This window comes from Polyodon spathula, chromosome 12, assembly GCF_017654505.1.
Source record: "Polyodon spathula isolate WHYD16114869_AA chromosome 12, ASM1765450v1, whole genome shotgun sequence".
Taxonomy (NCBI): Eukaryota; Metazoa; Chordata; class Actinopteri; order Acipenseriformes; family Polyodontidae; genus Polyodon; species Polyodon spathula.
The window spans coordinates 36,427,602-36,571,410 of record NC_054545.1 but is presented as its reverse complement, the minus strand read 5'-3'; the positions used below and the strand labels follow the sequence as shown (position 1 = coordinate 36,571,410).

At 42.0% G+C, this 143,809-nt stretch overlaps 8 protein-coding genes across 13 annotated transcripts in view; 3 read left to right on the top strand and 5 right to left on the bottom strand.

Annotated features, from left to right (window-relative positions):
• Positions 1-6,976, bottom strand: part of LOC121323883 (E3 ubiquitin-protein ligase NEURL1B-like) — a 48,188-nt gene extending 41,212 nt beyond the window's left edge. Inside the window, exon 1 of the mRNA XM_041265199.1 lies at positions 6,797-6,976. Coding sequence (XP_041121133.1) covers positions 6,797-6,899 — 103 coding nt within the window. The 5' untranslated portion in view covers positions 6,900-6,976. The remainder of the gene's footprint in view (positions 1-6,796) is intronic.
• An 11,239-nt stretch (positions 6,977-18,215) lies between these two features.
• On the bottom strand, positions 18,216-22,453 carry LOC121324461 (dual specificity protein phosphatase 1-A-like). The gene is made up of 4 exons (XM_041266377.1): positions 21,817-22,453; positions 21,404-21,552; positions 20,655-20,874; positions 18,216-19,681 (listed from the first exon to the last, which is right to left on the bottom strand). Exons 1-4 carry the CDS (start codon positions 22,184-22,186, stop codon positions 19,338-19,340), a joined length of 1,083 nt encoding a protein of 360 aa, XP_041122311.1. The 5' UTR covers positions 22,187-22,453; the 3' UTR covers positions 18,216-19,337.
• A 9,725-nt stretch (positions 22,454-32,178) lies between these two features.
• LOC121324406 (endoplasmic reticulum-Golgi intermediate compartment protein 1) lies at positions 32,179-49,282 on the top strand. 2 transcript variants are annotated; one of them, XM_041266240.1, is made up of 10 exons: positions 32,179-32,384; positions 38,679-38,740; positions 41,406-41,478; positions 42,785-42,879; positions 45,304-45,428; positions 45,917-46,021; positions 46,438-46,498; positions 47,203-47,303; positions 47,397-47,519; positions 48,120-49,282. In XM_041266240.1, exons 1-10 carry the CDS (start codon positions 32,365-32,367, stop codon positions 48,225-48,227), a joined length of 873 nt encoding a protein of 290 aa, XP_041122174.1. In that variant the 5' UTR covers positions 32,179-32,364; the 3' UTR covers positions 48,228-49,282. The 2 variants fall into 2 exon arrangements, with proteins under 2 accessions (XP_041122174.1, XP_041122175.1); XM_041266241.1 differs by lacking the exons at positions 41,406-41,478; positions 42,785-42,879 and having other exon boundaries at positions 32,233-32,384.
• A 2,900-nt stretch (positions 49,283-52,182) lies between these two features.
• LOC121324562 (vascular endothelial growth factor receptor 3-like) lies at positions 52,183-95,364 on the bottom strand. Of its 2 annotated transcripts, XM_041266611.1 has the most exons (31): positions 94,869-95,364; positions 94,681-94,769; positions 75,773-75,869; positions 74,891-75,171; positions 70,680-70,804; positions 70,307-70,484; positions 69,578-69,717; positions 67,487-67,658; positions 66,937-67,054; positions 66,372-66,547; positions 66,024-66,189; positions 64,066-64,207; positions 63,120-63,228; positions 61,884-62,243; positions 61,200-61,346; positions 60,195-60,326; positions 59,327-59,433; positions 58,983-59,118; positions 58,283-58,387; positions 58,064-58,177; positions 57,701-57,789; positions 56,995-57,145; positions 56,127-56,221; positions 55,214-55,336; positions 54,738-54,849; positions 54,435-54,534; positions 54,069-54,174; positions 53,647-53,780; positions 53,180-53,294; positions 52,978-53,063; positions 52,183-52,625 (listed from the first exon to the last, which is right to left on the bottom strand). In XM_041266611.1, the coding sequence occupies exons 2-31, from the start codon at positions 94,736-94,738 to the stop codon at positions 52,412-52,414; spliced, it is 4,188 nt and encodes a 1,395-aa protein (XP_041122545.1). In that variant the 5' UTR covers positions 94,739-94,769; positions 94,869-95,364; the 3' UTR covers positions 52,183-52,411. The 2 variants fall into 2 exon arrangements, with proteins under 2 accessions (XP_041122545.1, XP_041122544.1); XM_041266610.1 differs by lacking the exon at positions 94,869-95,364 and having other exon boundaries at positions 94,681-94,834.
• A 9,513-nt stretch (positions 95,365-104,877) lies between these two features.
• LOC121323971 (zinc-binding protein A33-like) lies at positions 104,878-110,856 on the bottom strand. Its single transcript, XM_041265326.1, has 7 exons — positions 110,511-110,856; positions 109,620-110,011; positions 109,152-109,247; positions 108,373-108,606; positions 108,024-108,043; positions 107,728-107,837; positions 104,878-107,624 (listed from the first exon to the last, which is right to left on the bottom strand). Exons 2-7 carry the CDS (start codon positions 109,890-109,892, stop codon positions 107,080-107,082), a joined length of 1,278 nt encoding a protein of 425 aa, XP_041121260.1. The 5' UTR covers positions 109,893-110,011; positions 110,511-110,856; the 3' UTR covers positions 104,878-107,079.
• Positions 110,857-129,216: 18,360 nt separating this feature from the next.
• LOC121324759 (neuropeptide Y receptor type 2-like) lies at positions 129,217-132,681 on the top strand. Its single transcript, XM_041266916.1, has 2 exons — positions 129,217-129,908; positions 130,388-132,681. The coding sequence occupies exon 2, from the start codon at positions 130,423-130,425 to the stop codon at positions 131,560-131,562; it is 1,140 nt and encodes a 379-aa protein (XP_041122850.1). The 5' UTR covers positions 129,217-129,908; positions 130,388-130,422; the 3' UTR covers positions 131,563-132,681.
• Positions 132,682-133,355: 674 nt separating this feature from the next.
• Positions 133,356-137,064, top strand: LOC121325026 (PRELI domain-containing protein 1, mitochondrial-like). Of its 4 annotated transcripts, none has more exons than XM_041267322.1 (6): positions 133,367-133,448; positions 134,531-134,706; positions 135,086-135,311; positions 135,492-135,605; positions 135,957-136,035; positions 136,151-137,064. In XM_041267322.1, exons 2-6 carry the CDS (start codon positions 134,615-134,617, stop codon positions 136,282-136,284), a joined length of 645 nt encoding a protein of 214 aa, XP_041123256.1. In that variant the 5' UTR covers positions 133,367-133,448; positions 134,531-134,614; the 3' UTR covers positions 136,285-137,064. The 4 variants fall into 4 exon arrangements, with proteins under 4 accessions (XP_041123257.1, XP_041123256.1, XP_041123254.1 ...); XM_041267320.1 differs by having other exon boundaries at positions 133,367-133,452; XM_041267321.1 differs by having other exon boundaries at positions 133,381-133,460.
• A 3,260-nt stretch (positions 137,065-140,324) lies between these two features.
• The window catches only part of LOC121325044 (max dimerization protein 3-like), a 3,555-nt gene continuing 70 nt past the window's right edge, over positions 140,325-143,809 (bottom strand). Inside the window, exons 1-6 of the mRNA XM_041267347.1 lie at positions 143,451-143,809; positions 142,603-142,702; positions 141,840-141,869; positions 141,509-141,623; positions 140,906-141,071; positions 140,325-140,651 (exon numbers count right to left, since the gene is read on the bottom strand). The exon at positions 143,451-143,809 is cut by the window's right edge and continues 70 nt beyond it. Of these exons, the coding sequence (XP_041123281.1) occupies positions 140,533-140,651; positions 140,906-141,071; positions 141,509-141,623; positions 141,840-141,869; positions 142,603-142,702; positions 143,451-143,520 (600 nt within the window). The 5' untranslated portion in view covers positions 143,521-143,809 and the 3' untranslated portion in view covers positions 140,325-140,532. The remainder of the gene's footprint in view (positions 140,652-140,905; positions 141,072-141,508; positions 141,624-141,839; positions 141,870-142,602; positions 142,703-143,450) is intronic.

The following is a 143,809-nucleotide window of genomic DNA, read 5'->3' as shown; positions in this document are numbered from 1 at the left end:
GACAGCTGCACACTGAACCTTCATTTCCGGTTATTCTTTAAATAAATGCTCAGTTTATTTGAAGACCCTCCACGGTGTACCTAATTACGGTCACATGTCGTTTGTGTGAAGAAGACTGTTTAGTGGACCCTATATGTATCCCAAAGGTAAGCTTAGCTTGGGTCAGAGGCAGGCTCGTATCACCATGACAACCATGACAACAAACCAACAGAGGTTCTCTTGGGGCAGAGCTATGAATAGCAGGGGAAGATTATAGGAAGATTAACGGGATGACAGTGGGGCTGGAAATACGACAGAAGGAGGACAGGGCTGACTGAGTGAGAGAGACAGATTCATTGGATATATTCATAGATTGAGAGATTAATAGCAGGTACATAGATTCACATAGATAGACATAGATAGATACACTGATAGATATGCAGATTCAGATAGATAAATAGATAAGTGTCCCTACATCTATCTATAGATATAACTCTAGATAGATATAGGCACCTCAGACTGTTCTATAGATAGATAGATAGATAGATAGATAGATAGATAGATAGATAGATAGAGATAGGAATAGATATATAGACCCATACAGATATATGCCTCAATTCAATATTTAAATAAATGTAATTTAAGAGTAAGAAAACACATAAGACAGCAGTAAATACAGAACAGTAAGATGTGGGTTTCATTTGTTGACCTTACAATTATTACAGTGCCTTAGTGGAAAACAGGGTCTGAAGCCCCATAAAATCCATGTTGTAATATCCTTTATTCTAGACCGTAAGATTATGATTTGTCACTGGAATAAAACCAGCCGCTTGGATTTCTGGATCTATTTTGAATTTAGAATTTCGTTCCCTTTTTGTTTTTAGAAAAGTGTGTTGAGCTGTGACGTTGTGCTGGTCTCCTGGTTACCAGCTTCATCGAGGCTTTAACAGAATCTAAATCTGTATGACTGGAAACTGTGGAGAAATGCAGCCCACAGTGAACAACAACAAACTCTTAGATAATATGTAAATACAATCATTTGTGGAAATTCAAATGAAGAAAAAAAAAAACATGTGGTAGTCTGGGCATGGCAATTTTGTAAATAAACACTAAAAAGATAAAAAGATACATTTAAAAATAGTAAAACTCGAGCATCGTACAGTATGTCCCATATGACGTGCAAAACTCAAAGCATGTCTCTCCGATAACAAATCTAGCGAGACCCAGTAGAGGCCACCTCTCTTTATAAACGATGATGTCATTACACTCTCCTCATGTCATCGCTCACCTTTCAGAACCCTGATCTGAGCATTCTAGAACAGACGCTAGTGCAGTGGAAATCTGGCTAAAAATACGAGAAATAAGACAATACAACAAAAAAATTACATGTACAAGATTGTTTAAAAATAGATTTTAAACAAATCTTATTTAGAAATTCCTTATCCTTTGCTCAGCCCCCCCCCCCCTTTAATAAACTTCCAAGATCCCAAGATAAGAATCTTAAGGCCATGGAATGTTTGGCTAACTGTTGTCACGAGTAGATGGCTGACCGTGGCATTTTCAGACTTTAAACTACCTTATTGCTTCAACATTATTATAATGCTGTTGCTGGACTCTTTGAAGAGTGGAACATGTCTGCTAAATGAAACGTGTTGAATATCACATTTCTACATGTCCTATAGGGAGCTTTATGGATGCTTGAAAAGTTGGCAGAAAAGACTTGAGACGTGCACACTCTTATTTTATAGAAAGGATTCTGTCTTGACTGTGGGTCCGAGAAGCACTTGGATTGCCTGCTGTATAATATGCAGAAAAGCTAGCAGACCAATGCCCAGCTACAGCAGGGAGGTGTAATGGGGTAAGGTGGGGGTTGGCACCCCTCTGTAAACACTCACTCACTGCCTGAATAATAACAAGCAGCTGCTGGGCGACACCGCCTCCCTCACCAGGGTTTTCTCAAAAACAGATTGGGTGTAAACATAATTCCAGAGATAAAAGAAAAGAGAAAAAAACAACAACACTCAGTATTCTTAGAGTTCCAGAGCAGTGAAGAGCCTGCAGAATCACAGCACTGCCATCTGCTGGACACCTATAGCACTGCAGGCTAATTTACTAATCTATAGGCTAGCAGAGTAGGTAAAACTTATGTCAGGTGTATAAACCTGTTTGGGCTTGTGCTTTCACCATTACCAGCACTGAATATTTCCTCTGTCCTCTCTCCCTTGATTTTTCTGGATAATATTAAAATTGTACCTTTTTTTAATAGTTTATAGTGAGTGAAATGACAATTGGACTTGTGTTTGTTTGGTTTAATCGTTTTTGATCATTAAGAAAGTTTGATTGGGAAACAGGGAAACAAAGTGAAGAAAACCTTTGCAAGACTGGCCAACAGTAATCAGGTGGCAATGAAGGAATCGAACTGAAGTAGTCCCTCATAGCCCGAGCTCTTTGTTAAAAGATTGTTATCTATTCAAACAAGCTGTCATGTTACTTCCCATCCTTTAACCCAGTCCATAAATCCCACTGCAAGCTTTACAGCAGCTCTGAATCTGACATAGTTTAATGCGTTGCTCATACAAAAAGCTGCCTCTTATTTACCATGTAATTTGGTGGAAGATGTGGGATAATAGTTCCTTCTCTGTTGCCTATATAGTCTGAGAAAGAGATTTGTACATTTTTTCCTTCTATCCTTGTCTCATCCTAGGAGAGCCAAACTGCATTCCTTACCTCCCACGGCTCCCAGTCATCTCTGTCCTTTACTTGCTTTAATCACTAATGCATCCCTGGGAAAATATGCTCACAGATGAGAATTCACAGAGTAGCATTCTGCCAAACTCTCTCTGTTCCCATAAATGAAGGCAAAGGGGTCTCAGTTCAATTGGCAACAAATTCCCAGGATTAATTAGGGAAAGTCTTCTCAGGGTCAAGCTCTCTGACACCACTGTTTTGGGACTATTACACAAACACCACCACTGACCTATTTTTGTAAAAAAAAAATAATTAAAACAATCACATAACAATAGTATTGTATGCTATAAATATTAACATTTTGGCTTCAAATTGTGAAGCACAAATTTCTAACTCCACAGCTAAGTCTAGTACCAGGTATTTTAATCTGGAGTAACAGGAAGTGTTTTGCTCTGGCGTTCGGTGCATGTATAGGGGTTTGAGTCCCTGACAAGGGCAGTGCCAGTGCCACACACTGTGACTGGACATTGATGCTCTCTGACTGTGCATGTCAACTTCATCAGTGCGGTATCCCTGAATTTCATACATGTGAAAAAAACCTTTCAAAAACAGGTCTTACCCTTTCAGCTAGAATTATTTTAGGAAAAGCTTTAACTATAAAAGCAACTTCAAAGATGTTTTTCGAGCTTCCTTGTCTCACCCCCTGAGCCTCAGCAGACTCTTTGAGTTCTGGCTCCTATGCATTAGAGCTGCTCATCTGCTCTACACAAAGTGCTGTCTACTTTGTGTTTAACTGCACTGATAAGACTTGGCCAGCATTGCCATATAAATGCATCACATGCTTACTTTTTCCCGCTCTCTTGACAAACTGCGCTGCCAGGGTTTGTGTGAACTGGCTTTGGGACAGCTGAGGTACAGCCTCATGTTTTTTTAAAAAACATTTCTTTAAGTGCTTGTTGTAAAATATTATCAATATAACACAGCAAACACTTAGATACTGCCCCCACCGTTGGTTTACATTTCTGTTTTAGCTTTTATAAGCTACAGAAACAGAAGCATGGTAAGCCTCCTGAATCTCCCTTGGTCAGGAAGAAAAAGGCTATTGATCAACGGATCACACTAAATGAGCAACTGCGGGCTCAATTCATGCAACACCTGCATGTTTACAGACAAGCCCATTGAAAACCCTTCTCTTCATGCTGCGGTCCAGTGTATCACCAACCACCACAGCCACTCCAGCCAGGATTTAAAACAGTACCCATCTCTGGAGCCACCTGCACCCTCACTGCTTCCATTCTTCAGCAGCACAGACGGGCTCGAAGGAAAAGCCTTTCAGCTGGAAACGACTACTCAGTGTCTTGTTGCTAAGCAGTGGACACGCAGCACTGGATAATTGCTGCTTAAGCAGCTGAAGACTTCATAACAGCACCCGCTAGACTAAACTAACATGAAACAGACAGATGTGTAAATCTACTGCAAATTGCGGTGAATGACGGAATGATCTGTGCATCAGGCAGCACTCTCTTCCCAGAGCACTGCGGGTTCATATATTATGTCTACAATAAAAACTGCATCATACAGCATGGCATACATTGCATTCAGTTACACGAATGTACATATTGTTCTCGAAGAAACACAGTATTATATTTCATTATATTGCAATTCTGTCAGATCAGCAAGAGGTGCTTCTGCAGACTGATGGAGCAACGAGAGATCGGCGTGACAGTGTTCTGGTGCCAGTAAAGGCATTTCTTGTGTGGTCCGAATGTGTGTTTATGCACATTTGTATTTCACTACTCAAACAAAGGGATTAATACAGAACTGAGATAACTATACACTGAGTTTCGCAACAATGTTTGAGAATGGAACATGTCGTGGTCTGTAGTAAGCTGTAAATATGTGAGGATCCATTTGATAAGGTCAGATCACAAAAGGTTGTACCATATTGTTATGACAGATCCACCACATTGTTTTGTTTTTACGCACATTGAAGGTAAAAAACACCAGGGGCTAGTTCAAGCTGCCAGCAGCCTCATTATTTACACTATATTATTACCCTGCTTCTAAATAGATGGTACTCAATAGGGTTTAATAAGCAAATTCAAATGCTTCTCAATACACAGAGCAAACTCCATTCAATCAGCTGGGCTCCAGTCCATCAACGCTGGCTTCTCCTGTCAATTCATTATTCACAGGGCTTGATTAGGTGAAGAATACACACAGAACAGACACAGAGCCTCGTCCTAATTAGAGGCAATTAGCTGTAATGTAGAAAAGGGATCATTCAGCCTCCCTGGAGATGTGCCAGTGAGATAGGCTGAGACCTGGTAAACTCATTCATAGTAAAGCCCTCTTTGTGAGCAGCTTGATAGCGAGTGCTGAGGGATGGACCACTCTGGGTCTCTGCTTGTTACTGGTTTAGTGGATTTAAAGGTTCACTGAAATATGCACGTTGTACTTGACATAGGCTGCTTAAATTCTAATGTCATCTCCGTGCTAAAAAATACTATTTTATATTTTTGTGCACAAGTTTTTTTTGGTAGAAATTCAGGTTTAGTTTTGAAAAGTGGACACCAGCGGCACAGTGAAGTGGTTAAGTGTGACTAAGCCTCACAGCACTCAGAGCACTTTACTGGCAGGTTTATCTAATGAGCGTTTGAAATCTGGCAAATGCTCTACCTGCTGGATACAGGAAGGTCTGATCCAGCTGAGGGATTCCAGGGGTCTGGGAAACTGGGATATGCTGAGATACTGATTTTGAGAGAAGCTTAGAGAAGCTTAAGGCAGTGGGTTTGAGTAGCTCAGTGGTGAGAGTGCTGGGCTGCAGTGTGAAAGGTAGTGTGTTTGAGTAGCTCAGTGGTTAGTGTGCTGGGCTGCATTGTGGAAGGCAGTGGGTTTGAGTAGCTCTGTGGTTAGAGTGCTGGGCTGCAGTGTGGAAAGCAGTGGGTTTGAGCAGCTCAGTGGTGAGAGTGCTGGGCTGCAGTGTGGAAGGCAGTGGGTTTGAGTAGCTCAGTGGTGAGAGTGCTGGGCTGCAGTGTGGAAGGCAGTGGGTTTGAGTAGCTCAGTGGTGAGAGTGCTGGGCTGCAGTGTGGAAGGCAGTGGGTTTGAGTAGCTCAGTGGTTAGAGTGCTGGGCTGCAGTGTGGAAGGCAGTGGGTTTGAGTAGCTCAGTGGTTAGAGTGCTGGGCTGCAGTGTGGAAGGCAGTGGGTTTGAGTAGCTCAGTGGTTAGAGTGCTGGGCTGCAGTGTGGAAGGCAGTGGGTTTGAGTAGCTCAGTGGTGAGAGTGCTGGGCTGCAGTGTGGAAGGCAGTGGGTTTGAGTAGCTCAGTGGTGAGAGTGCTGGGCTGCAGTGTGGAAGGCAGTGGGTTTGAGTAGCTCAGTGGTTAGAGTGCTGGGCTGCAGTGTGGAAGGCAGTGGGTTTGAGTAGCTCAGTGGTGAGAGTGCTGGGCTGCAGTGTGGAAGGCAGTGGGTTTGAGCAGCTCAGTGGTGAGAGTGCTGGGCTGCAGTGTGGAAGGCAGTGTGTTTGAGCAGCTCAGTGGTGAGAGTGCTGGGCTGCAGTGTGGAAGGCAGTGGGTTTGAGTAGCTCAGTGGTGAGAGTGCTGGGCTGCAGCGTGGAAGGCAGTTTGAGAGTGCTGGGCTGCAGTGTGGAAGGCAGTGTGTTTGAGTAGCTCAGTGGTGAGAGTGCTGGGCTGCAGTGTGGAAGGCAGTGGGTTTGAGTAGCTCAGTGGTTAGAATGCTGGGCTGCAGTGTGGAAGGCAGTGGGTTGGGTGTGAGTAGCTCAGTGCTGGGCTGCAGTGTGGAAGGTAGCGGGTTTGAGTAGCATAGTGTTGGGCTAAAGAAACAACAACCTTTTATCACTGGATATGAATCTCTAATTAGTACGTGACTGTTATGGATAGGCTTGTATTTCATTATTTCATAACAGATTGCATTGTTAATTAGGCTAATTGTATTTGCAAAGTTCTGTAAGTGGCCACTAAATAATACATGCAGTCGGTATTCATATAAGTTTGACTTCCCCGTATACGCGGTTTAGAATCGCTCCAGGACCAGTTCCCAAGCAGAACAGCGGCCCGTGTGCTGGCAGTATGAGAAGACACAGCCTGCTACATTAACAAGGTTTCAAACTCACCTGCGTTACTGCCAATCACCGCCAGACTCTGAGCACCTTTGAATCGGAAAGACAGTTTGGGGCAGGGCGGTCTGCTGAACAAACTGGATTCGCCGTTTCCCATTTTAAAATTTTATTTTTGCAAAGCAAACAAAAAATCTAAATAAAAAAAAAAAACAAACAAACAAACTTGCAGCATAAACGATAGCAAACCCCAGTCGTATAAAACACTGAACGACAACAGGCGATCCAGCGTAGTTGTGTCTGCAGCGTCTCTCTTGTTCTGTGCGGATTCAGCGCCCAGATGTTATGATTTGAAAAAGGACACACATGTAACAGAAACTCCCGCCTGTGTTTTGTCTTAAAGATAAAACAACAACACGTGTATATATTTGTATCTGCCGTGTCCAATAGCGGCCAGCGGGGAACCTGAGCACCCCCGCCGAGGGACGGGTTTGGCAGCGTTGCTTTAAAGCGTGCCAGCTTGCTCTCTGTTCAAACAGAAGGATTGCATTACAGATCGTGTGCACACAAACAAGCATAGTGTATTTTAAAACCTTCCCATTTATTATTATTATTATTATTATTTGTTTTTTCTAAGCGTGCAATATACAGTTTGGCATGATACTGTACAGTTTGTTGCACTTTGACACAGAGACAACATGACATGCTTGGGAAAATAATAATAATAATAATAATAATAATAAAATAATAATAATAATAATAATAATAATAATAATAATACAATATTTTCTTGTACAGTACTTATTATATCAGCTTGCTCAATAACTATTGTTTGGAAACCGAAGCACACACATAAGCTTCTTGAAGAGCTAACGATAAAAACGATTTTTGTAAAAAGTTTAGCAACCGTTAACAATAAACACGAACACCAGCGCCCAAGGGCACAGTGCTTCACGAAGAGAAAGCCATCTAGCGGCAGCTGGAAGAATTAGGCTCTTGAACTCTGGAAGATCATTCTGGGATTCTGGGACTTAATTAGATGCTGACATCAATGTAGCTTTAAGAATCTTAGGAATTAACTGTCCAAGTTGTAAGAACTTTTAACAAAGATTGTTTTCCTGCTTTTTATATATTACATTTTTGTATTTTGCCGTTTTAACGTATAGTTTAATACTCACCCTATTCCAGTGGAGTTTTGGGGTGCTGTATGATATCGTACTGTACAGCCCCCCAACCTCCCCGTGAGGTGAAGGATTTAAAAAGAGGTAAAATGACGTGGATAGACTATTCTACTATGAGTGTTTAACGGCATTATTATATTATCTAGACTTCCACAGTGGTAGCAATGTAATTTTCAGAGCTTGCACTAGAGGGGGCCACAGCAATGTACTAAAAATCAGGTATTAATTACCTTGTTAACTGTCTCTATCGGCTCTTCACAAAATATCCAGGAGAGGGCGTTCTCGTACTTCTCCTGCCTGCACTGAGTGGCTTCGGCGGAAGGCTCTGCAGTTGCAATATAGTGAAATATGGATCATGCCATTCAGAATAAGAAAGCGTGAGTGAGCTCAGATTCTCAACACATCCCAGGATTGTGGAGACTGTTGAACAGAAGCAGAGGGTGCAGAGATGTGTGGGATTCTGGTCATTGAGGACGGGCTAACTACACAGCCACTATAGGACTCTAATAATTTGACACACATTTCTCAGTACTGTAAGTAGATGGTGTTCAGGTGCATTCTGTTTGGTAGTTATTGACATAGGCATCGCTAATCCTTACTAATATAAAGACACAAGGTAAAAGACTTACTGAAGGCATTGTATCAGTGTTCATCTGGGATGCAGGAGCAACGTTTTGTAGATAGCTACATATCTAGATAGATATCTAAGATGCTATGATAAGCCACAGTGTACAGGTAATAAGCTCAGGTGTGTCTTATTAAACTCCTAGTAAAACTATGAATGACTCAAACTGCTATGAAATGGAAGTCTTATTTCCATCCCTGACTTGTAGCTTATTCAGTGTGAAGTGTAGATCTGAGCTTCGTGAGATAGGGGGTGCAGAGGAACAATATCTAAAGGTTTTATTACTTTGACAATATTATGTTTTCTTTTTTTTTAACCTTTAGGGAACTATGAGCAAGTCACAAATAATGAAGTGTACTAGATTGTCTGCCCTGTTTCTGTATTGGCTTTCAGACCCCTCTCGTTTGGTTCCTTGTTCCCCAGTGGCTGGTGGCTCTGCTAGGTTAGCTCTGCTCGTTCTGTGTTGGTCATGTGCCCCTGTTCACCATGGCTGCTGCTCTGTGTTTTGTGCCATTCATTACCAGGCTCTTGCATGAGTAACGTTGGCTTCTTCCTGCGACAGAGTAGCTGGAGTTTGTTTCCAGCGAGGAATTAGAAACACACCGCTCTCAGCCCAAGGCACATCCAAATGGCTGGGGCCTCAGATTCACTGTTTATTTATAAAACCCGAAACCCTAGAGATCTATTAAAAGCACTGCCTCAGTCTATACTTGTGAATAGGCTTTCTCTTAGATCCACACTACAAGGTTCCTTAAATTCAATTTGCTGGCTGTCTGATCCCCAGCAATGAGTTATCTGTCCTGTATTGAATTTGCTGGATCACATTTGTGTTTATTTGAAGTCTTAAGAGGGCTGTACATGCTATCAGCTATTGCTGTTCTTCTGTTAATATTGGTGTTTTATAAATTCTAATCTGCTTTTCAACATACTGTGAAGGTACACCATCTGGCCAAAAAAATATTGTTTCTGAATAGTCGCACACTCCTCTCGCACAGCTTACACAGACCCTGTGGATGATGTAGCGACCACAGAAATGTACCTTGCAGACAAAGGAAAGTTCTAATTCTACACCTTTTCTGATTAAAAAATATATGTATGGTAAACTTTTAACCATATATATATATATATATATATATATATATATATATATATATATATATATATATATATATATATATATATATATATATAATAACACACTGTTGCTCATCTGTAGTCACATTTCTACTCACTGAAGTAACATTTCACTCTTTTTTTATGTACATAGAAACTACAGAGTGGACAGGTCCTGGGAAATCTCCCCATATCTTTATATAAACTTATATATAAACTAAATATTTTGAGGGAGCAGCTATATTCAGCAGCACAGACAAGCTTTTATGTGCAATGTCTGGATCAATTTGCATCACACTTAATCCCTGCTGTTCTTTGCCCAAGGCAAATTCCATTTTCCATACCAAACAAAGAAAGGAGGTGCTAGGAAAGAAGTAGAGGGCTGCCCCTCCAACGCAATGCAAATATGCCTCATTGCATTTTCATGACTGGCCCTGGCACATCACGATTCCCATCAAAGCAGCGGCTTGATTAGTCATTTTCATTTAAGACTTGTATCAAAGGCAGTGCTGATACCCATGTATAACACAACGTGACTTTGATCCAATGTCCCTTTTGTTGGTTTCTACATTTCTCAGGTTAGAATACAGATTTCATTTGCATTAAGATGTGACATCTACAGAAATGCTCAAGTTCCTAAGAAAAGGTCAAGCCAATAAACATGCAATATAAACAAAGTCAAGTTGGTGCTCTATTGGCCCTTGTGCTTTCAAAACTTTCAAACTCTTTAACACTTACTCACCGACATTAAAAACTAGTCAGTCACGCTGAAGCAGACATGTAAAGACGTGTATGTGGGTGTGTACAGAATGTGCGTGTTGGGCAGCAGGTATGTGCTGCTGTATGTTCTAGGCTTGCATGCTGCAGTGTGTCTGGTTTGATCGCGGCCACTTCAGGGTGAAATCAGTCAAGGTCTTGTTTGAGAGTCCTGGCCAAGCCAAACGCATTTCCTTAAGGCTGCACAGATGGAACTCTCAGACAATGAAGAGCCTGAATTCTTCTAGAGTGTAGTAACAATCAGATGGAGATCTGTGATGGGGAGGATCCAAGACCCAGGAAGCCCCTCCATTGTGACATCATCACGTTTCCAATCCCTTTTGCAGTGGCATGTCCGACCAGCACATAATTTTGCAGATTAGTGTGAGTCCACAGCTCGCAGAAGTTCAGTCGAGTTCATTGAATGTGTAAACCTTTAATTACTGTATAAAGTCACTGGTTTTAATCCAGGTTAAGCCCTAACGCTTCTTAGTTGTGTTTACTGCACATGCCTTTGGGTTCTGGCTCAGCCAGCTGGTAAAAGCATTACAGCACAAACCTTTTGTTTGGCAGCGATATTCTATACAGTACTACAGCAAAACTACACTCACTATATAAATGAGGTAGGGTGGTCAGATTACCTGATTGCAGTTTACAGTACATTCAGTGGGTTATATTCACAAAGCATTTAACCTGTTGCTAACTGCATGCATGAGCTCTCAACATGCATGCTGGTTTATATGTTTTGATTGATGGATGTTTGGATTTTTGTTTCTATGATGGTCTGCGACCAATGCAAATTGTGAATGCAGCGATTTAAAAATTTGTCTGGGTCTTCTTGATAATGGCGTTCCCCGAAACACTGAGAACAGCTATGCTTTGTACTTGCTTTTAATAGATATATGCTCATAATCATTTGCTGTGTCAGTCACCCTCCTGGTTTCGTAGCAGTTTATTCTTTGGGGGAAAAAGCAAACAAACATCAAATACTAGCAAGAAACAGTCAGGTGCTTGTAGGTGCCATGAAATGAACCTCCTGGTTTATAAATTTGAGGCTTTGGAACATCAATTTTTTTAGCAAAAACAAACTAGAATTGGGAAAAATGCTTTTTGACTATGAACAAAATGTATTAAACTGTTCCTGATAATGTGATGTGATTTCTGTAGAATTCTTTAGAATATGTTTTATCTGAAACATCCTGGGTTTATATTGATGGCATCTGTTTCCCCAGAGGAATTTGGAGAAGTGTCTGCTGTGCTTTGATTAATCTTTACATGAAGAGCTTTTCATTCATTTTTAATCGCCTGAGTGCACGTCAGGCTCGGGTTTCTGCAGCCCACCAATCCCACCTGAGCACGAGACAGGTTATTCATCTCAAGGGCTTGGAGTGGAGAATGGGAAAGAAAGAAAGAAAGAAAGAAAGAAAGAAAGAAAGAAAGAAAGAAAGCTCATTACATGCACCCTCACCAGCAAGCAGGCACAAACATCCATACAGTTCATTCCTGTCTGTCACGCGATTCTTCTGTTGGTTCTGCCCACATACATTACTTGATGTTGCTATGGTTACTTTGTGGGGTAGCTCAGCAGAACTGTATAAACATCTTTATAATGTGTGCATGTGAACTGACAGCATTTTTTTCTAATTACCAGTACATTTTTGGTACATTATCAAATTTAAAAAAGTCCAATACAATATCTTGCAATTTCATTCAGAACTAAAAAACACAGAAAACTTAATAAATTCAATAGCAAATGTTTTGCTTGTTCATTGAAGATGTTTAAGGGAAAACATGTCATTGAATTGACTAAGTTTCTTTAGTATCTTACCATCTGAGCTGCAGTTCAAGGTAAAGCACACTGCCTGTCCTCTGACTGCTATGCATCATACACTATATAGCAGTGTGGTAACAAAGCAGCACTCAAACATACCGGCACTTCAAGGCATGAAATCCAATTGATTTAGAAGAAGAAAAAAGTGCATGGCATTGGGGGTTCTCATTACACTGATGGAGGCATTAGCTGCACGCTCATCATGCCGACTGAGAGTTTAAGAGTGTTACCTTGCAGGGTTATGTATGACACATTTAGGTATCTCCTACTGAGGAGAAGGCAGACAGAGATTAATTTGCAAATTATACAAACACTAAGGGGCCCACAGCAACCCCACATACAACAGAGCGACAGCCGGCAAAGAGGGAACTCCCCCAGAGCCACACTGCCACATGTACAGCATACTGCAGACTGTGTGGAACAAGGATTCTTCTGTACATCTCTCTCTCTCTCTCTCTCTCTCTCTCTCTCTCTCTCTCTCTCTCTCTCTCTCTCTCTCTCTCTCTCTCTCTCTCTCTCGCTCTCTCTGTGTCTCTCTTTCTCTCTCTCTCTCGACTTCTGTTACAACATGCTCTGGGTCAAAGTGCTTCTGAACTGCCTCTCCTGCCCTCGAGTAACTTGGATTGACTATCTCCTCTCTACTAGCTGCACAATATCGTAAACTCGAGGTGATTGACGCACGGCTGGTCTGGTCAGAGGTGGCGGCTGCTCTGTTTTTGGCTCCGTTCCCCTGCTGAGTCTCTGCTCCCGATTAGGCTGGCATTAACGCAGGGTAAGGTGCTGAGAGCCTGAGTGCAGGAGTTGATGTGGCGGGCATGCATTGGGAGGAGGAATGAGAAGGGTAATTAAAGATACTCAGTGCCTGCGAGGTGTGGAAATTGGCCTGCGAGTGAAACTTTCCACTGACTGTGTTTTAATGGATATCGCAGAGAAATAAATAATTGTATTTAATAAACAATTCATAAACAAAAATTTTGTGGGTGAGGAAGCTGTGCTTCTTTTTAAAGTTTCCAGACTTGTAGCTGGATGTTATCCTAACAAAGAGTGTGCTGGGATGTTATCCTCACACAGAGTGTGCAGGGATGTTATCCTCTCAGAGTACACAGGGATGTTATCCTCACACAGAGTGTGCGTGCCTGTGCTTGTTGGGCTCCCTGGGTAGCTTCCCCTTTGACTGGGAAAGGGACAGATAAAGCTGCAAAGCATTGTGTTCCAGGAGGAAGGCAGGTTGGTTAGTGATGGCTGGAAACCGCGCCTGGAGCCAGTCTCTCTAAACTTCCCGCCTGAAGAAACATTGAAACTGAAGCAGGAAGCCTTCAGGCTGCTACCACAAAGCCTGGAGGGAAGCAAGCGCTGTATCGCTATGACAACAGGGGTTTTTCACAAGACCATCAAGATTATGTCACCTAGCAACTTGTAACAAGGGCTTACATGCCTGTTGAGGTAACCATATCTCTGAACTTGAATTTTCCTTTTTCCCCCCCGAGAGAGCAAAATATAAGCTGGCTATAGGATTATCTATCACAGGGTAATGACACATATTTTGAGTTTTTGTGACAAGGTGAAATTCTTTTCCACCCCAACTGTTTACTAAGAAAGGGAAAAAATGCTTAACTTAATGTCAGTATTGTGTTAGTTGATAACTGATGGACTATGCATGGAACCAACAAAGCAAAGTTTGATCAGTTGTTTAAATTGTTGCTGCTATGAGTAAACGCTGAGTAAACTGTCTTTGGATGTCAGCAGCCTTCAAACAAACATAGCTGATTCAGTAACACACACGCTTACTTAAATTCAATGTATTTCAAAATGCATGCTCACTGCAAGATCTTCTGATTGGGCTGTTCTGTAACTCTCTCTGGATGGCCAGTTTATTGGTGGTCTGCTGCATTCTGGTCAATGTGAGAGAATTAGGGAGACCGATGCTGTGCTAATCTCCCTCGCAAACATGCTCTCTGTCCATTCAAGGCCTTCTCTGTTACAGCCTTTTCACAAGGGATAATGAGGTGAATAGATGTGAAACACTCGCAGGATCTTTTGCATTTGAATGCCGGGTGAAAGCCTCTTCAGCGGTCGTGCTTTTCTCAAGCGGTTGGCAGCTGTCCCTGTTGTCTCCACTCTCCGGGGCGCGTTCTTTGTCATTTGCAAGATAATAAAGTCCCTTAATGTCTACTGCAGCAGATACACATCTACACATATACACATATACACATATCTACACATATACACCACTTCATATCAACTGCAAACCCATCTATCATCTTACGCTTCTTTTTTCAATTTTTCAATTTTTCACTGAAGTTAGCACATCGAAGTTAATAAGTAGATTGCTAGCATGAGATTACCTATAATGAAGGGCACAGGACGTGAACTGGGGTCTCCAGTTTCCAGTTAGTTATAGGAGTCTCTATCTGGGATTATTCACTTCTATTCTTTTCAATCATGTTTAAAAACATGTGTGTTTGCGTTGGCTTGTTCTTGAGCTGGATGGGTTGGCCAGTGGCTTTTTATTTTTTATTTGATAAAGTTTTTAATGTAAAGATTCCTGGGATGATTTGAGTAAAGAGCGCTATTTAAAAGCAAACTGTATCGTATTGCATTGTATTGTATTCTTTATTGTTTAACCATGGCTGTGTTGGTGGTTTCCATAACTGGGAACATATTTTGTAACAATCGAAGCATGACTTTTACATCAATATCTTCTTTGTAGCACACTGACAGTTCCATTTATAGCCTGTTGCCATGTCATGTGATTTTCACGTCCTTGTCAGCCCGTTTCCAATGGAAGAACCTTGGGATCACGTGACTCGGGCTCTATCTTTATCTTCTAGTTTGCAACAGGTGCAGCTTAACTTTGAAGAGGAAGTATCTCAGACATGGCAAGGCTGTCCCCATTTCTTAAAGTCTTCAATGAAATGATAGTGTCTAAGGAGGAGAGGACGCCTCTGGGCTAATCAACGCTCTGGCAGGTATGAGGCAGGCTGGCAATTGAAACTTATTTAAAGGTCTCTGTTCATGAAGCTTGTGTAGCAGTGAGATGTTCCATACACCCCATTGAGGAATGATTAGCGCAAGAGAAGGGAAAGCTGAGCTGCCTAATAGGCATGTGAATCTTTGCGTGATAATCACAAAATCAAAATCAACGTACACCTGCTGCTTGGGTCTAATTGAGTTGACTTTTTTGATCTGGAGTCAGTGTATAATGGCTTTCCATTGATGTACGGAATGCCCTCTGATGTATTTTGCTTTTTTTTTGGGGGGGGGGGGGGGGGGGGGGGGGGGGGGGGGGGGATTATATAACTGACACACCCCCAACTTTAAAACGCTTAATAAGATACAATATGAATGATCATGGAACAGAACAAGAGGGTTATACTGCAATACCTGCTATAGTTAATCATCTATCCAACCAGCAGAAAATTAATTTTCTTGGAATCTCCTTAAACAAAGGGTCATCATTGCAAAACCAACTTTTTCTGAAGCCTTGTACAGTAATTGAGACATTCACTCAACCACAGGCATGGCCCCTCTCTGCTCTGCTTCACCAGCCTCCCTTTTGTGCACTGGTATTTCCTTTTCCTTTTCAGCTAAACTGCTTTTTCTTTATGCTGTGCATGCTGCAAGTATGTTGTTATTTCCTGCCTACTTCAAACAGAGGGAGAGCCAGCAACAGAAACAATGCTTACCAAAACAAGCTGATGTAACGCATGACACAAAAGGACCCCTCCAATAAAACAGCAACAGAAGAACAAAGGAACAAATGTTACACTATATATATATATATATATATATATATATATATATATATATATATATATATATATATATATATATATATACTATATATATAGATATGATAGATGAAATTTAGGGGACAATCCCCTGAACGAAGTCTTGCGTAAGGCCTTTTCAAGTTGTATGCATTGTATACCATTCTGTTACCCGTACAAAAGTTTCCCATCGTAAAAGCATAGCAAAGTGTAATAAAGCATAGTAAGTTACGTAAAGCATAAAAACAAATTGCTAATCTCTTTTTGTCTGCAAGTGAACCCTACACATGTAGTTTGACCCAGCTTAAATGTGCATACGGTTTAATGGTTCATTCAGCTCTGACTGCTGCTCTGTAAAGTCCCTGAAACATTAACAGTTGCCTGTCTCCTAATCCTCCTGTTTGAAGCCAGCCACACAGCTTTCCATTTGTGGAAGAGCGCCTTTGTTTCAGAAATGCCAGCATTCTATAGGGATTTCAATAGAATTGAAAATGGAAGTCACTCACGTCAAAGTGTTTGAAGAAGTATTCTCACCAATGCCAAATTCATGATTTATAAAAAGCTGCAAGACATTGCTGAAGGGATCTATCAGTTTAATAGATTATCTGTATTAAAGTATCTGTATTAATGTGAAATCACATTAAACCTTCATTCAAAAAAAGCCATTTAGTGTAGAAAAAAACTAATCGCATATCCTACTGTCTGAAATAATAGGAGAATGCACTGCATAAGTGAACAGATTTGTGTGGGTATGTATAATTTGTATGAATTCAGGCGGAGTGATTTGAAAGGGGCTTTGAAAGCTAATCATTTCAGTTTTGTGGAAAGCCCGTGTAGATATGACTTGTTCACACTGGAAATAACTGCTGCTCTCAGCCCTTGTATATAGATATTGCTTGTCTGTTTACAAACGGGCCAGAGAATGAAGGACAGCACTTGTGTTCCACTCTCCCATGGGATTCCCTCACAGCACTGTTGATTCATCTTTCTCACTTATGACTGGCTGTTCAGAGTTATGGGTGGAGATCACTGAATAAATACAAAGCGCTTTTCGCACACTCTTGTTTCTGTTCATAAGCTCTTCAGCGGCTCACATACTTATCTACAGCCTGTCCAATAAGGGTTGATTGTGACTGCGATGGCATTTGTGATTGGTGGATCTGTATAGCCGTAATTACATACCGTGACTGCAAGTGAAACAGGCTCTCCGGTTTGTAATCCCCATGCCAACAGGACTGAGACCTTATCATCATTCGTTTTATTCTTACACACCGACCAGATGGGGAACCAGGATAGAAAATCATCTTTATGACGTATATAAAAAGTGTGCCACATCGTTTCATCACAGGTTATTAATGGAATTCAGAATCTCAACGGAAGTTAATGACAGAGAGACTCCACTTGTCATGTAATATCTGGTAGTGCAGTTAGTAGTATTATCACTTAAATACACGATATGGGTGTTCTGTTCATAAACTGGAAGTAGATTGTCTACCCCTGATATAGACCCATGGCAACATCTTGTTCTGCAGTTGCTTGATTCTTTGCCCTTCTTTTTAGGCCCAGTCCTGAGGTGCTTTGTGATGCGTTGATGATTCCTGACCAACGAGAGCTAAGTTCAGACCATGGGCCTCATTGCACCTGTGACCTGAGACAGATTTCTAATTAGGTCTTCTATGGCCCTTTCTTTAAAAAGATCAATACAGCCCTTATAAAAAGTAACATTGTATAACCATGGGAAAAGCATCGGACAACTGCAACATTTTACAAGGGAGCTTAGTAGATTCTTTCAAGAGTTTTGTGTTTTTCACTATGGAGATGGAGCAACAACAGACTTTATTCTTATCCAGTGTTCTAAAGTGTAATTTAGCCGTGTTTGTTTAAGGGACAGAACAACACTACTAATTTAAGAAGATATTCACACACATGTTTTTAAAACATTGTTTATTTCTCATTTTCATAAAAATGGTATCAATTTAACATATCAAAACAACATGTATACAAAATAAACACACACACATTTATATATTATATATATATATATATATATATATATATATATATATATATATATATATATATATATATATATATATATATATATATATTGGTTATGTTGACCAAGTATGTATTATATTCACATCTGTAGACATTGCGTCGTTCAAAGTCTTGGGGGTGGGGGTGGGAACATCACGAAAAGTGCTTTTGGGGGGGGGGTTGGTCAGAGAGCTGTAACACAGTACCGGGTAACAGAGGTATTTTAATTTTTCCTGCAGACAGAAATATTGGAAAGATGAGAGTTGCTTTGAAGGCAACTCGCTGTATTACATTGTATTTTTATTATTTTTTTAAATGGGACGGTCTCAACAGGGCTTGCTGGTCCTGTGATCGGAACATTCAGAGAGGCGTGTGACGAGAGCTTTAAAATACATCCTTCAGCTCAGGGTAGGGTCCGGAGCTGCAGGTTACAGTCACGTGAACCGTCTGAAGTGAATGATTCATAATAATAATACAAAGCACATCAGAAATGCGGGATGACCACTTGGAAAGGGACAGCAGTATGCATTATATTTTAACCTAGATCTGCCTACATAGTCACTTGGAATTACAATTAATGGGTTAAAACCTGGTTTGCGACAAAAAAAACTACATGATAATAAAAAAATAAATAAAAACACAATTGGATTTAAAAACAGAGATACTACAATGTGCTAGCTTAACAAAGAAGCAGCAATTATCACTCAGATACTGGGACTTATCCAAGTTCTGGATTCACAGCTGGCTTCCTCTAAAAGACAAAAGTTCCTTGGAGTCCCTTACATCAGCCCTCTTAGGCGCCTTTCCAGAATGCCTGAATGTTTCTCTCTATAGGGTGGATAGACACAATACTGTCATTTCAGGTTATTGCACTTCTTTGGTAGGAAGTTGGGGAGGGGGAGGGGGAGGGTGTCAGTCTTTTTTTTCTGTCCTTTGAAACAGTTTTAGTGCTTTACGAAACAGAACAGAGGACAGGGAGTGTGTGAATTCAGAGAGTCTTCTTAACCCACAGCTTAGGCACAGAATCTACAACTCTTGGCTCTTAACCCCCTATCCCTTTCTGCATTTGTCTTAGCGGAACCACTTTTGGTCTTTAGCTCCAACCATATTCAAACCCACCTCCCTAGATGAGTGATCCACTGGAGGCGGGGGGTGGGTGGAGTTCTCAAACCACAGACTCACAGGAGAGGGTCTGCTAGATCCAACACTGGACTATCTTCCGGAGCCACGTGATTACATTGCCCAGTTAGAAATCTTTATAAGTACAGTAAGCCATCAGTCTGGCTCAGCAGCTGGGGGAGGTGGCGATTGGGCTGTGCAGGAAGGAGAGTGGGCTGGCGGCTCGGTGGACTGGGAAGTTGAACACTGTGCCCGTCTTCCCCCTGGCAGGACTGCTCACCTCGGCAGAGCAGGAGGAGGGCGCAAGGATCTGGGACTCGAACTGCAGCAGCTGGCCCATGAAGCTGAAGTTGGGGGAGATGATGCTGCGTCGCTGCTTGACGAACTCAAAGGCCTCGTCCAGCTTCACCCGCCTTGTCCTCATAAGGTACGCCAGGCAGATGGTAGCAGAGCGGGAGATGCCAGCCTGGCAGTGCACAAGGACACGACCTCCTTGGTTCTTCACAGAGTCTGAGGGAGAAAGAGAAGGAGAATACTGGCTTAGCACAGGACCACGGTGGGGGGTGATATTGGGAACACCACACTCAAAGAGGCACGTCCAAGCTTAGTCTTAGTTTCAAGACACATACATTGTTTGGCCAGTCAAACATTTATCAGTACACATTGTTTTAGGAGAAAATAGTGCCATATGTGTTCGTTTCAGATTGGTAAATGAGAACTCTTTAGAAGAAAAGGACGACACTGCCTGATTAAGAAACAGGAAGAGGAGTTAAATAGTGAAAACAAATGATGGGGCGCATTCCCTTGAGGACAGCTCAAACAAAGCCTGCCCATCACGAGCCCAGGAGACCTCACAAAAGAGACGACCTGTCTCCTGCTGAGATGCTCCATCTGCGAGAAAGGGCAGCAGAGGGTGAGAGAAAGGGCCTTTTGTTCCACACTAACAATGGGGCCCCTGAGCTTTCAAACACCAGCACAGCCGCCCAGCCACACTGTTCAGAGGCTGCCGGGGTCAAGGCCCTGTGGTTAATACAAGAGGGCTTGCCCCTGATTCTGGAAAGGGGGGGGGGGGGGGGGTAACACCAGTCTACATGATCACTCTGGAGGCAGGCTGGCAGATTTGGAGGGAAAGATTTTTTTTGTTCAAATAAAGCACCCCACGGGACTAAAGTTTGGTGCCCTCAGCAACAACAACTAAAAAACACATATTATTTAAAAAGTGTCCATTGACAGTGAATGCAATAGACACTGTTGTAGACACAAAGTGAAGGCCAGTTTGATTGAAGGCATCTTTGTTTTTTGCCTTTCCCTTTCTCACACATATTTAAAAAACAAACAGGACTCGCTTTGGCAGGCTGTATCAGACTAGAGTTGACTTCCTTTTTTTTTTTTAAAGTTCACGTCAATTCAAAACAGAAAAAGCAGAAGAGTCTCCGAGAGCCTGTTCAGAGGAAGCGACATAGTGTAAAGTGGCTGTGCTCACCGATAAACTCAATGGCTTCGTTGAACCAGGAGCTGATGTCTGCCTTGTGGTTGTCCTCCACTGGGATGCTCTTGTACTGGTAATGGCTCTCGAAGTGATTGGGGCAGTTGGCGGAGACATTGATGAGGGAGGTGATCCCCAGAGCATCCAGCATGTCCTTTCTGGAGGCGTGGTAGGCACTGCCCAGATAAAGGAAGGGCAGGATTTCCACCGGGCCACCCTGTGCAGCAATGAACACAAAGAATAGATTCAGTCTGGGAGAATTGGAACTAGTGTATTGATACCTTGAAATGAGCTGACCAGGTCTCCCTTGAAAAAGAGATTTCAATCTCAATGGGACTTTCCTGGTTAAATAAATTACAAATAACACACACACACACACACACACACACACACACACACACACACACACACACACACACACACACACACACAGTCTAGTCAGAATTTAAAATGGTTCACAGTAAACCCAATGACAGTATGAGCTATTGAAGCTAGTGGCTGTTTTATTTTGTTTAGTGTAATTGAAAGGTGTTGTTTTTAGTTGATTGTAATACCAAAGCTGTTTGGAAGCCATAAAGAGCAATTTACTTGTTTGGTGTAAAATGAACTCACAACCCAACCATGACATAAAAAAAAAAGGAGTGTCAGAGGAAAAGCCCTATGAGGTCATTTTATTACGAGTTTGTTTTAACAGTTTACTTGCTCAGATGTATTCTCCCTTCTTTATTCTAGGAGCGCCGACCCACCTGATCGTAGAGCGGTGTCCCGCAGGGCGTGCAACCGGACTCGGCGCTGCCGGGCTGGGAGCTGGCGCTTAGCGGCAGGCATAGACCTGGAGGAGGGGAAGGCTTGGTACATAACTCGGGAAACTCAGAGGAAAACATCTCAAATCCACCTGAAATTACACAAAGGAGAAATAAATAAATACATACAAAAACGACACTCGGAAGTTAGTTAATGTTATACCAGTATTCGAAACACAGCCCGCTTAGGACTACAAAACTGTTTCATTGTCCATCATTAAACAGCCTTTCTACTTCATGCGTGCTGTTCTAATATTGTTGTATTTATGTTCCTGTCATTCCAGAATGTTTTAATACAGTACACGTTGTACATACTTTGTTTAAAATGATATCGGGGGGGTTCCTCTAGCTCTTACCTCTGAGCAAAAACACCCTCGTCCCGCAGGGGTCTCGGCACAGGGCACAGACAGCCAGCGCCAGGGTGCTCTCCTTCTTCATCTGATCAAAATCCAAACTTCTATCGTCCAGGAACACCACCGCCTGGTACTCGCCCGCCATGAGCCGGTTGCGGGTCTCTTCATTGGTAACAATGTGCTCCAACCCGAGCCCCCCTCTGGCTCTCCTCCGCACGATGGTGCTGAAACGCACGTTAGCGGAGCCGGGGATGTGAGCGGTATTGAAGGCGAAAAATGACCGGCAGTCCAGCACCAGGCAGCCCGGCCCGTCCCCTTCCAGCAGGCTTCGGAAAGAGTTGCAGTCGATGCTGGGCACTTCCATTATGACCATACTAGTATACTTTAAAAACGACAAAAAAGCACAAAACGAGTAGTTTGAACCTTTCTTCTTTGTTCGACCTTTAAAAAGCAGGTCTAAAGTATTATTGTTTTAAGAATTTAAAATAAATTTAAAAAATAAATAAATACTTTAAAAAAATGTCCTTTTCCTTTGAATAGCAGTCGATAATATACGGCTGCTTATAATAAGTATATTGTCCTTGTTCTTGTTCTTCTGTTACGATAAATCGTTTTCTGCTTTACGCTCGTCGTATCCTATCTGACTTTCTCGTTCTGCTCTTTTATACAACACACATTAATGCGGTTTCATTGTGAATAAGAAGGCTGATGACGTTTTTTGGCCCCGCCTCCTGCCTCATCTGTCCCAGTTTTCATTCACGTCATCATCTACCAAGCCAGTCCAGATATCTGAGCACTAAACAAACTGATGTCAGCTGCCAGCTATGGGAACATTTCCAAGTTTACAAACGACGTTGTCTCAGTGTCTGTGGAGATCTGTAGATGTATTTAAACCTGTTGGTAAAACACACGAGAGGCAGCATGGCACTGTATAATTTTATGAGCTAGGTTACTGGGAGACAGTGTAGCTTAGTGGTTAGAGCTGAGGGACTGGGAGGTGGGATGACCTATTTGTATAAAGGAGTAGAGGCTTGAGGTGTGGAACGAGGGGTGTCAGTTAGACTATATAGAGAGAGTAATTCATATTAAAAGTGAAACAAGTTGTAATCTACAAGAAAAACAAGGTGATACATGAGCAAAACAAATTATGTGCTTATGGTTACCAATAAAACTAGTCATAAAACAAACAAAAAAAAAACTTTAAATGTAGAAGTTAAAGATTTGTGTAGGGGTTCAGTCTATATATAGAATCTCCGTTCAGTAAGTCTGGTCTTATTCAATCAAGTCACCACTGTTTATGCAGTGGCCACTCAAGAAAACATGTTAAAAATACTGTAAAACAGACAGCTGGTCTAACAGGTGTTTCAGCACTGTGACAAGGATTCCTGGGGACATTATTAGAGACAGGTGGTCTTTTTATACAAACAGTCTTTTAAACAGATTTGTTTGAATCACATTTTATTGTAATGTTTTTATATTTCTTAAAAAATGTGCACACATGCTGTATAGCAGGAGCTTCAACAGCAACCTTGGCAGGTTTGAACAAATCCAGTGATGTTATAGTTTGTTTTTGTGCCATTTATATATACATATATATCAAACAACTGTTAATGCCGGCAATAAAAATTTATGCTTTGTTTTGAACAGTGAGTTATACAGCACGTCCACTTCTGGGCAAATAGCGAAGCAATAAAAAAATAGTCATAAATTCAAATCATTAGGACTGGTAAATTTCCACAGAGGGAGGCAAGCTGACGCAGGTGGCAGTGACCAGGTTAGAAATATCCGCACATGGTTTGTTGACTGTACCAGGAATCAGGCCTCTGTTCAGGACCTGTTCATCAGGATTTCAGGCAGCTGCTTGTGTCATGTTAAAGGTATGACAACAGGCCATTTTGTACCTTTCAGTTTTTCAGTCTGAACACATTTCCTGTAGACCCCTGGCCTACTCCCCAAAGTACCACCCAGAGGGATACTAATGAAAAACAGACCCTCACAGTGCAGCGCCCCCTGCAGGTTGAAAAGAAAACGATTTATAAGTTCACCAGAAAAACAAAGCCCTCTGCACTTATTATCATTAGAAAGAAAAACACACATACATAGATCACTGTGGAAGCCTACATCAGTAAAGGCTGTGGAATTTTTCTATTGCTGCAATGGAAAAATACAACTGTGTTCAGATTTTAAATGGCTGACAGGGAGTGCTCCCAGTGGTTATTGTATTGAGCTGATTGCAAGAGGGGAGTTTACTGTGTACAGTTTTCAATTTCTATATGTTAATGCTTCTTGTATCAATGCAGGCCACTGAGGTTGATAGTGTCTCTACTGCTTAATTTCTAAACAGAATCAAGTAACACTAGACCACTCTTACATTTATTTTGAAGCCTTTATTTAGTGTGTCTAAATCTGTTTCCTTGTAAACAAACGTATCAATCTGTGTTGTGTTTCCTAGTCAAAGGTAAATCCCCTGATGGCTTGTTTACAGCACAGCTCTATTTACAGGCTCTTCCATCCCAAACATCAAGACACCCCCCCCCCCCCCCCACCCCCCACTTTACAAGGTGCAAAGTCAGCTTCTGAAAAGGGGTTACTTGCACTGTCCCTGGTAACGCATCACAGGCTTTCATCATACGGTTTGGTTGTTTTCAATAAACTTTTGAATGTTTCCTCATTTGTTTTGTGAGAGGAAAAACACCAACATGAATTAATTAAACTAGTAGTTTACAACTAGCTCAGTAGCTGCTAGGAGTCGTTACATTCCTGCCATTGTATTTAGTCTACTACTTTGGGCACATTTATTCATCTATTTCCTTTTGTGACTTTTTTTTCTTAATACATTACTGTATGCATTGTTGCTTTGCTAGGTTTAACATTCTGTAAACATGGACAAACTTTCATCTTGCTTCAAAATAAGGCCTGTATTGTTTTTTTGTTTTTTTTGTGTGTTTTTTTTTAATATAATATATTTTGAAAAACATTTATAGTTGCCTCATGGTATACTAAATATTTTTTTCTGGTTAAGTTTGAAGCACATCAACTAAACCTAGCAATAAAAAACAATAAAAAAAAAAAAACATTTAAAACTCAAGTTTGTAGTCCTGTGCTGTTGCATTGTACCCCAATCCTAACAGAAACAAAGAAAATAATATACTCTAACTATATAACTAGATACCTGTAACGACATAAAACTACACAACAATTATGCATACCACTAAGCAATTGAAACTGAATTGCCATTTGCAGTGGTATAGAGCTGAATGTGAGCCCTAACTGTGGAGTATGTCAGATTGGCACACAGTTACCTGTCATGCACTGGGAGTGAGTGAGAATGGTTAACATCCTAATCATTATCAAGAATGAAAGCCCAGTGCTTTGAAATACACAATAGTGGTACATTTAGAACCAGACCAGTCTTTAGCTGGCAAGTTCAGAATTCCTTCTTCAGATACTGTATATGGGCATGGTGTGTGTCAATACATTGTTTATAGTTTGTTGACATGATGTCAACAGTAACCTATTAATGTTGGCCAATCCCTCAATTGTGTATGTCAGCCTCTTAATAAACACATCACAACAATCATTTCGACATACGCTGGAAAATCAAGAAATGTTTTGTACTTATTTAGTTAATGAGTCACCCGCATGTGCTAAAAAAAAATAGATGCTAATAAAACTGTTAAGAGTGTTATGAATCAGGCCTGGGGTATGCGACAAAGAGTGTGACAAAAGTATGCCACAGTACAGTTTCATTGTCCATTTTTTTCTTGCCAGGACTGGAATTTTACACTACTCAGCCTTAAAAAGGTTACAACGCTCATTTTTCTCTGTAATTGAGTACGTTGCCCTGCTATTCCTGTTCACTGTGTTTTAAAATTGGTAACCATGGTTTTCACTGTGCTTTACCGGTACTTAATTTACGTGAAAAAAAAAAAAAAAGCTTTTGAGTAAAACCTGTGTTATTTGCAGGGGTGGAAATAAGGCTCCCATTGCATAGCAGTTTTATCCATTCCTGTTTTTATTCCTATGAGTATAATAACACATGCCTGAGCTTGTTACCTATACACAGTGACTAATCAAGTTTGTATTAAAAGGTGGAATGGGTGACGCTTCTATACAATAGGAGTCCTGTTGCCGTCTCTGCATTTGTCATAGAAACCCTGCATTTGTCAGCTAAAGGTGTCTTTTAGCATTTCTAAAAAGGAAGCACACGCCTCATACAGGTCGTTAAACACTACAGAGCTGATCATTGCTTTGTCAAAGTGCACAGCGAATGGTATGGGGCTAAAGCATGATTTATGACAGTACAATTAGTCAGGTACTTCACACCTAACTGCAGCAGAAACTGAGAGCCAACTGTCTCTAAATCATTGTGACCAAACTGTGTGCCTTGCTTAATATCCCACAATCATATTGCACGCTACACCAATCTTCAACTGGTAACTGCTTACAACACTCTGCCACAGCTGCATACGCTATGCTTCCTTAGTTCTCTAAAAGCAGTTTCTGAACTTTGAAGCCACACTTTAATGAAGTTACTGTGACCCACAGCAGCCTGAAAGAACGTCACCTTCATCAAAACAAAAACAAACACTGGAATAAAAGGGGATCTCCTTGTACTGTCTTTTGTTGCACTGGCATTTTTACAGGAAACATCTATTTAGCATATACTATGAGAGCATATTATAGCCTCTGCTAATCTCGATTTAAATACTACGATGTTGTGATCAAATTATCCTTACTGATTAAAATTCACCATGATAAACAGAGGACTAAGGTGTCCAGGTTTAAACTGACTGTGTTTTCTCTGGTATTGTCAGCCTCTAAAGGTGAGAGGTGACGGTGAGGGGCTGGGGGGTCAAGCCTGTTTAACACAGAGCCCCAGGGATCCTCAGGGGCAGTGCCAACACCACAGTGTGAGTAATACCCTTTACTTGAGTATATAGCAATGCAATTAACATAAGAGCAAACGTCTGTTGAGGAATTTACTACTTTTCTTATTTTCACTACTATATTATTTTGATTGATTTCCGACCTACATATACAAGTGGATCAGTATAGCTGTCTGTATCATGCAGTGTAAACTACAATAACATAAATGAGCAGAATCAATTATGGCCAACAGAGAGAATGTAGGCCACCATGCCAGCAGTGGATTTCTGTGCTGTGAATAACAAGACCCATGACAGTTTCAACCGTTTCAGAAACGAGGGAAGAAAAAGAGGGTGTGTATTAGTACCCAACCGAGAAAGAAAAAAACCCAACAGCCTGGAGAAATGACTGTCATTTCCAACAAGAAGAATGAATCACGGAGCTACGTAACAACAGAAGCGAAGAGGAGGAGCAAAGGCAAGTTGTGGTTAAAGATTACAGGCAGATATTCAGATAGAATGAATCACTTCCAGAAAAACACCAAAGAGAGGCAAAAAACATCAAGCTGAGAAGCAGGGAAATCCTGAACACAACTCGACAGCTACTCCAAAGGCTTGATCGCTTTGTTTTGCATTGCTCTGAATTATTATTAACTCAATTCAAAGGTAATGGGCTTCATTACAGACCAGTCTGTATGCAGTGATTAGAGACCACAAGGGTATCCCTGGTCATTGGTATTGTCTTATTGCTAATATAATATCCTCAAGCCGTGTGAATTGTTCATATTTTGTTTTATTTTTGAGGCGATGACAAAGATTGTTGTGGCACTAAGATTCAGTGGCCCGAAAAGCTTTACAATTAGACAGCCGTTTTCAATGGGGTATAAAAGGTTTTTTTTTTTAGTATTACTCAGTATCTTATGATTGATTGTTTATAGTTATGGTTGGAGAACCAACAGGTTTCAACAATAGTTCTATAAACAGTTAAAACAGAATCTAAAAACACTTGTGATCAATAAAGGGTTAAAAGACATATTTTGTTTTGCTGATCGCACACCTTATATCCAGCTAGGTTATTCACATTGAAACAGTGTTATGGGTTGTGTCTTGCCTTGCATTGGTTTGTTTAGTTTGATCCTTCCTTCTGGTTCGCTATATGATCCTGGGATAAGCTATGAGTCATATAGACAAGTATGCCAGAACAGTTGGGAATTTTCACAAAAATGTTTGGAATCCGACAGCATCAGAGAACTTTGATGAGGGAATCATTTCCGAGATCTTAACAGAATATTCCAAAACATTATCTGTAAAATTCTAGAACATACAATTCAAACAAACAACCTATAGTAGTTCTAAATAAGTGTTTTAGATTAACACTAGATTACCACTAAACTAGTCCAAGATCAGTGTTAATGTAGATTTGTGATGGATCGTAGCATTGTGTATAAAGACCTTGATAAAGTTCACATTCTTTCCTGTGCTTCTTATTCTACTTTGGAGTGCTTAATGTTATGGGTGAAGCAGAAATTACAGGCATGTTTTGTGTATGCCAAAAATAAATAATAATACAAACTATTAAAAAACATGAAATGTGTTTGCTTTGTTTGCTAATAAGATAGCAATATATACAGTATATATGTAGGTGCACATTGTTTATTTAAAATGTACATATTATATATACAACTCGGTGGAAGGTAGATTGCTTTGCAAGGGCCAGAGTTTAGTTTTATATGTAATTATTAACTGACATCTACAATAAACCAAACACATACTATCATTTGGTAGGCGGAAGGGTAGCGGCTCCTAATATGTTTTCTACAATCATCCAGTTCTGAACCCTGTATTTCAACTCCTGGGAAATACTTGAGCTGGGGTATGAAGGGTGGTGCTGCCCCACCCTGGAATCTGAGCTAACATCACCGTGGAAATCCCAGGCAGCTCCCTTAGGGCTATCCCTGCCACAATGTGTACAGTATACACTGCCTGCAGACTTTCACAGTTTGCAATGGTCTATGATACAGGCACATGCGCTACATGATTGCAGTGCAAGAGGTTTGTGGTTATAACCTATTTCCAAATAATTACACAAACCTGCTCTTAACCTCAACCACAGCTGGCTTGGAGAGAATCCCAAGGCTTTTATCGTAAGAGAATACGGTTGAACGGCTTTAGTTGATTGTTCTTGGTTTATTTTCTCCAAAGAAAAGTTTAAAGACAATTGCAGTAAATCTAAGAACAAACGTAAGTAAATGAAAATGAAAATATATAAATAACATCAGTGATGTTCAAGGTTGTTTTATCACAGCCTGATTATAAACTGGGGGGCCGGAGTGTTTTACCCAGAGAATTTGTGGGGAGAAGATCCAGAAGATCCCAGGTTCAAATATAGAAATCAATGAGTCAGTTAAGGCAGAGCAGTGGTAACTTATGGAAAGCACTGTAATGCTGGATAGTTGGAGTGTGATTTTTCTACAGCTTCCTCAAACTGTAAAGGAAGTGAAAGCCCTCTGCCTCCTGGAGGAGTCCTCTCTGAAGACTCAAGGAGCTGTAACTGTTACACATTTCCAGTCATTCAGTTCTGAAGATAAGAGAAAGATATTAAAAATCAAGCCGGGGGGATGTCCGATGTAGAGAGCTTTCAATATCGGTTTGAGTAGCACGCCTTCCATCCTTTTGAGACGCAGTGCTGAGCTTTACCTCAAGGAGGGCTGTATGGGAAAACGATGTCATAGCTTGGATGAAAAATTACATTTGTCATCATGAAAACTGCTTATGAATTGTGTCCAACAACAACATCACTTTTGTTAAATCAAACACATTAGGATATATTTTAATGAGCTCATAGCTTTTCTAAAGTTAGTCATGCTTTGACCATATTAATCAGATGGTGTTTTCTCCACCCACTGGAGTGATTTATATTACTATTGTGTGTGTGTGTGTGTGTGTGTGTGTGTGTGTCTGTATATATATATATATATATATATATATATATATATATATATATATATATATAAGGTATATACTGAGGCTGTAAACTCTCAGTTAGTGGCAGTAAAAATGTCAGAGCCCCTGATGAGAGGAACATGTGTTTCCAATCAGTTTTTAAAACACTCAGTGCAGATGTTAACTGCCATTGAGTGGTACTCAGTTGTAAAGGTGAGGGGAAGGACAACTCTTGTTTTTAAATCAACACATTAATGAATGGATTTATTTAATACCTGCTGATTTCAATACTTCTAAAAAGCAATTATAAGTATGAGTATCAGCACACTCCTAATTTTATTGTTATTTATATATTTTATTTTATATATATATATATATATATATATATATATATATATATATATATATATATATATACACTCAAACACAGTCTATTGCATTGTATTTGAATATGGTGCAGTTGACCTATAGAATATATAACCGCTATTTGGCATACTGTAGGTTCACACTTACAGATAACCCTGTCCCTCCAGGTGTCTCTGGTGACTATCTGCTCCTAGTTTGAATTATTTAAAACACCGGGGTGAGATGGTGTTTTCTGAGAACCCACAGTATCAGCTAACTCACAGCTCATTTCATCAGAAGGGGCAACCCCACCGCTTCCTGTTCTGAGAATGGTCTAACCAGCAACTTCCACCTACAGACTGCTGCCTCTGTGCTCAAGAAGTCAAAAATGGATCCCACCACTGTGATAGTGGAGCACTCATCACTTCACACACGCCCTGCATAAACCTTAATTACCACAGCTGCTAATTCTGCTGACGAGAGGCTCTTTGTCAAAAAGACAGACCTTAATGAATGATTCAAACAAAGAAAGGGCAACAGGATGTGGGAATGAAACAGATACATAAACAACTGAACAATTTTCATGATGTTAAGAAAGGGGATAAAGATTATATAGAAGAACTTCAAAGTCCCGCACTTTTGAACTGAAGCAATTGAAAGCAGTGTAATAAAGCATAGTGAAAGCATGGTTAAACATAGATATGCATGGTAAAGAATAGCGAGGTATGGTAGAGTGTATGCATTGACATGGCATACCAGGGCAACCTATAAACAGCCTCCATTCCTAATGTGCGTGTAACTCTGAGGTCTGAGAGACATGTTGGATCCTACAGGGGGGAGAAGCTGAGGGGTGGAGGAGATGAGACCAGCAACAAAGGACCACACAGGTGAGTTTCAACATGTAGACGGGGCATAACATTAAAAAAAATACTGTATTACCTTCCAAAACACTATAGTTTCCTTTAATACACCACAGTATATATTGCAGTGTACTATAGGAAACCATGGTGATTTTACAATGTGCTATAGTATTTTTTGTATGGTTCCTTGTCAAAGTAGAACCACCAAGACCAATATTTTGCACATGATTTAATACTGGACTCATGTCATTGCTGCTTGAGAAACAACAGATACATTAACAGTAAAGATGTCAATTGTAGATGAAAGAGTTTAACTCCCCCACTGCAATAACCACACACAGCATTGCAAATATTACATCGGCATGCATTTCACTTCCCACTAATTCTAAACTAACTCATCAAAATATTCAGAGGGATTTCAACCAGGCAGAGATGAAGAGAGGCCCCCAGTGTAACACAAAATATACAGAGGGATTTCAACTAGGCAGAGATGAAGAGAGGCCCCCAGTGTAACACAAAATATACAGAGGGATTTCAACCAGAGGGATTTCAACCAGGCAGAGATGAAGAGAGGACACCAGTGTAACACAAAATATTCAGAGGGATTTCAACCAGGCAGAGATGAAGAGAGGACACCAGTGTAACAGGTTTAGAAATCCTGTAGTGGCAGAGCAGGTTTTTGATACCAGGGTTCGGTTGTCCCTGAGGGTTGAGGTTTACTTCAGTTTTACCAGAATTATGGGACGTGCAGGCTTGGGATTGGACAAGGTCTTTCCAGTGGGTTTGAGTAGCTCACTTCTCAGTGCTGGGCTACACTATGGGAGATGCATCAAGGAGTCCTGCCCTTTGATTAGAAACATGGCATCTAATATGATAGCATCACTCTTGCTGTGTCTCTCGACAGAACAAGCTTCAGAGAGAGAGAGAGAGAGAGCTGATTTTACAAGAAAATAAGTTGTCAAAAAAGCAATCGATAAAGCACACTTCTTGAGCACCATAACATATAACTAAAGATGCTCTACAAAGAAATGCTGCAGTAATTGTAGCTGAAAGTAGTGTTTTGGACAGTCACTTATAGATGCAGTAGTACTGAAGTCTCAGGGATATTTTCAGCAGGCTACTACTGCATAGTTTCTTCTTACAGCAGCATCCACCTACACAGGTGGAGATCAATCAAAATCCACAACCAGCACTCGGCATTAAAAGACAATTGCTCAGGTACAAGCCAGTGCAATGTCAAGACAGTGAAAATAGTGTGTTTGCGGGTGAACACAAGGAGGGCACATTTACGCAACAGGGGAGATAAACATAAATGCAAAAAAATCCAACATCCCAACCTTCAGCAGAGGAGCGGAAATAGAATCTTGCCCAGCAGTTACAGCAGCCAATGGAGTTCTGCAAAGCGTCCTAAGCTGACGTCACCCCCGGTGTGCTCTGCCGGCAGGATTGAAGAGAGAATTAGAGCTGCGGTCACTTTAACTTCGTAGCCCGAGTGACTTTATTTTTGTCCGATTGTCAGAAATACAACAAACGCAATGGCTTTCGATGTGAGGAGGTGAGTAGTATGCGTGGTGTTAGGCCAGGCCAGTCGAGGAGGTCTGGTGCATTGATTTGGCTGTGCAGGCTTGTTGTGCACGAGAATCCATTTCAGTCTGTATATTTCCAAACAAACTTAAAAACAATTTAAATGTTTTTTTTTTTTTTTTTTTTTTTTTTTAAGGGTAGTATTAAATAGTTCTGTTGTCCGTTATTTAGTTAGCGCTTACAATGCGTCGCTACTGTACGCACCGTGATAACACAGTACAGTCAGTATTTCATTGATGATATATCCAATGATTCTGAATGGTAGAGTGGTCACATTGCAATGTTGCGCAAAGATGATCGGTTGTGTGGTTGAAAACGCGTTCATTTTACAAAAAAAAAAAAAATAAATTGTTGTATTTGTTTCTAGCTCTTCTTAAATTTTCGCCTCTGGTTTTGCATTTGCTAGTGAAGTGCTGTGTTTTCAGTCCAGGCCTCTGTGCAGGTCCAGTTACATTTGTCGTAGTTCTAAACCTTACATTTTAAACCAAGAACAGTTTCCATGTCCACATCGCCACGGCCACCTTCATATGTTGTGGAGTGCACATTGCATACTGATGAGAACATCTGTTCTGTGGCTGAAATTCAAACTAGTAGGTAGTAGTGAAACCCTTTAACAGTTGTCCCCGTTTTGCATTTTCTGGTGTTTCTGAAAGGGGGATTTAGTGATTCACAGTTCAGGGAGTTTTGTGGTAACACGTTAGTATGTAATGCCAGTATCATTTCCTGAGAAGCCAACTGGCTGTTGGTAAATCTCACTGCGATCTCTAAGATTCTCACCCTGGCCAGAGTTGGCTTTATTGACACCTCCGAGGGACTGGCTGAGCAGGAATGGGAATAAGACTCCTGTTGCAGAGCAGTTTCACCCATTCCAGGTTTTACTGCTGTACCAGCTAGCCACAGTGTGTTGGTAACAAGCTCAGGGGTGTGCTATTAAACCAGGAATGGATCAAAGTGCTGTGCAATGGGAGTCTTATTTCTATCCCTGAGGCAGAGAGTTATGGAACTGGGTGATACATCTAGGGTTTTCATACACTAGAAGCAGCAACATCCTGGATTTTACTGGTATCAATAAATCACAGCCCTGCTTCAGAGCAGAGAGGTGGGTTTTAATATATAGTAAATGGACAGTTTCTCTTCTGTCCACTGATGAGACTGCTGTGCAATAGGAGTCTTATTTCCACCCCTGAAGCCTTGCCTGATTGTCAAACGAGTAGCCTACTCCTCCTGGTGTCTGGAGTGAAGCTTGTATAATCAAAGCCTTGTGTTCATTAATGTGCATTAGAATTGGTCAGTGCCCATTGCTATTACACAGCCCTCTGCTAGGAACGCCGTGCTGCACTGCGGGATACACTGAGCTCCAGGATCCTAATAGGAAGCAGGCAGTGCCACGTGTTCACTATTCTAGAATCTACAGCACAGGTGAGGGCAGGGCAAACCTTTCTTTCCTGGAAAGAGGTGTGTACAGGGGAGCAAAAAGTGTAAACTCATCAAGTGTGCTCCAGGATGGAGGATCTGGCCTTACACTCAGTGTGAAGTCTGCCTGGAACAGTAAGCACCTGTGTGCTCACACTCTATTCAGTAAATCTGGTGGGTGTGAGAGGAAGGAATGCTGCCCGCCTGAATACAGTAGAACCTGGGGCTGCCTGCTAGAAGTCTGATCAGTAGAGCAAGGGACATCTTTATCATCATCATCATCATCTTAGATTCCAGGTGCTGAGAAATCTGAAGCAAGTCACCTGAGTCTAGTTCCTTCATACATGTACTGTGCCTGAGTCACACACTGCATTAAAACAGATGAGCACTGGCGCTAGAGCTCCAGCTCGCATATCAAAAAAAAAAAAAACGCGTTCTAGCTTAGCATTTCGTTCATCGGGGCCGAAAGCAGACAAAGGATAGGTATCCATTTCAATAACAAGAAAGAGTTAAGTGATTAAGGATTATTGCACACACACACACACACACACACACACTGTGAGCGGTAAAGGGTCACCGTTGCAGGCGTTCTCTCAAAGAAGCCTGTGCATAGGCACTGAGCTCTCCTCCTCCCTGCTGTGTGCAGGCTGGGTATATTGGTACCTGGGAAGGGTGTGTGCATCTGGAGAATCTCACTGTGCAGGGGCTAACCACATTGGCAAATGGAAAGGAAAGCACTTGGTCTTGTAACACCTCCTCCTGCCACTCCCATAGTGCATCTCATCGTACCAGAAAACCACAACAACAAACAAACAAACCACATTTCTGTTAAGCAGCTGCAGCAACTGAACTGCAGTGGAGCACCGTATCAGGTGGAAGCAGTTTCCTGTGGTTCCTGTGGGAGCAGTGCGATAGTGTGCAGTCAGAACACTAGCTTAAGGCTATTGCAGTAGAGAGCAATGTACCATTCAAAGGCGACCGACTGTACGCTACAGGAAAGACAAACACGCTATTTAAACACACTTCACAGCTCGTATCCAAATAAATACATTTACAAAGAAAGCTTTGCTTTAGGGGAAACCTCACAAGCCCTGGAAGTGATTTGACTTTGGAAATACACTTTAATATTCATTATTAAATAAAGGGAATTGCAACTATAACTAAGGTATCCAACACTATAGGCCATTGTTACTATTCTGAGCTGGGGTGGACATGTTGTATGGGTACTGTGTGTGTTCTGTGAGGTTTAAAATGCTGGCTTTCAGATGCAGTAGTAGTAGTAGCAGACCATCCAAGCTGTGTGCTTTACTGTTACTGTAGGTCTTCTTGATGCAATGTCTAATTTAAGCTCTGGTTTGATAAGCTTCCAATAAAATGTGTGATAGTTGCTGTGTGGTGCTTACTTCGATCCCAGATTCTTTCTGTACTGAGCTGCTGTAAAGTGGTTCTGCTTGGCACAACCAGATCTTTTTTATGTTATATGTGCAGTATTACCAACATAGGTATAGAACATAGTACACTGTGTTCTTGCAGAAATTCTGTACACATCTACAGCAGAACCTGTTGCACAAGTACTAGTCCTGCAATGCAACTCCCTGAAATGAGCAATAGTGCTTGGTGAATTGATGGTTTGCAGAGCGGCTATCTGTGTGTTCTTGATAAAACTCCAAGCAGCAGGATCAATGTTCAAATTGTCTCTCCCACATGACCCTTGCATGTGGAAGAAGGGTGTAGCTGTTCTTCTCTTCTGTGCTCTGTCGCTCCCATAAGCTGTTTTTCTTCCCAGTCTTTATTGACTTTTAATACATGAGCCCCGAGCCCGGATGGAAATTTAAGGAAAACAGATTAGAAAGATTAAATACTGTACGCTTCGCAGTGGGATGAGAAGTAATTGCTGTAAAAATAAAACTAATTCTTGTGAATCACTGCTTCAGCAGTTTTCTCCTTTCCTGTTTTTACTGTAGCTGTCAGTTTCTTTTTAACTTCTGTTTTGTAGTAACTTTCTCCTCCCCAGACTTTTTTTTTCTGCACACGTTCCAAAGCATGCACTTCACCCCTGGAGCTAACTGCAGTACAGCGAGTGCCTGTGGAATTGTTAGACACACACACACATCCACACACCAATTCACACGTGTGCACGGCTCAGATGGGATGAGCTGATTTCAAGCACTACAGTACTATACCATCATTCTTTATCATTATAATTCATTTTTTAAAGAAACACACAAGTGTAAAAGTGTACACCTGCAATATATCACTTGCCATTATAGGTGAGTAGCAAGAATGTAAACGAAACTCCCATTGCATAGTAGTTTGATCCATTCCTGGTTTTACTAAGTGTTTAAAAAGACACACTTGAACTTGTTACCTATACACTTTGGCTAATCAAGCTTGTAGTGAAACCTGGAATGGGTGAAGTTGCTATGCAATGGGAGTCTTATTTCCATCCCTGAGTAGGCAGGACAGGCGCGCATGTGAATGGTGTCTGAGATAATGGGCCGCAGGTTTGAAAGTGACATTTCGAAGTTTGGATTGTTTATGTGTGTAGGCGGCAGAGAACAGCATCGCCCTGGATACAAGGCTCTTGATTAGAACTAGTTGAAGCTAATGGATGTGGGGTGGCGGGGTGACCTTGTGATCCGTGCAGTGGGGCTGGGGGACAGCATGGCCCAGTGGTTAAAGTGGAACGGGTCGGCTTGTGAGCAGAGCAAGAGAAAGGTTTGCTCCCATTGTTTTTTTTGTTTGTTTGTTTGTTTTGTTTTTGTAGCAGGAAACAGTAGTTTGATTTTGTTGACTTGTTAAACTAGTTTTTGTGGGCTAGATCCTCAGTACCTTTCAGACATGTTTTTCCAGCTCGTCCTGTACTCTCTGCTACCGAGGGCTACTGACCATCCTGATGGCTCGGCTCAGTATTATAATAATAATAATAAATAATAATAATAATAATAAATAATAATAAATAATAATATGTACAGTGCTTTGAGGTGTTTCATTGAGGAAATAGGCATTATATAGCTATGGGAACATACCCAGGACAGTAAAGGGTTAAAATAAACTTTACAAATGTTTCCAGTGCCTAACAGATCGCTACATTAAAAACTTTTTTTAAAGACTTTTTTTAAGAAAGGCTGTGACCTTGTTTCAATAACATGTCCATCTGTAAACGTTCCAGTGCAGTGAATAGTGGTGCCCCTCCCCTCCTCTCTTTTTTAGTACATACAGTTCACACTCCAGAGCACAGTTTGTCCTAAATGGGAGAAAAAAATCCATCTTCCCCTTTCTTTAGAACTGCCTGACATCGACGCTGCACTTTTGTAGTTTTTTTTTTTTTTTTTTTTTTTTTTTTTTTTTTTTTAGTAAGGTGCTTGATTTCAGTTTCCTTATAAAATATCCAGGAACCTGAAGTACTGTACAGTACCTTGGGAAGCCCATGCCGTGCAGCCAGCACTTCACTAAACTGTCTCATTAACTGCTTCTCTGTGTGATCTCAAGGCATGTGAGCATGTTTATTTTTTGGGCAGGCAGGGAGGCACTGATTCAGTCTGCCAAGTCAGCAGGGTGGTTTTTTTTTTTTTGTTTGTTTTTTTGACGTTGACGTGTTCCTTCATGTTTAACGCCTGTAACTCCCAGAGCAGAATGCGGACAATGGCTGCTGCCTCTGTGTTCTATGGGTTTCATGTAGCGTGTTCATTCATTTTGCTCTGTCCAGATAAACATTGTGTGAGAAGTGCATTTACAGCCACGTCTTTCAACATTCTCATCTTCTCTTAAAGCTGCCCTCCAGTTAGTAATAGGCTATGTCATGTTCTGCCAATTCACAAAGTAAGAAGTTAGGAAACATTCTGCTCCCTCTGGTTTGAGACAATGGACTGTACAGTTTCAGCCTGCAGTGTTGTGGTGTACCTGCGTAGCATCGCCTCTATGGTACTGTGTGTTTTGACTAGGCCCCTGGTACTGTGTGTGTTGACTAGGCCCCTGGTACTGTGTGTGTTGACTAGGCCCCTGGTACTGTGTGTGTTGACTAGGCCCCTGGTACTATGTTTCAAGATCCTTCTTCCTGTTTCTCTGGTCTGCTGTGAGAACAATGTAATCCAGCGAAGGGGCTGTGTTTGTGATCGAGAGCAGTGGGGTATGTACCAGGACAGGAAGTCTCACACTTTCTCTCACGCTTGGGATTGCGTCAGAGGGGATTATTTAACAGTGGAAGGAATGGAACTTCTGTGTGTATGTGCGCGTGCGTTTCTTTCTCTTTTCTACTTTTTAGATTTTTTTGTTACCAAAAAATAACAGGTATTTGCGAGATTTAAATACCTTGGAGCCAACATAGTAAATGGCGCATACAGTACTCAGGACAAATTACTTGCATTCATAACGTAAAAACTCTAAATCAGAAGTCAAGTAGACAAATCTTTCAACTAGTACACTGAAGAAAGCACTAGATGACATTTTTGTATAGTTGAGTTAAATTTCCTATAGTTTTAACTTTCAGATTACTTGCAATAAGGTAAAAAAAATAAAAATAAACAACTTACCTGTACAGTACAATGAAGTGTACTTCACAGGTCTTGATTTAGATATCTACTGTGTTTAATTTGAGAATTGTAACTTTAACAGGGGGGTGCTGAGAAATGTGACAGAATAACAGACAGTAATATAGATTTACAGTGTAATAGGATAAGGCTGGATTCAGTCACACAGCCAGACCCCAGCTCCTGGATGGGAAGGTGCCAAGCAGCACATACCACAGGGCAGCAGTGATGCTGCTGAGCTGCATGGGAACGGTCTGTGCTTTCACCCAGTCAGCAGCACACTCTCGTTTACTCTGTTGTCTCCCCGCTTCTTGTTCCTGCAGGCTTGACATCTACAGGAAAGTGCCTAAAGACCTGACCCAGCCAACCTACACTGGAGCCTTCAGTGAGTACTGCAGTACCCCACACTTTCATAATGATCGCCAGTGCTGTCATTACCCTGCTTCTTAACAACGAGCACCAGTCTAAACAGTGAATCCTCCGCTCTGCAGCCCTGTCGCCCTATTATAATGATCACCGAAGCATCATCTCCACTGCACCGTCACTAAAGACAAACAATGGGATTGCAAAACCAAGAGCTCATCTGCCCCCTGGTATTGATTACTAAGTGAGCGATGATGTCATAGTAGTAGATGCAGGGTTGGGTTAGTCAGCTCAGCAGTGTGTATGTCATGCATTGGAATAGGATTTCATGATGTTAGAGTAATAATCACCTTGAGTATGAGATGAGTATTGGTTTCTGCACCTCATGAGATAGACTTGTAGATTAATAGCCTGCTCACGCTACAGTAATACTCACATGCCACAGAAACAGCCCCTCCCAGAGGCTAACCCAGACATTACAAGAAAAGTCACACCCCTCAATGGAATGTAAATCCTGTCATCTGTAATCATCAGAAACCTGGATTAGGAAAGGTGTCTGGGAGATGGCACACACACCAGCAGGAAGCAATAGGAATTGGAGTTGACGTTCGCACTGGACAGCTCCAAACCTTTTGGAGTGAACATTCTAGCACAACCGTACCACTTCATGCTTCTGTGCTGAACTTTGGGGGATCTGAACCTATTTGAAGGGCTTTTTAAACGTCCTGAATACATTTCATTTACTATTCTTCTTTGTGCACATTCTAAAATTCTTCTCTTATAAAGTATCTAACGTAAAGACGGTTCAACATATATTTCATTCCCACTGTAGCCTTGACATCTGTTTCTAATCAGTTGTGCAACCTTTGTGCATTTCCTCTGTTTACCATTCTGAAATAGGGCATTGCAGGGACCTGCATTCAGTTTATGTACCTGTAAAAATACAAGGGTGACCTACAGCTTCTTAGTAGTTATGAGAACCACTTAGCAGTAACCGCTTTGATGTTTTCAAGGACTCTATACATGGGCATTTGTTATGAGAGTCTGTCTGTCTTGAGGACCTGCTTTTGCGCTTGAGCTGACACCTGCAATGTACTGTAGTGGTTTGTTCTGCAGCTGAGCAGCATTTCAGTCTCCATTTAATACACCTGGAATTGATGCAAAGCGCATTGTGGATCACTTTACAGTGTCAGTGTCTTCCGCATTCACAGGTGCTCTGTTCTCCACCCTGTTCTCTTAATCTCCAAGCAGCACTGTATTTGGAAGATGAGCCGACCTCCCGGTTCATTGCGTTTACTGATTGGGTCAGTCTCTTACTGAGAGAGCCATGGTGCAGCAGCGGTTGCATTACCTCACATTTCTGGGAGGTTTCCTATTAAAACGAAATGGAATGCATTCCTGAATTGTCACATGTGCTGCTGGAGACATGACTCGCTGTGTGAATCACTAGCACAGTAATGCAATAGGGTTCTGAAAGGGCCACGAGGAAGTGGTTCAGTGAGATCGACTGGACTGAGGCTGCCTTTTGCCTCATGTGCTGATGACACAAGCCGTGACGCAGTTCACTCAGCGCAAGTGTTATTATCTTGGTTTAGAAATGTTTAAAAAAGTGAAGTTACTGTTGAAAGATGCTTGCATTTCATAATAACAGCATTGGAATTTATGACTGGTCTCACTGTAGGCTCCTCAGTTTTGACCTGTGAAAACTGCCTTGTTATTATTTGCTTTGTTACTGTGAACTGCAGTGGCGGGTGAAAGGTGCAGGGTGACTTTGCACTGGAGAGTAATGATTGATTGATCATTGTAATGAGACTACAGGTATGCACACTTTCTTCTAACAATGGCGCTATTAATTACTGTGTGTGTATATATATGTATATATATATATACACACACACACACACACACACACACACACACACACACACACACACATATATATATATATATATATATATATATATATATATATATATATATATATATATATATAATATATATATATATACTTAGCATCAATAGACACTTACCACTATTATAACACCATTTATTTTCGAAAAACAATAAGGTATATAAATGATGGACATTGACAATGTTTTTGGTTTGTTTTTAATCACTCATTCTTTCATTCATTCTTGACCAGGACAAGCTTGAGTGACTATGACTGAAGCATATGCACTTAATCGCCTATTTAGTGATATGGATATGTGGTGATTTCAGCTGTTGAAATGCAAGCTTGAATAAAAGCAATAAAGAATCACAGAAAAAAAACAGTATGCCACGTCTGTCAAGAGAGCAGCGCCTTCGTGCAATCGGTGTGTTGGAGGCTGGTCTAGGGCAGCGTACTGTGGCTCGCAGTCTTGGGTGCTCACAGCCAGCAATTTCAAATCTGGTGAGATGGTATGATCAGACACACTCTTTCAATGACAGGCCACCAACTGGGAGACCAAGTGTCATAACACCTGCCCAAGATCAACGGATCATTCTGCAGAACCTTTGTGATGTCAGTTGTTAATTGGCACAATAAAAAGTCAAGGCACCTGCTCTAAAACAAAGTTTATCATTTTTTGATCACATCTAGTGAATTTTATCCAAATATAAGTGATACGTTTCTTTTGATGCTCAAATATAAGTGATAAGTTTCTTTTGGTGCTCAGTATATGCTTGTATTTTTTTTCCCTACACAGTTTCCATTTGCTGTTGCCTTTTCATGCTCTTTCTCTTCCTATCTGAGCTCACTGGGTTTATAGCTACAGAACTGTAAGTATGTCTTTATTTATTTTTTTCACTTACCTGTTTTCTTCTAATATAGCTGTGTTATAACAAATGCTTCACACTGATTGGCCCGTAAGCCCTGTCCTTTAAATATCTATACACCCATTCTCCAATGGTCAGGGCTTTCCTCCTGAGGCTGGTCCTGTGGTTTCAGAGCAGTGCCCGGGGTCTTGCTTGAAACCTCTCTCTATGGGTTATGGAAACTTCCCGTATCTTTAGGCTGAATTTAGACCCCCAGCCTTTCCTTCAATCCTGGGCTCCTCACTAGTGAAGATCTGAAACAGAGCCAGGATATTTATCACACAGTGAGATTCCAACTTGAAAGGGTTCTAGCACACAACCGGCTGATGAACTAACCTTTTGTTACAACAGGAAATCGAGTTGCTTAATGTTTGGTATTGACACAATGGGGGGGAAACAAACAAACAAATGAATGAATAATTGCCACCTCATGCACCAGTTCTTTCAAACTGTCTCGACCCTAATGACAGACTTCCTTCAGACGGCCAGTGCTTCCCAGTTTGAGATTTCTGTAATGGTGAGGTTGTGAGTGACTGAAAGCGTGCCTCTTTCTCGCCGCAAGCTTACACAGTCATTACACATGAGCTTATCCCCTTAACCCAATAAGTGCCATTGTCCTAATTTGAAGACAGACTACTTTGTAATTTTTTGGAGTATTTTTAACTGGCATCTAGCTGTTCTGTTAATTTTCTCTTCAACTATATTGTGACGATAACTTACTCTAATTTTGTTAAACGCAAAAGTGAAGTCTAAAGGCTAATTCCGCAAATGCAGCCCTTAAGATGCATTTATGACGCCAGTATAAAAACTGAAGCCTACAAATGATTTATTTCTTGGTGTTTGCGATTTTCTATGTGTTGAGCTTCATCATCAGTGTTAGTTTGCACTGGTCTGATTAGAGGCATGTTTAACTTGACTGTCCTGAAAATAGGACACAGCAGTTTGATGCCAAAACAAAGGATTACATTTTATTTTCTGTGAAGAAAAATCGATTTAGAATGTAGCAAATGATGTCAATACAATATGTGTTCAGATTTGTTAGTTTCAAAGAAAAATGTATTTGGTACTTAATGGATTGAGTAGTGATGTGTCAAATATAGGAATGCTTTATTTCCTTAACCTGTTGAATGCAACATCGCTGTGCTGAATTCATCAGTTGTATTCATTAAAACATTTCCAGTCGTGTGCTTGCATGTTCTGAGTGTCTCAAGCTGTGCAAAGTGTTTTGAGTGCCGGTCATTTTTTATAAGAATTTCTATTCTGCTTGCAGAGTAAATGAACTTTATGTCGATGACCCAGATAAGGACAGTGGAGGGAAGATCGATGTGAGTTTAAACATCAGTTTGCCCAACTTGAACTGTGATCGTGAGTATATCCATACATATGTACATTGCTTGTTTTTGTCACAGTTTCATGTACAGTATGAGTAGGGCTTGAACTTTTTGGTTTTTATTTTCCAAATCTGTACCGCCTTTTAAATGTTAATTAGTCATTGTTAAGCTGTCTCTGCATCGTAATAAAGAGAACTCGGCTGGGTTGAAGATGATTTTTTTATTTGCTGCAAATCAAGGAGATTTTAAATGATGTTCTTGATATCATTGTGTGCTCCGTGCTGCATGTTTGTGCTGAAAAGAAAATCTCAGGACAGCTCGAAAAATAGGCGAGTGCAAGAATGAAATGCAAGTGGGATCAGGGATGAGCAGTTTGTCACGTCTGTTTGAAATAAAAATAAGCGAAACCGAACCTGGCTCAGTCAGGATAGGAAGGTAAAAATGAGTAACATTTTGTTTTGTAATTAACTGCTTTTTCTGAGTTTAATTAGGAAACAATTGACTCAAAATAAGTTTAAAGGGACATCAAAAATAAAACACGAGAACTTCAAGCCCTAAATATCAAGGTCTAGTGTCAGTTTCCTTTTTATTAAAAAAATACTCAGTTTGTGCATAAATGTAGGGGGCAGATTATCAGTACAAATGTGGCTTAATAAATTCGTAATTGCTCATTTCTAATGCATTACGTAGGCTAGCAAATATTCATTGTGAGAAATCGAGGTGTGAAGAGCTGAACACACCCATGCCTGCTGTAAGAAAATGAACTGTCAAGCACATCTGAACAAGAGCCAACACACACACACACACACACACACACATCTCACTGACATTTTCACATACAGCTGGTGTCATTTCCTGTTGTCCTTTGTTTGACATTATCTTAACTGAGAGAGATTGTACTACACGGTTTAAGTTCTTGTTCTTTTTTTTGAACTTCTTGGAAATTTAAAAAACCGGAAAAACGCTGAAAGATTATTTGCTTATACCCCCACTTGTTTGTATTCTCTCACAGTGAGAAGTTCACTCGGGCGAGACTGCTGTCTTCCAGAGTGATACCATGATTGATAAAAGTGACACATTTATTAAAATACACCTACTGCACCAAAATCTGTCCCTTTAGTAAGTAACCAAACATTATGAATGAGTTCTAGTAATATCCACTGCTGTGTTTCTAGTCTCTCCGCGCCTGAAATTCTGGGAGCATTGGTTTTAAGTTTCGAACCCTTTACTGCTGCCTCCACACTTTTGGTTTGACATGCTATTGGATCTCAGAGTAGGGAGCTGGTTAACTCAGCCGGTGCCCCAGCAATCTTGTCCGGGACGGTCCTACAGCTACCTGCTTGTTTGTAAACTCTTGGTTTAGGTTGCCTCAGTGTTGTGGGTAATCTATATTATTGCAGGAGTATTTGCAGTATTACACAGATTTCCTGTGACATTTCCTACACATGCTATTGTTGCCCAAGTACGGAATGGATGAGGGCTTGTGATTTATTATTATTATTATTAGTTGTTGTTATTATTATTATTATTATTGTTTAACATTTTGAAGGGTGTTCAGAAAGCCTCAGTATTCTTCTCCACTGATTTTATATATGTTACTGGGTAACCTTTTCTTTAAGATTTTAAGATTGCTTGTACTTTTGAATTTCCTCTACAATGGGAAAGTCAGCGATCCTGCACACGCTAATTCTCAGCCGTGAGGTTCAGTGGAGATGGAAGAACAGCTGTGCACCGCTGGCATGCTTTCCTGGGCAGGCTCCTCTGCCGTAGAGCCAAATTGAAGTGTTCCCTTGTGAGCACTCAGCGATCTGTCAGTGGGGTGCCAGAAATAGCAGTGTGCAGGAGTACGGCTTGGTACACATTGGGAATTGTGCTCTCTGTCCCGTTGAGTACGGGCGATTGAGAGGGTGTGTTGCAGAGAAATCTCAAGTGTTCTGGATGAAAGAGAGCATGTTGCCCTGAGAAATCAAGAGTAATAAGAAACTGTTCTGTGCACAGAGAGTTCAGAAACAGACATTTCCACATGCAGTAAAGGAGAACCTGGTAATGCTAGAACCAATAAGTACCAATAAGTCATGACTGTGGATCTTTGGGGTAAGAGACCTATACAGTCTGGTGGCACTGAGATCCTGCCTGTTGCCAGTGTTCTGTTATGAACTTGCTGGCTTAACCATCAGATCCCCTAGTACACTATTCTCTGAAATGCATTTCATCACTAAGTCTTGTAGCATGTATCGATATTGAAAAGGGCTTCTGTAATCTGAATTGAGGTTGACTGCTTATAGATCTACCTCGTTTCTATTTGCTGTAGTGATTTTGCTGCCCTGATTCCCAGTCCTGATTGGTTCTTGTGTTGTCAGTGTACTGGCTCCCAGTCTTTGAATTTGCTGGCTGTATTGAGTGGAGGCGTTGCTCTACAGTGAGCTCTGTCCTCAGAACCTCTCTGTTTTGTCGCCAGTCGTCGGGTTAGATATTCAGGATGAGATGGGCAGACACGAGGTGGGTCACATCGACAACTCCATGAAGATCCCTCTGAACAACGGTTATGGCTGCAGGTTCGAAGGGAAGTTCACTATAAACAAGGTGAGACGATGACTGAGGCAATGCAGGTCCGAATCCAGCCCCCAGCCCAGAAGCAGAACCAGATACAAAGTACAGCTCTGTCCATCAGCCACTGGCCCATTATACAGCACTGTGTTTACCTGTTACTAGTTCCCAAGTCTTGAATACTTTAATCTTGTTATCCTCTGTTGCTTTATTTTTCTTCAGGTATTTGAACTCTTTCAGCACTAGGCAACTAGATAACGAATAATCTTTTACAGCAGGTTTTAAAAACCCTTATTGGCATTAATCTTGGACTACCTTACCTAAGGTAACATTATAGTAGATACCTTAGTACAAGACTTGTGCTGATGGGGGTCTGTGAAACCAGACATTGGTGTATTTCTACTGAAGAATTACAAATCTACATAGATCTATAAATATGCCTGTTTATTTACTGGTCAGCTGTTTTCCAGTTATCGTTACTACAATACCAGAGCGGTTATATTTCCTTTGTTTTTTTTCCACAGGTACCGGGTAACTTCCATGTATCGACCCACAGCGCCACGGCTCAGCCACAGAGCCCTGACATGACCCACGTCATTCACAAACTCACCTTTGGAGAGAAACTGCAGGTGAGGTAATCTCCGTTCACATTTGCCACACAGGGGACCGTTTACCTGTTGGGTTTACATATATAAACATCATTCATCTGTGGCTTCACAGACCGTGATGAGTACTGATTTAACCTAATGTTACTGTGGGTAAAGCAGCCTGTAATTGGTGCTAGCCTGGGTTTTTGAAACCAGCCCCCTATAATGGCATCAAGTTTTCGAGTTTAGTTTTATTATTCATGGAATGTCTGAAGGAATCTGTACAGTGGCACACAACCCTTCGTGGTTTTTATTATTTATTGGTCTATTCTGTTTTTTTTATTTAAACTTTTTTTTTTTATTGTACCATTTCTATTGTATTATCCCGTATTCGGATTTACATTTGGGACAAAAAAAAACCCCACTTCTCTTCATTGCAGTGTGTGTTTGTATTGCAGGTGCACACTATTCATGGAGCCTTCAACGCCTTAGCGGGATCTGACAGACTGGCATCTAATCGTACGTACAGCTCGAGCTTTGTTCAGAATCTCACCCTGTTACAGGAGCTCTTTACTGGCCAGTGCATCTCAGCAGTTCTCTCATTCATTATCTCACCCTGTTACAGGAGCTCTTTACTGGTGATGCATCTCTGCAGTTCTCTCATTCAGAATCTCACCGTTATACCTTCTTTTATTCCTCTCATTGTCCAAAGATCTGGACGGGGTGGTATCTGTTTTGTGAGCCCGCCGATGTCTTTAATAATTTTAGGGAACAATACTACAAGTAGTGCTAATCAAATGCTGGATGAAGCCTGCTGGTTTTTAAAATGTAGAAAAAGTAGTGGATGCCATCTAGTGGTTAGATCTTGTAATGCCTTAACAAAAAAAATCACAGTGAATAAAAATGAAACTGGACAGTTGAAAAGGAGGCAGTTTGCTTCTCATAAATATCGCTTTTAGTAACTCTGAATCTGCACTCCGGTAGGATCCTGTCTTACTGCATCCCCCTCCACCCAAAGATGCAGGAACGACTCTAAGGTTATGGACAGGCACACATTCTAGTTTGTCCAGCTTGATTTTAGGCTTTATGAAGAGTACAATCAGATTATTCTGGTGGCAGCTTCTTCTTCCAGCACTGCTGTAAGAGATGCCATCTCATGTTTGAACCTTGGGTCAATCTTCTCTCTCTCTCTCTCTCTCTCTCTCTGCAGCACTTGCATGCAGCACTTGCATCCCACGACTACATCTTAAAGATAGTGCCCACTGTGTATGAAGACATGGCCGGCAAACACAGGTTCTCCTATCAGTACACTGTGGCCAATAAGGTAAGAATGCATTGTGTTCCCATTGTGTAAATGCCAACTACTCTGAAAGCATTGGCTGAAAAGTATAAAGTTCTGTTCTGTTCTCTCCGGCAGGAATACGTGGCCTACAGTCACACAGGCCGCATCATCCCAGCTATCTGGTTCCGCTATGACCTGAGCCCCATCACTGTGAAGTACACAGAGAGACGGCAGCCCCTGTACCGCTTCATCACCACGGTGAGTAGAATACTAATCAGATGCACATGAACCAGGTCATGCGTATACATTGACACTGGATTCTGTATTCTCACTGGAGTGTCTGGCTCTCAGATCTATATACTGTTTAGAGTACTCTGTAATGTGCTGGCTCTCAAGACTGCATTACTGAATCCTCTTTGCTGTGTTGTTTGCTGGCTCTTAGATACCTTTTCTTCCATCACTTGTGGAATTTGACACAGTATTGCTTACCGGAAGGTTTCAATTTACTTTCCGCATAACGGTGGCTCTGGTGTTGCAGCCTGGTCCCAGCTGTCAGGTCACTGATTGCTTCTAACTTTTCTGACTTGTCATCAAATCACCTACCTACCCCCCCCCCCCCCCCCCCCGGGGAGAGTTCTCTTGCGTCTGAAAGCACCGTGTAGCAGCTCTCTATTGGGAGCCTGTTAATATCGATTCCAACTTGGGAGGCCTCTGCATTGCCATCTTTATCTGGAAATACAAGTTTGTGAGCCTCTAACCTTACAGGGTAGCTTTTTAGTAATTGTGTAGTAGTCATTAGTAATTATTTCATTATCCACTGTGTGTGTATGTGTTTGTGTGTGTGCCCTCTTTCTGCAGATCTGTGCCATCATTGGAGGAACCTTCACTGTGGCCGGCATCATCGACTCCTGCATCTTCACTGCCTCCGAAGCCTGGAAGAAGATCCAGCTCGGGAAAATGTCCTGAGCATGCAGCGCCACACCTGTCCTGCAGGGGGCAGGAGAGGCCCACAAACTGACTGAGGAGAGATTCGTTTTTATTATTTATGCGTCTTGGGGACCAAATCATTTTCCAAAACTTGTACAATTCAATTTTCTGTTCCCAATGCAAAAAAAATAAATAAAAAAAAGTGTGTTTTTGTTTAATTTTTTTAATTTCATTGTATCTCGTCTCTTCAGTGTGTTTCAATATCAGTCTCTCGGAGTCTGCAGAAATAGGTCCTAGCTCACCCTCAACTCATTTGCAGAAGCCACTTTGAACAGGTCAAGAGCTCTGGGAAAGAAGCCAACAGCAGAAATAGCCAGCAGACTGTCTCTGTGTGGAGACCAGAAGCGAGCTGCATGTACAGGGCTTGGACCAAACTTTGGAAACACCTTGCAATATGTAACACACCCCTAAAGTACTGACTGTATAACGCTGTATAAAAAAATCAGTTAGGCTTCAAGTCTCACCCCACAGCTTCCCTGAAAGAAAAATCCTGGAAAAATAGTCATGTGCTTCCTCCAAAGGAATTGAAATAGTCCCTCATGTTAAACCAGTGCTGTCCTTGGAGCCAGGGGTATGTGTTTACTAATTTTCAGTCCAGGCCCTGTAATGTCCTGCATCATGGCAGCATGGAGAATTCATGGCATTCCCAGCAGAAATGCTACAAATGCTGTTTCCACATACCTTGAACAAAAGTATATGGGTTTAACTAATCCTTTTCCAATTATAGGTTGACGTTAAAATGTTTTTCGGTTGTTTGGACTTGGTATCCATGGAGATGCAAGTGGAAAAAGTCATGAACTTTGTTTCTTTTTGTGGAAGAAGGTGTGGACATGTACTGCTGGGTGAACCTTTTTATCTGAGGTTTGTACCATCAGTAAATCCAATGTACTCCACTGTGTTGCTCTGTGCTGGCTCACTTAGCTGCAGTCTGCCTTCATTGTCTTGACACCTGGAGTTTTTGTAATGCTGTTATAAATGTGTCTTGTTATATTTGTGAGGGGAGGGGGCAGGGAAAAAAGAATCATTTTGAACTGGTGTGATTGTGTTTTCTTTTATTCGAGTTCTGTTTACCCATGCTGTTTTGCTGTTTTCTGTGCTGCCATCCAATTTTTCATGCAAGTTTATGACATTAGTAGACAAAAAAATTGTGATTTTGCAATTTCACAAATTCCTGCTCTGTTCTTAAAGGCAAGTCTCCCAATCTGGTGATATACTGTACCTCTGTCCAAGTGATAATTAGTGATGGCTTGTTTTTTTTAATACCCAAATTTAGCAAAAGGTGTAGCTAAACAAACTCTTAACAAATTCCCTGTCCTGTTCAGTACTGGAAAGGTTGGACTCAAAACACCCACACGCGAGTCTGTTTACAATCCATCCCTCTTGCAGGAGCACACAATGCTACGTCATTTCTGTTTTTTCCTAAGTCATTTATCAATTTTACAGATTTTCTTTCTGTCCTCCACATTGTATCCTCTCGCGGGATGTTTAAAAGACAACCTTGATGTGTTTTAGATGATATACAATACTGGGAGTTTCACCCAGGGGACGGTTTAGTTCTGCTCTGAGGATTGAAGATTGAACATTAACCAATAGAACCAACTTCCACACTTTTACACTTGAGTCTTCAATGAGTTGCAGCCAGTGGATTTTACCACCGCACTAAAGATGCTAAATAAATAAATACAATATATACAGCTCTGGAAAAAAATAAGAGACCACTGCAAAACTATCAGTTTCTCTGGTTTTACTATTTATAGGTATGTGTTTGGGTAAAATGAACATTTTTGTTTTATTCTATAAACTACTGCCAACATTTCTCCCAAATTCCAAATAAAAATATTGTCATTTAGAGCATTTATTTGCGGAAAATGACAACAGGTCAAAATAACAAAAGATGCAGTGTTGTCAGACCTCAAATAATGCAAAGAAAATAAGTTCATATTCATTTTTAAACAACACAATACTAATGTTTTAACTTAGGAAGAGTTCAGAAATCCATGTTTGGTGGAATAACCCTGATTTTCAAGCTCAGCTTTCATGCGTCTTGGCATGCTCTCCACCAGTCTTTCACATTGATGTTGGGTGACTTTATACCACTCCTGGCACAAAAATTCAAGCAGCTCGGCTTTGTTTGATGGTTAGTGACCATCCATCTTCCTCTTGATCACATTCCAGAGGTTTTCAATGGGGTTCAGGTCTGGAGATTGGGCTGGCCATGACAGGGTCTTGATCTGGTGGTCCTCCATCCACGCCTTGATTGACCTGGCTGTGTGGCATGGAGCATTGTCCTGCTGTAACAAACAATCCTCAGAGTTGGGGTACATTGTCAGAGCAGAAGGAAGCAAGTTTTCTTCCAGGACAACCAGAGAAACTGATAATTTTGCAGTGGTCTCTTAATTTTTTCCAGAGCTGTAGATATGAAGTCTGACACACATCCATAACTACCTCCAATAAAAAAACTATATGGTCAAAGTCAACCAATGTTTCGGCTAGTGCCTTTAAACTTTTACTGTTTACTGTTTGTAAACACTGCATACGAAGTCATCAAGTTAAACTGAAAACTTCTTGGAATATAGAAAACTGCATCGTTCTGCATTGTACCAAATAAAGATTTAGCTATGTCATCCATGTCTGTTCTGCCAAGATTCAGAAAAACAGAAAAACTACTGCAAAAAATAAAATATAAAGAACTGAGTGGGTGTACTGCTTCAAACTTCAAGTATTACCTTAGACATACAGCTCTGTGGACAGCTGAGAATGTGGAACAGCAGAGATATTCCTAGCCGTCTGCTTTTCAAGATGAGTTCAAGGACACTTCTGTTTCTATTCTGAGTGTTTTTATAGGTGTTTTATAAACTGAGCCAAAAATATACCCTAATATTCTCCTAAGAGGATTATATTATATATATATATATATATATATATATATATTATATATATATATAGTATATATATAATATATATAAGCTTAAAATGTAGAGCAGAAAGAGACACAATTTTTCAATTTGTAAAAATTTAATATAAATGCTGAGAGGGATTTAAAATACATGCTGACTGAGATCTTTTTTATTAGCAGAACTACAACCTGTGGGAGAGGGAGGCATTGTGGCCTAGTTATTACAGCTAGGAAACTGGGAGGCTGTGTGGCCTAGTGGACAGAGCTGAGGGACTGGGTGCAGTGTAAGCTTGTGATTGGAGCAAAGAGATTAGGAGGACGTGTGGCCTAGTGGATAGCGCTGTGGGACTAGGATGCTGTCAGGTCTAGCAGGACAGGTTGATTGACAGGGTGGTGATGTGGCTGAATAGTTAGAGAAAGGAGGACTCATGGTAGTTGGGGCTAGTAGTTCAAGCTGAGGATTGATGAATGACTGCAGTCTCCCATTTTTGTCATTGCCTCGTCCACCTTGTGACCCAGCTGGCAGAAAGAGGATAATCTATTCAAATTCTTTGAAATAAAACAACCTTGAGTCACCCAAACTCTTCTGAAGGGGCTTGGGCTCCATCTGGTGATCAGCTTTAAACATTACAAGGGATATTACAACACTCAAAGATAAGAACATAAGAAAATTCACAAACGAGGGGAGACACATCTAAGCTCCTCCGGTTCCTAGTAGCTGATTGATCTCAGAACTTTGTCACTTAGAGTCTTAAAGGATCCAGGTGATTCCACATCAACAACATGACCATGTAGCCTATTCCATCTCCTCACCACTCTGTCCTAAGCAAGGTATGGAGAACTGAGTGCAGCCTCTGTGCTGTCCAGACTTTAGGAGTAGTACTGCAGTCCTGTGCAGCACCTTTACAATGACTGCCACCCGGTGAAAATAACAACGTGCTAGAGGGGCACGTGCTGGAGAAAATTTTATAGGCAGAAGAGCACGGAAATAATAATACCAAAATAAATACATCTGCGATATAAAAAGTAAGAAACCGATATATATTGCTTTATTATTATTTTTTACTTTTGTACACAAAAAACAAAACAAAACATAAAGGAAGCTTACTCTGGGTAAAATACTGTCTACTAGTAAAATGATTGATTGAGATGGTAAGTGCGCCACCCGGTGGCTGGAAAGCATATTGTTTTTGCAGAGCATTCAGTTCAGAGCAGGGTTCTGGGTTTAATATGTGACCCCCCCCCCCAGTTGTGTCTCTCGCTCCGTCTAGAGGCTGGAGGCGGCGATGCAGCCTGGCTCAGAGTCCCCCTCTCCTCCTGCTGCCGTGGGGAAGAAGTCCCCCAGCGTGCCCTGGGAAAGCTGCCCATACTCGTTGTTGTAGAAGGTCTGTCCGGACTGCTGGCTCTGGAAGGGCTGTCGATACCGGCTCGTCTGCTCTGTGGAACCAGCGGCCCCCTCCGTGCTTCTGCTCGCCTGCTGACTGTTAAGAGCAAGAGAAACACAGCGTGAGCAGAAACTTACACAAAGAGGGCGGACTCTCAGATCCTGCAACATGAGCTCTACACACAGGGGGCGGAGTCTCAGACCCTGTAACATGAGCTGTACCCACAGGGATCTGGGATTTACCTTGCTTACCTTTGCTTTACTTTCAATGTGCTTTCGCTATCTTAAAAACACATGTTTTGACAAGGGCATCGACAAAGGCTTTGCTGCACTTTGCTATGCTTTTACTAAGATTTGCTGCAGTTTGAAGCACAGGCCTTCATGCACTCATCCGTGCTGCATACAGCAAGTGTGCAGAAATAACTGCAGCGCTGTGTTTGGGCTCCTACCTGAGTGCCAGGGCTCCTCTGTGTTTGTGTTCGATTCTCTGAAACTCCTCAGAGGGCAGCACCATCCCACTGTCCGTCTGGTTATCCTGCACACACAGAAACGCACCCTTAGCATGGTTTTAATCTCAAACAGCATCAGCTCTAGCGATGAAGGGTAAACCAGTACTGTACTTGTAATTAGGATGTTGGGGGTTGTACTCACGTGGTGTGCCTTGTGAGAGGTCTGCTCCAGCGGGTACTCCTCGAAGGTTTTGACCTGCCCCTGACAGCGCAGAGGAGCCCCCCTGCTCCCACCAAACGACATGCAGTTATAGTATCTGAGGAGACAGCGGGACAGAGGAGTCACGACACACACTGAGCAGCAAAACCACCGGCTACCGACTCAGCATAATGTGAATCTGTTCAACGTGGCTTTGTGTGTGTATCCATCTTAATTATTTGAATTCATGTTTTTGACAGGTACTGTACTTTATCTTCTACTAACTAATCTATGTGTATGGAAAACTCACACATCTAGTGAATCCTGACACAGTCCTCGTCAAAGAGATTGAATATCTGTGGCTGCTTAAGACTGAGGGGTTCGTTGCCAGGTGAAGAAACAATCTACAATATATTTTTTGTTGTTGCTAATCCTGTAGTTATACCATTATTTCCCACAGCGCCCCCTACCTGCCAGGCATCACGTTACAGTGCAGCCTCAGCTCACTCTCCTCCTCTTGGGAGGAGGGCCGGGAGGAGGCCTGGGAGAAACCGTCGTCCTCCGAGCTCTGAGACATGTTGAGGGGGATGTAGTCCTTCCCTTCCTGGTGAGAGACAGGATTCATACAGCTTCACAGGGGTATGGCATGTATCATATGCATCCACTGTGCTTACATCCAGCTTTGTCTATGGATCAATTTTTCTTGAGTCAAGGATGGACATTTCTATATTGCTGTCTCCTCCCTCTTCTCTGTTCCCTTTATCTGCCCACTCTTCCTTCCTTTCCATACCTGCTCTCCTCCTCTGCCCTATCCTCCTCAATCCTCTTTCCACTCAATTGTCACTTTCCCACAGCATTCTCTCCTCTCTCCATCCCTCATGTGCTCTCTCACCTGCAGCACGTTCTCCTGCAGCAGGTCTCCAAGGATTTCGACCAGCGCTGAGAAGGTGGGTCTCTCCCGGGGCTCGCCCTGCCAGCAGGCCAGCATAATCCGGTATCTGCAGAGAGAGAGAGAGAGAGAGAGAGAGAGAGAGTCAGGGGGTCAGGGGCTGAGCTGGGACACACCCTGGGTCTTTATCCATTACTTTGATTGCACCAGGAGGTCCCGTTGAACCTAACATGTGTTTTACAAGAATCCTGCAGTCCAGGACCAAGTCATAAAACACATCATGACAGCTCTAACCATGGACAGGTTATACAATCTCAGCGTTAGCCACAGCTAGATATCAGTTGATTTTTGCAGAGCTGAGTCTCTTACATTTCGGGAGAGGCATTCTCCGGCGCTCGCATCCGCGTCCCATCTTTGAGTCTCTGACAGAACTCCTCATCAATCTGCACCCCCGGGTATGGGGAGGCACCTGAGAGAGAATACATTGCAGTGCAAAGTTACTGCACACTTACCAAGTTCTTCCATAGCTGCAAACTCTGAAGAGCAATAGGGTCTTTTTAAACATCTTCAAATATATTCTAATTGACAGAAGTTACAGTAGTACCTGCTGCATCTGTCTGTCTGTCTGTCTATATGTATGTATGTGCATTAGGGGCAAGAGCACTTTCTTACCCAATGAGAATATCTCCCACAGCAGGACCCCAAAGGACCACACGTCGCTCTGCGTTGTGTACACCTTGTCAAAAATACTCTCGGGAGCCATCCACTTCAGGGGCAGACGAGCCTACAGCAGGGAAACAAAAACACTCATCTGTCCCCAGCTCAGGAGATACAGTTATACAAACAGAGAGTGACTATTTTACAGTGATGTGAAATCCCAGGTACGGCACAGGTGAGCATGTGCATATGCACTTTACACAGTGAACAATGGCGAAATACCCGTAGCATCTTAGCTGCATGCTGGCGATAACTATGATTGTACTGCGCGCCTAGTAAGAGAACGTTCAACAGTGGGTATTGTGTACAATATGGGGCAGCGCTAAACTGTGTTAAACTGCGTCTGACTCTAATGTTCTATTGTAAGATATTCTCTGGTAGCCCCTCTCCCATGCCTGCTGTGCTGTGCGTGTGGGGGGAACTCTACTCACATTCCCCTTCCGCACGTAGTCAGGGTCCTTGTAAATATCCCGGGCCAGTCCGAAATCACAGATCTTCACCACGTTGTTCTCGGACAGCAGGATATTGCGGGCGGCCAGGTCCCTGTGAATGCACTGAGGGAGAGAGGCAGAGAGAGACAAGGGTGGATTAGGATGTCATCATGGTGCTAAGGCTGATGCTGTGGGTCAGCATGTCGAGGAGGAGGGTGTGCTAAGGCTCCTGATGCTGTGGGTCAGTGTGTCGAGGATGAGGGTATGCTGAGGCTCCTGATGCTGTGGGTCAGTGTGTCGAGGAGGAGGGTGTGCTGAGGCTCCTGACGCTGTGGGTCAGTGTGTCGAGGAGGAGGGTGTGCTGAGGCTCGTGTTGAGAAGGAGGGTGTGCTGAGGCTCCTGACGCTGTGGGTCAGCGTGTCAAGGAGGAGGGTGTGCTGAGGCTCCTGACGCTGTGGGTCAGCGTGTCAAGGAGGAGGGTGTGCTGAGGCTCGTGTTGAGAAGGAGGGTGTGCTGAGGCTCCTGACACTGTGGGTCAGTGTGTCGAGGAGGAGGGTGTGCTGAGGCTCCTGACGCTGTGGGTCAGTGTGTCAAGGAGGAGGGTGTGCTGAGGCTCGTGTCGAGGAGGAGGATGTGCTGAGGCTCCTGACGCTGTGGGCCAGCATGTCAAGGAGGAGGGTGTGCTGAGGCTCCTGATGCTGTGGGTCAGTGTGTCGAGGAGGAGGATGTGCTGAGGCCCCTGACGCTGTGGGCCAGCGTGTTGAGGAGGAGGGTGTGCTGAGGCTTGTGTTGAAGAGGAGGGTGTGCTGAGGCTCCTGATGCTGTGGGTCAGCGTGTTGAGTAGGATGTGCTGAGGCTCCTGACGCTGTGGGTCAGTGTGTCGTGCTGAGAGCAGTCTAGCCACTTTCCTTACCTTGCGGGAGGCCAGGAACTCCATGCCACGCGCCACTTGGAAGCTGTAGCAGATCAGATCCTCTACGGTCAATGGGGTCTTCCAAAGGTCTTCCACTGAGGGGAGAGGAGAGTGAGCGAGGAAGAAGAGTTAGGCTGCAGTGAGGTTTCACACTCATGCCATGGGCACCGTCTGCTCTGCACTGGTCATCTGTAGGGATTAGGGCACTTTTTCTGGATGCCTTATCATTTCTTATAAGCCCAAAAAAGGGCTTATGATTCCAAAATGGGGCTAATTTAACTTGTGCGTTATTTAAAGAATGCTTTTAATTGACATAAAAAAAGCATTTTGATATTAAACACTGATAACACTATGTAACACAATTTTTGTTCCTGGGTAGTAAGTGTTATTTCCTAATTGCTTATGCCTCAAAAGTATAGAAAATGGCTATTATTCCCCACAAACTTTGCTTTTGTGACCAGGACAGTGATATTTCAAAATATCACGATTTCCAATGGGAAAACGGGCAAATGTGTGTCTATTCGTTCACATAAAGTCAGAAAAAAACAACATATGAATCCCAATTAAAATGTATTTATACTAAAGTAATACAAAAATGACTATAAAAGATTTAGAAGTGAGTAGTTTTTTGAAAGTTACGATTATACTGTAAATGCTGTATAACAAAAGCAAAGTTTGTGGGGAATAATAGCCATTTTCTATACTTTTGAGGCATAAGCAGTTAGGAAATAACACTTACTACCCAGGAACAAAAAAAAATAAAATAAATTGTTACACGGTGTAATGTTATATCACCCAGGTTGCACGCCTCCCCTGCCTCGTGCTGGGGTCTTGGGGTGGGGGTGTGTGTCCATAGCTGTAGCCTTACCTTTTTGGAAGCTGGGTCTGAAGTTCTGGTTCTGGTTGGCGATGATGCGGGCCATGACAGAGCTCTCGGTGGGCCCGGCCCGGCTGCTACTCTCCACCATCACAGCCTCCATCATGGACCGCACCTGACTGCGCATCTTCGGGGAGCGGTCCTGCCAAGAGACCAGCAGAAACACAGAGACTGAACTCCAGCTCCCCTACACAGTCCTGCCCTGGACTGCAGACACCATCCTCTGAAGGGGAACACTATAGTCTCAGTGTCTGTCCAATCTATTGATCTCTGTTATGTTGGAGGGTTGCTGTTTAATTACATTCTTAATAGTGCATCCTCTTTAAGAAGGTGGCATTTTTAGCAGCTCAACATAACACTGTCCAATTAAAGAGGTTTTGTACAGAGTGGTGAAAGCATGGAAATCAGAGTGAAATCATGGTAAAGCACAAGGAAGCGGGGTAAATACATGGTATTATATATAAAAAAAAATACATGTTCACCTGGGCAATGCAAGGTATGAGCCTGGAAAAGGCTGTAAACTGCTAGATGTAGCATGATAAACTTTTCTAAGGGTCTTTATGAGGCAGGCTGTGAGCCATGTCTATAAAGACGTCGAAATGAAAAGAGCTGAAGAGGATTGAGGATTGAAATGCACACTCTGATAAAACCCATGGATGTGTAGAAGCTCAGTCGGGCAGCAGGGTGGCGCTCTTACCCTGTAAGGCAGGAATCCCTCCCTCTTGGCTCGCAGGTAGTTGGACAGATTACCATACTTGCAGTATTCCACTATCACCATCAGGGGACCTGGGAGAGACACACAACAGTGTTACTCAGTAGACAGACAGTGTTGTACAATATGTGTAAGGTGCTATGCACAACACATGAATTATATTATAATGTTGCTGCATGTATGTCTTATATATTGAGGAAGCTTTTTGTTATAAAGGAATCCTGTTTATTAAAGGAAATTCTGATTTCCTGGGTCTGTCCTGGTTTATAACAATCTGTCCAAGGCTGGTCCAGTTAGTCCTGGTCTGCATAGCCTCGCCTCGGCCCATCCTGGTCCCTCTGAGAGTACCGTTGGATTTGGTGCAGGCTCCCAGCAGGTTCACGACGTTTAGATGGTTCCCGATGTGAATGAGGATCTTCAGCTCTGACATCAGTGCTTTGTGCTCACTGGCTGTGGCTCCCTCTGCAACACAGAAGACAGACAGTCAGGTTCCTCCTTGCTACAACACGGAATGTGGTGACACTGCAGACTGGCAGGCACCTCCCCACAGTCCCTCTCTGCTCTTACCTTTCAGCATCTTGACTGCGACCGTATTGAGGCTGTTTATTTTGTTGATCCCGAAAGCAGAGGCCTCCACCACCTTCCCGAAGGCCCCGTGCCCAAGAACCTTCCCTGCAGATAGAAGTAAAGGCAGCAAGACTGAGTGCCCACTCTGGACATGCATGTTCATTAGGGTTAGTAAAAATGACTGCATAAGTTGCAACACTATTCTAATGCATTGCATTTTGTACACAGGCACAGTTAAGTAAACTCCCTCCCCCTCTAAGGCAGCCACACGTTTTGATTATTGTGTTTATAGAGACTTTCACTGACTCAGATGTAGAATAGATGCCCTATTCTAAACTCTAGAGGGGTACGGAAATCACCACAGAAGTAACATAATGGAGGTATAGCACAGTCAGTACACCTGGAAGTTATTTTAAAACAATGATTTTATGTCTGAAATGCATATTGAAACTTTATGGGGACATATGTCCTGATAAGCTGAGCTTTGACAAGTTTCCCTAACTTGAGGACTTTATGACCTGGTAAGCTCTATAAAGAGGCCCATCCAGAGACACACAGCAGGGAGAAGACACACACACACACACACACACACACACACACACACACACACACACAGACAGACACACAGACAGAGAGAGAGAGACACACACACACACACACAGATAGGCACACACAGAGAGATAGACAGACAGGGCCTCACCGAGCCGCAGCCTGTCCCGAGGGAGCTCCCACTGGGTAGAGTCATAGGGTAGGTACTCGCACTGCTCGTCCAGGGGCACCTCCCCGGGGTCCATGATGATCGACAGGTAGCCCGTCTTGATGTCTGCCGGGTTAGCCTGCAAGGAGAGGAGGAGGATAGGAGCTTTAATCCACACAGTATCCCATAGACTGGAGAGTAATCCCACGCCTGGGATAACACTGAAGTCTACATGGGATTACACTGCTTAGATAGTACCATGGTATATTACAGTAGTGTAGCTGTATAATACAGTAGTGTAGTGGAGGTGTATTACACAGCAGTTTAGGTCAGTGCACAGTAGTTACCCGCTTGGCGTTACAGAAGATGAGGATGAGCAGGATCCAGAAGAAGACGGCAATGATTCCTGTCCCGATCAGGATCACGATCTCTACATTTGTCCGATCGTCTGAACCTGCGGGGGGGGAGGGAGTGCAGAGAGCTGACTGAGAGGCACATAATACAAAATACAGAGAGCTGACTGAGAGGCACATAATACAAAATACAGAGAGCTGACTGAGAGGCACACAATACAAAATACAGAGCTGACTGAGAGGCACACAATACAAAATACAGAGAGCTGACTGAGAGGCACACAATACAAAATAAAGAGAGCTGACTGAGCGGCACATAATACAAAATACAGAGACACAATACAAAATACAGAGCTGACTGAGAGGCACACAATACAAAATACAGAGAGCTGACTGAGAGGCACATAATACAAAATACAAAGAGCTGACTGAGAGGCACACAATACAAAATACAGAGAGCTGACTGAGAGGCACATAATACAAGATAACCCCTTCTGGCTGAGTGGAAACATCATAAGCATATTGCAAAAAACAAATGGGACATTTGCATTTGACTTCAGCCTGCATTTTATGTATACACACCGTCATTACACCAACCAGCCACAAGATGGAGTCAAGCAATGCCTTTTTGAAGCATAGACCGTGACCGGCAACATCAGACTTACCCTGCATCAGCATTGCATGAGTTTCACTAAATATGCTTAGACAACCTTTCTGACAGAGATAAATCTGGGGTTTATGAAGGTGGTTGCGTTCTTGGCTGTTTTCATGTTAAAATAAATGTGTGACAGTGTGGGTGTGCGTGTGTGTGTGTATGTGTGTGTGTGTGTGTGCGTGTGTGTGTGTTTAGCAGTTCTCTTACCTTCGACGGAGATGGTCGCTGACATGCGCACGCATCCCTTCTCATTGCAGGCATTGCAGGTGTACAGGCCGGCGTCCTCCTCGCGCACCCTCTGGATACTCAGGGTCTGGTTGGAGTCCTGGAGCACGATCCCTGCACACATCCAGACAGCCATAAGTCTGGAGATCATTCCTAGCACAGCCCTCATTCCAAACAGCAAAGCACAGCATTCTGACCAGCACAGCACTCTGAACAGCATAACATTCTGACCAGCACAACATTATACACAACGACTATATTCTGCAAACACTTTCCAAACTCCATTTACAGTGTATTCCAGATATAGCTTCATGCCCAGCTCACTACAAGGTTGTTTGACATCAATGTATACATCTTCCAACCACTGCAATCATTTTACACGAATGAGCTGTTACCTAATATTAGAGAATATAGGGGAGGCCTGAAGAATAATTGATTTGATGACAGGCCATTCTACCGCAGACAGTACACCACTGAGCTAGAACTTAAGTTTTACAAGTCGTCACAACTGGCGGCCACATGGCAGGGTCTGGAATCACTGATTGGAAGGAGCTAGCTTGTGGACAACTGCGTTAAAAACATCTTTCAAGGTCACGCACTTCCTGTGCGGCTCAATACACTATTACCCAGCGTGCAAATGAATCTGGCCTATGTGCCAGTAACTGATTAGCATGTATAAAACACTGCTGTAAGCAAACTAAGCGGGACACATTTATCGTGTGTCCTGAATAGGCAAATAAACCAGCTGCATCAACAGTGTGTTTCTTGGGCGTGCTACAATCAATTGCGTTCATTCATAAGTTGCAGGAAATTGTGCCTATGCACTTCAAATGTGAACATCGCCAGCTATCGTTCCTGTTCTTGGCCTGGCGTTGGGGTCGCTCTTCCTGTTTACACTACACAGTGATGAAAACAGCATACGAGGGGCATTTGGAATTTGCTCTGTGTGTGAGGGCGTTGAGAACTGCAAAGCGAAGCGGCCTTCACCTGACATTCTGTAGAGAGGCTTCTCGTCTTTGAACCAGGAGATCTGGGGTGAGGGGGTGCCCTCCACTTCACACTTCATCAGCATGGACTCGCTCACATTCACCGTCTGATTGGTCAGGTTCTGCCGGAGCCGCGGAGCTTCCTGGGCTGCGAGGGCGGAGATCGCAAAGAGTTTAGATCTAAAGGAGAATCTGTTCTCATACCGATAATCTGACACTATCCCACTGTAGCTGCCTTTGCTATACCCCTGGCTTCTAATGCCACTGCATTGCCACGGCTTCAGCTGCATGCAATTCAAACCAAGAAAAGCCACTAAGCTACACTGCTTCCCACTCCTTAGCTCGAATCACGAAATCAAAAGAAATGCACGACTTGCAAACACCTTGATCAAGCAGTCCCTTGCACTGTGCATAGGACTGCCACCTGTTCCTGTTTTCCCTGGATCGTCCCAGAAGTCAATATGCATTCCCAGGACACTAAATACCAGTACCATGAATCAGTAGACAATATTACAGCAAAAGATACACAATTTGAATTGGCTGATAATACTATAGTAGTAATGATAGCAATGTTTCCCTCTTGGGTGAATATATCATTTCTAGAGAGAGTTTACACTTTGAACAGCCCCTCTTTCGTTCTGTGAGGTGGTGACCCTGTGCAGTAAATGCAGTCCGCGGGCCCTACCTTGCACGGTGATGTACTTGCGGTGACAGTGCTTCTCTCTGCTCCGGCGGTTCTGCACCTCGCACACGTAGTCTCCCTCCTCGTGAAGCAGGATGTGGGGGATGGTGAGCTCCAGGACCCAATTGTTGGAGGCGGGTTCGAAGGAGAGCTCCCCGTCCAGGGGATCTGCATACAGGTGCACGCTCTTGCAGTCCAGAACCAGGGGGCTGCCACTGTCATCCCGCAACGTGCGGGGGTCCAGCCGGTACCACTGCAGGTTCTCGTAGGTGTAGTTGTCAGCGCTGCACCGCAGGCTCACCAGCTCCCGCTCCACCGGCTCCTCCGAGGGATGCAGCTCGATCCCGAAGCCTTCTGGGATAGCTGCCGGGGAGAGAGGGGAATACGGGAGTGAGCACACACCCGGTGAGTCTTCATTTGTAAATGCATACTTTGATGAATTCAGTAACTTGATATGCATTCATTCAGGGCTGTCCTACAGCTCTCCCACTCCACAATATTTCTCTTAGAGGTCAAGGCTGGATCATGGTAGAAATCAAAGTTGTGTTTGAACATGTAGCTTGTTTAATAGATACTGAAGCAGTGTGTGGTCAACTTAAACATGTTTCCCTCTTTTTTAATGTATAATTTCATTTCTTATGGCTCTTTATGAAGCCTCTGTTCATTGATATGGTTTTTTCAGCCAGAAAGATCGGACAGCTCTACATTAAACATTTCTGTTTCTTGTTTCGAAAATGCCTCGTATCAACAGGTTATTTATAAAAACAGACTGCGGTTCCATTAACATACTGGAATTGATTTTTTGGTCTGACTGATCAAACAAACATCATGATTAATGCGTTGCATGGTAGTTGTACTGGCACCTATCGTATACTGTAGCAACCACAAGTACTCAGTCAGTGAGTACTAAGAAGAACTACATTATGTTAACCGAGAACACACTGTGGACTCCATTTGGAGATTTGGGGGAGATTTCTGGCAAGTTTCTATATGAGTTAGAAGCACACAGATTAGAAACATTTACACCAGTGGTAGTTATTAAGGTAACAACAGCTAGGCTGTTGTTAGTGGTGATGTTAGTCCCAAAAAACCAGTGCTGGAAAACTAACCATATAGATAATGAAAGAATGTTCCTGCATACACTCCCACTGTATTACACACACACACACACACACACACACACACACACACATTATGAGAGCTTTTAAAGCACAGGCCGCGTGCTGTGAGGGAACCTACTGGTCACGTAGAAATAGATGAGCCTCTCGTCTCGCCCCACTTTGTTGGCGACGGAGCACTTGTACACCACTGAGACATTGGCACTCACTATAACCAGCTTGCTCACAGTCTGTCAGGGAGGAAGCACAGTGAATGCTGCAGGTTCTTTATTTTACATGCATGTGTACTTACACATCATTACAATGTTATTATGCAGAGTTACAATGGACTTCATGGGCTTGTTTTTTATGGGAATACAATTTCAAATAAAGCTCTTTAATATTGATTTGAAGTTGCTGCTTCTTCCTAGTTCTGAAGCACAGATCATGTGACCTACTGCATAGGTATCTTCATTCAAAATGTTCCACAACTGAATTAATAACAAAAACATATGAAGAACCATTTGTGAAAATACGAGAGGCTTTAAAATGGATTTCAAAGCATTGGTTACCTCTCCTTTGTGCTTCTCCACATTTGATAGACAATAACACAGCACATTACTGTTTGAGAGGAGTTCAGAGTATGCCTGGGGGAACCAAACTTTTTCAATGTAGACGAACCCAATGTGTCGGTACTCTATAGTACCCTGTCTTCCCTACATAACCTCCGCAGGAAATTACCTCACAGGTGTGTCTGAAAACAAGAAGTGAGTATTCTCACCCAGCGTGTTTACTCCCACTATCTCCAGGAAGTGTGGCGTGGAAGAGAGTTTGAAATATTTCTCTAGTGGAAATGCTCCCTGTCAGAGGGGGAGTGACAGACATGTTGTCAGGATGATGGGGCTCGGGACTCTCCTCTTACTCCACTTCTTATACTGTTAACAAATACCACTGGGATCCCATTACAGTCTGTGGTACTAGTCCAGCACTGACTTTAAACCACTATAGTTGTTCTACCCCTGAGCCGAGGTACAGAACCAGCCCCGCTCCCTCGCTCCCCCTCTCCCCTGCTCCACTCTCACGCTCACTTTGTTCCTGCCATCCACGATCTCAGTCCAGGTGTCGAGGCTCTCGATCTTATTCACTCCGTTGTCCGTCTCCATGTCCTGCCAGTTCTGACACTCTGGCACCCGGTCCCTCGGCCGGCGCTTGACAGCTCCTCGAGGGCCCCTGAAGTACAGAGCAGGCAGTGAATATGGGGGCAGCGCTGTGAAGTGCACAGGGAGGGGCTGCTTATCCTGCACCTTGACATTGAAGACAGTGCCTCCGAATAGGAATGCTGCCTTGTACAAACTCCTGCTTTATTACACAGATGCACTTGTTGGAAAAAGAATATTAAACAAGAGTCTTGTCAATATGTTCTGGATACTCACTGCTTCTATTCTCACCCCGCTCTGAATAATACAGATTCCTGGCGTGGCTTTCTATACAATACACCAAGGATGGAAATAAGACTCACTCTTGCATAGCGTTCTCAACCAATCCAGATTTTACTACAGGCTTGATTAGTGTATAAATAACAAGCTCAGGTGTAAAACCAGGACTGGATCAAACTGTTATGCAATGGGAGTCTTATTTTCACCCCTGTACTATCATGTATGCCTTAACTACTTGTACCCAACTCACTGGCACATGGATTATGAATGCCCAGCCATACAGAAAGATGTTGTAGTGTATTTGCATATGTTCTAGAAGAACTTGTCTAGCGGAATGAAACAGTTGACTAACACAGTGGTTTTTTGTGTTTTTTTCTTTGGGGGGGGGGGGGGGGGGGGGGTTATGGAACACAGAGGTATTTGTTGTAAAAGCATTTATGTAAATGATCCTTTTGATAGCAAATATTAGTGTTTTTATACATTATTAAACAAATACAATGCCTGCCTGTTCCCCTTTATTAAAAACAATATACAAAACTAATTTTAATATACATGACTACATAATGCCAGTGTTCAGAACAAAGCGTCTTCGTACCATGGTTAGTTTCGTTTACTTTGGCTATTAGCATAGAAACACAGTAGGGAACAAGAACACGTCTCCATTCATTTAATTTGATATGCCCACAGATTGCTGGTACAGTTGAGTCACCATAGTCTTCCTGGTACTCAGCCTTTAACTGCCAGTACCCCCCTCCCCAAGAGGGTCTTCACACACACACACACACACACACACACACACACACACACACACACCCCCGTGCTGGCACACGATAGGAGGAAGCGAGAGGGCCTGGCACGGGGAGAAAGGCCGGGGCAAGCAGGTCAGGAAGCAAGCCGTCCTGGGGGGTTGTCTGCACTGTCAGTGCTGACAGGCCCAAGCTCTCTTCCTCCCAGGCTCAAGGATGTCACCGTGCCATCCTCCCTATCTTCCTGTTGTTTGGACAGAACCAGAGTCTCGTCACTAAAAATACCTCAGCTGCTATCTCATCTGACACCCACAGAGACTGAAGCTGAGGGCTTCAGTAAGCCCTGCTTTGATATAGACCATGATCAGCAGACTATAGAAAGACAACACTGACCAGTGAAGCCTGAACTGAACTCTGAATGAACCACGACAGAGATGGACAGGCCAGGACCAATCCACCACAGAATACAGACTGTCCACCCTGATTGATTTAAAAACATGCTTGTCTACAGGCTTTTTGGTGTGTGTGTGTGTGTGTGTGTGTGTGTGTGTGTGTGTGTGTGTGTGTGTGTGTGTGTGTTTGTGGTGTATACATTGCAGCAGTTGATTGATTGATTGATTTATGTCTAACTGTTTTAACATGAGTATCGCAGTGCATAAAACAAAACCAATTTATATAATGTACAGATGATGATGTTTCAATGACATTTACTGCACATTCTGCTTAAGATACACAAATTAGACCAAGAAACTTGTCAGTGCCTCTCAGGCTCTGCTGGATCCCTATATTCCCTATAGAACCCCCCCTCCTGCCTGACTATAATGCAGGTGTGCGTGGGCATCTTGCCCAGCTCGTGGTACGTACAGGCTACGCATGTTGTTCAGTCCGCAGGGGCCCCACGGCCTCCACTGCCAGGTGACGGAGTTCGGAGCTGGGACCCCGTAGGCAGTGCAGGTCAGGGTCTGCCGGCTGCCCCGGGGGTAGATGTTAGTGGGAGAGGCAACCTCCTTCTCATGGATCCTTGGTGGCACTACAGAGACACGAGAGACGCACTCAGGAAAGAGAGAGAGAGAGAGATGCTGACACAGCACCCAATGCAAACCCAGGTTACTGTCTGATAAGAGCAAGCACAGTGCAGCTTTTACTGTCATGCTTTGAAACCTATTTCCGTTGACTATAAAAGAAAGGACTCCAAGCTTCTTTGTCTGTTACCGTTGATGACGAGGTAAAGGCTGAGCCCCCTTTCCAGGCGGGCGGCGTTGTTTCTCAGAACCACGGTGTAGTTTCCTGCATCCAGCTGTGACACCTCGCGGATCTCCAGCACATAGTGCCACTGCTTCATCCTGTTGAACTCCGGGCTCTTGGTAATTACCTTGCCATCCTTGTACCTGAAACCCATAAGCACACACGGGCAGTGATGCCACAGATTGCACAAGCTGACATGCCTGTTTACGTGACCTAGTTTCATATAGTTTTAACTTGAAGTTATGGATGATTTATAGAAAAATAAAAGAGTAATCTTCCCTATGATAAGCTTCCCAATGCATATTTAATTTAAAGCAATTGATGGTCACTGCTGCTAGATATGTATCCTCTCTGCTGGTATTGGTTACACAGATGTAAGCACTAATATGCACTGTATGTGGGTGACATGCACAGTATGTGCTTGTATGTGGGTGATGAATCTTGAAAAGCTCATTGAGCTGACAGCGTGTCAGTCTCCATTGCCGTCAGTCCTTCATCTTTCACAGGTATGAATGAATCCCAGTCAGCTCACCAAAGTATTTCAGGTAGCGGGTAAGCAGACACTTTGACAGGCAGTTTAACCATCCTTTGTCCAGCTGTGGCCTCTACCACTGGTCCGTTCACGTACTCCATGCTGATGAACAGCTTTTCTGAAACACAGGAGGCAGCAACACTCTTAAAGCAGAGCTCCTTGACCCAGGCTTGCACAGCGTTCTGGATGCTGTGTAGTCCGAACACATTTCAAATGAGGAAGATGATGGATTTGATCTCTGATTTCTACAGCTGGCTATGATAATGTGTTCATTTGTGTACACTGTCTTGCTAGTTAGGAACAGTATCTCTGTGTCTATAAATGATTATTCAGTATATTTTGAATGTAATATTGCTTTATGAAACTGAACTGTGATGAAAGCACAGCCCATTTAAAAGCCAGAAAATGTTAATCCAGTTTTTGGCTTGAAGGAAACGTAGTCCGTTAACTTGCACTAGTACTCAGAATGAAATATGAATAATGCGATGGTTTTAGTGACCGTAGTTTTGTGGCAGTGGAAGCTGTGCTCATGGTCCCCTGAAGGTCTCACCATGTACGATGACCTGCGTGGAGGCCTGGAAGCTCTTCTCCCCATTGCTGGCAGTGCAGGTGTACGTTCCCATGTCAGTCAGGTTCACGCTGGGAATGAAGAACATGCTGGAGACCTCGGTCTGCTGATCCAGGGAATTCCTCTCGGAACGGATACTGACTGAGCGGTTAGCCTAGCCCAGACAGAGAGAAAGAGAGGGAGGGTGTGAGAGAGAGGGAAGGGTGTGAGAGAGAGGGAAGAGGGTGTGAGAGAGAGGGAGGGTGTGAGAGAGAGGGAAGGGTGTGAGAGAGAGCGAGGGTGTGAGAGAGAGAGAAGGGTGTGAGAGAGAGGGAAGAGGGTATGAGAGAGAGGGAAGGGTGTGAGATAGAGGGAAGGGGATGTGAGAGAGAGTGGGAGGGTGTGAGAGAGAGAGGGTGAGAGAGAGAGAAGGGTGTGAGAGAGTGGGAGGGTGTGAGAGAGAGGGAAGAGGGTGTGAGAGAGAGGATGTAGGAGACAGAGGGAGGGTGTGAGAGAAAGAGAGTGTGTGAGAGAGAGGAAAAGGGTGTGAGAGAGAGGGAGGGTGAGAGAGAGGGAAGAAGGTGTGACAGAGAGATAGGCAAGGTGTGAGAGAGAGAGCGTGTGAGAGAGCGAGGGTGTGAGAGAGAGGAAAGAGTGTGAAAGAGAGCGAGTGTGTGTGTGTGTGTGTGTGTGAGAGAGAGCGAGAGAGAGAGGGTGTGAGAGACAGAGGGTGTGAGAGAGGCAGGGTATGAGAGGGAGGGGGAGGGTGTGAGAGAGAGCGAGGGTGTGTGAGAGAGAGAAGGGTGTGAGAGAGAGTGGGAGGGTGTGAGAGAGAGGGAAGAGGGTGTGAGAGAGAGGGAGGGTGTGAGAGAAAGAGAGTGTGTGAGAGAGAGGAAAAGGGTGTGAGAGAGAGGGAAGGTGAGAGAGAGGGAAGAAGGTGTGACAGAGAGATAGGCAAGGTGTGAGAGAGAGAGAGCGTGTGAGAGAGCGAGGGTGTGAGAGAGAGGGAAGAGTGTGAGAGAGAGGGAAGAGTGTGAGAGAGAGCGAGTGTGTGTGTGTGTGTGTGAGAGAGCAAGAGAGAGAGGGTGTGAGAGCAGAGGGTGTGAGAGAGGCAGGGTATGAGAGAGAGGGGGAGGGTGTGAGAGAGAGCGAGGGTGTGTGAGAGAGATCGAGGGTGTGAGAGAGGGAAGAGGGTATGAGAGAGAGGGGGAGGGTGTGAGAGAGAGCGAGGGTGTGTGAGAGAGATCGAAGGTGTGAGAGAGGGGGAGGGTGTGAGAGAGAGGGAAGGGTGTGAGAGAGAGGATGTAGGAGAGAGAGGGAGGGTGTGAGAGAAAGAGAGTGTGTGAGAAAGAGGAAAAGGGTGCGAGAGAAAGGGAGGGTGAGAGAGAGGGAAGAAGGTGTGACAGAGAGATAGGCAGGGTGTGAGAGAGAGAGAGCGTGTGAGAGAGCGAGGGTGTGAGAGAGGGAAGAGTGTGAGAGAGAGCGAGTGCGTGTGTGTGTGTGTGAGAGAGAGATAGAGAGGGTGTGAGAGAGGCAGGGTATGAGAGAGAGGGGGAGGGTGTGAGAGAGAGCGAGGGTGTGTGAGAGAGATCGAGGGTGTGAGAGAGGGAAGAGGGTGTGAGAGAGAGGGAGGGTGTGAGAGAGGCAGGGTGTGAGAGAGAGGGAAGAGGGTGTGTGAGAGAGGGGGTGTGTGAGCTAGGCAGGGTATGAGAGAGAGGGGGAAAGTGTGAGAGGGAGGAGGGTGTGAGAGAGAGTGAAGGATGGTGAGAGAGAGTGAGGGAGGGTGTGACAGAAGAGGGTGTGAGAGAGAATACTACAGGGCATCGATACAGAGGTTCAACAAGGAAACCCAATAAATAATAATACAAAAAAAGTATTTATGAAAAATATTCATGGGTACATCGGCGAATACGGTGGACTGTTTGACTGCATTGAATCGGCACTTCCATGATTGATGGTGTTTGCACTGAATGAATCGTGATTGGTGCTGTTTGCTCCCCACACTGAAATTGAACTGGAGCACAGTAGGCAAAGTAGCACAATCAGCCAGCCACTGGAACATGTTTAATTTCTTTACTGAAAATGAACAAATACCTGTTTGCCAGGATAGGCCCACTGAAACTCTACGCCTGTGTTAAACTCCACCAATGCCGTGCAGTTCAGGACAAGCCCCTCCCCCACAGCAAGTTCCACCCACTCAGCAGGAAACAGCTTGAAATCATAAATATGGCTTCCTGCGGGAAACAGGAAAGAGAGTGACAGTTAGCACATTTCACAGTGAATGCTTTACCGGCACATTCTCCAGCAAAGCAGCTGCAGACGTTGAGAGCTGCTCGTGGTTTAAAATCAAACACAATGGTTAAAGGCAGCCTCTGAGTTCTTCAAGACCTTTAGACGTGATGACCCTCATGGCTTCATTGAGACACTCAATAAATGCTTCCTTCAAATTCCATGGGCATGATATATTATTGATGAACACTGACCAGTGTGACCACACGGCCTCACCTGGAGAGTGTGGGGTTCTTTTTGCAGGACTATGTATAACAGAATGCATTGCAAAGGACTGCAACCTGCAGCCATATGGTCACCCCACTTACTTTAGGAATATTTAGCTAAGGTAAAAGCCTAGGAAAACTGCAAAATGACTGTGATAAAGTTTTATAAAGATGGCAGCACTGGAAGAAGCAGTGACATGGTAAGTTTTACACCATGAGCATGGACAACACAAATCTCCAGCCGACTCAGCTGGCACTGCAACGTGTTGGGAGTATGTCTTAAGCACTCAAACTAAAGATAAAGTGAATATGCAGAAGCTTGTACTACCTGAAACATGGGAGAAGAAGAAGGCGGAGCGAAACTGGACCTTGTTGATCTCAGTGTGGCAGATCACTCCAGAGAGACCGGAGTTGCTGAGGACCATCTCCCTGGGGACAGACATGCCTCTCTTGTTGTTCCACGACATCAACTTTCTGTCCAGTGGGACAAAATGACTGTTCTCATACTGTCAAAGGAAAGCAGCACAGAGACAGGGTTCAGACTGACATGCTCCACCTCAAGGCAAAACGCTTGACATAGTTTCTTATATCTTGACCTATGAAATAAATCAGTGACCAGGGAGATTATATGTTCTACTGGATATTGTGCTGCACACAGCATGACTATGGTTGAAAGTGCTGAAACCTGCAGAGATACTCACGCGGAGGAGAGTGACGTTCAGGTCTGGGACAGACACCCGGCACGGTACCTCGATAGGCGTCCTCTTGGTGATAATGAGGACCCCCGGCTGGCTGTGCTCTCCTTTAATGAAGGGCTGAAGCAGATCTGAAAACAGGAACATTGCGCATTCAAAGTAGGAAATGCATGGAAACGGCAAGATTTAGCTCTCAGGAGTTTAGCCAGTCAAAATCCAAAGCTAATGCATTCGCAAGTCAGAGTGGAGTAGAATCTAATGGAACGTGGTAACAGATCTGCATGCAATTTTATAAGCAGTTCTATAGTTGTAGATTATTTCATTTATTATTTAAAAGAAGAAAGTTACAGTTACATACAAGCATACACTAAGCACACAGTTTCACAATCCATGTGCTATTGTATTCATTTCACATCACAGAGCTGGTTCAAACGATCGAAGAACCATCTCGTACAATGAGAAAGTGACACTGTGGAGTGGAGTTCTGTTAGTAGTTCCAGTCTGAGGGGACAGCAAAAACCAAAGCTTTCCTTCAAATAGTACTCCTTGCTGCTGGTGTTTTTAAATGGTTCAGCACTGCTTTCCCAACACATCTGAGGAATCAGCAACCTCGTGCAGCCGAGTTTAATAACTCAACTTTCCACTCCTCTAGACCTCAAGGCACCTGACAGGGACAGATTTACTGCCAGGTTTGAATTGCTGATGAATCTTTTCAAGCCTGTCTCATCTTTTTGGTACCCATCAAACACCGCTGTACAGAAACCCTACTTTGAAACACAACTGATCACTTCCATCTGGAACCCAGTCACATTTCCCTTGCTTTCCCACAAACACACGCCGCTTAGCAGCAGCCCCTGCCGAGCCAGCCCACACAAACACAGCCTCTTGTCACAGCCGTGCTGCTGGGAGTTCACTCAGAAACTTTGGAACCTTTGAGTCATTCCTGTCCCAGGAGCCCATTGTTGCCTTTTAAATGCAGTCGTTTTTCCAGGTTTATTTTTGATAACTATTTAATTACACCAATGGGAAACATAAGCTGGTTTAATAAAAAAAAAAGGTACAAAGAACAACTTTGAAATACTGATCTGTGCAGAAATCTATGCCAAAAACAAAACGAGATATGACCTCAGAGCACTCACAGCACTACACTAACTACTAGCGCAGTTTGCCTTCAGTTCTAAAAGCCTACACTCTACCCTGAGTGGCATATGTAACTGCATAACAGCTGAGATTCATTACGCCCATCCACTAAGCTTCATATTAAACACTTACAGTACTTCTGGTACAGAGGTTTAGTATTTCCGGTCACGGCCGTTGTTTCAGCACACCGGCTCTGCATATGGTCACATAGCAATCTAACATTACATAATACAATAATACAATAATGACCTAATTAAACGCGTTTCTGAAGCCAGGCGGACCATACACAGCTTTAATTTACCTCTGTTCTGAACGAGAAACAGCCTGTTTCCGAGGGGTCATGGGGGAATATGTAGCTCCCTAAACTGGAACCACATGCAAACCGTCCTCTCGGAGTGCCGGACCATTTGGACGCATTCATTCTGCTTGTTCCTGTGATTTCAGCTGTTCCCCTGGAAAGATCTATGGAAACTGTTTTGGCACCTTGTCAAAGGAGATTAACAGGGAAGGGGCTTCACAGGGAAGGGGCTTCACAGGGAAGAGGCATGCTGATGTCCTAGCTTGCCAACCCCCTCCACAGGCAGAGAGGTTCAGGGGTCCGGTGCTGAGCTCCTCCGCAAAGCTGCTGCCTGAACTGGGCATGAACCCTAGAGAAAACTACAGAATCAGACCTGCATTCAACAAGGTTCTGAACAGGAATATGACACTGCCTGGCACAGCTATCCCGCTGTCTCAGAGCCTGGCATACACTGCCCTGCACCGCCATCCCACTCTCTAACAGCCTGACATACACTGCTCAGCACAGCCATCCCACTCTCTAACAGCCTGGCATGAAACACAGCAGCAGTGAAAGTGTGCCTGCACTGTAACTCAGGTCGATAGCAGTTTCAGTGTCTTTCTTGTAAAATGAAATTACAATGCAGCGATATGCAAGTACAGTGCAAGTGTGGTAATAGATAATGTCGATTTCGATTGCAGTTACTTATATACATATACAACTAAGCCATTAGTTTATACAAATCTTCTGCACACTTGTATTAAGCAGGTCATGTAAGAAAGGTGGATAAGAAGTTCTGTTGTGGACAGCCAGAAATAGGCAGAAATAAAACAGGAATCGAAAAGCTTTGCTCAGTTACAAATAGAGTTAGATAAACCTGTGGCCCGATAACACAAAGATCAGAGTATACTGCGCTCTCTGAGGAGAGTGGACACAGGTGTATTCGTAGTTTTTAACAGATGTCAGAATATAAATACATTACAAAATGAGCTAAGGTTACATTAACTTACATTTTTCGTTTTTGTTTTAACTAAAGTAACACCTCCCCAATTAGATAGGACCAATTTCTTACACTGTACATGTTGTAATCTGCCACTTTTTGTTATTTATGGATGATCCATTTTTTAAAAATGTAAATTTCTTTTACTGGCCGTCAGTAAGTTACGGGAGGTTGGAAACTCTGTTCAAATAGTCATCACAGCACATGTTGGCTGTTAAACTGCCCCTCTTCTCTGCCCCCAACATCCTTCACCGCAAACACAACGATGGGGAGGGGCTCCAGGCTCAAGGGCTGCCCAGTCTAGTCTATATGGCGCTGCCTTTCAAACTGAATTCCATAGACTTAAGAACAAATCCTACAAACTGGCAACTGTTTTCAAAAGACATTTATTTTTTTCTAAGAAAGAACGGCAGACAGATACATCTTCATACAGCTATATTTATGAAAAAAAAGATACATTTTTAGATTTCGATATATCGCATATTTTTTTCTGGCATGCATTTAAGCCATTTGCAAAAATAATAATAAAAAAATATATATCTTGCTGTGACCGGTATCAAAAGACAAAGCTTTCTGGCACACTTCTAACTGAAACCTTGAACGCAAGTGTTTCCAGTTGTGAAGATCACTGGCTGGCTACAGGGGGAGCAGAGCCCAGTTCTGCAGCTACCTGATGATCAAACACACATGCCAGGGCCAGGCAATCCCAGTCTTCTAGGGCTACAAACACACAAGCATTACTGTATGTGCCAGGTAGGTCTTAATATTCAAATCTGAATTGCTTTCCGACTTTATTATATTGATTACTGTATTGCCGCCAGATTGAATCAGATTTACCAGTCTGGAATGCTTTTTGTTATTTTTTCTTGAATTGGAATGTGTCCTGGGCCCCAGGGTAGACATTGTGCTCCAAACCATCTGCAGTACAAAGCTGAGAGGATGCAGCCTGGTTAGTGTTAGAGATGCAACGGTATTATCTGAAGCTCCGTGCCGCCATCCTGCATCCCCCTTTTTAAATTGAACGACTTGTAAAACAAAAACAAAAGCAAGCAAGAAAAACAAGCTGACGGCATTTAATAAATAACAGCCCATTAACAGACCAGTACAAAGTGGTAAATAACAGGCGTGGCATCAGAAACCCAAGATATCTCCTCTTGCATACCTGCAATCTCAAGAGCAGCATGTGGCAGTGGGGTGCAGTGCTGGACCAGGTGCAGTATCAGGTCAAATGAGGTAACAGTAACACAGTAACACACTCAAATATTGTTTCAAATGCAAGCTGTACTGTAATGGATTGAATTAGAAACCTCGATTTGTTTTGGAATGAACTGTAATGAGCAATGCGGTGACATCTGATGGGACGTCCAGTGTGGCGTGAGGTTTTGAACAAGCTTCTCTCTTGCGTTATCGGGTTTCATGATGTGCCTCACTCAGTCCTTGGCAGTGCCGGGCTGCTGATTTGTTTGTTTAAAGGATTCAATTGGATAGACGCAGCAAGGTTAAAGTCTTAGTTGTACAGGGTGTCAGCAGACACAACGCAGCATGACAAGCCCTCATATTCTAAATGACAGCAGCCACTGCAGCAGTGCCTAGAACACTGACACGGAATTAACATGGTTTAGTCTTCTGCTATATGATCCACTTAATATGGTTAAAACCATATAATTACAGCCTGTGCAATAACTGCTGTACAGTGCAGATGTCCTGAGTAACAAAACACAGCAAACACTTAATAACTCATGTCATCTCATATCTTACATCTGGATGCTCAAACTGGGTGAAATTATTTCTGTGTCTCACCTCTGACGAAGACATATGTGCTGGCAGCGGTGGTGCCATCGATGACCGCCTTGATGTCCTGGTAGAAGCAACGGTAGTACCCGGTGTCGTTGGCGAGGGCTCTGGTCAGCACCAGGGTTTTGCAGTACGGTTTCCCTGGCTTGCCCTTGCACTCCTGGATGGACAGCGAGTGCTGGCTCCCTGGCAGCTCTGTGGGGGGCGGCTGGTCCTGACGATCCTTCTCTTCCTGTTTGCTGAGGCCCCGTTCACCGGGCCAGGCCCAATCCAGAGTGTGCTGTCCCCTGAGCAAGGCAACAGCACGGGTCATTCCATTGTATCGACAGCGCAGCAGAAAACAAAGCACAGGGCCGCCGAGACTACAACTAACTTCACATGCTCTTATTTGGAAGAACTTTAAAACATCTGACCCAGTCACTACATTTAGCAATACTAAACGAAAGGAATACATTCAGAGATGAAAGTTCTGATCAAAAGTGTTTTTAAATGTCTTCAACGTTGAAATTAGTTTTGGTCCCTATTCTAGAATATCAGCAACTTTATATGTTTCTAAATGTATAAAAGTATGACACACACACACATTTTTTAAGTGAAGGAGTGTGACATATTGTCAACATACTGCCAAAAAAATACTATTGCACAGCCAAAAATCATGCTGGTTCTCTATACCTTCACATTATGTAATTACTTTAGGATTTTTGGCAGTGACAGCTCTGTGGCTGTGGTGCAACTCCTGTTGCTTTGCTGGTTGAGTCGTTTCCCTATAAGCATCGGAGCTCAACTGGACACACCATCTCTCAGGTGTAGTGGTGGCATGCAGGCTCATGTTACAGTAAAACCCGGAATCTTATTGTGGTTCTGAGTTGGGACAGCAGTCCAGCCTACCTGCATGTAATGGTCAATGTGTCATTGGAGTTAATCACAAGCTCGTCTTCTGGGCTGTCAAGAGTGGGTGGAGTCATAGAATATCCAAGCACCTGACCTGCGAAGGGGAGAGAACACGGAGATCACATGACTTTACATTGAAGTAGTGCTTGTGGATTTGAGTTCTCATGAAAAAAAATCCTGACATTCACCACGATCAGTTTCTCCAACAGAAACTGAATTGTGCCAAAATGATTGCGCAGACCTTACTGCACACTTTCAAACAAGTTATTCACAGGACTTCAGAAAGACCACCGTGCTTTGTGTGAAAATGTTGCAGTTCACTATAATTTTTACTATGGTTATCGGTACTTACCTATGATTTACTATGCCTGTTTGTCTACTATGTCTTATTACACTTGCAAGGCTTTTACCCGGCTTTTACTGTGCTTTTGCTATTCTACAGTAAACTTGTATAAGTGTTACATTAAAGTTATTCCAGATCTGGAAAGCTAGTGCATTCACTCATAGTCCATCTCGCCCCAATGGGAGAGACCAGGTGTAACTGAAGATGGAAGTGTTTGGAAGGGAGTGGAGAGGCAGCACAGTGGACATGACAGATACAGGGCAGGGATGGGTTTGGTGTCTATGGAAGGACTGGAGCTGACAGCAATGATACCCTGTACTATGCCTTGGCCACATCCGACCGCAAAGCAGCCCTAAACTTCAGACTACTCAACCCTCAGTATGGCTCTCCAACCCCACTCAGCTTCCATTACTGGCGCAATACATTGTGCGCAATCCCAGCCAGCCAGGTGCATCCTGCTCCCTCTCTGTACAATGGAAAGAGCTGCAGCCTCTGTAAATATTTAGAGCTGAACTTTACACCCCCGTTTATAAACCTCTCAGCGATGTGGAGGGCAGCGTTCACTACAAACTTGCTGGCAGGGCAATACAAGACCTTTATTTTGTTTTTTTTACCTTCTTCTTCCAATTCACCAAAAGCACATTTTTGATTTTAGTTGAAACTGCAACTTCAAACAAAGTCTATATGCATAACTGTTAAACGGGGAGGATCACTCTACTATTTATTTTAAAGTGCTGTGTGACATCATGAGATTAGTTGTTATTAATTTAAATGAGCACATAGCCATTGCATGTCACAATATGTCACTCCAACGTGTGTGGTGTTGTCAGATATGGCTACTTCTCAGCTTTTTCCTTTGCCTCAAAACAGTGCCTGTTCCACAAAGACACACCCTAATGCTTAACAAATGCATATTTCATAAATATGAAGATGTGCCTCTCGCTGTCACACAGCTTAGTATAACGCTACGAGCAGAGGACCAGGAGCCAGGAGAAGCTGGGATCGGAATTCCAGCTCAGCTACCAATTCTGTGCCAGGCATTGACAAAAACCAATAGAAGAACCAGCAAGTACTGATGCAAGCAGGATGGTTAATTTGTTGTGTAATTTGATGTATTGCATTGAATACTGTGCAACAATATTTTGATTGTCTAGAAAAAAAAAGAAATGCTGCCAGTGTTCCGAGGGAATCCAGACCTCCTGTTTCAAAGGACCCATCCTAAACTCTGTCTGAACTGAGCTGTGCAGTACGGGGGAGCGGGACTCCTAATGAGAGATAAAGCAGCCCCAGGATCCTTGCGTTACAGAGGCCCAGCAGCCTTTGGCTGTTCAAATAAACACGGCCGGACTGTGGGACAGCGAGAAAGGAAATTCCCATCAGGATGGCTCACACCTCCTCTATTTCTGGAACAGCACATTTCCGACCCCCTTCCTAACACAGAAACAATTAGGAAAATGTTCCCTTGGCAAAGCCGCCCATTCAGAGCAGCCATGTCCTTTTAATATATATGGAGATACAAGCTGTGTTCTTTTCAATATCCTACAGCATACACATCTATTCCCACCTGCCATTGCTATGACAGAGCTCTGACACTGTTAATAAATCATAGCAGAGACAGGGCACATCAGCACTGAATTAACTCCCTGCTAAAACTGAAACATCTCCAGAAAGCATGGAGCCAGGCTCTATTTTCTCTCCAAAAGAATGTTGTGGAGTTTCTTGTTTGGCAAGGTGAAAAGTGAGGGTTGATATGGCAGTAGCAGCAGTGTGTTGATTGATGCGTTTAACAGCGCAATCAAGCTCGCATTCTGGATTTGATTAAACTAATGCATAAACTATTACACTAAATCATGTGTAAAGTAACCTGAGGAGCTAATCCTAATTGGATTCATCTGCTGCTGTACAGTACTCGCCATTAAAAACTGTTTTAATTATATTCTTTTGAAATGTATGGGGCAGTAATTCTGCCATGTTTTTTTAAATTATGCTTTATCAACCAGCTCTGGGCTCTCCAATGCTTCCCTATGCTTTGCCATGTTTTCACTATGCTTTATTACTCATTGCTATGATTTTACTATGGGAAGCTGTTACAGCAGATTTGCACACCTGGAAGACTACAATTTGAAGTGTATTGCCGTATTGAACCAGAGATGAAAAAGAAGCAGCAATGTTGAAGTTCATAGCTTTTATTGGATCAACACAGAAGTTTTCAAGTCCACATGGGTCCCTACATCATGTAAAAGCCGATTTGGGGAGAAATACTGTAGCTGAAGTGCATGAGTTGTAATTTAAAAAATTTTCAAAGTCACTGCTTGTGTATGACTTTAATGGGAGTTTTCTAATAAAATACCTACAGGGCTAAGTTTCCAATGGACTTTACTTTAAACTGTAATAAACATGACTGTTTACAGAAAGCAGCAATGCACCCAATAAGGTTACCACCAAGTCAGACATGAACAGATCAGACATCTGATTTAGGGGCTTGCAAGTCATCTTCGGCTGTTTGTTATTCATTTTAGATTTGAAATAACAACGCAGAGTAAAGAGCTTCAAGAATGTAGGACCTGGAATTCAAACTCAATACCTTCCTTGGCTATCAACTAGCCTTGATAAATCTCACAAGCATGTAACAACAGAGGATAAACCCATAGGAATGATGACAATTCAAATGTTGGATCGCAAAGAATTTGGTGGTGGAGATGAAAGCAAACACAAGCTGTAGAAAAACATTCACAGCAGCAACTGACCAGTGCAACATGGAGCCAGGGATGAGAAACAGACCAGGTAATGCTGTCAGGAGACAGATTACTGATGGTTACTACAGAACATTTTAAAGATCCAGGCTTGTGTTACCTGTTATGAGCATTCTTGGCTCACTGCTGAATGAAAATGTGGTGTAGCAGCTTCTGTTTGAATTAATGTTTCTTGTGGCTGTCAAGAGACCACCAGAACACAACCGCACCTCTGGTCAACCTACAGAGACTACTCTATGCCAGTGGTTAACAGTTTAAAACAAGCCACACAAGTCATTTCCATAGACCTTTTTAAAGGGTATTTTTCACATTCACAAGCCAATAAACTGAATTAATTCAACATGCTGAGCAACTAGTGTGAAAACCTCCCTCTCCCTGATCACTACCTGGCACTTCAGCACCCACATCTCCTTCATCAAAACTTCTGAAATACCGGCGATCGCAGGATAAATCCAAAAAAAACCCAAACTGTTACTCACTGTGAGGCTTTACCTCAAAAATGAAGAAAAATAACAAAAATATTGATCCCCACACATTGGCTTTTTAGAGCAGATGCCCATTCTGTCTATTCATCCCATGTTTTCATAATGGCCCAACATGAGGAATGAGAGATGTGTGTTTGTCCTTAGGGACCACTGGCTCTGCAGTGAGTAACGTCCTGTACTAGAAGCCATGCTCTTCTACTGAAAAAACCCCACTGAGTGTCCTTCATTCCAACAGGTTGGCTCCGTTACCCAGTCCTGCAATCTGAGGAGCAACAGGAGGTCAAGAAGAGACTGGCCAAGGGAGAGGCAGTCTCCTGGCCCATGTCCCTTAGCTTCTAGACCACACAGCCTCCCTCTGACTACTGAGCCAACAGTAATATTGAACCAAGGAAACCCATATTAACGTAATGGCTAACCAAGTACTTGATATGAACAGCATACTGTGCAGTTTTGATCTGGATGAGTTATTACAGCTAAGGTACTGGGAGAAAGCATGTCCTGGATCTCAGGGAGTTCAGGGAGGGAACTGGCCTGCATCTCAGGGAGTTCAGGATGAAACTGTCCCTTTGTGTTACAGCTTACAAGTACTGTAGGAAATTCAGTCCAATGATCTAACCACTGGGCTACTCAAACTCACTAATGTTTACAAAGCCGTCAATCTCTTTAACCACTGACCTTCTTAAATCAGAAATATATTACACTGGTCCCCTTGTGATGAAGTTAGCATTGCTGACATTATTCTTCTTATGAATATACAGTAGTAGCTAAGAACACAGACCAATACGCTGTCAGTTCAGAAATATACCTCCACAACCTGGGATCCATACAGACAGTTTTATCAGGGTTATCAGATTTTATTGAGCAGCAGGCAGGCTGTGCAGTTACCAGTGGTCTCTCCGTGTCAATCTCTGTTTAATCTTTGCTTGGCACCGTCGAGTCTCTGTAACACTGATAAGGAGACTACACTGAACATCAAAGTCAATGTAAACTCAATGGATACAGTGCATATATTAAGGTTGTATACAATGTTAATGTCATATAACCAAACAACTTAAGCATGCTTTTGAATCCTCAAATTAAACGGCCAGTGTCTTTGTTACTGCACAAACCACACCTTGGAGTAAATACCTTCAGAAATGTGATCCAGGGTGGTTTACAGGACTGAAGATCCATTTGAGACTTTCTCAGTAGTACGAAGGCTGAGTGGCTTGAGCCATTATGTCATTTACAATTAAAACAATTATTTCTGAGCTCCTTCCGGGCTACAAACATTGTTCAGGAAATTGATGTTTTTCAAAATGGATGGACGCAATCCAACGATTTCTTTAGTTTTCTATTTTTCCCAGGAAAGCTAAAACATGACATGCAATCATTTCCAGTGAAGTCCTACTCTGTACTTTAACTCAGTCACACATGAATGCAGAGCCTTCAAATGGAAAAGAGAAGCTTGGAGATACTGTCGCTCCTGGGGGTTCAGTATAAAATGAAGCTTGGAGATACTGTCGCTCCTGGGGGTTCAGTTCAAAGTACCAGGCTATGCTCTGGTGTAAATGCACCAGGACAGCTTTAGCTTGGGTGCTGCTTTGTTTTGCATTTTGCTTTAATTTTTCATGTTGTTTATAATAAAGGTGCCCATGAAGCACTTAAACAGCAAGTGCAATCTCCTGCCTATGTGCCTGCAGTTCCTGCTGCTAGCCTGCTTGACTCAATACTACCTACCCACAGATACTATACGAACACTACACTACAGTATTACACGGAGGCAGCACTCACAGAACCATTAGCATTGCCAACAATTACAAGTGGATTTGGAACTGGTCCTGATAGAGTGGCTGACTGGTTACTACAATGGATTACCAGTGAGGAATACTTAATACAACTGTTATACCATGTGTATGTTAAATATACATAAACACTGCAGTACCATTCCACTAATGGTTCATGGAATAGATTTAACTTCTGTTTCGTTTTAGCTTCTGCTCATATATTTTATATATGTTAATCTCTTCCATACACAGAAATTTGTCATTAACATTCAGGAATGGCTCTGACCATTAAAATTCCTGTCATACATAGATCTTTTCCACATGCATTTCAACAATTAAGGGCAGATTGAAATGCCATATGTTGCATTAGTGTTTGGCCATCTGGCTGGCACACCGCGGAAGGCAAAGGATGTGGGTGACAGAGATGACTGGCAGTCTGGCAGAACGAGACCCCCGACAACCTGGCAGGGAGCGGCACATTTGGGGTGAGATGTAAAAACGATTTGGGAGTGAAACACACTGAGAAACAGGCCCCTTTTCCAGAGCTGCTTTATAAACACGTCTATCTGAACAATTCCTAGCATGTGTTCTACGCAAATCTAATTAAGGTTGGCAGCTAATCCATTCAAATTCAAAACCATTCAGAATTAATTAAGAAACACCTTGACCTACAGTAACAGAGTCCCTCATTACCACCATATTTCTGAGGGAATGCAGAGACATCCTAATTGTACTGATTAAAGCTTTTTTTTTTTTTTGCATCTTCGAAATTCCCATTTCCGAACTGAGATCTTACTCTATACAAGTAACTCATACAAAGAGATGGGCTGTCAAACTCTTTCTTGTGCATGTCACACAGGTTCACACGTCCTGCGATAACAAGCCATTCTTTGGCAAACAGCTCCAAGAAAACAAACTCCAGATGAATCTGAATCAAGTAGACACATCTTGGCAAGTGTCCTCTTCAGTACACTGAAGCATAAACACATGATCTGTGAATGCTTTTAAGACACCTAATTCGAAGACTACTGTAAAGAAATGAGTCTCTTGGCCTTTTTAAGAAGTGGACCTAATGTACAATTTGTCTTTTTACTTGACTTAAGGTTAAGCTGTTAATGTCCTTGGGACTGCCCTAAGTGTCTCTGCAATGCTTTCAAAACTCAAGGTGGTTACATGTCCTGGAACTTGTGTGTTCAAACTCAGATCTGTGTGTGGATGCTTTTGCATTAAAGGGTCTATACAGCATAAACATGTGTCTGATTACACCCATCACTATTCAGTTAAAGCAAACTCTGATTGACTTCATACGTCTGGCAGGAGAAAACTCCATCTGTTAGCACTAACCGAAAGCAAAGCCCACTGTTACAATGTCTTACTCCCAGCTTCCTCTGACAACATACCAATCATGCGCTTAGATCTATATGTCAAAAACCTAAAGGGGTTCCAGCTTGCAATTTTGGTCAATTTGCTTCAGCCCCATGGGCTTTTCTCATTGAGCAATGCATTACCTCAGAACATTACATCACTCAAGTGCTTGGGGTCTTTCATAACGATGTTGCCAAGTTAGTTATAATTAACCTGTGCATTTAAATATTATTCGTTAATGGCAGGGTGAAGTTTAATGTAATGGCTGAACTCTGCTCTGCTGCTTCTCTCACAGAGAGGCTGAATTAATCACTTTCTTCTGCTGAGATATGTTCGGATCAGCAAGGGTCTGGGACTTTAAGAAGCCTTGCTGAAAGGTCTCATGTGAACTGGCAGTTTTATTTTTGTGAGCGATTAACATCGTGCCGAGGGTTCCCAGCTTCCACAGTTCTGAAGCCAGTTTCTCCTCTTAACTTGCAAGGAGACTGAAGTTGGTGAGAGAGTGATTCGTTTCAAGCTTATAGGATGAGATAACGGAGAGCACTGTTTACAGTCAAGGTTGATTTATGGATTAATATTCTGCCAAACAGCTTTCCCTCTGCTAAAAGGTTGAGATCTGGCACTACAAACACGTAACCAAGTCAAAACATGGCTAAGGGACTGACATGATGTTACATCGGAGTCAGGCTCTGAAGCTGGATTGATATTTAGTCGTTCAGGCACGAGTGGGTTAAAGTACCTTTTGAATGAAACGAAATCAGAGCAAAACCATTTAATACCCACCAGGGACTACCCTCCTATTGTTTGAACCATTGTAAAAAAGTGTTAAGTGGTTTCCTGAAAATATGTTGTTCTCTTATTTCAGATGTTGAAAGCGGAATTCTGAGCCAGGCCTCTGATGTCACCGGAGAGCAGGTCCCGCTCCAGAGGTCGGTTCAGGAGATGCTCTCAGGTTCACATTCCCAACACCTCTGAAGTCATCACGGAACAGGTTACCCCTTCGCTTAACCTATGTGGATGGAGTGTTGGTAGCGCGGTGTGGATGGAAATATATACTCCTTCACCTAATCTCCATGTTGGTGGTGGACACGATAACATTTCATGATGGGAAACAAAAAAAGCATGCACTTTGTTGTGAGTACTATAGTGAGGGATTCTACGGTTTGCCTTAATTTTTCCTCTTTTTCTTGGCAAGGAGATGTAAAGTAATATGGGGAGGGTGGCTTTTTAAACACTGCATACTGGGGAGTGTGTGTGGTGCTGGCAAAGATCACAATCAATATGTTTTTGTACCTTCCATTGTTCATCTCCAAAGCAACCAGGAGTGTTTCCTAAACCCAGTTCCCCTAAAAAAAACAGTGCAAACGCATACAGAGATCCTCATAATCATGTAATAAATGCACAGAAAGTGAAAGATTAGCATTAGGTAAGAAAGTGAATGAGTACAGGTGTAAAATATTCCTAGAATTATCAAATGTTTATTGGATTATAGCCAAACGCAATCCGAACCGTCTATACAGACCAACGGATACTGCCAGTGTATAATTGAATGAGGACTCTAAAAAGTACGGTCGCTCATTAAGGACAGTGGGAAACAAGTACATAAAAACGTGTTACACCACGATCATAAGATATATTATCCTGGGATCTCGACATTTCAAACCATTGCGTCGAGATCACAAGATGAATTAGCTCAGGATCTAGACGTAACACACTTTTATTTTTTTTATCCATGTCCTCAATGAGCCACCATAAAAAAAGAGATTCAGACTTTTCTCTGGTGTTGAGAGGGCCTGTTACAATGTTAATAAATGGGGATGCTTGATAAAGGGAATCCTTTTAATTTGTATAGTGAAATTCACAAAAACAACTCTTTAGGATCAACAAAATATAATTACAAAATAGTGATAAAAATATTTGGATTTTCAGGTTCAGAAAATGCTTGTGTAAAAAAATGTGGTCTACAGTCTGGGACATAATGATGCTGGTTTTGCGTATAATGATTTGAGTGACTTTCTTCCACAGTACAATTTCTCAGACTAAAGTACCTTTTATTCATTTATTCTAGATGCATCTAGTTGCTGTACCCCAGTGCTGTGTTTTTTTTATTTTTAATAAAGCAGCCAATCAAACCTGCCAATAACTCCAGTGTTATTGAAGCTGGGAAACCACATATCAGCAGGTGCTTACACTTCTAGCAGGGGAGAGGAAGTTTAATAGATTTGTAGATTTGTTCAATTTAAAATTGATTGTAGCCATTATTGAATTACCTCTATTACCGCAGGCTGAATGCATGTTCGAACACAACATCGTGCCACATCTAATTTAATTTCCCTCAAACCTGCAGGCCCCTGTCCCATGGGTGGGTGAGGTTTCTTCCTCAATCGTGGGATAGAGGAGCGGTCCTGAATCTTCTCATCACAATCAGTGGGGCCCAATCGCTGGCCTCAACGCTGAAAAAGCATCACTTCGCTAGTGGATGCCAAGGACAAATATCTTTTATTTTTTATGAATTACAGATTTTCAGTTCCCAGAACAAACACACAGAAAGTGCTACCTTCGGCCAAAGCAGTGATCTTTGCAAGATCCACATAATGCCTCCCCGAGGGGGGACTGGTTGTATTGAAAAATAAATATAGAAAAAAAAATATGATACCAGAACTGTTGATGGAAATCTGAGGAATGCAAGAAGTCATAAAGACAGAAAAAGCAGAGATAAAAAAAGGGTTTGATAGTTTTCTCTCTTGGCAAGAGGTCTGCACTGCATCTGCTAGAAATAAAGGTACCCCCCGATCTCAAAAGGCCTCTGGGAAATGCAGTTTTAGAAATCGGTCTTACTGGAACAGAAAAACAAACCCACTGATGTTATGCTTACCTGATGGATGGATCAAGGGGGATATCTTGTTGCTGACAAAACACCGACTGAGGAAACAAGGTCAGATTCTCTGTATAAAACAATTTGAATTTCTAAACGCATCGCAATACTGAACCCAGTACTGAAGACTGAGTAGGCTTGAACAAATAAAAAGATTTTCAAAACAGGCTAGATTGTATGAGATACAAAGACAAATTGTTAACATCAATTAATAACTTATATAGTAGGAATGAATGTTTAAGAGATTACATGTGGTAGACATGTAACTGCAACACTACAGCCCAGTCCTCTAACCACTGAGCTACTCAAACCCACTGCCTTCCACACTGCAGCCCTGTACTCTAACCACTGAGCTACTCAAACACACTGCCATCCACACTGCAGTCCAGCACTCTAACCACTGAGCTAATCAAACCCACTGCCTTCCACACTGCAGCCCTGTACTCCAACCACTGAGCTATTCAAACCCACTGCCTTCCACACTACAGCCCAGATCTCTAACCACTGAGCTACTCAAACCCACTGTCTTCCACACTGCAGCCCAGAAATCTAACCACTGAGCTACTCAAACCCACTGCCTTCCACACTGCATCCCAGCACTCTCATCACTGAGCTACTCAAACCCACTGCCTTCCACACTGCAGCCCAGCACTCTCACTGAGCTACTCAAACCCACTGCCTTCCACACTGCAGCCCAGCACTCTAACCACTGAGTTACCAATGTTCTGGCTTTTATTTTACGCTCATGGTAAAAACAAATGAGCAACTGCTTAAGATAGTTTACAGTATCAATGCCTTACACTATGTATTGTGTTCTCGACGACATGAATGGATGCAGCTCAATGCCGAACATATAAACGGGAAAGAGGGGCTCATTTACAGTATATCTATGGCTTTCTCTAGGCTGGCTTCCTGGTGTCCTGGTAAGATTTGCTCTCTTTGCTTTCCTTCCCTCACAATGACTGACATGGTATGAGTTTGTGGAGATCTTTGTTCTGTGCAGTGCTATATCTCATGGGTGTATCCTCACAGCCAGGCTGATAGGCATTCATATACAGTAAGTAGTTGGGCCAGGAGCAGTACACATGGTGTTTCATATATGGACTTTGCCACTGCTTTAGCTGTTCTAGAGAGAACAAAAAAAAAAACCTTTCAAAGTAATTAAAAAACCTTCTCATATTGGATGTCTATGTTGTCATTTCATTCAGTCCGTCCACAACACACTGTGGGGTTTCTTTTTACATTCCATGAATTGTGAAGACCCATTGTTCTAAGAGGAAAGCATCCCACCTGTACACACACACACACACACACACAAACACACACACACACACACACACACACCCAATACACACACACACACACACACACACACACACACACACACACACACACACACACTGATGCACACTGACACACACTCACTGACCCCACTGACACACACACACACACACACACACACTGATGCACACTGACACACACACTGACCCCATTGACACACACACACACACACACACACACACACACATACACACACACACACACACACAAGCAGACACATTTTGAAAAAGTACTGTGTCCGGCCTGAGGCTGGAGGGCAGCCAGGCCATGGAACAGACCTCCCAGATTTGTGGAGTCAGCAGCCTTTGGGATCCCTGGAGGAGGTTGCCGGGCACTTGACTAGGGGGATGCACTCTGCGCACAGACAAAGTAGGCCGGCTTCCCGGGAATCTCTGAAGGACCTTGTTTGCTGAATTGTTTTGGCAAGGATAGAGCTCCAGGAGCGACTGGGCTATTTACCGAATGTCTATTTGCCTTTTGTGAGTTTCCTCTTTCCTGTCTCTAGATCTGTGCTCAGTGAGGATGTCTCAATGGCCATCTGTACTGACTTCCTACTCACAGCTCCCATCCCAACTATCCCTTCCTGTCCCCTGCTCAGGGCCCACAGGCACACTAACAAAAAAGAAATGTTTTCATTTACAATCAGCTTGTTTTTTATGTCTTTTCATTTATTTAGAAATTATTTCCGCAGCAGGACAGCTTTCTGGACCGAGGCGCAAGGAGGTAACGGATGGAATTCAGTTGTTGTCAGTCGCTGAGCTGGGTTTGTCCTCGTTCCTATTCCTGAACGTCAACCATTCAGCTACATTGCAGTGAAAAATGTTAATAATGCCACGTGCCGTTCACCCCTGAGCTGATAAAACCTTCTGTATGTATTCCTTACTGTAGCAATAATAATTACAGCTAACCTTCTTTAGAAGATCTCTATAGGTAGACAGTCTTTATACAGATGGTTTAACTGGAGAAACATGTAAACTGCACAGAAAATTCCTGACAGGCATCACTATTAGAGAGGTGGTCTGTAATACAGTACTCACAGTAACTCAAACAAACAGGGGCTGTGTGGGATACTCATCAAGACTGTCACAGGACTGGCGTGTTTAACAGGCTGCTCCAGCCACAAAGAAGACCGTTGAGAAGACTTCTTGACACTAGTCCCTGTGCTGCGTGGAGCTCGTTTTATCAGTGGGAGGCAGGCTGATCACGGTAAGTGCTGAACATTTTGTCAAGGGAGCTAAATAAAACCGTCAGCATGCAGCGGAGCAAGTGTGGGGGGTAGGGGGGAAACGGGACGCTTCCGCAAGGCTTGCCAATGGCCGCTTTCCCATGAACCCCCAGTGACCTTCCCTGCCAGGACCAGGAGAGCCGCAGCTCAGGAAAATCAAACATAGTTAACTCATTCAGCGCCGCAACTGCCTCACACACATACAAACACACACACACACACACACACACACACACACACACACACACACACACACACACTCAAACGTACACACACAGGATAGTTTTTTTTACATTTTTTCAAAAGCTAAAAAAGCCCTGTCAGGATGTAAAAAGTGCCCTTTTAAAAAAAGCTGAAGAGCAAATTCTTGGGGTTTGTTTTTGCTAGCAATCCACTCATAGAGGACAACCGTTTTCATTCAGGCTTGGTATCAAATGTATTTACTTTGGACCCAGATCTCGGAGGAGCTCTGGAGCCAAGCTGATTACACTTATGAGCTGCCTTCTAGGTCACCACTTCCAAAGTCCTCTCCAGTACCTTCAAGGAAACTTCAAACCAGCCTGTATTAACACTTGTAGAAAGTGTTAATGTGCGGGGCTGCAGGGTGGAGGGTTAGAGTAGCACAGTGAGCAGTACTGTAGTGCTAGGCTACAGTGGGGAGTGTCCTTAGAGGGGAAAAACAATCTAAATAAAAATCCAATTATTCATTACAGCAAACGTTAGAAAAACAGACAAGTTTACAAGCAGCTTTCCAGTTACATTGGAAAGAGGATTGCCAACCTGCTTTTCAGCGTCAGAGAAAACTATTGGATATTTGAGCTCAGGCATCTGTGTCGCAACAATCGAAACTTCATATTCGCAGAGTGCGCAGCAAATAAAAGTAGAAGAATAGCCCTCAGGAAGAGGAAATTGCATTTTCAGGAACTGAACTGAAATGAAGTGGAGCTGCTGCTGCTGCTGCTGCTGCTGCTGTAGAGATTGACCTCGGAGAAGCTTTGAAGACGCAAGAAGGGTGCGCAGCGCTGCAAGCTGAAAAACAAAACCACGTTCATTTGGGCACACTGTGTGACATTGTAATGTACACTGGAAGGCCATTTGGGATTCATAATGAACAACTGTGATCTATCAGTGTAGAGAAGCACTATGTACAATACAATCTTTACATTATATATATATATATATATATATATATATATATATATATATATATATATATATATTTTTTTTTTTAGGGGAAGAAGTGACCTATACCTGTATGGTATTGTATTTTTGTTTGGATCGTAATATAAAAAGAAAATACAAATATCATTAAAAAAAGAATAATTTGACTTTAGGTTAAGACTGATTCAGCCCACATGGCAACAGCTGTCCTGTGATGAAAGAGTTCATTGCTCAGGGCCCTGCTCTATGATCCTTCTGAGAAGGTGTAAAAACCATCAGTGCTGAATGACGGCTCTCCCAGCAAGCTCAGCCCCTCACCTGAGGTTCATTTAGACAGCAGCAGCCTGCTTGTTCAAACCTCCTCACATGTGGTACGGCTAAACTGAAAGCGCTCCATGCTTCACTTCCCCTTCGCAAATTAAAATCAAGTTGTATAAAAGCAGAGACGGAGTACAAATCCTCTGCGATCTGAGGATCAATTTCTCTGTTGATTATTGGAACGGAGATTGGAGGGCCTGAACAATCGATCTCTGTATTGTGCTGGCTGGAAACTGAGCTTAAATACTGACAGGGGAACATTCGCAGTGACTCAGACAAAGGGGAGCTGGAGTCTCGATGTGGGTCTCTCTATTGTTACCTGACTTCCTCAAATCACACCAGCACCACTTTAAAGCTGGTCAGTAAGATGTTTAACAAGGCAATAAAATTGCTAAAGCATGAATATGTTTATTCGTTTTTGAAGGTCCCCTACAATGCAATCAGTAAGCATCTGTAAGCTTTAATAAAGCACTTACAAATGAAACCCAGGCTGTGCGGGTTGAGTTGTGTGGTTTGTGACCTAGCAACACAGTTCAATTAAATCCTTCTTTACATCTGAGATTCCCAAAAGACTTTTTCTCACATGAAATCGTTTTAATCTTTTTCCTTCACAATCACTCAAACAGTATGGGCTCAGTATTCTCATTTACTAATGCAAACGTCACCCAGAATAAAAGAAAAGAAAGAAAGTAAGAAAGACAGATTTACGATTTGCATACTGGTACCGTATAGTTCATTTCTATACCTTGCTAAATTTCTAAAATATTATCAAACTGGCAGTGAGCCAACTGGACTCCAGCAATCCTGACTCCTTCACTATTATTTATGGCTGGTGCAAGATGAAGGTAAACAGTAGGATACTTGTGTGCTTTTATCAAATGGCTTTGCAGTTTCATTATGTTCGTTTTGGGCCTGATTTGGTTCAAAATACCACCAGATCCAAGGTCCGACCATCCAATACAGGCGTAAAAGAAACCTGTCCAGAACCCAGAACCCAGAACCCAGAATCCAGATACCAGAACCTAGAACCCAGAATCCAGAATCCAGAATCCAGAATCCAGTACAACATGCCATCAACTGCTTGATTGTACAGCTGTCACGTTTCTAATAATTATGCTGATGTGTTGTGTTTGGAAATTAATTATTGACCCAGTTGGGCTCCTAACGTTGTAAAAAGTCTCCAGGTGCCCCACTAATTGGTTACACTCAAAGTAAACTTTCCAGAAACGTGATGTTTCTGTGGCAGGAAGCCAGGCATTATGAGCTGGTCTGGTCATTCCTAAAGGCTTCCATTATGTGGTTGAGCATTTCTAAAGTCTTACAGCAAGTCTCGGCCCAGCCCTGCCAACAATGGCTTCACCTGCCGCTCTTGTGAGGGCACAAAGAACCCCACAGTCCTGCAGCGCCAGCAGGTTTCCATTCGCTGGAGGCAGTTTAAATGCAGCTAGGCACAGGCTGTACATGTGCTCTGTCTTATTAGCAGCTGGTCTTGTTAGTGCTGTCATGCTGCTTGATACTGATATGCATGCTTTAGTATGCAACAAACTCAAATAGTCTAACTCAGTAAGCACATAGCCTACTACTATGACTACTATTGCTACTACAAAGAAGAAGAAGAAGAAGAAGAAGAAGAAGAAAAGAAGAAGAGAAGAAGAAGAAGAAGAAGAAGAAGAAGAAGAAGAAGAAGAAGAAGAAGAAGAAGAAGAAGAAGAAAGTCTAAATAGCATGTGCTCATAAAAAATTAGGTGTGTGCTTGATGCAGCTCCCCACATAACTCACTCTGATAGCAAGGAGAAAACATGCTTGTTATTATTACATTGAAGCCTCCTCGATTGCACTTGGCCATGTGAGCAGGACACACTCTTGTTATTACTGCACACACTGATAGATGAGGAATGGCAACAACAACACAAATGTCTCCATGGAGGCTCATGGGATAGATTATTAGTAACCAGTATTTAGGTAACAGGTACCTGCGACCCACCTGCTTACTGTTCCCACCGTCCAGTTATATTGTAATGCTCTGAGATGTACCATGCAGTCACAGCATGCTGAACATGACATGTTAGGATCATTGCCTGGTGTTATGGTTGTGTCTGATGGTCACCATTTTGGAGAGACATAACATTCGCAGAGAAACAGGATGTTTTTGATGAAAACGGAAAAGCGCAGGAAAACTTCAGGTTACCATCTTGCAGAACATGTGCTGATGTAAATAATAATAATGGCAATGTAAAAATACACTGGACACTGTCGTTCCTGTCTACCAACGAAAACAGAACATTTGCAACAATTCACGTTCAGAAAATGTGCCCCTTTACTGGAGACCTGTTGGAATTCAGACCCTAGATCTTGTAGAGGTCTGTCAGACACATTGGATCCTGCTCACTCAGCAGTAACTTTGCAATGACTAATCAAATGAAGTTTGATATACATGAAACCATTCTAAGCTGGTTTCAAATCAGGCAAATTCTTTACCTTTAAACCTTGGCTGAAAACTTTCTTACTTAAGTTGCATACGCTGCCAAAAAAATGAGCAGAAATGTTAAAACCTACTATTATTTATTTATGAGAAAAAAAATAGTGTACATTTAATGAAATTAGTGTTTGACCGTTTTAAGAAAAACATAACAGAACATTCCTCATATATGAAAGAAGCTTAAGGAGAAGATGGGATAAGAAGTATTATATTACAAGCCAGTCCTGTAGCTTGAAGGACTGTGGACTGGGCTGGAGGCCAGCAGACATTGCCAGCTCTGTCACTTCACCTATTACAGGCATTGCTATACATACGCAGGAGCCTGGTTGGATACAACGGTGACTATCTTGAGAGATTGGTTACTCATGCCACACTAGATGCATTGACTAAAAAAACCAAAAAGCGTGAGCTTAGAAAAACACTTGCAGTATGGTAACAATATTGGCAGCCTCTTTATTAAGCTGGCAATCCACACTGCAGAAAGCAGTCCCATCAAAGGAATCTTTAATGTACTTGAAAGCATGTGAATCACATCACACTATAATGAGATTGTCTAATCGCATCACAGTGTAATGAGATTGTCTGATCACATCACAGTGTAATGAGATTGTCTGATCACATCACAGTGTAATGAGATTTTAGACCACATTCGCGCAACCATTATTAACAAGTTAGGACTGCAATGCATGTACTGGCAGCAGGATGCATGTGTACGCATTGATTTTAAACACCTGTACTGTTCTCACCGTGATTGAATGCATTAGACTACCATATTCTGTAATGCACTGCACTACACTAATTTAATATATAATTGTGTCTAAAATTGATTGCCCAGGTGTCATTGCTTTCTGTTGTATAGGTATCATATACTGGAGGTTACTCTACACCACTCAGGAGCTGACCCTGGTGAACATGTTCTGTAACTAAATCAGTGACAATGCCTTGTGTGGGCTTCATTGCACTGATCATTACAGAGCCCTGAGTGAGATCACACTACTGGGGTAACAGGTTTATAGCTCAGTGTTTTAATTCAACTATACATCCAAACCCAAATTATTAGGATTTCTAAAAATAACAGATTCTAAGCTCTTTTTATGCTTCATATTGTAAAACTCCCTTATTTTAGGGTGCCGGGTGTTTATTTTCTCTCTTAGACAGCCTAGACTACCATGTATGCTGTGCTTCTAAAACACACCAGCAGCTAAGACTGAGAACATCTGTCACATATAATGTAGTGATGATTGGAAAAGAAAATCCAAAAGATACTCAACCGAAAAAAAAAGTATGTCTGAAACCCAAGAGAGACTCAACTGCAAACCAACAATATCCTTGAACTGGACCGTGTGGCTTCAAAAGCTTTCAAGTTGAATTGCAGAGACCAAGCACACTAACCCACACAGCAGCTGGGAAAGAAACCCTGCCTTCACAATCTTGGGAAAGTGCACCACACTCTGTTTCCAGAAACTCAGTCCCTTTGTTCACAACTTCAAGGGACATAGAGAAATGTGTCTTTAATTAGAAAGATCACACGTTGAATTAGGAAGATATTTCTTTTTATTAGATAACGTCACATTAGAAATAATCTTTAAATATATATTTTTTAACTATACATAATAACAAATATAGTATATGATGCTGTGTTAGATTCAAGCTGATTTCCCCCTTCTTATAGCAAGCTTACTTCTGGAGTGACTATCAGCTTGTATCGTACATCAACCTATACAATATCCTATACAAATTGTATGGCACTATACTGTGCAGCTGTAAGTGCAAATGATGGTGGTTAGATCATATGAACTGTATAGAAAATAAACATTTTAAATGATAAAATACAGGTCAACTCTTATTGAACAGGTATATAATCGCTTAAACACTTAACATTTGAAAGTTGAATGTAGTTTAAGACTTCATTTTGTAATGGTTCCAAATCGAAATCCCCCAGATTCAATAAAGAATTCAAATCTCGAAATCTTGTTCAAAACAAAGAGGGAAGATTTCTGCAATTGTGGCTTTCCAGCAAAGACACACATACCCCATTAGCACTCATATAGTTTACCATCTAGACCTTATGACCACCATATATAGAACATAGATTGCACTGGAACCATTTCTAAAACTAGGCTAAAGACTTTTGACAAGGCATTCAGTGTTTTCATTATTACAGACTCCCGCATTTAAATATCCCGCATTGTAATGGAGATTATATGAAGTAACCAGCGGATACACGCATTGTCATAAATAGAAAACAATCCTATTTAAACCACTGCTTGGTACTAATGGAGTGTTTTCTTATCTGATACACAGCAGTGGTGTAAATAATGCACCATTTGTATTGGCACAAACGAGTCGAGTAAATAGACACGACCAAAAACCAACGCTAGCCAATTAATTAGCAACTAGCTTGCTGGGCTATTAAACACAGCTGACGAGACGACTGGCTGGTTGAAAACTAGTACAAGTAATATAGCAGCGGTAGCAATCTGATCAAGCAACACTGCCTAAGATGGGACCTTGTAATTTATATCTGCCCAGGGCGCAGTGATCCACACGGGTACCTCACAAGTGCAATTTGAGTTCAGCCGCATATGGGATATATCTAATCATTCCTTATACTACAGAAAAAATCATGTCTTGTTAAATACAAACTACTTAGATTTCACTTTGCACATAAATACATTTTGCTGTCAGTGTGTGCACACTGGAATAATAATAATAATAATAATAATAATAATTTTAATAATAATAATAATAATAATAATAATAATAATAATAATAATGTAACCTTCATCCCTACCTGATATGCAAGTGATCACAATCCAAATACGGAAGAAACACGTAAAATCTCTCTTCATTTCCAGATTTCCAGTCCTCGGATGTTAAAATCTAACAAATTAAAAAAATTAATAAACCCAGATGTTTCTCTTTAAAAAATAAAATAAAACAAGAAAGAAAAACCAAAAAAAAAAAAAAAAAAAAACGCACTTTTTTTCAATTTGCGTGAAAATCAGGTGAGTTTCAATGCGTGAGTCGCTTGTGGTCAAACCAGCGAGTCGGTGAAAGAGCCCGAACGCAGACAGTCACACTGACACAGAGGATGTGTGAATTGTCAACGAAAAGAAAACTGCTTTCCTGTTAAAAGGAAATCTATTTTTTTTTAAAGAGCAGAACGAATTTACATTGATTTCCTTTCCCTCTTTTTACAGCTAGTGACTAAGGGAAATAAAGGTTTTGCCTATTACCCAAGGCGAGAAAGAGACCCCCTCCTCACAACGGTTAAAAAAAAGGGGGACATTAACTCGCCCAGCCTCCGCAGTAATACAATGCCAGTACAAATCGAGAAAGACATGGGTTTTACAGTTCTGCTGGTGTGTGAATAACTATACTGGGCTGGCATCTGGAAAACAACTGAAAGTTTTGGGGCTATAACCTAGGAATCTGGAGCGCACTGGCAGCTGTGATCAAGTGAGCTATTTGAGAAAAAAAAAAAGAGACAAAACGTCATTCCCGAGTAAAGAAATCAAATATGTTGAGAAAAAAAAACAAAAAAACAATGTAAAAGTAATAAATATCTACATTGTGTACCTCACAGGACCATAAAGAAAAAGAATATATATATATATATATATATATATATATATATATATATATATATATATATATATCTATATATATATATATATATATATGTTAGTCCAAGCCCTTGTATGATACATAACAGTTGTTTTTTTTTTTGTTTTTTTTTTTTTTAGTTTGTTCCATTGAAAATTTGAATAGTTCTATTGCAGGTAAACATCACAGTGAAGTTGATCTAAAGCACAGGAAATGTTTAGGTTTCAGGGAACAGCAGCATTGCTTTCCTAAGTACTTGGATGTGGCCCCCATCTTTGAAAAGGTTGTCAACCCTGAATCTTTAACCACAAACAAACTGTCTCAGCAGTTTAGGCTGCTACTCAAAGGTCAAAGGTTCAGGAGACGGAGACTGTAAAGTGACTTATCTTGCATTTTTAGCTGGATCTGTACAGTGCAAACCGAACTGTACCATTTCAACTCCAGGGTTTATTTGATCGGACCACACCCCACCAAGATAAGACAGATCTGGATTGTCTTTTTTAGCCATTGGCAAAGAGGTTCCTCACTTGGACTGTATCAGATGCTTATTTCAGGGGCTGGACTTAACTAAGACTGGAGTTGTGGGTGATCCCCCAGTGTTGCAGAATCAAACCTGCTTCTCAGACACTTGTGCAGAGCAGAGAGAAGCCCACTCTGCCAGGGTTACCAGCTCACTGAATGAAAAACAATCCCAGTGTGACCGTTTGAACCATCCCTGACCCTGGACAGAAGGAGTCTGCAGCGATGTTACTAGCACACAAAGCAAAGAGATGGGGGCTGGGTGTGAGGGGTTGCTTCTTCCAGCCTTCTCTTGCCAGAGCCCCCTTGAAACAAAATGCATATCTCAAGGGCTCTCTATCCTGGTTAAATAAATACTTGTGAATTTGAAAATGTGCAGCTCTAATAATACTGAATTGATGAGAGGGAGCATCTGTATTCCATTCAAAGCTTGTTTTAATTCTTAATGACTGACAGAGTGGCTGCAATCTGGCTCCCAGTTCCTCTAAACAGTGTTCTTGTCTTGCAAAACCATGTTGAGAGATGCATTAATTGAGCCAGCCCTCCGTTTTAAAGTTCAAAACACTAGGAATAAGAACCATGTGTGACATACAGAAGAATACCGAGCAAGTCCTTTGTGAATTACGTCCACTTTGAATTCATGTTAAAGAAAAAAACAAAAGGGTTCTGGTAATCAAAACCCATTGTAAAGAGTTTTCATTGTTTGTTTTTTTTTTGTCTGAGCGGATATATTGAAAGCATAGCTTGGGATCGTTCACAATCAGGAACATTTATTTCTATTCACAAATCCAAAAGCATTGTGTTTGTTTGTGTGTGTGTGTGTGTGTGTGTTTTCAAGAAAGCTCTATCTTTGTTCATGTTTATTTTGGCTCTGTACAATCAAGGAAAAGCAACTCTGAAACAATCAGACCCCCATCCTTTTTATGCTTACCATGGTATTTTTGTAGTCTTACCATGCTTTTCCTATAGGGTGCATAGTGCATTTGCCATCACCTTTGTTTCAAAGTAAAAATGTCTCATTAATGTAAAGTTCAGCTGCACCATCATAAGAAAAGCAGCAAGGGTACCTAATCTGATAAATAGAAAGGTAAGTTATTTAAAAACAAAAATACAAATATATAAATTGCATATTCATTATCTACATTTCCTATATTCCTAGGAGTAAAATCAAGTTTGATATTCATGACACTGTTCCAGATTGTTGTCGCTTTATTTATTCAACACCGCATCGAGTTTATCAAAACAAGTCTTCAAAGTAAGTTCAAAGATTTGTGAACATGCCTTGATATCTGTTAGCAGCACAAATAACAAGTGGTTTGCAATTACCAGGCATAGCAAAGTTCGTGAGAGGGGACAGCAGCCGCCTCCTGAAATGATAATGACACTGCAAATCACTGTGGAGCAGAAACACTTCATTCAGTTTTATAAGAGCGTCTCTCTTGGGCACTGGCCTGAATGGGGTCTGTAATGTGTTTCCTGACCTCTTTGGTGCTGGCGGATGGAATAAGAGAACTTCAAGGCTCTGTCCTTGGGCGAGCATGCCAGGGACACATGAGAAGGAAATGAGAGCCTTTTAAGCGCCAGAGAGGTGAAAAAAGAGCTTGCATCCTCTTTCGCAAGACTAATCTACGAATGGATGTTCCAAATATTGTACAAAATCTCAACCCAGTTCCAGCAGGGCTTACTTACCCTGCAGTTCCCAGTCTGGGCTGGGCTGAGAGAGCGGAAACTATCTGGCTAGTCGACACCAGGGCGGCTTTCAGTGTGGGATTGAAGGATCCAAAGACCCCACAGTAAAATGAAGAACCCGTCATTCTCAGCTCTCTAGCATTGCCTGCTTGTGATTCTTCATGTGTGTTCCCTATGTAAGATATTGCACAAAACGCTGTACAATATTACAAACCATCTTTATTTTGCACACAGTTTGCTCTGGTACCCTTATAAGAGTTTTCCACTGTATTTTTGCAATTTTACTGTGCCATGCTTTTCCCATGGTTACACTCTTCATTTACCATAGTTAACCCTGGTTCGCCACGTTTATTAATATGCGTTACTATACCTTGCAATTCTTTACAATGCTTCCCTATGCTTTGCCATGCTTTCATTATGCTTTATTACACTTGCTATGGTTTTACTATGGGAAACTTTTACAAGGGCAGGTCCATTACAAACACTTAATTGTTGTTGCTTGGTTTTATATAGGTGACTTTGTTAAAAACAGTTTCTTGAACTCTAGAGGCCTACTTTCAGCCTCCCAGTGACGCCACATGTTTTTCCTCAAGCAGAATGTTCTGGATTCAGTAAAGATAGTACACCAGGGCACCTGGATTTATGAGCGGCTTCCTCAGGGTCAAAGCCAGGGGGTAAATTTATCTCATCCCCAGGGAGAGGTGGAGATGTTCCTGTTCCTTCCAGGATGGTTGACAGTAGGTCGATGTCAGACCGGAGTTGCATCCTGCCTGCCCAGCCCTCACTGGGATTTTAAACCAGGCTGCAGGCACAGGGACTGCGGGTAGCTTGGAATATATTTAGGGCAGTACTGGAGGACTTCAGGCCCTTGTGCCTGTGCACTGCACACACACATACACACACAAACATTCGAAAGTGGTAAATTAAAAAATATAAATATTTCTCAGTGTCTTAAAAAGTAATTCTATATGTCTTTACTGGTAAAATGTTTTGTTTCACATTCTTATATCAGCGGGCGACATGGTCTCCACCCGCTAAGTGGTAAATGTTGTAGGACCTGTTTTACAGTTTTTTTACAATTGCTTTGACTCATTTTTCAACACAGTGTTCCAATGTGCATAACTCTTAACACTAGATGCTGAACTGCTCATTTTGGGGTCAAAACCCCATGCAGAGTGCAAAAAAAAAAAAAATACTACTGTGTCAAATGAGATAAATACATCATGCAAAAGCAAACCATAGCACCAAAACATCATATGCTTTGATCACTGAAGTTTAATCATTGAAGCATTGCTAAATAAAACACCCATTAGCAAATAATGCTGTCAAACACAAAATAATTCAAATCAAAACAAAGTCTAAAAGTGTCATTTGCTCATATTCAAATGATCAACATTACAATGAGCAAAATGATAGCAACCTGCAGAATAAAACATATTCTAAATAATGTACAGTAAGCATTCAGTGATATTCTACACAATTATATCAAATAGCATGTAGCAGTCCAAAGATGACCAAAACCCAAACTGCTGATCAAAATCCTGTATACATTGCAAAATGAATGCAGTGGAGTCAACCATGCAGCAATAAAGACACCACAAGCAAATAGTGTCCAAAACATCAGAAACTTTGTTTGAACATTTTCTTTTTAATCTTATAAACAATAACATAAATTAGTTTTACATAACAATCATGAATACTGCTGAAAAAAAAAAAAACTACAGTAATAGAATGCTCAGAGCTTCATGTAGTGATGAGCTAATTATCAATTAAGCTGTTTTACATTCTCACATAGAGAAAGCGATTTGCAGTTATGACCCCCAATTGTTACCAGGTGATCAAATAGTTAAGAACTCTACCAGATAAGTGTTATCATTTGACGTAAGTCCTAATCGTTGACAGGGCAACTTTATGATTGGAAGTGATTTACAGCTATGCATGTTGTATGTTAGCATGGAAAAATGTGTCCTAACAGTTGTATTTTACCACTCAGTTTATCATTATGTGTTAAGAGTTGTGCACATTGGGTCGCTGTACTGAAAAATGAGTCAAAGCAATCGTAAAAAAAATAATAATAATAATAATAAATAATAATAATAATAATAATAATAATAATAATAATACACATTAAATATTTTGGAGTAGAATTAGATAAATCTGCAGGAGATTTTGATTCAGTGATTTAAACTGTCATAACAAATACAGAAAACACATAGAGTTCATTGTGCAGTACACTACTGCACATTATACGTGTGTCTGGTCACAGGAGTTTCTGTTTATAATTACTTAGTGGTCACTGCCCTCTAGTGGCAGTTAATGTGTTTGTTTTACGTTACGTGGGGAATTGATTATTCTGTAATCCAGTATTTACCAATAGAAAGTCTTTCAGTTTAACATTTTAATAACTCTTCTCTGTCCTGCAGCCCTTGATCTGGCAAGACATGAACAGCGATACCAGTCCCTGGAGAGAAAAAAGCTTATATTTTATTGTATAAAGTCTGGATATTGGAATCATGTATTTTAAAGATTTATACAGTGGCGCCAACTTTTGACTCCGTAATAATCCTGGTGTTTAACACAGACTTGTTACTGAGTCGCTCTTTAAGAGTAGCCTATTAGGGTTATGAGTTTTACAGCAGCCTGATTAAAATCCATTCTGTTTAGATTATTTAAATGGACAAATGAAAATAGTTCAAGTAACACTTGTCAAAACTCCCGCTCTCCTGTGTTATCTGTGAAGGACTAGCAAGACATTGAGATTTCAAATGACACAGCGTGTCTCTTTAATGACTGAATTCCATACGAACAAGTGGGTTCAATGACTGGCTTTACAGATTGCTGCACACTTCTGTTAGAACTGCACACCACACACATTTAGATCCTTATATCACAATAGGAGGGGTCAATCTTAGCTGTAGGGATCAAGCCAGTCAGTTTAGTAAAAAAAAGAAGATAAAAAAGATGTCATACCCTTTTACAATAATTGTACTGTGCATTACTACAGTTTAAGGGACATGCAATAGGAAAATAAATGTAAAGTAAAAAAAAGGGGGGGTATAATTACAGCGATTTCTAGTTTTAACCTTACTAAATCAAATAAGTCATACCCTTTCACTACAAATAGGACTCAATGCCCCTACCATGCTTAAGAGGCATCTTAGCAATACTGCATTAATTTTGGGTTCCTCCACAGCCTATTTCAGCTCTGCAAGCTCCCTCAGCCTGTCCCAGTCACTTTGTCATTTCTGTCTGTGTCTTCTCCCATTGCTTCTGTGTTGACATAGTGAGTCACAGCCCTGGTGCTGCTTATTATTCAAGGCTGCTGACCACTTAATTACATGGGATGTGTGTGCTGCTAACCCTGTAATAAAGTATTGACGTGCTAGTATTGGGGTGTGTGCCTTAAAATCGGTACTAGCTGGGCAAAAGGGACAAGCTGCAAGACACTTCATTAGAGAAGAGCTGGAATTGGTGTTGCCACCGTGTCCATTATGTTTCTGTTGCTGATATTGATGCTGATGAGATTACTGCAGGGTAGCACACTGGGGTTATAATAGCACCGCAATGGTGTTTCGCAGGGTATAGTTGATATCGTCACAAAGAGTTCAATATGTATTCCTCCCAAACCTTTTTTGCAGTCTAATCTGTCTCTAATGCGACAGTGTTCTTGGCCGTTGCACAAACGCACATTCGTTTGTGTTCAGTTGTGCCACGCCCACTTCAGCAGTCACGTGGTGCTCCCTGCACTGTCTCTCTGGGATGTTCTGTCTTGGGTGTGCCAGCCAGCAATGGTCTCATTCGATTCATTCCTAGCTGTGTAATTACAATGAAGGTATTGTATAACTACAGGTGTTGTTACAGTGTATTTAAAGTCTGATTCATTCCAAATAAAAGTTACATTTCAGAAAAGTCTTTTAAACTGCCCCCTCCTGAGCAGCCCAGAGCAATAGAGAGCACACTCCATCTGTGATTTGACAAAAATGAGGACTTGCTGAGAATTCTGGCTCTGAGCGGCTCAGCTACTCAATGCACCCACTGTGCGTGTCATTTTACATTATGACATCACAAATCCATTCCCTTGGAAACCAGAATGTTTTCTTGCTGCACAGAGTTGCATTTGCAGGTAAGTAGAGTAAGATCATCTGTGACAAAGGGTTCTTGGTGAAAAAGGATCAGCTGAATTTGTATATGAAACACAGCAGTTTCCAAGACGCCAAAGGTCTCCTCTTCCCTTTGTGGTCTCCAAAGCAATTGTAATTTATTTACATATTCCTGTTATATACATGTAAATGTATAAACAGGTGAGTATTATCGCTACTTATCTATTATAGGATTTTATATTTAAAAATTCATATTTTAAACATTAAACAAACACTGAAACAGTTGCCAGTAACCAGGAGTACGTTATTTATACCACAGAACAACCATACTCATGAATGAAAAAAATAAATGAGCGAAAAACTTAAACTAGGATATGAAACATAGACCACAGCAAATAGACCCGAAGGAGCTTGTATATTTCAACCAATAGCTGTTCCTTATCTGTCTTATTCATAGCTGTGTGTTTGTATGAACATGCATTGCTGTAACAGCCTGCAAACACCTGATTCTGAGTTACAAAGGCAATGGTCAGCTGCAAGTGGCTTCCAACATGCTGGTGTTTTTTGAATAAACACAATCCATTTTTTTTTTAAATTCTCTTTCCCTGGAAAAACAGACACTCCTAGCTAAACTTGCGATCAAGGACAGAAGCATGAAGTCTGATCTGAAACTCCAGGAAGCCTGGCGAGAAGAGGATTTTGCTTTGGAGAAGCAAAGCCTTGAGTGTTTGAAGGTGCAGAGGTATGGGTACCAGGGCTTGAACCAGCAGCAGCTTGAAGGCATGAGCACAGCATGGGAGGAGGAATACTGTGGGAGGAGACGACCCAGACCAATCCCCTGGCTCACTCTGCAAAGTTCCATCCATAACAACAGACACCAGGACCCACCCACCTCGATCATGAGATCCAACGCAGCGAGCCTGGACAGCATGAATGAGCTTCATCTTGATGCCCATCTTTCATACACAGGGACCCATCACAGCACTGGCTTGGACTACATGAGCTGGCAGCCCTTGCCCCTTCAGAGAGACCTATTTGAGCCCTGGGGTTCTCACTGCTTTAAGAACCAGGACCCTGACACAGCCATCATAGTACCAGTCTCTAAAAACTCTTGTTCCACCAAGGACTCTGACAGTGCAGAAAAGGTTAGTGACTGCATTTATGTGCTGCTTACCCATAGTCTTTTACTGTGTTCATTTTTGAGCAGTGTCCAAAATACCATAATAAACTGCTCACATTTTAGATGAACTTAATATTGAAAAGCATTCTTTTAGGGAAAGGGAAACATGCTTTCTTCATTATTATTTCTAAGAGAAACATCAATTAAACTGTACAGAGGATGTTTTATCAATAAAATAATATCTCTGCCAGTTTCTGGCTTTAAAGAACACTAATGTGTAATGCATTCAATATCAAAGGAAGAACAATGACAAAATTGGTCTTTGGAGCATTACCGAAACGCAGACAGGAATACCTTGCTGTCAGTAATACAGCATCTGGAAGCAGAGCAATGCTCCAAGGGGATTCTGACAAGCCGCTGGGGGGATTTGAAGAAGCAGGAGTATGAGCTTTGCCAGCAAGGTAAAAAGAATTTGAAGTTCCCTAGGTACCAACATAAATACTGCCACTAGGAGGGGATGATACCTGAAGATTCAGTTCTTTGCCTACCCATTAAGTTGCAAGACTTTTCTCAACGGAGATGACTTGCACCTGCATAGATTGACTCAATTATTTATATAACTTGCATAAAAAGTATATTGTTACCTTTGCAGTGCTTGAATCACCTGTCTTCTTAGTGCACTTCCTCAATAACAGAGTCTAGCAGGAGCAGACGGTCACAGACAATCTGCTGAACTCTTTGAGAGCGGAGCAGCGGAGAGCAAGGCAGTACCCTGCAAGCCTCACGAGGGAGCGAGCCACAGTCAGGGCTCTGAAACAGGGGCTGTCAAGAGCAACACCGGAGCAGACACCAAATACAGAGAACAGGGACCTGAGGTAAGTAGCAAGAATAGCAGTTCTGGACCACGTCCTGCAAATAGTACATGTCCTGCCCTCAGAGTCATTAGGCAGTGATTTGCAAGAGCTTCCGAAGAGGCAGTGCAGAATTTTGGAAAGCCCATGTTGTGTGTTCATAGTACTATTCATCTGCAATGCGCTATTAATATTTTTGGCTGGCATACCTTCTCAATTTGATCATTTGTACTGCTGCCCTCCAGTATCCCCTAGCTGCTGTACAATGGTTGGATAAATGCTAACTCTCTAATTGCAGAAGTAGGCTGGAGAACAAGGAAGCTGCTTTCCACTTAGCCTTAAAGGACCTAGAGGAAAATAAACATAGAGATCAGAGGATTCAGCAACAGGAGCTTAATACAGTATTGTGGCAAGAGCAAACAGGAAGGACACATGAGGTATTCAAACTCTAGTGAGCCCTAGGCTGAGCTCGAAACCATTGTGACAGGCTTTCTATAAAAAATAAGAACCTGCTAAGGTGTCTTTTAGGTAGGCCTTTTTACTGTCAAGACATTAGGATTTTTAAAAATTGAACACTTAAAATTGAATACCTTAAATTTGACATAGGCAGCTAGATTGCTTGTATCGAAAGTATCTTCTGTGGATTTTACTGGCTTTCAAGAGCTGAGCAAATGGCCATAAATACAGATTCACTGTAATAAGGTTTGAAATGTGATCTTAAAATACTTGGTTATATAAGGCTGACTGATCTAATGCAGAAAACGTTGCTTCTCATTGATGAAACAGCAGTGTTGTCTGGAAGAGCAGGTGCAGAGCGGCGACCTCGGTAGAGCAGAGAGCAAACCTCAGTGTGAACGCTGCAAGGAGAGGGAGGTGGACAGGCTCTGGGAAGCAGAGTGGTTCCTGGAGTTCGAGAGAGCTTGCTGCTTTGAGCTGAGCAACACGGTCAGCCACCAGCATCAGCTCTTCAAAGACTTAATCCGGAAAGTGAAGAAGATCGTTCCTCGCCACGAAAAGATTGTCGCAATCCACCAGGATTTGATCTTGGAGCTGCAGGCTGACCTGAAGAAGGAAAGGAGCAGCACGGAAGATCTGGTGGCCAAGATCGATGGGGCTGAGTGGAAGGCTCTGCTGTTCAGACAGCAGCTCAAGACGGAGGTCCAGCTGAACAGGGAGGAGGCTCGGAGAGAGAGGCCAGAACTCAGGTCTGTGCTGCTCTGGAGACCCTGCAGGGTCAGGCACAGGAGCTGACACGAGCACTGGAGAGAGAGAGGCAGCAAGGAGCCAGGCTGCGCGAGGAGGTAGAGCAGCTCCAAGGTTAACCAGCAAACACAAAGGAAAAGGTCAGGGAAGACTGGGAGAAACAAGGGAGGACAGACCTGCATGAACTGGAGGAATCACAGCACAGCAGCAATGGGCAGAGTGAAAAACCAGTAGGGAAAACCAACAGTTCAAATCAGCCTTCTGAAATTGTGACAAAAGGATAGTATGTGGTTTAATAGGTCAGAAATATGGTACACCAAATCATAAGACATGTTGCACAATTACACATTGCTACATTGCTGAGTAAGGAGCAGAGATTCTGACAGATAAGAGGAATCCTCGGGTGCCACAAGAGAGGACTGTAGCTGATCAAGCCATCAGAGCAAGTGCTGATAAGTCCCATTTCTTTATTAATACAGAGTTTTTGTTTTGTTATAGTTTGACATTGTCAGTTCTGTGTGATTGTACAGTATATGCTTAACAAAACTTTTTTCTAAAACTTGCTTTATTATGGAAATACAATAGTTGTACAATATTTGTATGCATGACCCAGCCAATGTCTTTAGGGTTTGTTGTTCTTCCGGTTGCCTCCTGATCAGGGAATGCTGGGAGCAGAGGCAGTGCGCTCCAGTGAGGAGAGCCAGGAGCAATGGAGCTCAAAAAGCCCCTCACCCCAGACAAAGAGAGGGAGGGGTCTGCACCGGCATGCGCTTGGGAATACATTCTAACCAATCAGCAGGCTCTCATTGTGACGCTGCAGGCAGAGCTCAGGAAAGAGAGGGGCCGATTGGACGAGCTGATGGTCAAGACCGCTGAGACCAGGCTGCAGTCTCGACCGTCCATAGCAGGGTTTGGGGAGGCAAACAACCGAGTGATCTGGAACTCATTGTAGGAGTGTTTATAAGCAGTGGTGCAGCCCTAGATCTGAAGGTACTGGAACTGAAGTATAGATTTTCTTAAACAAAAATCATTATAAAAATTCACACGTATAATAGGTCATGCATTCATCTAATTTCTACAAGTATTTCCACAAAGTGTCTTTCTTCCTCTTTTCAGAATGCTATACTTTATGTGTTTGTGTGTCAGTGGCAGAACAACGTCCGAGCTGCCTATAGAAAATAGTAGCGGAATTGTGTTCCGGCTTCACTACAACACTGTTTAGAAGGATCTTCATGGATGGTCAAATTGAGCAGGAATGCAATCCAAAAGTATTGTAGATAAAAAAAATAAACAAATAACCACCCCTGTGCATATCACATATGAAATAAAATGCCAGTCTATTGTTAAAGAAAGAAGCGCCTGGTACTGGTGTACTGCCCATGTGCTAATTAACCCCCAACCAGTTTGTCTGATTTGTTTTTAGGGTCAATTACAGGATTGTTGCAAGGGAATTGCTCCAACATAAACACATTTTGAGTGCAGTGTCTAGCGTTATGTCCATCCCCTTCAAACAAACTGGAGTTCCAAGGCTACTGTTACAACAAGATGGGTTTTTAGTCCCTTTTTACAATTATGAACATTTTTCATTCATTGGAGATCTTTCCAGCTCTAAGCTGATTTACTTCTGGCAAACACATTTAGGATTTATTTTTATTAATACTGTAAACTAAACTTTGTTGATTAACAGGTCTGTTATTCTGTCGCCATCTGCAAAACAATACAGACAGTTGAGTTTTCCGCAAGAAAATAATTCATAGTAAGCCAAAATCGTCATCTACTTGATTTCGATCTGTGTTTGGCACACTGCATGTCCATATAGGTATCGCAGCAACAGGTGCAAAATACTTCAGCATTCAGTTGTTTGAACATTGCATACACTGCCTATGGTATCTAAAAATGTAGTAACAAATCAAAAGAAAAATAGTACATTCAGAGGCAAAAGCAAACATTTCCAAAGAAAAACAGTACATTCACAGAAGCAAAAGCACATAAACAAATCAAAAGAAAAAATAGTACCATTCACAGATGCATAAGCATCTGAACAGTTCGCACATACAATAGGCTCCGGGAACACGGCCCCAAATGCCATGTGTAAGCAGGTTTTAAAGGCTGAGGTGACAGAGGCGCATTGGCTCTGCATTCCTGCCCCCGTCACTGAAGCAGGTGCTGAAGAAAGGAAAGACCTTCCCACTAAAGTTGCAAAAGAAGGTGAAGAGCAGCATCATATCCTCAGCATTGTAGAAGGACACCCTCCCCTCCTCATAGCCCAGAAAAACACCAACCCTACAGGGGGCACTGTGGAGGCGCAGGGGGGTCCAGGGCAGAGTGCCTGCCCAGTACTCATTCCCATTGCGCAGCCTGAGGGTCCAATAGCTGTTTTCAGGGCACAGTTTGACCCTCGTTTTCCTGTCAACAGATCCTAGAGCCACACCCAGGTCCCACTTAGTCTTTCTCCCCACCTCTACCTCCCAGTAGTGGCTCCCACAGGTGAATCCCTGTGCTGCCAGCACGTTCACGCACTGGTCGAAGCGCTTGGGGTGGCTGCGGGGAGACAGATTCTTGCTGCACTCTGCTACTGACCGTCGGTCTCGGGAGAGGATCAGGTTAGGGTGGGCTGTTTCAGGGTCAAAGGTCAGCGGAGCTGGTGCTGTATAACGCAATTTCAAAACAAGAAGTAAAAATCAGCAGAGGTGGACCAACTCCTTGCTTTTATCTGACAGCTGGGAAAATGTTTCTAGTCTGCCACTTACCAGGTTTGAGAAGCCTGGCCATCTTCTTCCAAACGATGTACTGCAAGGGACCCGAGTACTTACTAATGATAAGGTTGAAGTTTACATTTGGTTCCGTTCCGACTGATGATCTACAAATAAAAAAATCCAAGACCTAGAATGAAAATCCAAGCTGCCGGTGCTCTTTGTTTCCCACCTTCTGTAGCGATTTCCCAATTGTTTTTGAAATCCCCTGTTATTTATTAAACCTTCACAACATTAACTCTGCTATCGATTATGCCCCCCACCACCACATCCAATAAATCATAAACACATACCTCAGGTTCATTTCTGGAGCCTGAAAGAAAACAGAAATAAAACATGCTTATTATTAATAGTATGCAAACAAATTACTAATAAGGTTTAAATGCAGGTTTACATTTGAACTTCTGAAACTAGCCTGTGAATTCCTAAAAGTACACAGAACCTCAGGAAAAGCAGAAATGGGAGGCAGTTCCTTCTGCATGACTGGCTCAGTACAAAGCAAAGTGTGAGGGCCAGTGCTGTGAACTAACCACATGGCTGAGCTCGGTCTAACCGGAGCTCAAAAACAAAATGCTAGCAGGTCTGCAAGATGCCACAGGGCAGCCCAAGTTAGCAGGGCTTGTAGCTTGTATGGTTGTTCACCTCCACCACGACGCTGTGCTCCATGCTGTCCATGGTGCGCTGCAGGATCTCCATGCTCTCCTCCGCCTCCCTCACTGCTTCCCTCAGCTGCTGCAGGTGCGTGCCTAGCTGGCCCAGCATCTTTGTCTCCTCTCGCTTCAACTGCTCTAGCATGGACGCCTCCTCGTCCTGAATCATCTGGTGCAGGAGCTGAAACTCGCCCTGGACCTTCCTCTGCAGCTGGGCACAGGAGCGCTGTGAACCAGGAGTCGTGTCAGCAGCGGGCTCAATTCACTACTCTCCCGCTTCATTAAAGACTCATCTTCATTCATTAAATGTGATTTTCTTAGCCTTTACTGATTATGAACTTTCATTAATATTTTTATTTTTTTTAAAGCAAGCCAACAACCCCAACTCCACTCCAACAAAAAAAACACACAAAATAATATTTTCTAAACATGTATCTACTTGGTTTAGTTCGTCTTGTCTCTGCGATGAAATGTTTAAAAAGTGATCATACATAGGATTCTAACAAGGTATCTTTTTGGACAAAATCAAGCATGTTGGGGTCTTCAAACACAACTTCAGATTGACAACTTTCCTAGTACAGAGAAAACCCAGTAACAGAATCACAGTTAACTGATTAAACCCCATAATTCAAACCAGAAATTGCATTCCCTTTGCTGTTATCAATACAAAAAACCCAACCCTATTATGTGATCAAAATAAAAGGTATACAAACTTCCAGTGTGTTTCTAAATAAGGCCATGTACCTTGCAGCACAGAAAAGCATTGATTACCTGAATGCAGCCAATCTTCTCTTCATCACGCTGAATCATGCCCAGAAAGTCATCCCTCTTGGTATGAATATCTCTCAGTGAATCTTTCATCTGTTTCTGTAATGAACATTACAGTATGAAAGGGTTTTTCTTCTAGTTTAGATTTGCTTTGGACATCCCTTTCTGTTTCAGATTGACTTTGCACACCACTTCCTGTCTCAATCAATCTTAAAAACTCACAAGTATAGTGCCTCACTGTGGCCTCAGAGTCTAAACTTGAAGTACACAGCTGACACAGCAGAGTGCAACCATTAACCTGTTCACCCTGTGAGCACAAGACAGACCTAACTCATTTCAACACTGAGAAAGGCTTCCAGCTGAAATATTTGTCCTAGCTCTCTACATGTTTATTTTAGTACTGCTATGTAGTTACACAAGCATGGAGCGACGGAAGACCTCCAGAAAGGTAGGAAGCATAAGCAAGCTCACCTGCAGTTTTGTCACGTAGCCTTCAGTGCTTGTAGCCTTGACCCTCTCCACCACACCTGCCACCAGGTAGTTGGTCTGAAAGTGTTTGTTGGGGAACTCGTGCCTGCATTGAGGGCAGGACACCGGGCCCTGGACCCCCCTCCAGAACGTCATGATGCAGGCCTTGCAGAAGTGGTGCATGCAGCCCAGCATCACCGGCTCAGTGAACAGGTCATAGCAGATGGCACAGGTTAGTTCATCTTTCAGGCTGGTCTCTTTCCTGACTGCAGCCATACCTCTCACCCAAGTGCTGTATCAACCTGCTGTCAGTGTATTGCAGACCACGCCTTCAAGTGGGATGAATATACCAACAATAGCAACTGATTAGGGGCCTGAATCCAGTTCCACCTTGTCTTCAATGTGAAAAAAGAGATTATATTGTGTTTTGTTACTGCAATATTCAGGAGAAACTAATTATATATATATATATATATATATATATATATATATATATATATATATATATATAACCACACACACTGTATATGTCAAAGCATACATCATGTAAGCGCATATGCATTAAATAAACTTCAATGCAGGGAATTCTGTGTACTGCTCTTTTTTTAATAGTATTTTATACCACTTAATTGACTGTATATTACACAACACTTGCTGACAGGTCATCTACACTGCATTTGCAAATGAAAGCCTGCGAAACACTCCCAAGCTTGGCAATGTGTTTGCGAAAGTAAAATACATTATTGTTAGCTACTCGGTTACTGTACATTTCTTTGCTCAGTCTTACCTTCCCGACTTCGATGCAATGTCTAATAAGAAAAGCAACGATGGGTGATTCTTTTTTCGTTAACGCTACGTCACTACTAACATGTGCAACAGGTAAGGATCACTTACTTTTGCTTGTCCTTCTTTCTCCCCAAAATTTTACAACTTTACAAACACCATAAACAGCGTTCCAGCAACAGTTTCGTTCTAAGAACATGCACTTCCTAAAAAACATTCTCCCTGACTGAAAGCTGATGTAGCGAATGAGCAAGGATAATTTTCAGCACTGCTCGTCGGTATTGGGCAGAAAGCTGGTTTTGCATGTGTCAATAACAGTTAATCCAAGACAAAGTGCTTCGGTTTGCATAAGCGATGTATTGCTGAACTGGCAAATAAAACGTCACATGATAGAGATTAAAAATAAATAAATAAATACAAATCAGAACATGGATTGTGTAACTACGGTTGAGTCCAGTTCACAAACAATAAAGAAAGTATGTTTTCTTTTTCAACATGGCAGAAGCTTTAATTTGACGGTACGTGGATAAAAACGTCATGAAAATATCTCAAGCGTTGGAAAAGAATATTAAAACATATTGCATTTAACTGCTTTCAAATGCAGTTAATATGTAAAAAAAATAATGTCGTGAATACGAGAGGAATTTCAGTTTACCATAGCATACTCTTTTTTTTTTTTTTTTGCTCCTTTGCAAAAAAATCTAATGAAACTAGCACCCGTGTCTGTGAAGCACTGATATTTAACAGTTCATTGTTCGCTTCCACATCAGATGACCTGCTCTTGTTTGTTACCCAATCCACAGTCTCAGCCGCCGCTTTCACCGTGTAACAATTTTTTTTTTTTTTTTTTGGTTCCTGGGTAGTAAGTGTTATTTCCTACTTGCTTATGCCTCAAAAGTATAGAAAATGGCTGTTATTCCCCACAAACTTTGCTTTTGTGACCAGGACAGTGATATTTTGAAATTTACCTATTTTCCAGAACATTCCAGATAGATTTAGAGCTGAGTAAACTTGGAGTAACTTCTAGAACTTTCTAGAACTTTCCAGTAATATAAATAGTAGTATAAATACAGGGGCCTTAAGCCCACCAGTTCAGTTTAGTTCCGGATGCCTAAGTGGATACATATCTGCATTTTTCTGAGATGGCATCAAGAGGCTGCAAGCATCCGGCAGACGCATTTTGCTATGTCTGCGGCCAATTTATCAAGACAAGAGCGAAAAAGTACTCAGTGGAAGCATCTGCTAAGATGTGTGAGGCCTACAAGGCATATTTCGGCAAACCCTGGGCACCTCATTTCACCTGCGAGCACTGCAAAAAAACTCTGGAAGGTAAGATGGACAATTGTTGCTCGGAATTTTATGTTAGAAAATTTGTTAAAATTTTTAAAATTGTAAAAGTTTTTAATTTTAAAATGTTTTACAATTTTCAATGTTATGGAAAAAATATATATGAAAAATGTTGCGAGAATCTCTTACACATTAGTCATGGGTGAAATAAATGTATTTTTGTAGGATGGTACAGAGGGGAAAAGAGAGCCATGAAGTTCGCTATCCCAAGAATTTGGCGGGAACCCACTGACCACTCAAGCAACTGCTACTTCTGCATGGTGGACCCTTCCAAACGTCGGACTGGCAAGAATGCACCTGCTATCATGTATCCGGACCTTCCTTCATCCATTGCCCCGGTGCCACACTGCCATGAGCTCCCCGTACCCACTCCTCCGGAGAGAGAGCAGCCGTCAGAGAGCGAGGAAGACGTTGTAGATCCAGATGACAATTTCAGAGGTAGAGCTGAGGAGAGAAACCCGTACTACCCCAACCAAAAAGACCTCAACGACTTGATTAGAGATCTTGGTCTCACCAAGTCCAATGCCGAGCTTTTGATGTCTAGGCTCAAGCAGTGGAACTTGTTGGATGAAAGTGTGCAAGTCGCAGATCAGAGGAAGCGTCACCAACCTTTTTCCAGCTTCTTCACCCATCAAGATGGGCTCTGCTTCTGCCACAATGTGACCAGTCTGTTCGAGGCAATCGGAATCACCTGTAACCAGAATGAGTGGTGCCTCTTCATTGACAGCTCATCCAGGAGCCTCAAAGCCGTGCTGCTCCATAATGGTAACAAGTACCCGTCTCTTCCCCTGGCTCACTCGGTGCACCTCAAAGAGGATTACAACAGCATCAAGACCTTGCTGGACGCCTTGAGGTATGATGAGTATGGCTGGGAGGTCATAGGAGACTTCAAAATGGTGGCATTCCTGATGGGTCTCCAAGGCGGTTTTACCAAGTTTCCCTGCTATCTTTGCCTTTGGGACAACAGGGACACCAAGGCGCACTACCACAGGCGGGACTGGCCACAGCGGACCGAGTTCTCTGTGGGGAGGAACAACGTCAAGTGGGAGCCACTGGTGGACCCCCGGAAGGTGCTGATGCCACCATTGCACATCAAATTGGGCCTTATGAAACAATTTGTCAGAGCTCTAAATAAGGAGTCGGCAGCCTTCAAGTACCTTCAAGACTTCTTCCCTAAGCTGTTTGAGGCAAAGGTCAAAGCCGGTGTCTTCGTCGGACCACAGATAAAGAAGATCCTGGAGTGCAATTAATTCCCCAAGAAGCTCACTAGTAAGGAGAAAGCGGTTTGGAACAGCTTTGTCGCAGTGGTTCGGGGCTTCCTGGGCAATCACAAGGCCGAAAACTATGTGGAGCTGGTTGAGACTCTGGTGAAGAACTATGGCACAATGGGCTGTAGGATGTCCCTCAAAGTCCATATCCTTGATTCTCATCTTGATAAATTCAAGGAGAACATGGGAGCGTACTCGGAGGAGCAAGGCGAGCGCTTCCACCAGGATATACTGGACTTTGAATGCCGCTACCAAGGACAGTATAACGAGAACATGATGGGAGACTACATTTGGGGGCTGATTCTTGAAAGTGATTTACAGTATAATCGTAAATCTTGAAAAACTACTCACTTCTAAATCTTTTGTAGTCATTTTTGTATTACTTTAGTATAAATACATGTTAATTTGGATTCATATGTTTTTTTTGACTGACTTTATGTGAACGAAAAGACACAAATTCGCCCGTTTTCTCATTGGAAATAGGAAAATTTCAAAATATCACTGTCCTGGTCACAAAAGCAAAGTTTGTGGGGAATAATAGCCATTTTCTATACTTTTGAGGCATAAGCAATTAGGAAACAACACTTACTACCCAGGAACAAAAATTGTGTTACATAGTGTTCTCAAGCACTTTCAAGTTTTTGAATTCTAGGTGCTTCCACTGGAAAACATCACAGAGGGGTGACTTCTTCATAAGCTTGCTGCCCTTACGCTTCGAGAGTAATAGCAGCAGGCAGAGAAACCCTCGTATCTGACACACTAGAAGGCAGTTAAGTTTTAAGCCGGTTTACCTCTCGTCTGGATGTCGGAGAGCCAATTTAATTTCAGTGCAACAACACAAAGGTCAAAGCATGAAACACAGAAAGGAACGAGGTTTGTCAAGCTCTTAGATAAAAAGTCGACACAGGCTGACCTAAAACATGAATGGTCACAGTCCAGTTAAAATACACGACTAGAGTCTGGAAAAAATGAGACGAACATTTTACCAGTGGTACAAAACAGAGCATAGGGAGAAGGCACTAAGGTCATTTTTGTAGTGTAAACTATGTAAAAACGGTGTAACCATAATCTAGTCAACTTTAATATTTACTTGTTTGATTTTTCATTGCAATCTTTTTTAAACCTTAGATCCTGAAATGGTTCACTGTTTTCCTAAGTCTAGTAAACCTTTGTCATGCCGTGCCAGTCAGATCAAAGCCATAACAGCACACTGCCTAAGTTGATGTATTAAATACCTGCTTTCCCAGGAGCGCTCAGATAAAGTTAATTACAATTGACTAGCTGTTTTGACTTTCCAGCCTTTTGCGCAATAAAGCCTGAAATATTTCACAGTTTAATTAACTCTGTAGAGATGTGTATGCCTGACAGACAGCAATCACTGTAGCCTGTGTGTTTGACAGCATGACTTGCCACCATGCCTGGATGAGCGTGAGCCAGAACGAAATCTGCTGAACTAATAATCCAGCTCATTGCTGCTGTTTTCTGCATGCATTGGTGAATGGCTGGGTTTCACAGTCTTTAGCAGCAAACAGAGCTTGACAAAGCCAACAAATTCTCTTTCTGTTTGTGTCACAATAGATCAGAGCAACATTTTATCAATCCCAAATGTTTTCCATGTTTATCTCAGACAGAAAGATTGGATTTATCTTCAGCATTATGCTTTAGCTTTTCACAGTGCTTCCACACCTACCAAACAGGGCATGTGCCCAAAAGGTTTCTTTCCTAAGCTTGTAATCAAAGTCAGAGGTGATGCTGATGTTTTGCACTGACTGTCACAGAAAGTCAAGAACGAGATGCTGGACTGGACTTGCTCAAGAAGAAGATGAGTCCAATCTCATTGGTCCAGAGAAGTAATTGAATTCCCAATTAAAGCTGTTTCAGAAAAGCAATCAGCAGTAAACTGCTCAGACTGCAGAGGATCAAGCAGAGTTTTGTTATTGAGACCATCACATTTGATGAGGAAGGGTAATGGCACAGGGATTATGACTGGTAATAGAGCCATTCATGGATGGATTTTACAACAGTAGAGTGACTGACTTCAGTCTGCAGGAGGGGGAATAAAACTGCCAGTGCATTCACTTTGGGGTGTCGAGATTCAACTTAATGAGGAAACAGTTAGAACTGATTTGATTCAATTTCAGGAGGGTCTGGAAGTTTGTGCCAAGGAAACATTTATGTGCCCCCCAAAAGAAGATAAAAGGACAGCAAATAATCAAATAAACGCAAATATGGTCTACCATTTTACTATTGTATACCATGGGAAAAGCATATTAAAGCCCAACAAAGTAGAGCACAATGATCCTGAATGCATGCTGTGGTTAAGCACAGCTCACAACATTATTGAGCGCAGTTAATAATGGTAAAAGCATGGGAACTTACACAGATGTCAGGATGGCATGTCTGCTTTTCATCAGATATATAGTTCTTTAGGAGTGTGGCTTGCTGGGATCAGTGGCTACATCATTCTGGTTTATAACTACTGTGTATGGACAAGAGACTTCAACCACCCTGAAAATGGTGGCGTGCACAAGGGCGATTTTAACAGAGTGTACCTGACGCTCCCGCAAACACACACTGGTTAGTGACTGTGCAGGTGAAGGCCTCTGGCACACCATTAGCTCTGGCTCTGGTTTGAAACCCCCTCCTGTCACTATGTATCACAGCCGACGCCACTCACTCAGGAGGCTGCAGCTGTGCTGTGGATCTCAAGTCAGGTGTGTGGAAGGAAAGCTCAGTGACCCAGTTGCTTGAATGTTGCGGGCCGGCTAGAGCTTACAGTGTCATGAAAATCCGAGAAAGTGAGATCTGTTTCCTTGTGAGCTGGCATGGACATTTACACAGATAGCAGTGCTTTTCCTGATCCATCTCAGCACTACTAAATACATGTTTACGCATTATTGGATTAAGATGAGACTATCGCAAATATAAATTTTTCTCTCTATACAAAAATCTTTTAAATGTTTAACTTCACCAAAAGCACACTGCAGCTTAGATATTAATAAGATACCTAAATATTACAATAGATATTTCTTACTTGCAGGATACATTTTAAAAGCCTGGAAATGCAGGAAATGTAACGGCGTGTATCGAAATACACATACAAGAAATCATTTCAAATTAGCCAGGTCTAAAAAAAGGAATGTGCTCCTTTAAAAGCAGAAGCAATCTTTAGAACTGGAGAGCTAGCTTTCTGTTTCTAAATGATGCTTTGGTTCTAATAATATTTTAGAGGAAACTCTTACATGGGCTGACAGCAAGCTTTCTAAATATGTACTCAATTATTTTCCAGTGTGCATTGCAGCCTAATCTATGTGCCGCTCCGGATGAATGTTTTTATTTGAGTGGAGCATTAGTGATTGCTCCTGTAGATGTTGCACAAGTGCAGGTGCCAGCGAATGCATGAGAAACTCAGCCTCGCCTGACATCACAGAGACACATGACATGCTGTATCCAGTGTTCTGTCCTGACCTGCCAAGGGAAAGTCACTTCAGCCAGTCCCTCCAGATAGCATTCAGGGATAAAGACCATTAAAGCAATTGCAGATAACCAAGTAATTCCATAAATCATATCCATTTTGCACTACTAGCTACAGAGGTATAAAATGTGCATTTGAAACATGACTGGCTCTAAAGTTGTACAATGAGGATGAAAATTCCAGTAAACTACACAAGTAAGCAGGTGTTTTCTCAATGAAAGTTTGGTAGATTACCGTGTACCCATGTTTCAGTCACCTTGTATGTAAAGAGGGCCATACTGGACTGTAGGCCTGCTGCTGCTCTTTGTTCTGCCTGCCTGCCACTGAAGCTGTGTTTTGGGTTCAGAGAGCTGACTCTGTGACTTGTCCTTACTGTGGGTTCCAGTCTGAGCAGAATTGTGAAACTGTCATACTTAGAAATTACAATTCTTATAGGTTTTTACTTGTTAGCATGTTATCATACAAGAAACAAACAACCCATCTCATTTTGGTGATTATCAGTTGTTTATTGTAATTCATTTTAGAATACATTAGTTCCAGGAAAAAGAAAAAAAAAAGTGCAAATAACAATTTGGTGTAAAAAAGGCTTTGAGATTTTCAAGTATTAATTGATCTGTAGTAGATATAAACAGTCAAGCCGTGAGCACGCTCTTTGGGCTTCATTTATTTCATGTTTTTCAGTATTACGCAATGACAGGCAATTCATCATCTCAGAGGCTTTTAAGCAATTACAATATAACAGCTTGCTATTGTTCAGCTAGCCCCAGCTCTTTACTGGAGTCTAATTGAGCTTCACTCTGTGTTCATTTGTACATCCTGTAGCTATCTGGATTCTGAAATGATTGTGAGTGCACTGCATCGCTCAGGATTCCCAGGGCACTTTGGGTATTTGTTGGATTTTAAAACAGGGAAGAAAAGACAAAGTTGCAAAAAGATTGTAAAATCTTTTTGAAGCCTATTAATCTAATGGACACTGAGAGCTGCCTCTTCAATGGAAATCCTGAAGCCAGAGTGACAGCCCAGCCTTCGCAGTAATTGAATAAAAGTGCTGTGCAGAGATTGATCTATAGCTTATTAAGAAAGTGGCGTACATCAATCAGCTCTGCTTGTATGCATGATCTTCAAGCAGATAGAGTTCAGGTGCTGGCATACAGGGCAGCTGCATTCTTCACTGGATTCTGTACTTAGCATTATATTCACCAGGGAGCCTGACATAGGAAAGATGATTCAGAGAAAATACAGGGACACCGCTTTCCATATCTACTGTCCTGCTGAATATGTAGAGCCCAAAATAACATTTGGCCAATAGTGATATATAATAAACGTTAAAGAAAATAAATAATTCATTAAGTACAATTAACGTGGATAACTATTTAATGACGCTGATATGCTTTGGGCAATTAAGATCCTAAACCTGTGTTAAAGTATAGCTGCTGTTCTGGAGATTAATTATGCCTGAATCCTTTTCAGTATCATTGTACCATAACCAATATTTCTGTTGAGCCCAAAACAGACCTACTCAGTATCAGAGATATAAGCACACACATGATTGCTTTACTGCATCGCTTGACAGGGCAAAGACAATTCAAATCGAACACACTTTCTGGTTCTCCTCAATGAAACTTGACAGTGACATGAGGTGTGCAGCAGGGTTCTGGGGAGACCATAGTGGGTTTGATGTGTCAAGGCAGGGTGTTATATGTCATCTGCTGAGGCTGTACCACACTTCAGGCTGCACTGTTACTCCATTCATCAAGGCTTTGTCTCTGTCTGAGCAGAGCTGTGGTCATGCAGCATCATTGTCGCTGTGTTGCTAAATGAACTTTAGAGCTGTTTTAAACCATTCTGAGCTTGATCAAGCACAATGTGATATTTATACAGCAATTTAAGATTGATTTGTACATCAACTATATTTTTGGGTCTTTCCGTTGACTGTTTTTGAACAAATAAAAAAAAAAAGCCCAAATGCACAAGCTCTTTATCGCCCGTGCTCCAGGTGAAAATTGAACTCAGGTTTGTCCAAGAAAACTTGCTGTGGACTGCCTGAATCAGATTATGTGTCAGATTATGCTTATTCCTGCTAAATGAACCGAAGGGGTCTGCTCAGCTGGTGTGAGGACCGACGCTCTGAACACACACAACGAGGAAGCACAGACAAGGAGCCCCTTGTTGTGAACATGCAGCTGGACAGCAAGGCTTTCAGACACTCAAAGTGGCTGCTGGTGTGGCTATTGAAACAGCTTTTAATGATCCAAACAAGGCTGGATCTTCATACCACCGCCAGTATGTTTATAAAATGTTGTGCGCATAACATGTTTTAATTTGTTTGTATTAAGATTAAGAAGTAAATAAAATGTTGTGCGCATAACATGTTTTAATTTGTTTGTATTAAGATTAAGAAGTAACCCCTTGGTGAACAGACTTGATATGAAGTTAAAGGGTGATGGTATTAGATGATCAATACAGACAGCTCTCTGTGCTTTAGAAAGTGTCTTCAATGGTTCAGTAAGGGTGCAGAACAGAAATAATATGGTATGGACCAGTGGCCACTGTAGCTTTGGAAGCCAGAGTTATAATATAATGAAGTAATATTGCAATGGCAATGCTGGAGCACTGTTGCAGAATAAATGTATACCTCTAATGAACTGAGCATATATTCAGAATATAGGAAAGTCAGTAGATCTTTTATAGCATCCGCTGGGGCTGCTTTTCAAAGCAATTTACTCCAAAGAGGAAATGTTTTCTTCAAACTGAGAAAAGCACATGTTAAATTGACAAAACTAGCAATTGACACAGCGGGTATTTGATTCCATGCAGTTTAAGTAAGTTTGGTTGTTTATTTCTTGTTTAATTTAACTTGAAAGGTTGTTTATTTTAGTTTTTTTACCTTTTAAAAACTAATTTGCACTTTAGAGTAAAATGCCATTGTCTTTTTTAACTGCTCGTGCCAGTTTCCCTTTCAGACAGTCCCCTCTGTGTGTGTGCCTGGTCGACTACAACAGAACACATGCTCAACGCACTGCTCCCTCCACAGCCCATTACTGCACTGGGCACAGAGAGGCACCCTGTACAGTGGAGCAGCTCAGTGATCTTCACTAGGAACCCTGAAGCAGAAGTGACAGCCCAGCCTCTGCAGTAAATGAATACTCCGGTGGACATCAATCAGCTCTCCACATATAATATTTATAACCTTCAAAACACACAGCTGAACTTCTGGGAGACGGGACGTTTTCTCCCCCCTCTTACAATGTATGTTTTATATATATATATATTTTATATATATATATATATATCTATATAATTTTTTTTTTTTAATGTGCCAGTATCCACTAAAACATTTTTTAGAGTGCATCTAATTTGTTTTCATTTATTTAATCTAATTTATTAATGTAATTTAATGTAATTTATATTAAAAATGATACTCATAATTATATGTCACACATGTTGTAACACACACACACATACTGTACATTATATTTATTATTATATTATACTTTATACTAGTTCCTGCAGAGGGATCACTATCCCACATAGTAGATATAATCCTCTTTGCAGCAGACATTACCAGCAAGGTCTTTCCTGACCTGCCTTCCCTTTGTTTCAAATTGGTATCCCCATGTTCATCAATCCTTCACACACATGGAAATAAGACTCCCATTGCATAGCAGTTTGATCCATTCCTGGTTCTACTATGAGTTTAATAAGACATGCCTGAGCTTGTTATCTGTACACTCTGGTTAATCAAACTCATAGTAAAATCTGTAATAAATGAAACTGCTGTGTGATAGGTACCTTATTTCCATCCCTGTATCATGAATATATCCCCTGATGAAGTCTTGTCATCAAGCCAGCCCAGTCATAGCATTGTTTTGTCCTTGTTCTAGGAGACACAGAGTGCCATGTGGGTAACTACAGTAAAGTCAATACATTGTATAATTAATACTTTGTATAGTCTAGGTTTTCAATAAAACTCAACTTACTTGCAGCTCTGCTGTTAATGTTGGACAAATTGGAAAACAAATGTGCATTTTTATACAATCAGCAGCAACAAGCAGACACGGGGCAAGTAGGGCATGCCCTGTAATTCAATACTGTCTCTATGGTAACTGCAGCAGGAGAAGCTTTGGGATGTAATTGCAGAGTGCAGTGTGTCTTTGTGGTAGAAATGGTGCCAGCAGGATGATATTGTGCTTAAGAGCTTGCAACGCAGAACGGACCAGCTTCTTTCAGATGTACTGGCCTTTTAAATCTCAAGCCACTGTAATCACTTGATCTAACAGGTGTTTTACTACTTTATAAAAGAGGTGCAATATGTGGTTGAACCACAGCAAGAAATTGAAAAAAAGTCTGTGATCTCTTTGAGATGTATTCTTAACCTGAATTAAGATATAAAGATGTTGATAAAAGCCTCCAAAGAGATACATCTGTCTAAATAAGAAAGCCAAAGGCTTTGCACTTACACTAAAGAGGCAAGCAAATAAAATGCACAAGTATAGAATTTTTTTTAATTCGATCGGGGTCATGCAATGCTTACAGTTGCCACTAGGGGTAGCAGCAGTGGTCTTCTCTACGCTCTGAATGTCACACTTTCATAGCTGTAGGTTGAGAAAGGTTACTTAATTATTTTTATAACTTGCTCTGACAAGCATACAGTGCTCCCCGGCTATAATGCACTGTATAAAGACCAGCTGCAAGTTATTGACCAAAGTAATACTGCACACTAAAATAAATGGTGGTGCTCTATTCCAGTTTGTGATCTGCCCAAACCTTGACACAAGCATGCCTGCACGGAGAAAGAGACAGGATTGTCAATTTTGCATAAGGATTATGTTTTTACAAGGTAACCCCATGCATTCAGTCAGCATTACGATATAGATGTGTCCTGTGACGTGGTATTATTAGCATTAAACAAGCTATTCTCCTGAAACCATTTGTACCTGAAGTGAACAGCAGTCTCCTTCTCTACACACATCCTTTCACCTCATTCTCTTTTGTTCCTTGGGAAAGAACCCGTCTCTTTTCATATCAGTATGTACAGGGCTCTACATGACATGGTTCAAAAACAGCTCTCTAGAAAGGGATTCAAATCACCTGCCAAAGTGCAACAGGACAAGTCTGCTGAGATGTGGGAATCCTGCTCAGTTGTGATTCTCTGGTGTTGTTCTTAATGTTTATTAGGCACGTGAGAAGTTTATTGAGGTCAGCCCTGTGAAGTAGGGCACAACCTCATTAGTCCAAAGATCCCAAAGAGACCTGTGCTGTCTTCCACTTGGCTGCCTTTGATGTGCAGAGGGAGCCTCCCTGCACCAGAATAGCTTCTTCACTTGATAAGCAGTGCCCATTCCGGAAGACTAATAATCTGCGCTGACCGGGAACGTGATATTTCTGTAACTGATTGTGGATCCTGGTAAAACCAGTGTAAGGGTTAAAAAATGAAGGTAAACATGGAATTAACTACTTTGTTACGCTGTAAAGATGAGACCAGACCATGATTCAAATCTTAAAAATGTTTACCGTTTATTAGTTCAAAGTACCAACCATTACATTCTACATTGAACACTATTTTTTAGATACTAGACGTGCCACTAGTTATGAACAGAGATAAGACAATTGATCAGATCACCTCAAGCTCTTGAGAGATCCTCACACTCGACACTGATGGTCCCTGTGATCTGGAGGTATTCAGAGATTCTCCATTGTGTCGCCTCTATGCCTGGTATTTATACTCTAGCTGGCTCGGAGACTAAGTGACTACATTTTGTTTCAATTATCTAACTAATAATAATAGAAATTAATTATTCACCTGTTACTCCACTCAGATGCAACCAACCACTAACTACTCTATTTTGCAAGGTTACTGTGGTCCATTGTTTACCAGATTTCTCCTTCCCCATCCAGTCTTGCACACACCTTATCATGAACATCCTAAGCCTATGGCAAAGTGGAGTTGCCATAGCATTTCTTTCATATGATTACCAGTACATTTTCACTCTACATCTATCTATCTATCTATCTATCTATCTATCTATCTATCTATCTATCTATCTATCTATCTATCTATCTATCTATCTATATCTATTATTATTATTATTATTATTATTATTATTATTATTATTATTTTACAGAGGGACAAACACATTGCTTTTAACAAATAGACATGTCTTTCATTTTCATTCTCCCACAAAGTTTCTTAAAAGGAACCCTTCAGTTCTTTTCTACGTTTATAAAAAGCTGGTCCTGCTCACCTAATGGTAAATGTTTCCATGCGCTGTGCAAAATGAAAGAACGATTTGAAAAGGTTAAAGTATCTATAAGGAGCTGCTGCCCGGGGCACTTCATCTCAACTGTACCTCCAAGCTGTGGCGTGACTTTTTATTTCACAGTTAAGTACTTCATTATGTGTGGGTCGCATTTAAACACATTTACTATGCGAGGTTTGAGCCTCATGACCCCTTTTCTGAGCGAGCCTTGCTTGACGGCTTATGTTGAAACTGGAAGATGCCAGCGTTGTAATGTGGATGCCAGGATCCTAAAGCACATGGAATTGCTGCGTCCCATAGAATTGCTCTTTTAAAATAAGGGAAGCGCTCTTTATAAACAATAACATCAATACTTTAAACAGACAGCAGTGAGGGTTAAAGTGTTATTTTAAACTATCCACTAGAAATGTAACTGATTTTATAACTGCTGCACTTGAGTATGTTAAACCTGACTACCCAAAACTCGGAATTACACAATAGGCTAGATTCGTGACAATTTTGACTTTATTCCATCCAAATAATCAGGCATAAAAAACCCAAGCATTCATTTAGGGGGTCTGGACAATTTATGAACGGTAAACAATAAAGATGCAAAGCAATCAGGAGAGCAGTTCACAGGTACAAACGCTGTACAGGCTTTCTTTAAGTGGGACTGTGACTTAACTGTGACTGTAGTCAGGGGTGCAGGTTCCATGCATGATGATCAGAGACCACGTGTGTTCTCTCTCTACACACACACACACACACACAACTGGAAAAGCAGCATATTTTTTCACAACTGTGCAAATTCATATTTTTCACAAGTTCTGCATCTCTGCTGATACAAACTGCTATAATCGTGTAGCTGTCTGGTTTAACCACATGGTGCTGATCTCATCAATCTCATTATTATCCTGTTCTTGTTTAAATTTTTACACCGTCACAGAATATATTAGAAAACAACTGATAAACTGGATGACCACTTAGTCCAGTATGCAGACATCCAAAGGAACAAAATGACTTGAGTGATAACGGAGCACACACTGAAACCATGAACTGGAGAACAGCTACTGCAATACCACTGAGATGTGAGGAGAGGTAAGCACAGGCTCCTTAACCAGCCACCTTCAGCACAAGAACATAGAAAGCATGGGCAATGCATTGTGCACAAGGATGGCTTGCTTTGAAATCATCATTGAAATTCAGAGCACTGAGTGACTAGACATGACTGATACAATAATATCTAATACCTTGCAAATAACAATGCGATGAATATGAAAAGAAACTTGAGCAAATCCTGTCAGTCACACACTATGAATGTGAAAAATATAACTCAGGATCACCATGGTGTTTCCTGCAACAGACCCGTCTTGTTTCAAGGGGTTATTGTTATATTCATTACGGAACTGGTTTGGAACTGATTCCGTGTTAAGTCTGTGTGATGGGAAATCTGTGTGACTTAACTAATGTAAGACTGACTCATTAAGCTGCTGTGCAGTCTGATGGTAGGTCATTGCCAGATGTCACTGTCGGATGACCTTGTGGAGATGTTGGCTTCTTCTCGGAAGCGTGGTCATGCCGCTGTGAAATTGGATATGAGGTTCGGATAAAACATCAGGGTCCCTTAGAAAAGCTGCAGCAACATGAGCAATAAGAACCTCTGCAAAATAACACCTCCAGCACTGTCTGCACGGGGCTTCCACAAGCCAGCTGCTGATCGCATGACTGGCGCATAATAAACCCCTCACCTGGACTGCCTGCAGAATATTATTGCTCTTACTGCATAAAACGCCTTAGAAATGAAAATGGAGTCATTAAATCTAACCAGTGCCAACACAGTGGAAGATTTAAACAAAGACTTGGACAATGAAATCCCTTGGTAAGTCCATTCTCTAACGCATGCATGCAGGGTGCCAGATGCATGCAGGATGCATGCAGTCTGCTGAACAGTATTGCATTTGTTTTATCATCACTGCTGCCAAGCAGTACTAATAGAGCATATGTTCCAAGTGAATGATTTTCTTGCTACATATGCCTTTCCATGCAGTACATTAAAAAACAAATCCATTACCACTGCAGACAGTGATTAAAGCTTCCCTTTTTCAAAACTGAAAAGCAGTCACAAATATCCAATCATAAAGCATATATTTGTGCTGAAGCGTGGGTGTGAGGTTTTATTATACCCAAGCTCTGCGTGGAAGCCAAGGGAGTGCTTTTTTTTTTACATTTAGTAGTTGAAATTATTATTATTATTTTTTTTATTTTCTCCCACTTTAGAATATCAATTTTTTTTTTCAGCTCGGCTCACCACCCCTGCACTGACGAACACATGCTGTCCTCCAAAGCGTGTGCCCTCAGCCAACCACTTCTTTCCACAATGCAGACTCACCATGCAGCCGCCTCAGAGCTACAGTGTCGGAGGACAACGTGTCATTCATGAGTGTGTTCTGAATTAAAATGCCAGCATGCCTTACCATTCACAAATTATAATATACAGATACAATGCAGAGTTGTTTTTATTGCTGCAAGTCCTTTTTTGATGGTTTTGTCGGTTTTGCAGACTTGTATTTCATGATGTGATAATGGTGCTGGTATTGCCTGGCATTCTGGCTGCTTCCCCTTATCACACCTTTGCACCTGTTAGCTGTGTCAGCCAGTCCCAAATGCATTAGCATTGCTTTTCCAGTGTGGATTATTTGACTTAACTGCACTTCAGCAATTCACTGCATAATCGATTCCAGATATTCCACTTGGAAACCATATATATATATATATATATATATATATATATATATATATTATATATATATATATATATATATATATATATATATATATATATATATATAGATAGATAGATAGATAGATAGATAGATAGATAGATAGATAGATAGATAGATAGATAGATAGATAGATAGATAGATATACATTTATCTTTTGTTCTTGTGTCTTAGCATTCTCCTACAGTGATTAAAATAGCAATCTGTGGCTAGGCAGGTCCTCCTCCATATATTCATGTAGTTATTCATTTTCCAATAGACTCATTGATTGATCTGGCATAATGCATTTTAAGAAGTATTTTTTGTCAGCTTTCAGGAATTTCCATTGGGAATTTTAGGTTGTGCCAGGAATATCAAAGCCTGGAAATCAAGAGGACATACAGCAAGTTTCACCCTCTCATACTAGTAATCTGAGTCTGGCCACATACACTTGTGTGCCACACGTATTAAAACCACCTACACTTCATTCTTGTTGTTCTGAAAGTAGATATATTCTATTTGCACACATTTTCTTCATTCTTTCTCATCTGGATTCTTTGTTTTATATAATGGGATCGATGTGAAACCAAACTGTTTGAAAAAGAAGCACAAATGGAACCTTCAATTGGAGTTTGATTGGATCAAGTGGTTCTATTTAGAATCTAGAACCCTTGACTGTTCTTTATAACATGTTGTTGTATAGATGCCCTTCACTATAGAGGTCTAGAGGAAGTTCCAATGGAACCATATGGTTCTAGAATGCTCGAGCACCTTCTTTCCTATGAGTGCACTATATATAGATTAGTATCAGAAACACCGTCAGTGTATAGTAATGGGTTTATTCTTAACTGCTACCAATAAAATGAACAGTTTCACAAATAATATATTCTGAACATTGTAGCCTCCTGGAAATAACATTCCATAGCAGATGGCCCATGAAAAGCAGTCAGAATGTGTGATGTTCTTGAGATTTCTTTTTCTCTTGCACTAATGGAGCCAGCAGCTGCCATATTGAGCATTCAATGATTGTTTGCTTGCTTGACCATTTTTTTGTTTTCATAAACCCCAAGTGTGGTATTCAAATTCAACAGTACCTCAGAGGGCTGGGCAGGGCTGGGCTGGGCTGGGCTGGGCGGAGTATGCATGCTTTTTCATTTAGCAGATCCAAAACATCTCAATTATGAAAAGACAAAAGGGTTCAGTCAATTACTAATATCGACTAGCTTGACGGAGGCACCAGTACAAGAATATTTATTAGAATCCTTAGAAGTAAAAGATTATAAAATATCCCTTCACGCATAAAAAAAAAAAGAAATGTATTATTCACAGTGTAATATATTGTTTCCTAGTGAGTTGTTTATGTCTTTTAATTTATGTATATATATATATATATATATATATATATATATATATATATATATATATATATATATATATATATATGTTGCATATGTATGGAGACAATGCATAAAACATAAGGATGGGATACTGAACAACCACTTGCACAGCAGTCTGACTTTAGTGAGCTGCACAGCAAACGCGTTGTATGAGAACGCCTCTGATCCGCTGAGTGCTGCAGAATCCTCTCCGCGCGCAGAGAGCAGTGTGGAACTCTCCGGAGGCGGTGCGATTGTGTCCCGTCCTCTCCCGCTCTGGCGGCTCAGTTTCCCCGCACTGTATCACCGCGGAGTCGCGTCTCATTCCCTGGGTTTAATCCTGCACTGTGCTCATTGACGAAGAGGAGGGTGCTGGGCTTGTGTTACAAGACAACACTACTAGAGTGCTATTATAGTGACCACATGCACATTTCCAATAAGTGCGCTATTGGAAGAAACAATCAGAAATACTTCTTTTAATATAAGAAACAGTAAAAAAAAAAAAAAAAAAAAACTCTGGATAATGCAACTTTAGGTAAGTTTGTGAACTTTATGATATTGAACAAATTGTACTACTGCTGCTTAATAAAACCTGTAGTTAATACTGACTTTTCATTCTGATTAGGTATTATTATAGTTTTAGAATGTATTTATTTAGTAAAACTACTAGTACTACTACTACTAATAATAATAATAATAATAATAATAATAATAATAATAATAATAATAATAATAATAATATGGCATATTCATAATTTCTTTTTTATGTGTGTGATTTCTCTAATGGATATGCACGATGTTTGCTGCAGGATGAAGAGAGCTTGGAAATGCCATGTCTGCGTATTGTTTTAGCTCTTGCTATTGTGCGATTGAACAAGTCAATTCATTTTAACTGCTCTGGATCTCTGTGTGAAGACTCGAATATAGGGATTGTGTTGCTTGATGTGTTAACCTTGTAACCCACCGAGTCGGGGACATGCGTGGATAGGAACAATGATACTTCCATTTTAATAGCTGACACCGAAAAGCTAACCTATGTGTACGGAAGGTCCTTAAGTATTTTCCCCGTTTAAAAAGTAACTGCCACAATGATTTAACCTAAGCAGGAGTACACACTGTAAATAAATGTTGAAACGTTGTAAAGAAATCGCAAGCAGCATATTTTTAGCATTTATTTTATCTAATATTTATATTGATAATCATTTTGCTTGTCACACTATTAAGGGGATTACATAAGTAATATCTCAACGCTTGTGTGGCTGTTTTAATAAATTATTGCATTATAATTGGCTATAAATTGTTCGTTTTTACAGACTTAGATTTCTTGATTTTAGTTAATAATTAAATGTATATGTATGGAAAATGAATTGACCCAGTTCTCGGTCGTTTCCGATCAATACGAGCCTGCTGTCCATGGTGCTGATGTCCAATAGGCGCTTGTTCTGCAGAATGAAATCAGTATCGATTATATACTAATACAGGCACATTACAAACACGGCGTGTGCACATTTATTTGACAAATTGGGTCAGTGCCTGCGCTGTACCATGTAAAGTTTTCTCATTATCCTATATTTTATAACGCATATATTTATCTTAAATGGTTAATGGAAAGTGATAGACCAAAAGATGCAATAAACACCTTGCTGTGGCAGCATAGCAAATAGCATCAGAACAAAAAGAAAAATCCTTACTCTCTATCAATGATAGATTTCCTGTTTGTTTCTGTGCTTTTCTGATTCCAGATATCTGAAACTCACATCCACAAGACCTGCTTACTCAAGAGAAATCAGACCACTCTGCTGAGTCCTGCTACTGTCAGACAGGAGGACGCCCAGGTACCTGTCTCCTCAAACACACACAGTTCATTACTGGAACTCTACAGGGCATCATTTCCAATGCAGACAAGGCACCTTGCCCACAGTGCATGTATATATATATATACGAATGTAAGACCCATGAGTCCAGGAATCAATAACCAAGCCCTGTAATGAAGGACCTGTTGAAGCAATGAACTTTTACAATGAGGGATTGCTTCCTCTTCCATGCAGGGTCTCTCCAGGCAGCCTGGTGTTGCAGCTGGTCAGAGCATCCCCTGCAAGCTAATGTTCAAGAACCCCATTACTGCACCTGTGAAGTTCTCACAACTTAATTATGCTTAGGTAACCAATATATGGGGTCTATTCAACTGATCTAAATAGCACCATCATTTAAATCATTCAAAAAGCATGAACTCTCCTGGCTTTTTAAATATTTCTACTGACAGAAACACCCTAAACACCCTTAGATTTTGTTTTGATGATCTAATCAGTGAAGGTATTTAAATAACTTTACCAGACCGCAATGCTGTCTCCCACCATCTCTATCCACTAGAGCACTGCACTCCAGTGCTTACATTCAATAACCAGTCTATACCGACCCAATAGACCTCTGCTCTTACCATTGAACTATGCTGCTTCTCAGACTCGGAGAACAACAAGCCATTCATCAACCCAGGAGAGATAATATTGACACTTTAATTGACTCATTTGGATGCTGTGCAGTGCGGGCCAGAATGTGCAGGCTTTGTGGAGATCATTCTTTTCTATATGCAGGCAGGTGACTGTGATGCTGGCTGGTGCATTCTAGAATTGTTTTCTTTTCACTTCACTCTTCTGGTACAGACCATTTACTGTTCCAATGGTTTTTTTAAAGTGTGTCTCTCTCTTGTCTCTAGTTAAGTGACATTTAACACTAGTAAACCAAATGTTTCCATGGCAACTATGAGTCAGAGCAGCAGTAATGATGGCCCTGCTCTCTCTCTTTGTCTTCAATTGCAATGCAAACACAATCCTTTGAGTTGTGAGGAAAAGTGTCTTCGCAAGTCCTGCAGATTTTTTTTAATGCTTTTTTATTCTTTTTTTTTTTTTTTTTAAAGCATCTGTCTGGTCTGCTGGATGCAGGATGATGTGTTGGTTTCCATAGCACTATAGCACTCAGCCTTCACATACAGTTCTTCAAAACCTCACGGTCGCCCTTCTGCAGGATTTCAACAGGAATAATCCAGAAGTACTGCTGCCAGTTCTTTTAGATCACTTTTCTCAAACATGTATTATTATATGTTTAGCTCAGTATTATACTGTATTTTTTTAATACCAGCCAAATTGAAAGTTTTGTATAAACAATTTGATTTCTAAATTACAAAATGTGGACCACAATAAACGGTAAACATTTCTCCCTGTTTTGCATTATCATATTATCTAATGAAATCTGATGCCATGTCACATACAAAAGCACTTATGCCAAATAGAGTGAAATGGTATCAGCACTAAAAATAAAGTTGGCATTACAATCCATAATGTGCTCAAAACAGCAAAATGGTCATAATTCGTCAAACATATTTTTCAATGTGGTCAACAAGATTGACCACAGTACCATTAGGATTGACTGCAGTAACATTAAGGATGTAGTCTGAAGCTATACAAATAAAGAATGACACCAAAACAACTTCACAACCAACCTAACCAACTGTTTCTGTTTCCTTTTAGGGGCTTGGCTGTCCCGGCTGGAAGTGATTTCCAGCATGGGCCCCTCTGATCCATCCAACAGCTCTGAGGAGACAGAGACCAGCAGCACAGTGTCTACGAGATGGCACAACAGGGACCTGGCCAGCGGTGGTGCGGGCTTCCGCATCACAGACATCACCAAGCTCCTGGGCGTGCAGATCACCCTCATTGCAGCCTATTCACTTATCATCCTGCTGGGGCTCGTCGGCAACTCCTTGGTGATTTACATGATCCTCAAGTACCAGAACATGCGAACAGTCACCAACTACTTCATTGCCAACCTGGCCCTGGCAGACCTCATGGTGAACAGCCTCTGCCTGCCCTTCACGCTGGTGTACACCCTGCTGGATGAGTGGAAATTCGGAGCCGTTATGTGCCACCTGGTGCCCTACTCCCAGGCCCTGAGTGTGCATGTCTCCACCCTGACGCTCACGGTCATTGCCCTGGAGAGGCACCACTGCATCGTTTTCCACCTGGGCCAACGCATCTCTGTACGGACCAGCTTTGCCGTCATCTCTCTTACCTGGCTGGTGGCAGCCATCCTCGCTGGACCCTTGGCCATCTTCCGAGAGTACAGGTATGAGGAAATCCCCTCCATCAACCTGAGGATCGCGGTGTGCTCCGAGAAGTGGCCTCACGGGAACAACCGCGACGGCACCATCTACAGCCTCTCTATGCTCCTCCTGCAGTACGTCTTACCTCTGGGCATCATCAGCTATGCCTACGTGCGCATCTGGATCAAGCTGAAGAACCATGTAAGCCCCTGTAGCCGCAGTGACAGCCACTACCGCCGGAGAAAGACTACCGAGATGCTGGTGATGATGGTGGTGGTCTTCGCGGTGTGCTGGCTGCCCTTCCACGTGTTCCAGCTGGCCAGTGACCTGGACCTGATCATGAGGTTTGAGGAGTACAAGCTCCTCTACACAGTGTTTCATGTGATCGCCATGTGCTCCACCTTTGCCAACCCGCTGCTCTATGGCTGGATGAACAAGAATTACCGCAACGGCTTTCTCATGTTCTTCCGCTGCGAGCACAAGCCCGAGGCCATCCACCTGGAGTGCTCAATGCGGACCAGACTCAACACCTTCCGGACCGTGACACTGAATGACAGTCACAAGTGGGGCGCCAGCAAAGGCCAGCCTCCCACAGCTGTTTAGGCTTTGTAAAGCTGAGGGATCAGTGGCTTAAAACCTGGTTCCAGGTAACCGGGAGACCTAGTTTGAGGCAACTTTGCTGTATCAAATCCCAAGTCTCCCTTGGTGTGCCATTCAGTGGCCTGAAACCTTAGTCTTTCTGATGACAAAGAAAACAAAAGTTCATGCTAGAAGCATCTCATTATCATAATCATCTCATTTTCAAAGGGTGCTGATTTGAAGAGTGATGCACAATGCTGATTTGGTTCTGAATTGCAGTTTTATTTGATGTGCCACTTGTTTTTTTTCATCCATTGATTTCCCTTCTACTCTTTCTACTTCCATCATCCTGGCCCTTGGCATTCTATTATATTTTTTCCCATTTGTTTTTTTTAATCAAATGTCTATTTCTGTCTTTCTTTCTTCTTCCTTGGTAGGGCCATTAGCAGTGATGAACTGAGACAGTGCTAGGCAATGGGTACCAGACAAGTTCCAGCTGACTCCAACACTGCCTTCAATTGTTTCTAGAAATCTATGCTGCCCACCTTTTATTGATTTAGATAGCTGTATGGATTTGGTTATTTGTCATTCTGCTCGCCTCTGATCCCTGCCTAGCTCTGATCTTCTTCCAAGTATTCCAGATGTGTTAACCTCTCCTGGGGTGATGTTCCTGAAGCAGGCATGTGGGGCTGAGACGAGCCTATGCCATGGCCTTACCTGTTTCCACAGCCAGGCACCAGATAATCTCATCTAGGACACAGTCTATTCATCCTTTGGCTGGTTCTTCTGATGGGATGGTTTCTCACTTTACTCATCGACAAGCTGACTAACAGAAGAACCAGAGAATATTCTGAAAGGAAACAAAAAAAATTAAATGGACCAGAAAAAAACAAAAAGGACCACAGATGTACAAGTTGTTTCATGCTCAGACAAATAACCCCAAAGTGTGATAGCACTGTTCTCAGATTAATTTTCATAGTGCTAAAATAGGGGTTGTGGTTTAGTTACACTCTGCAGTCAGCAGTCATGCAAAAGCTATTAGCATCTGTTATACCTCCCCTGCTTGACAGCACAATTATCATTATACCACACAAATTCCAAATTGTAAACTAAAAACTAAATGCATTTGTTTGTGTAAGTAAAAAGCCCTGACTTTTTGATTCCCATTTGAAATATTTTTTGTATGTATTTTGTATACATTATATATATTGTACTTGCTTCACTCATAATAGGAATCTACAAAATGAACTTCTTGTTCAAAATGATTATATGAATGTTTGATGTTTCCGTATTTGTAATAAAGGATATGAATTGGAACAGTGCTCCAGGTTTCATAGAGCAACACCACATCCGCTCTGTTATGAAATATGTGCAGAGTGGGTAAACCATTCTTTGAAACATGCCTTGTATTGTATATATGTTTCAGTGTATGGAAAGCACTTATAAATGTCAATAAATGTTAAAATACCAACCAGTGCCACTGAATTCTGCACTAATTTATTTAAGTTTATTAGCATATGGTTTTTTCTGTTGAAAACTATTTCACTTAGAATTGTGGGAGTCTGGAACCAACTCCCCAGTAATGTTGTTGAAGCTGACACCCTGGGATCCTTCAAGAAGCTGTTGATGTGAATCTGGCATCAATAAGCTACTAACAACCAAACGTGTGTTTGTTTGTTCTCATGTTCTTATGTAAACCAGGGCTTCGTTGCCAGTCTCGCCACAAGAGGGCTCAAGTTCCCAACAACTTCTTGCCGCTCTACCTCACATTTTAAAGTGGTGTTTATGGTATCTCCAAGGCTTACCGGAACTCTGTTCTCATTCGACCTTTTTCTTTTTCCTGTTCAAAGCTGATATGTGTTTGCAGGAGATACTTCGCTCAGAACCTGTTTACAAACGTCACTCATGGTGTAGGTAAGCAGGTGACTAAATCATTATCGAAAGTACAAGACGTGTCATATAAACAGGATACGCTGTGTTCGTGGCAGATAAAACAGGACTACATGTGTAGCGTAACGTTAACACGTGATGCCTGGGATGTGACACCAAGCGAGTGTGCCATTCATTCTGTGCTTGTATCTGTGCATGCAACGGCAATATTTGACAACAGAGAACGTTAGAAGATTAATTTAAAACTACCTCGATGACTAATTTCAGTCAAACTTCTACTGTACCGGGTGAGGGGCTCCCGAGTGGCGCATCCAGCAAAGGCGCTCCGCGCGGATGTGCCCTATAGCCTGGGGATCGCAGGCTATGTGACCGGGAGTTCCTAGGTGGCAGCAAACAATTGGCCGAGCGCTGCCCGGGTAGATAGGGCTTAGGTTGGCAAATGAGTATAGTGATGTTTTTGTCACTAGTACTATTATAAGCAATGTGGTGGTGTGATATGTCACAGCTGCTGGGGGTGTTTGTGGAGACGGCTAGAGGTTTTTGAGATGGGAGAGGTTATCTTGCTTGGTGTAAAATGCTGAACGCATCACCCCACCACTCACAGGAATCTCGTGTTTTTGTGTAAAAACAATAATACCCATAGTCCATAGTGCAAAACAGGTGGGCGTGCAATGTTTCATCTCGTTATTGGTTTCCTCAGTAATGCAGAGGTCAGCATGTCACTAGCAGGGGAAGAAGTGTCGGGTGTTTCAAACGAATGTGAATAAATAAGTTCTTAAAAAAAAAATCGGCTGATAGTTTGGGAGATAGGTTTGTCTGGAATTCGGGTGCGATGTATCACAGGATATTAGCTAAAACAGGGACTCTTAGTTCTGATTATATCATCCATGTAAATTTATCTAATTATTTAACAAAACAATAAAAACAAATGGTTTGTTTCGTAGGAAACATGATTTTATATCACGTGTTTGTCTTGCAGTGTGTGTCTATTGTATGCAGCTGAAACATTTTTCTATGAATTTAGCCAAAACATGCACCAACGTTTTTGCTGTTGTTTCTGTATTAAGCTCTTATTTCTATTAATTGTTATGATTTTTGTTAGCTATCCGTAGTTCTTAAGGAGCCTCTCCTGCGACATTAAAACCGTGCTTTCTTGTGATTGGTGGACTCCGGTATCCAGGGAGCAATGGTGAAGTATTTTCTGGGGCTGAGTGTTCTGAAGAGCTCCTGGGACCAGGTGTTTGTGGCATTCTGGCAGCGCTATCCAAACCCCTACAGGTACCGTGAGCTCAGGATTCCTGTGTAACACGGCAGAGGCTGCGCACGATGCCTATCAAATATGAACTCAGACTACAGTCTAATGATAGATGCACACATGCAAGGCATATCTATTGACAGCTTATTTACATGGAACTCCACTTCAGCACATGGGTAATTGCATATCAATGAAATGCTTATCTATGCCACTCCGATTAAAGCTTTACCCATTTTTCTTTTGAATAACATTTGTGAAAATCTAAAAAAAAATATATATATATATATATATATATATATATATATATATATATATATATATATATATATATATATACAAAACAAAATATTATCCTTTTTTAAGATAAGTGCTTTAAACATGTCTCTGCTCTCCCCTTTGCAGTAAGCATGTCCTCACAGAGGATATCCTCTTCAGGGAGGTCACCCCAGATAACCGACTCATTTCCAGGAGGTTGCTGACCAAGACCAACCGTGTACCTCGCTGGACTGAGAAGTACCTCCCCTCCAACATGGGGCGCTCTGCCTACGTCATTGAGGACTCCATCGTGGACCCCCAGAGCAGGACCCTCACCACCTTCACCTGGAACATCAGCCATGCGCGCTACATGGTCAGAACACCTGCCCTGTTCATATCCACTGGACCAGCAGAGCTGGTGTTTCTGACTAAATGCAACCATTCTTTTAACAGACATTTCAGAAACGTGCCTATTCATTGTACTGTGTAGAAGCTAGATGTTCCTGTGTTTGGGCAGCTCATACAGTAACGCCTGTGTCTCTGACTGTTGCAGGCGGTGGAGGAGCGCTGTGTTTATGGAGTGAACCCTGACAATAACAGCTGGACTGAGATCAAGCGAGAGGCCTGGATTTCATCCAACTTGTTTGGCCTCTCCAGAGCTCTTCAGGTGAGTGGGGCAGGGTGCAGAAACAAAAACGTTGGAGATCAAGTGCTGCTCCACTAACTACACATGACCTTCTTTTTTGCAATACTGGCACACCACTGCATGAGCATTATAAAGGCTGTATCTTGGGGGTAAACCAGTTTGATTCGCCCGTCAGTCTGGTTTAAGACACTCGAAGGTTACAGCACTTAATTATTTGAAACTTGCCTTGGTCAAGACCAGCCAGCTCATCAGGCTAATCCATAGATGATAGGCCAGTACAGCAAACAGAAAGGTGGAGTGTGTTGTTTTTTATTGAACACCTTGAATCGCAGGTTATTTTAATTTTGTTACCTCTCTTTTCTTTTTGCATAGGAATTTGGCCTAGCCAGGTTTAAGAGCAGCGTTACAAAGACCATGAAGGGGTTTGAATTCATCTTGGCAAAAATGCAAGGTAAGGAAGTGCTAATAATAGAGAGGAACAGTATGCATTCTCCAGCTGCGTAGTGTGCTTCAGCTGCAACCCTGCAGCAGCAATGTGTTTTACTGAAGGCTTGTTTTCTGTGCAGGGGGTACTCCTTCAAGGACACTGGCAGAAACAGCTAAAGAAGCAACAGACAAAGTAAAGGAGACAGCTCTGGCTGCTACAGAGAAGGCCAAGGACCTGGCCTGCCATGCCCAGAAAAAGCAGCAGTATGTCTGAGCTTCAAACTTAGTTTGACCACTTGGGGGCAGCACCCCCGTTCTCTTTGGCAGCTGAGTGGAGATTCTGTTACAGACAGCGGTCCTGTGACGCCACCTTCCATCCCCAGGCAGTGTTGCAGCTACTGAAGATTTGTTTCCCTGCCTCAGTATTTCTAAAGCAATGTTTGTTGCTTCTGACTGAAATCGTAACAGAAAATAAAAAGTGGCAGCATGACGTTTGAAAATCAAATTGTTAAACACCTTAATCTCCCAAATCACCAAGATTCAATATTATGTTTTAATCGTTTTATTTATACATAACTTAGAAAGTCTGAATCATTGCCTAAGTGGCTTTGAACCCATTTGTCTGTACTTTAAGGTAAGCATCCTCCCTAATCACTGATAAAAAAAAAAAAAGTGCGTGCATCTGTCTTCGCTGGGTCCTGTATCTGGCATTACTTTCATTATCTACTGTTTTTCCTCATTTGTGTTTTATTTTATAGAATTGTAAATTCTTTGCTGCTTCAAATTGAAGTACTAGCTTGGAAATGTTGGTAATTGTTATCTTTGTGTAACCTTTACCGTCAAGTTGGTGGCTACTGTGAACCACTCATTCTGACCACAGACAGACAGACAGCCCCAGTGGTGGAAGCTTGTTTGTTTGGGGGTTTGGTTGCACGGTCTAGTGCTTTCCATGCAGGTCTTCTGTTAAAAAATGTAAATGAACAAAACAAATGAAAAATCCAGTTGAACTGAGATTAAGACCATATTTGTCCCAAAATAAATGATATGAGAACTGGGTGATCTTTTTTTCACGTACGTCTTGAACTAATGAAACCCCCTGCTTAAACATGCTTATGAAAGCTAGTGTGAGGTGTTGGACAAGAAATCCAGACTATGAGTGGACAGAGTGGAACTGACAGTCCTGTTGCCTGCAAAGCATTTAACATCCCTCTGAACAGCAAAACAAAAACAAGAAACCTAAGAAAGAAATGGAGACAAGTCTTAACAAATATACAAAAATATTTATTATCATACAAATTCATACAAGTATAAAAACAATGCTACATGAGATTACTTCTACTGGGAGAGCAATTTATATTGCAGAACTCTGATCCGGTATTGAATTTTTCCCATCATGCCTTCAGCTTCCACAGCAAGCCCTTAGCAGCTCTGGAGACCAGTGGCTGGGGTACTGCACTGCCCGGCACATAAAGCAATCTGCAGTGTTTATTTGAGACACATTGCCTTTCATCTTGTTACATTCACTTGGCGAGAGCTTACTTTAGTGTCAGGATGATATTTAGGACAACACTGTTAATAGCGAGTTTCTGGACTTCTGCAAACAAGTGTCGCTGTGCCTGATCAATGTTAAGGTTGGCGAGCACAGCTGTTATTTTCTGTCTTGCGACAAGAAGGAAACAGGACAGCAAGTTCTAGAAATGCCAAATGTGCTGGAGTTGCTTCTTTACAACTCCAGTCGAATGTGCTGGAGTTGTAATTGCAACCAACCTTGCAATTACAACCAAGTGGCGACGGTGTGACTCCACGCAAGCAGTCCAGAAACCTCCATTGCTTTAAACAATAAACCAATTCACAAGAGAGAACCAAGGGTTCTAGGGTACAGCATTCTAGGACAATACATTGGAAGTGAGAGATTACAACCGAAACTTGACAATCCAAACTTAACATCCTAATTGATATTTTCAATGCATCTCACTCTTTAAATATTATAAGCATGCTGTGCAATGACACTGTCTCCAGCATCCCTAGAGGGCACTGTCACATAATGAATGACAAAGCTGGTCTCTCCTAGAGGGTAGATACTGCATCTGGGAAAGCACTCAATGCGGATCTGTACTAACATTAGTAAAGCTACTTACAAGACTTTCTACCACTTGGCTGTTTAGCAATAGCCAAATACTGTTACTGTTTGTTTTTTTTTGTCGTTCCCCCCTCCCCCCCAAAAAAAACCAAACATACAAAAGAAAAAATTCTCAACAGCTTAAATTAAAACAATTAAACGCTGGCTTCTTAAGTGCTCCCATGTGTGTAAGTGCTCCTTGCACATTCTGAAACAGCAGTTGCTCTAGTGAGGCACGCATGCTGAACCTCACTGAGGCTAGTCCGTGCAGAACACTGAGCAGCACCTGGCTATCCAGACCACTGACACAACAGGTCCCAACATAAGGATGGGTGTCAGCTCTATATAGTCACGAGAAATATCTACACAATAACATACTGAATGGAATGCTGAAGTGCTCCGTCAACCTGCCGACCCACAAACTTACACATAAATATAAAGTGTACAAAATAACACATTCTACCTCAACGGAAATAAAAAAAAAAGAAAGGCAGCTTAGTGCTGTGTGTGAGGTACCAGGCTTTCTATCTGAACAGTGGCTCCCCAGTAGGTATTTATGGGTTTGGGCAGAGCAGTAGGGCAGTTTGGTCAATTCAAAGTCACGATTTAAAGACGGAACTTTTACTTTTTCAGTGCCTGACAGACTTAAAATAGGCGTCCAGGTGCCTAAATGGCTTGCCTGGCACAGACAGCCCGAGCGACTGTTCAGATATAGTCTGGTCAGTCAGCCCATCACCCCAGCTTGGTGGTTACAGCACTAGCCTGCAGCACGGAGGGAGGACAGTGGATCCAGACTCTGGCACACTCACACTGCCAGCAGAACAGTGTGAATCTCAGAGTGGAGCCACAATCAGTATGGCAATATCGCAGCCTGTGCAAACAGTCAGCTCTGGGCACTAGAAAGCCACACAAGTGCCTTCCTCTATATAACAGACTGTAGGCCGTATTCACAAAGCAATTGCCACCGTGCATTTAAACCTGCTTTTTGTTTTTCTAAGCAATACAACAAACAGTTGCCGTTACAAAGCTTTACGTTTCTTTAAAGAGCTGCTGGCTGCACTTGTACTCTAGTTGCTTTTAGGTTTTTAACAGAAGAAATGGTGCAAACGTATCACGATGATGTTTTGTGAACACGGCCCTTTACATCTTAAAATATTTCCTTCACACCGAGTTGCAATAAAAAAAAAAACAATACACAATACACAATTTCATCACCATTCAAAAATACAATTTTCCAAAGCTGCTAATAACCCAACCCAGTTTGGCACCCTGGACTTGTTGTAAGGGTTAAGGTGGGATTTTAGCATTTACATCAAATTTCATACTGAATCTAACCTACATTAACTAGCCTTTAGCTTCCCTTTTGTTAACTCTTTTGCATCCGTTTGAGTAGAAAGGCACCAAGTTTTGATGGGAAATGAAGTTCTGCAAAACAACAGTCCATCCCTGGGGCAAAGGGAATAACCAGAGACTTGTGGGAGTTGGAGTTCTTGAGGTCGCTTGAGAAAGTATTGAAGAATTGCACACTGGAGTTCTATGGAGAACAGTAGTCCTCAAGCCAATAGCAGGACTCACAGGTGGATGAAAAGATACAGTAAAGACAGAAGTTTCGCACTGTAGCAATCCACTGTGTTCTTTTGTTTTGTTAATGACGAGCAATCTATCAAAGATGAAAATAGAAGAGGCACAACACTACATAGGAATTCAGAAAATAGAACACACACACCCACCCTTTACTGCCAATAAAACATGATACCACCCTCTTGTAATTCATTGAGCAAGCCTACCTACATTTACACACCTAGCTGGCTCCAATGACCCCGATTAGCACCAATCTTGGACTACCTAATGTTATCTGAGGTCTGTGAAGCCAGTAGACTGACTTTATCTTGTCAGGATTACTCATATACAGGCATGTGTTTATCTGATCCCTTGCCATGGAATTTGTTTTCATGTGTGCGCGTGTCTCTCTCTCTCTCTCTCTCTCTCTCTCTCTCCCCGCAGGGATGGAAAGAAGACTCCTGTTGCATAGCAGGTTCACTCATTCCAGGTTGATTAGCCCCAGTATATAAGTACCAAGCTCTTATTAAACTGCTATGCAACAGGAGCTTGATTTCCATGTCTGATGTGTGTTGGTTTTTTTTATACATGCCCTTGTCCTATTGATAGAAAGAGCAGTTCTGATAATGGATTAGTCTCCAATAATTCCTGCTGGTCTTTGCATGCTGCCTGCTTAGATTACATCTACAATATGAATGCAAACCTGTCACAGACGGTCCTGTGCTGTAGCAGGGTTTCAGTAAGTGCTTCTCTAAGTGTTTCACTGCCTCTGTGACCCACTCTGCTTGTTAATTTTTTTGTGCTTTTTTTTCTCTTTCTTCTGACCAGCAGATGGTGTTGGTGTCATAGCCAGACCAGTCCTGGGCTGGAGTAGCTGTGATCTCCTTCCCCCTGTGCAACTCCCAGATCCTCCGTCTCCACACACACGAACATGGTGCTCTCCACATCAATCTCCACATCCTCTACAAAGACAAGCACAAGCATCCCAACGCATGTTTAGAAATAATATTCCTCTCAGCCTGAACTGTTTTAAAAACTAAACTGCCTACCCATATTACTATGCTATTCTGAAATGGGATTCTGTGTATTAAAACCTTTCAGCTCCTGTGTGCCTGCGCGTGTGTGTCTGTCTATGTGTGTGTGTCTCCGAGGACAGTGCTGATCCCAGGCTGTCGTTCCTTGTTCTGTGTGTGTGTATATGTGTGTGTGTCAGTACCTTGGTCGGAGTCGGACCTCTCAGAGGACAGTGCTGATCCCAGGCTGTCGTTCCTTGTTCTCTCTGCCCCCCCCAGCAGCTGTTCCAGTCTCCCGCGCAGCCCGCTCTGCTCCCAGCGCAGACGGTCCTTCATACGTTCAGCGCGCTTGTCCTGCTCTTGCAACTTCTGAAACACAAAAACATTGTACTCTCCTGAACCCAATGCAACTCTCCTTGAACCCAATGCAAAATCCTGCAACCCCCAAGTCCAATCCTCTAACCAATGAGCTACTCAAACACACTGCAGCCCAGCGCTCTAACCCCTGAGCTACTCAAACACACTGCAGCCCAGCGCTCTAACCCCTGAGCTACTCAAACACACTGCAGCCCAGCGCTCTAACCCCTGAGCTACTCAAACACACTGCAGCCCAGCGCTCTAACCCCTGAGCTACTCAAACATACTGCAGCCCAGCGCTCTAACCCCTGAGCTACTCAAACACACTGCAGCCCAGCGCTCTAACCCCTGAGCTACTCAAACACACTGCAGCCCAGCGCTCTAACCCCTGAGCTACTCAAACACACTGCAGCCCAGCGCTCTAACCCCTGCTCTGCTCGGAGCCTCACCTTGATGTGCAGGCGCGCCCGGCGCAGCAGGTTCAGGGTCGTGTTTCTCGAGGACTCTGCGCTCAGAGGGACCTGCTGTTTCAGCTGCTCCAGGCAGCGGCGGAGCTGGGCTCGTCTGGAAGGTGGAGAGTGACCGTTTTGAGCACAAACTTCTTGATAACAACATTTGTTTTCTGCATCACAGTGTTGCCACTCACATAAATGAAGAATTAAACTAGCCTTGATTGGACTATGCATTGATGAACACTATGCAGTGATGATCACACTTCCACTTTCAAGCAGTAGGCTTTTTTTTTAGGGGGAGGGGGTGTTCCTCTGCCTGGGTGCTTACCTATGTTTCTCCAGCTCATTGTGCACTGTCCTGCAAAAAATAAAAAGCAAAAAAAGTTAAACTAAGGTATTGAAATGATTATCATAGTAATTTTTTTTTTTTTCTCTTTTTTTTAAGAATTTCGATTTTAGGTTAGCGCAATTGAGATATATATATAAGATCGTTTTTATTATAAACAAATCTGAATTTGTTTAGAATTACCGTATATATTATATATATATATATATATATATATATATATATATATATATATATATATATATATATATATATATATATCAAGCATTAACATGGCGCATTGTACCGCGTAACAAAACAATTTTATTTTGTTTTTTGTTTTTTTTGTTAAAAAATATATTATATATCATCTATATATATATATATATATTTGATATATAGTTATATATAGAGAATATATAATATATAAGTTAATTTTGTTTGTTTTTTGGTTTTTTGTTTTATTGTAGTAAACAATGCGCCATGTTTGTGTAATGCTTCAGATGCTGGATTATAAAACAGTCCTAGTTGTAAGGAACCGTTCAGAAACACTATGAAAAACAACAAGCCCCGTATACAACCCGTGTAGTCAGTACCACGCCCTTCATGAAAATACAGAATCGCTGTATTAACTGTATTCAACATAAACCGTGAACACGTTTACCAGTATATATTTTTAAGAAAGACAAATATGTTATATTTTCAATTTCAATATTATATATTTGCACAATCTGTCAATAAGCAGCGAGCTATCTTCAAATGGTACCTGATGCTGTCCGGGTTCTTCCGGGATTTCTGCTTGCTTCGCTGATCCGCAGCACTCTTACTGTAAAACGGCGATGCAGATGCATACCCGTGCTCTGCTTCTAATGAAAACAACAACAACAACAACAACAACACAAATGGATCAGGGCTGAGTGCCAATGACAAGGCTTGCAACAGCTTCGAACTACATTACAATTACTGCCTGTAAAGCAGCGACGATTTCAAGCTTGTGTTTTAAATAACACGTTATAAGTTAAACACACAATATATTTTTATGTGCATATAAATAATATATATATATATATATATATATATATATATATATTATATATATATATATATTTTATTTTTTTTTTCCTTAAAAAAAAAAAAAAAACAGCCACACAATAACTGACAGGTTTTGGCGCCACGACCAGATTTTCAAAACTCACTCACCACCCCCACCCTCAAGCGCAATGTATTTTTTCACTAATATTAGCTGTGCGCAGTGCATAGATCGCCCTGTGGAATTAACGTGATCACAAATGCATGTACCGATTTTATTCAGGCAACCCTGCGAAAGAAAAGCACAGCAGTTTTAAGCACTGTACTGTTGGCGCCTTTGTGTACACTGCATTGTATACATTAGTACCGTACACCGCAACTATTCAGGTCACCAGGAACTGGACCGCAAACGATCAGAATACATCGCAACAGATACATTTCATAAACTGGTGAATTTTGCATGCACATGATCAACGTGACTTCTACATGGTTTAAAATAACGCTAGATCGGATCTCTTCACCTAAACTGTTGAGTTGTGTTCCGCCCACAGCCAAGACTGTTTTAAGAAACAACAACATATTTACCTCGTTCTCTCCTCTCAAGATATTCCGCTGCTTGCAACAGGACCTGGATGTTGCACGTGTTCATTTCCATTTTGTTTACAAAGTATAAAAACACACAAATGTAAATAACCACCCTGCTACAAATAGACAGTTGATCATCTGACTCACCTCAAGTCTGACAATACAGGGAGAGTGACCACGCCCATTAGAGCGTTAAACCCTGTCGGGACACGCCTTTACAGAAATACGCCCCCTTCAGGACTGGCGGTGAGTATTGTAAAATAATAACTAACAGTTTATTGTGAATTAAATGACCTTTTTTAAAAGTAGGTATTTACTGACTCAGTTGCTGTGTAAACAATACCACGACGCTGTGAATG

Bases quoted from the DNA above. Each gene is read 5' to 3' on its own strand.
- LOC121325026 (XM_041267322.1), top strand. From the start codon at position 134,615: ATGGTGAAGTATTTTCTGGGGCTGAGTGTTCTGAAGAGCTCCTGGGAC. The intron at 134,707-135,085 runs GTACCGTGAGCT...TCCCCTTTGCAG, and splicing joins CGCTATCCAAACCCCTACAG to TAAGCATGTCCTCACAGAGG. The intron at 135,606-135,956 runs GTGAGTGGGGCA...CTTTTTGCATAG, and splicing joins GCCTCTCCAGAGCTCTTCAG to GAATTTGGCCTAGCCAGGTT.
- LOC121324406 (XM_041266240.1), top strand. From the start codon at position 32,365: ATGGCTTTCGATGTGAGGAG. The intron at 42,880-45,303 runs GTGAGTATATCC...TTTTGTCGCCAG, and splicing joins GCCCAACTTGAACTGTGATC to TCGTCGGGTTAGATATTCAG. The intron at 45,429-45,916 runs GTGAGACGATGA...TTTTTTCCACAG, and splicing joins GGAAGTTCACTATAAACAAG to GTACCGGGTAACTTCCATGT.
- LOC121323971 (XM_041265326.1), bottom strand. From the start codon at position 109,892: ATGGCTGCAGTCAGGAAAGAGACCAGCCTGAAAGATGAACTAACCTGT. The intron at 108,607-109,151 runs GTAATCAATGCT...CCTGGTTCACAG, and splicing joins AGAAGATTGGCTGCATTCAG to CGCTCCTGTGCCCAGCTGCA. The intron at 108,044-108,372 runs GTGAACAACCAT...GTTTTCTTTCAG, and splicing joins AGCACAGCGTCGTGGTGGAG to GCTCCAGAAATGAACCTGAG.
- LOC121324759 (XM_041266916.1), top strand. From the start codon at position 130,423: ATGGGCCCCTCTGATCCATCCAACAGCTCTGAGGAGACAGAGACCAGC.
- LOC121324461 (XM_041266377.1), bottom strand. From the start codon at position 22,186: ATGGTCATAATGGAAGTGCCCAGCATCGACTGCAACTCTTTCCGAAGC. The intron at 21,553-21,816 runs GTAAGAGCTAGA...GTGTAATTTCAG, and splicing joins GAGGGTGTTTTTGCTCAGAG to GTGGATTTGAGATGTTTTCC. The intron at 19,682-20,654 runs GTGAGCACAGCC...TTTCTCCCTCAG, and splicing joins CGAAGCCATTGAGTTTATCG to ACTCTGTGAAGAACCAAGGA.
- LOC121324562 (XM_041266611.1), bottom strand. From the start codon at position 94,738: ATGAAGAGAGATTTTACGTGTTTCTTCCGTATTTGGATTGTGATCACT. The intron at 75,172-75,772 runs GTAGGCTGGACT...TGCCTTGCTCAG, and splicing joins ACATTGACCATTACATGCAG to GGGACAGCACACTCTGGATT. The intron at 70,805-74,890 runs GTGAGACACAGA...TCCTGTTTTCAG, and splicing joins CACATATGTCTTCGTCAGAG to ATCTGCTTCAGCCCTTCATT.